This window comes from Capra hircus, chromosome 6 (assembly GCF_001704415.2).
Source record: "Capra hircus breed San Clemente chromosome 6, ASM170441v1, whole genome shotgun sequence".
NCBI lineage: Eukaryota > Metazoa > Chordata > Mammalia > Artiodactyla > Bovidae > Capra > Capra hircus.
Genome location: NC_030813.1, coordinates 70963029 through 71100844, shown reverse-complemented (window position 1 = coordinate 71100844; position 137816 = coordinate 70963029). Strand labels below are relative to the sequence as shown.

At 41.8% G+C, this 137816-nt stretch overlaps 1 pseudogene; it reads right to left on the bottom strand.

Moving 5' to 3' along the window:
• On the bottom strand, positions 30576-98885 carry LOC102180298 (annotated as a pseudogene).

The window sequence follows — 137816 nt, the reverse complement described above, 5'->3', positions numbered from 1 at the left end:
AGTCGAACACGACTCAGCAACTGAACTGAACTGAACAGAGCCCATAACAATATGCTCTTTTCCATCCCCTTGCTTTGTCAGCTTGATTTAGCCTGACCTTCAGAAACTCATTTGGGGCTCAAAAAAATGTCATAGCTAACTTTACATTATTTGGGAACTTTTTAAGACGGTGTAAGAACAAAGCGATCAGTGAAAACACTGGTAATTATTTCTTTGAGTATCTTCATATTTCATAGCTACAGTTTTTTTTTTGGCAAATAACCTGTTTTTCAGGTGGGATGCTGGGGAAATCATTGCAAGTTAAGATTTTGGATATTTAAGCAGAATCTAGGAAAGCCTCTTTCCTTTGAATTAGCTAACTAGCACTCCAACTGTCCGTTGGAGTTTGTGTGCCTGGGCAGGATAAGATGTGTGAGGGTTGGCTGGGTGGCAGATGACAATTTCTGAAGTGACATTCTCTTTCTCTTCTGTTCTCCTCTATGAAGCTTCCAATCAGAAGTATTTGAATACTGATGATGTCTGATCTAAGAATCCAATGTGCATTCCTGCCGAAGCAGGTTGTGATGTGATGGCTTAGTGATGGCACTGCTCTCTTTAAGATGCTGGCTGGATCTTCTGTCCACCAACTCATGATGGACGATTCTTAGAGACTGATTCACTCTAAGTGGAAGCTTTGTCAATCTCTCTTAAATGATGAGAGAGTCTCCCACCAGGCGCTTAATTAAAAGTCTCAGCTTACTACCGACCTCCACAAGCTGCTGGGGTTCTTAACCCATGGTTTCCCTCAAACTCTGCACTGTATGTAAAATGCTAAGTCCACAGAGGAGGACAGTATGACTGCCTTGAGCATTTAGGGCACCAGATGACAGGAGTTTGTGCAAGAGACTTAGGATGACAAGAAAGTAAGCGGTTTTGTGGTCAACAAGAGCCAGGTGGGACTGGAGTAGAGTGACCAGGTCAGCCAGGCTACGCTGAGACAAAAACACTGCTAACTCCATATCTTATCAATTGCCATTTTGTGTGACTTAAGTAAGCCCAGTATTAATTTTTAAAAAAAGAGTGTGTGTGGGTGGAGTGGGGCAGGCATGGATGGAAATCTAAATGCCGTTGTACTCATTTCCAGAGCCTTCAGGAGATAACATCCCGCCAGGAGCCGTGTGGGGGCACTTAGGGTAGCCTTGCTCTAGGGCGAAATAATAATCACAAAGTGATCTTTACATTTTCTGATAAAGCTCTGCCTCTTGCTACCAGCAAAACCTGATGAACATCACATTTGAGTTAAGCGCTAAAAGCAGCAGGGAGTGTTGAGATAAACCACTACAATTATTAACTTACTTGCTGTTTAATGGCAAGAAAACCATCAGTAGCGTGGTGGGTCCGACTGGGTTCCCGCAGGGGTCCTGCCACCTTGTGGGGCAAGCTTACTATGTTTTATTGGCAGCCCACAGGCATTCTTGCATGCTTGGTTGTGCATGCTCAGTTGTGTCCAACGCTTTGACCCCATGGACTGTAGCCTGTCGGGTTCCTCTGTCCATGGAATTCTACAGGCGAGAATACTGGAATGGGTTGCCATTTCCTAGTCCAAGGGATCTTCCCAACCCAGGAATCAAACCCACTTCTCCCGCGTCTTCTGCATTGGCAGGCAGATTCTTTACCTCTGCACCTGGGAAGCCCATTGGCAGCCCACAGCTTGTGTTAATTGTACAGCCGTCCCTATGAAGGGTTAGTCCCTAAGAGGTGCAGGGTTGGCCCTCCTGAGATCAGTTTGCTTTCTAGGGCCTGGTTAAGTAGAGTAGTGGGTTGGTTTGAAAGTTGTCATTCTTCTTTATGGTTCTCTGATTTTTTTTTCACTATGTATGTCATGATACACACCCCTTCCATTGAACCCACCAACTGTTCAGACATGGTGCTTTTGATGGTTTGCATTGAGAATCGATTCTCTGAAAGACTTCATCTTTAAGACCTTGTTGAATTCTTTTAAGCAAGCACTATTTATAACAGTTTCCTTGCTAAGAGTGGTTTTATGAATGTACTTTCATGAAAAGTATTTTTGAAGCTTACTGGCAATTTATAAAAATAGAATATATGAAGATTCTAGCATCCTATACCTTCTACAATGTACCAACCAAAAACATAAGATATTCAAATATCATATTCACTTGAGTTAAACTCAACATTTAGTAAAATATCATATAACTACTGTGTTAAAGGTGTGTGCGTGCTAAGTTGTTTTAGTTGTGCCTGACTCTTTGTGACCCCATGGGCTGTAGCCCACCAGGCTCCTCTGTCCATGGGATTCTCCAGGCAAGAGTACTGGGGTGGGTTGCCATGCCCTCCTCCATGGGATCTTCCCCATCCAGGGATCAAAACTGAGTCTTTTACATCTCCTGCATTGGCAGGCAGGTTCTTTACTGCTAGTGCCACTTGGGAAGCTCAGTCTTCACGAAACATTTTTTTAAAAACATTAACACTTTTATGGAAAGCCTGAGTAGATTCATCCACATCCTTGATCCTTAACATGTTACAAATATGCAAAGTAACATGGAACAGGCATTAATGGGTTTGGTAGATCTGCAAGAAATAGACGTTGGTCATGGTGCACTTCAGAGGCAAAAAGCTCAGCCCAGGAGGAACTGATATGAGAAAACCCCAAAGCAAATCCCTGACTTGAAGGTTTAAGGGAAATAGCAATGGAGGTGTCTGCAGAGGTGTCTTCATCCATCAAAATGCTTTCAGGTGTAACGAACAGAAAACCTGACTCAGATGGGTTTGCCCCTGAAGACCTTGACGTAACCTTGGGATAACCTGGAAATTGGTAGTTTCTAAACTCCCTAGAAATTCTGTTACACAGTGAAAGTTATGAAACACTGATTTAAGCAATAATAAAATGTATTAGCCCACATAACAGCAAGCCTGGATGTAAAACTGGCTTCAGCAGCTCTGCGCTGCCACCTGATACCCAGGTTATTTCCATCTCTCTGGTTTCTGATCTTTGGCAGCAGTTGCAAAGATCTGCAAGATGGCTGTGGCTGGTCTAGACCACAGTGAGAGAAAGTGAAGGAGAAACCCTCTCCTCCTTGGGCTCTCTCTCAGAGGCAAGCAAATGATCCCTACTCACACTCTGGACTTCACCTGATGGCTCGTTTGTCAGAATTAGCCACTTCTGAGTCAGTCACTGGCAAGGAGAATGGGATTATCCTTAGATCTATCAAGAAGCCCTGGGAACCAAAAGTAAGATGGCCAACACCCATGGCTTTGCCATAAAGCACAAGACCATGTGCCTGAATAAACTCTTATGAAAAAAAATAAAGTCTGGATGAAGGAGACCATTCACTGTGAATGATGAGATGAACTGGAGTGACTTGTTTGGTTTTATTTTACGTTTTACTGCTTTGAAAAATACTTATTTATTTGGCTACATTGGGTCTTTGTTTCAGCATGTGGGCTTAGCTGCTCTGCAGCATGTGGGATCTTAATTCCCCGACCAGGGATCGAACCTGCATCCCCTGCATTAGAAGGCAGATTCTTAACCACTGGGCCAACACGGAAGTTCCTTACTGCTTTTTCTTTTCTTCAAGTCACAAAACTAATATATGTTCTTTACACAAAATTTTTAAAATTCAGGAAATTAAAATCACATTACTCTCTACCTAATAACATTATTATAATTTGGTTTTAATGATATGTTTTAAATATGAGCTTCCCTGATGGCACTGCAGGAGACACAGGAGATGCAGGTTCAATCCCTGGGTTGGGAAGATCCCCTGAAGAAGGAAATGGCAACCCACTTCAGTCTTCTTGCTGGAAAATCTCATGGTCAGAGAAGCCTGGCAGGCTACAGTCCATGGGGTCACAGTGTTAGACACAACTGAGTGGCTAAACACATAGATACACATTTTAAATATATGTTATATATATTTAGCATATATAGTATATTTAGAATGTATATGATTGGAAACCAAACAGTAACACAAAACACATTTATTTTATGTCTATATGTGTGCATATATTTTAGATATCTATGTATGTCATACATAGATATGTAAGTATATAATTGTATGATAATAAGCATGGCATTTGTAAGCCTGCTTTTTCTCTAAATATATACTGTGAACATTTCCCCATGTTAGTAAATACTCTTCTAAATCTTGATTTTTGATAGTCAGAGTCTTCCATAGTTAAATGTATAAAATCCAGTATTCTGTTTTTGACCTTTGTTTTTTCTCATGTTTTTAAAATTATAAATATTAGTTAGATAAACATAACGGTCTTTTCTTTGTCTTAGAGATCTGTTCCTAGAGGTGGAGTGGTAGACTTAAGATTAAGAACATTTTTAAAGCCTTTATTAACTACTGCCAATTTATCAACTGCTATCAGCCAGACATCCTGGAATGGGAAGTCAAGTGGGCCTTAGAAAGCATCACTATGAACAAAGCTAGTGGAGGTGATGGAATTCCAGTGGAGCTCTTTCAAATCCTGAAAGATGATGCTGTGAAAGTGCTGCACTCAATATGCCAGCAAATTTGGAAAACTGAGCGGTGGCCACAGGACTGGAAAAGGTCAGTTTTCATTCCAATCCCAAAGAAAGGCAATGCCAAAGAATGCTCAAATTACTGCACAATTGCACTCATCTCACACGCTAGTAAAGTAATGCTCAAAATTTTCCAAGCCAGGCTTCAGCAATACATGAACCAAGAACTCCCAGATGTTCAAGCTGGTTTTAGAAAAGACAGAGGAACCAGAGGTCAAATTGCCAACATCCGCTGGATCATGGAAAAAGCAAGAGAGTTCCAGAAAAACATCTCTTTCTGCTTTCTTGACTATGCCAAAGCCTTTGACTGTGTGGATCACAATAAACTGTGGAAAATTCTGAGAGAGATGGGAATACCAGACCATCTGACCTGCCTCTTGAGAAATCTGTATGCAGGTCAGGAAGCAACAGTTAGAACTGGACATGGAACAACAAACAGACTGGTTCCAAATAGGAAAAGGAGTACGTCAAGGCTGTATATTGCCACCCTGCTTATTTAACTTATATGCAGAGTACATCATGAGAAACGCTGGGCTGGAGGAAGCACAAGCTGGAATCAAGATTGCCAGAAGAAATATCAATAACCTCAGATATGCAGATGACACCACCCTTATGGCAGAAAGTGAAGAGGAACTAAAGAGCCTCTTGATGAAGGTGAAAGAGGAGAGTGACAAAGTTGGCTTAAAGCTCAACATTCAGAAAACTAAGGTCATGGCATCTGGTCCCAGCACTTCATGGGAAATAGATGGGAAACAGTGGAAATAGTGTCAAACTTTATTTTTTTGGGCTCCAAAATCACTGCAGATGGTGATTGCAGCCATGAAATTAAGACGGTTACTCCTTGGAAGGAAAGTTATGACCAACCTAGATAGCATATTAAAAAGCAGAGACATTACTTTGCCAACAAAGGTCCATGTAGTCAAGGCTATGGTCTTTCCAGTGGTCATGTATGGATGTGAGAGTTGGACTGTGAAGAAAGCTGAGAGCCAAAGAATTGATGCTTTTGAACTATGGTGTTGGAGAAGACTCTTGAGAGTCCCTTGGCCTGCAAGGAGAACCAACCAGACCGTTCTAAAGATCAGTCCTGGGTGTTCATTGGAAGGACTGATGCTAAAGCTGAGACTCCAATACTTTGGCCACCTCATGTGAAGAGCTGACTCACTGGAAAAGACTCTAATGCTGGGAGGGATTGGGGGCAGGAGGAGAAGGGGACGACAGAGGATGAGATGGCTGGATGGCATCACCGACTCGATGGACATGGGTTTGGGTAAACTCCGGGAGTTGGTGATGGACAGGGAGGCCTGGTGTGCTGGGATTCATGACGTCTCAAAGAGTTGGATACGACTGAGCGACTGAACTGAACTGAACTGATGAGTGGTATAATGCCTTAGGAAAGCAACTTAGAGAATGTATCTGGTCTGTTGTATCAAAAGCTTTAAACATATTTATATCTACTAATCCTGTTCCTGGGGATTTATACTGAGGAATTAATTTGAACTAAACAAAAGTAAAAGGTTATTTGCACAAAGATGTTACTGGCAGCCTCTTTTATAACAGTAAACTTTTGGAAACAACTAAATGCTTTAGAAATACATTACTGGAAGCGTTCTGGAGATCATCTTTTACTTTCCACATGTGAAAAACTAGCATCCAGAGAGTTAAAGTAACTTCCCTACAATCACACAGAAAGCTGAGGTATTCTGACTCCCGTCCTGTAGCAGGAGACTTATAAAAGTTTAACTTAGAGTGTGAAGAACCTGCCTGCAATGCAGGAGACCTTAGTTTGACCCCTGGCTTGAGAAGATCCAGTGGAGAAGGGAATGGCTACCCACTCCAGTATTCTTGCCAGAAGAATTCCATGGACAGAGGAATCTAGTGGGCCACAGTCCATGAGGTCGCAGAGTTGGACATAGCTGAGCCGCTACACTTCAACTCACTTATTTTTTCAAAATATTAAACCTTATTCATAATGAATACTCCACCCTTAAAGATTTAATCTCTTTTGGGGGGGAAATAAAGTTTCTAAAATATAATATAAATTATATTATGATATATGCAAAATAAGCTAATTTTACAAATGTAAAATCTCATAAGATTTTAAAGCATTGAAAAAGCTATATATCCTACTTGAGCCTCATTGTACAGTGCTTATAAGATAATACTATTTTTAAAATTAGAAAACATTAAAATATTTTTAATGTAAAAGATATTTTAAAAACAATGTTCTGTAAGAAAATCTACCTGTTTTAAACAAAGCAAAGCTTCATCTGTATTTCTAGTTTCTTCTTAAATAACATAGGAATTTAGAATGCACTAATTTTATACTGTCCCAGTTTCCATCTTCATATTAACTAGAACTCAAATTCTCTAAAATTAGTATTTTTAACATAAGATAAATCATAATTCAGAATAGTGCAAAAGATTTATATGTACAGTTAAAATAATAATTACAATGTCAATATCCACCTTGATACCCAAATTCCAAAAGAGATTTACTTCTGAGAACAATGAGCTAATTCAAGAAATTGAATTAAACCAGTGTTCCAGAAACCATTCACAACCCTCCCAAATCAAATCCCCCTACTTCATCAGAGTTAGTCACTATCTAAGTTTTAGTGACAAAAACATCTCTTAGAGTTACAGATGCAGAAAACAAACTTATTGTTACCAGGATGTAAGGGTGAGGAGGGATAAACTGGAAGATTGGGATTGATATATACACACTCCGTGAGTCAGTTCAGTCACTCAGTCCTGTTTAGCTCTTTGTGATCTCATGAACTACAGCACACCAGGCTTCCCTGTCCATCTCCAACACCTAGAGCTTACTCAAACTCGTGTCCATCGAGTCAGTTATGCCATCCAGCCATCTCATCCTCTGTCGTCCCCTTCTCCTCCTGCCCCCAATCCCTCCCAGCATCAGGGTCTTTTCCAATGAGTCAACTCTTCTCATGAGGTGGCCAAAGTTTTGGACTTTCAGCTTTAGCATCAGTCCTTCCAATGAACACCCAGGACTGATCTTTAGAATGGACTGGTTTGATCTCCTTGCAGTCCAAGGGACTCGCAAGAGTCTTCTCCAACACCACAGTTCAAAAGCATCAATTCTTTAGAGCTCAGCTTTCTTTATAGTCCAACTCTCACATCCATACATGACTACTGGAAAAACCATAGCTTTGACGAGACAGACATTTGTTAGCATAGTACCGTCTCTGCTTTTCGATATGCTGTCTAGGTTGGTCATAAATTTTCTTCCAAGGGGCAAGTGTCTTTTAATTTCATGGCTGCAGTCATCATCTGCAGTGATGTTGGAGCCCCCAAAATAAAGTGTGTCCCTGTTTCCATTGTTTCTCCATCTATTTGCCATGAAGTGGTGGGACCAGATGCCATGATCTTTAGTTTTCTGAATGTTGAGCTTTAAGCCAACTTTTTCACTCTCCTCTTTCACCTTCATCAAGAGGCTCTTTAGTTCCTCTTCACTTTCTGCCATAAGAGTGGTGTCATCTGCATATCTGAGGTTATTGATATTTCTCCCGGCAATCTTGATTCCAGCTTGTGTTTCTTCCAGCCCAGCATTTCTCAAGATATACTCTGCATAATAAGTTAAATAAGCAGGTTGGCAATATACAGCCTTGATGTACTCCTTTCCTGATTTGGAACCAGTCTGTTGTTCCATGTCCAGTTCTAACTGTTGCTTCTTGACCTGCATACAGATTTCTCAAGAGGCACATCAGGTGGTCTGGTATTCCCATCTCTTTCAGAATTTTCCACAGTTTGTTGTGACCCACACAGTCAAAGGTTTGGCATACTCAAGAAAGCAGAAGTGGATGTTCTTCTGGAACTCTCTTGCTTTTTCAATGACCCAGTGGATGTTGGCAATTTGATCTCTGCCTTTTCTAAAACCAGCTTGAACATCTGGAATTTCATGGTTCACGTACTGTTGAAGCATATATAGGCACTACAATATACAAATTAGATAACTAGTAAGGACCTACTGTATAGCACAGAGAACGCTACTCAATACTCTGTAATGGCCTATATGGAAAAAGAATCTAAAAAAAGTAGGTATATGTATATATATAACTGATTTATTTCACTGTACACCTGAAACTAACACAACATTGTGAATCAACTATACTCCAATAAAAACTATTTTAAAAAATTTTTCATTGTATACAGTTTTAGTAAGTATGTATATTTTCCAAAACAGTATAATTTTGGTTTGCCTGTCTTGGGACTTTAAGACTTTGACTATAAGAACCAATTGTAAGTATCCTTTTCTTATTTGCATCTGCTTAGATTATTGTTAGTTAGATTTAATAACATTATCAACTTTTTGTTTACTGCCTTATGCATTCATTTCTTCTTTTTTCAATTCCTTCTTTCGTACATTATTTTCTATGTTGTGTGTGTGTGTTAGTCACTTAGTTGTGTTGGACTCTTTGTGACCCCTGAGCAGGAGTGGTGGATTTCACTGAAGACAAAATTTAAGTACGTCTTGATTCTCTGCAGTATGAGTTTCTTCCCCCGGTTGATGGTTCCTGTGTCCTCATATGTGTGATTTTCTTGTTCAGTGTTCAAACAGATCTTCACTGGAGAGAGGAACAGAGCTCTAGAGTGTCCATTGAGGGCATGAGGAAACAACAACCCCCCGGGAGCATCCTTTCATGAGAAAAGATACTTCAAAAAAACTTAAAAAAACTGTGTTGGGTGGAGAATAATAATGCTAGAGCAACAATTTCTACTAGAATTAGGAAAAGCTTTTTGGTTTGGACAGATTTATATTTACTAGAGGGTGAGGAAGGGAGAGGCCAAAGGCCAGGGAGGATATGCTTCCTTCCTTCTTCTAATTGTTTAGGCAGTCACTGCACACACACACACACACACACACACACACACACACACACACATTCATGTTCTACGGTAGGTGTTTGCCAAGAGCAGATTCTCCATATATGCACATGGTGAAAAGCAACCTAACTAGATGATAATCTACATTTATTTATGTGTTATTCAGTATACAGCATGTATACCTTACACTGTGATGTGTTGTAAATAGACTTTGGAGTCAGGCAGCATACATTCGAATGCTTTGGGTCTTACTCGTAGTATAATGTTTGGTAAATTAGCTAAACACTGGTTTCTCATCCCGCAGTTACCTTTTAGGATTATTGCAAGTATTGGTAACAAGGTAAGGTGCTTAACATATTCCCTAGCTTTATGGTACCTGCTTAGTAAATAGAGTAACAGTAGTAACTGTCATTTTGTTTGTTCTCTCACTGGAAAAACATATTAACCATTTTGACAAAGATACACAATTCTATACTTTATCAGTTCTATACTTTATACTTCTTGCTGAAAGTTGTTTCCACTGATGCTGGGTAAAGAGGACAGTTGAAATGTGTGGATCATTTATTTTGAAATTTACTCCAAGGTTTTCAATAGGATAGAACATCACTTAATTTATTAATTAACATGTTTATACTTTGTGCTGGACACTGTACTAAAATGCTGGAGATAAAATGGTGAGCACGATAAATTGGATTCTGCCTTCCTGGAGTTGATAGCACAGGGGACTTTTCCCCCGCCTTGTATCCTTTTTTGGGCCATATAGGCAATATTCTTTGTACTAGAATAATGGATCCTTTGAGATGTCCATCTGGAGACCTTGTCCTCTCAACAGATCTCTCAGTCTGAGCACCTTTGGAAGCAATGCTTGCTGCATTTGGGGATCCCTAGCTCAATCCCAAATAGGCCACCAGCCATGAAGGAGCCATGGCAAATTTAGGCAAGGAAATCTCCTACAACTTCAGGAACCTGGGCATTTCCGACCTATTCTGGAAGGATTTGAAACCCCCTTAATATAGATATCCTGTAGAACTCCATTCTACTGGGATCTTTGTATAATCAGTTTTTATAGAAGCAGTTTCTTCTGCAGAAGTAACAATCTTCTAAGGAGAAGGAGCAGCTCCCTAATTACCCATTCCCTTCCTGCCAGTCCCCCTCCCCTTTTTCTAAAAAAATAAAAAAAAATTCTCTTCTTTTTGGGGTGGGGGGGAATTTTCCAATATTTTAACGTGAACAATTTCAAATTATAGTATAGTTGATAAAATTGACAGTAAACACTTGTACACCCTCCACCTAGAATCTACTATTAACATTTAACTAAATTTGCTTTTTCATGTATCTGTTCATCGGTTTCTCCCTCTATCCATCCATGAATGCATCTTTTCTTTACTGCATCGCAAATTGCAGACATCAGTTTTTTTTCCCCATAAATATTTCAGTATGTGTAACGTTAAGGAGGGTTCAGTATTTGTTTGCAGCCTTTTGTTTTGCTATAAAATGCACAGAACAAATCTTAATTTATCTTAGGTATATATGCTGATTTTGATAATTCGTAAACTTGTAATACCCAAACCTCTTTTGAACAGTACCTTCAGGTTCAGGAAGTTGTTTCTTGCCCTTCCCAGTCAATCTCTGCCAACTCCCACCCACCAGAGTCAACCGTAGTTCTCATTTTTTCTATCATAATTAGTTTTCCTTATAACAGAGTCATGCAGTACTTAGTCTTGTGTGAGGCTTTTTCCACTCGGCAAAATATTTTTAAGTTTCAATCATATTTTTTTGTTTATCAGTGGTTCATCAGTGGTTTATATTACTAAGTAGCATTCCATTTTATGGCTAAGCCACAGATTTAGTATGTCAGCTTCAAGGTAGTTAAAATTTTTACATACTGGTTCAGGCTTTCAAAAGTGAGTGTTTTCAGGAATCAAGGCCGAAGTTGTGTGACATTTTTTGACCTAGCCTCAAAAGTCACCTTGATGAAAGTGTTTATAAGCCTACCCAGATTCAAGGGAGGAGAGACAGACTCCAACATTCAATGGTGTGGACATCAGAGAATTTGCAACCATGTGTTAAAACTAACACCAGTGGGTTTACGCTTACCATCTTATGTTTGTTTTCAACTTGTTCTATCTGATTGTTTATTTCCTTGTTCTTGCTTACATGTTTTCTCTTGGATTACTTGGATGCTTTTTACTATTCTTCTGGCTTTTTGACATGTATAATAACAGAATGTTCTTAATTCCTCCCTTCTATTCCTTATATCACTGGTATCATTCATTTAATTTATATATAATCATACATAAACAAAGGTCTATCTAGTTAAGGCTATGGTTTTTCCAGTGGTCATGTATGGATGTGAGAGTTGGACTGTGAAGAAGGCTGAGCGCTGAAGAATTGATGCTTTTGAACTGTGGTGTTGGAGAAGACTCTTGAGAGTCCCTTGGACTGCAAGGAGATCCAACCAGTCCATTCTAAAGGGGATCAGTCCTGGGTGTTCATTGGAAGGACTGATGCTGAAGCTGAGACTCCAATACTTTGGCCACCTCATGTGAAGAGTTGACTCATTGGAAAAGACTGTGATGCTGGGAGGGATTGGGGGCAGAAGGAGAAGGGGACGACAGAGGATGAGATGGCTGGATGGCATCACCGACTGGATGGATGTGAGTTTGAGTGAACTCCGGGAGTTGGTGATGGACAGGGAGGCCTGGCGTGCTGCGATTCGTGGGGTCGCAAAGAGTCGGACATGACTGAGCAACTGAGCTGAACTGAACTGAAACCTATGTATGGGCTTCCCTTGGTGGCTCTGACAGTAAAGAATCCTCCTGCAGTGAAGGAGACCTGGGTTCAATCCCCTGGAGAAGGGAATGGCTGTCCACTCCAGTATTCTTGCCTGGAGAATTCCAAGGACAGAGGAGCCTGGTGGGCTACAGTGCATGGGGTTGCAAACAGTGAGATGTGACTAAGCAACTAACACTTAAAAAAATAATTGAGCTTTTTTCATAATGAATACTCACAAACATATGCATGCTTGTATATATATATGCTTTTATATTTATAAACATTTATAACCCAACATATTATTGCTATTATTATTTTGAATGAACTGTTATATAAACTAATAATAAGAAAAATAGATGTTTTTATTTTACTTTCATTTATTATCTGGTGCTCTTTCTTTCTTTTTGTAAATCTGAGTTTTTAATCAAAATCAATTTCCTTCTCTAAAACACTTCTGAACATTTTCTTGCAAGGCAGGTCTACTGGCAACAAATTCCCTCAGTTTTTGTTTTTCTGAGAAAGTCTTTATTTCTCCTTCACTTTTGAAGGATAACTTCACAGAGTACAGAATTCTAAGTTGGAAGTTTTTTCTATTAACATTTTAAATATTTCACCCTATTCTCTTCTTGCTTATATAATTTCTGTAGAGAAGTTGGATGTAATTGATATCTTTGCTCCTCTATACATAACTGTTTCTTTTAAGAATTTTTCTTTATGCTTGGTTTTTTTAAATTTGAATATGATATACCCAGGTGTGTGTGTGTGTGTGTTTTTAATTTTAATTTTAATTTTTTTATTTTTTAAATTTTAAAATCTTTAATTCTTACATGCGTTCCCAAACATGAACCCCCCTCCCACCTCCCTCCCCATAACATCTCTCTGGGTCATCCCCATGCACCAGCCCCAAGCATGCTGTATCCTGCGTCAGACATAGACTGGCGATTCAATTCTTACATGATAGTATACATGTTAGAATGCCATTCTCCCAAATCATCCCACCCTCTCCCTCTCCCTCTGAGTCCAAAAGTCTGTTATACACATCTGTGTCTTTTTTCCTGTCTTGCATACAGGGTTGTCATTGCCATCTTCCTAAATTCCATATATATGTGTTAGTATACTGTATTGGTGTTTTTCTTTCTGACTTACTTCACTCTGTATAATCGGCTCCAGTTTCATCCATCTCATTAGAACTGATTCAAATGAATTCTTTTTAACGGCTGAGTAATACTCCATTGTGTATATGTACCACAGCTTTCTTATCCATTCATCTGCTGATGGACTTCTAGGTTGTTTCCATGTCCTGGCTATTATAAACAGTGCTGCGATGAACATTGGGGTACATGTGTCTCTTTCAATTCTGGTTTCCTCAGTGTGTATGCCCAGCAGTGGGATTGCTGGGTCATAAGGTAGTTCTATTTGCAATTTTTTAAGGAATCTCCACACTGTTCTCCATAGTGGCTGTACTAGTTTGCATTCCCACCAACAGTGTAGGAGGGTTCCCTTTTCTCCACACCCTCTCCAGCATTTATTGCTTGCAGATTTTTGGATCGCAGACATTCTGACTGGTGTGAAGTGGTACCTCATTGTGGTTTTGATTTGCATTTCTCTAATAATGAGTGATGTTGAGCATCTTTTCATGTGTTTGTTAGCCATCCGTATGTCTTCTTTGGAGAAATGTCTATTTAGTTCTTTGGAGATGTCACAAAAAAAGAAAACTACAGGCCAATATCACTGATGAACGTAGATGCAAAAATCCTTAACAAAATTCTAGCAATCAGAATCCAACAACACATTAAAAAGATCATACACCATGACCAAGTGGGCTTTATCCCAGGGATGCAAGGATTCTTCAATATCCGCAAATCAATCAATGTAATTCACCACATTAACAAATTGAAAAATAAAAACCATATGATTATCTCAATAGATGCAGAGAAGGCCTTTGACATAATTCAATATCCATTTATGATAAAAACTCTCCAGAAAGCAGGAATAGAAGGAACATACCTCAACATAATAAAAGCTATATATGACAAACCCACAGCAAACATTATCCTCAATGGTGAAAAATTGAAAGCATTTCCCCTAAAGTCAGGAACAAGACAAGGGTGTCCACTTTCACCGCTACTATTCAACATAGTTCTGGAAGTTTTGGCCACAGCAATCAGAGCAGAAAAAGAAATAAAAGGAATCCAAATTGGAAAAGAAGAAGTAAAACTCTCACTGTTTGCAGATGACATGATCCTCTACATGGAAAACCCTAAAGACTCCACCAGAAAATTACTAGAGCTAATCAATGAATATAGTAAAGTTGCAGGATATAAAATCAACACACAGAAATCCCTTGCATTCCTATACACGAATAATGAGAAAGTAGAAAAAGAAATTAAGGAAATAATTCCATTCCCCATTGCAACGAAAAGAATAAAATACTTAGGAATATATCTACCTAAAGAAACTAAAGACCTATATATAGAAAACTATAAAACACTGATGAAAGAAATCAAAGAGGACACTAATAGACGGAGAAATATACCATGTGTTTTTTTTTTATTTCTGTGTTTATTTTTCATTTATTTTGCTTAGTGTTCTCTGAGATTCCTAGATCAGTGCTTTCATGTCTAATGTTAATTTGGGGAAATTCTGAGACCTTATGGCTTTATATATTTCTTTATTTCCTGTGTCTCTTCTCCTTCCAAGATTTGCATTATGTGTTTGTAACACCTTTGGTAGTTATGCCTATTTTTGGATACTCTGCTCTGTTTTTTTCAGCCTTTTTTTTTTCCTTCTCTCTTTTGGAAGTTTTTAACATCATATCCTCAAGCTTAGAGATTCTTTCCTCAGCCATGTTCAGTCCACTAGTGACATCAAAAGGCATTCTTCATTTCTGTTACAGAATGTTCGGTCTTTAACATCTTGTTTCAACGAGTTTTAAGATTTCTTATCTCTCTGCTTAAGTTGTACATGTGTTCTTGAATGTCCCATAAAGTCTTAGCATGTTGATCATAGTTTTAAAAATTCCTGGTCTGATGATTCCAGCATTCCTGTAATCTCTGGCTCTGGATCTGATGCCTGTTTCATCTCTTCAAATAGTGTTTTTCTTGCCCTCTAGCATGCCTTGTGCTTTTTTGTTGAAAGGTGGACATCATGTAGTGTATAAAGGAACTGCAGTAAATATGCCTTTAGTAAGATGGTGGTAAAGTCTGGGGAGGGGGAAAATGGTCACTAATCCTATGATTAGGCCTCAGTCTTTTGGTGACCTGTGTCCTGGACAGTGAATGTCATCAGTTCTTCTCAATTTTATTCCCCACCATTCTGTCCTTCAGTAGGACAGAAGGCCTGGTACGGGCTAAAGTTGGGTATTTCCCTTTCTCCAGTGAGTTTAGGTTCTGATAGAACCCTAGGAAGTTGGGCTTTGATAGAATAGTTTCTCTAGAGTACAGGTCTTGCTAAGAAGAACAGAATGCTCTAGCATATTTCAAAAGGGTTTCTTTTCTAGTTTCCTGCTGGAAGCACTGAGAGAGATTTCTCCACTGTTTACTGTAAAGATCTGGTAAAACTCTTAGAAGTAAACCTCACAAAAGTGTGGGAGTTTTTGCGAGTTGTGAGCCTCTATGACTGGGCCTCTCTGAAGACTTTTTAAAAGATTTTATCTTTTCAATGTTTGCATTTATTAAATTTTATTTAGTTAATTTATTTATGGCTGTGTTGGGTCTTTGTTGCTACTTGTGGGCTTTCTCTAGTTGCATGAATGGAGGCTACTCTTCATTGTGGTTTGTTGGCTTCTCATTGCAGTGGCTTCTCTTGTAGACCACAGGCTGTAAGGTACACAGGCTTCAGTAGTTGCAGCTTATGGACTCAGTAGTTGGGGTGCGTGGGCTTAGCTCCCTTGCAGCATGTGGGATCCTCCTGGACCAGGGATTGAAGCCATGTTCCCTGCATTAGTAGCAAATTAACTACCGGACCACCAGGGAAGCCCCAGACTTGATTTTTTTTTTTTTTGAGCTGTTTTAGGTTCACACCATAATTAAGAGGAAGGTACAGAGATTTCCCTCATACCCTCTGCACCTACACATGCATAGCTTTCCCCACTACCAACATCATTCAACCAAATGTTTCATCTTTTACTAAGGGATGAATCTACATTGGCACATAATCACCCAAAGTCTTTAGGGTTCATTCTGGAAACTGTATATTCTAGGGGCTTGGGCAAATGTATAATGATGTGTACTCATCATTATAATATCATGCAGAGTATTTTAACTGCCCTAAAATTCCTCGGAGCTTTGCCCCTTCATCCTTTATGTCCTCTCTCCCGGCGATCTCTGATCTGTCACCACAGTTTTGCCATTTTCAGAATGTTGTAGAGTTGGAATCACACAGTATGTAGTCTTCCCAGGCTTTCACATAGTAAAGTACATTTTCACTTGCTAATACACATTTAAGTATCTCTCGTGTCCTTTCACGGTTTGATAGCTCATTTCTTCTTAGTACTGAATAATATTCCATTGCCTGGATAGTTTATCTGTCCATACTCCCACTGAAGGACACCTTGGTTGTTTCCAAGTTTAAGCAATAATGCATAAGGTTATTTCAAACAGTTATAACATCTGTGTGCAAGTTTTTGTGGGCCATGAGTTTTCACCTCTTTTGGATAAATACCAAGGAGTATGATTGCTGGATTTTATGATATGAGTATGTTTACTTATGTGAAACATTGGCAAACCATCTTCCGAAATGATTGCACTATTTTTGAATTCCTACCAGAAATGTGTATGAGTTCCAGTTACTCCACACCCTTGCCAGTATTTGGTGGTGTCAGCGTTTCAGATTGTGGTCATTCTCATAGGTGTGGTAATACCTTCACTTTACTTCACTTTAGTAGCTCAGTCATGTCTGACCCTTTGTGACCCCATGAACCGCAGCACACCAGGCCTCCCTGTCCATCACCAACTCCCGGAGTTCACTCAGACTCACGTCCATTGAGTCAGTGATGCCATCCAGCCATCTCATCCTCTGTTGTCCCCTTCTCCTCCTGCCCCCAATCCCTCCCCACATCAGAGTCTTTTCCAATGAGTCAACACTTCGCATGAGGTGGCGAAAGTATTGGAGTTTCAGCTTCAGCATCAGTCCTTCCAATGAACACCCAGGACTGATCTCCTTTAGAATAAACTTGTTGGAAAAACAACAAATAACACACAAGGGGATTCCCATAAGGATAACTGCAGATCTTTCAATAGAAACGCTTCAGCCAGGAGGGAATGGCAAAATATACTTAAAGTGATGAAAGAAAATAACCTACAGCCCAGATTACTGTACCCAGCAAGGATCTCATTCAAATATGAAGGAGAAATCAAAAGCTTTACAGACAAGCAAAAGCTGAGAGAATTCAGCACCACCAAACCAGCTCTCCAACAAATGCTAAAGGATATTCTCTAGACAGGAAACACAAAAAGGGCATATAAACCCGAACCCAAAACAATAAAGTAAATGGCAACAGGATCATGCTTATCAATAATTACCTTAAACGTAAATGGGTTGAATGCCCCAACCAAAAGACAAAGGCTGGCTGAATGGATAAAAAAACAAGACCCCTATACATGCTACCTACAAGAGACCCACCTCAAAACAAGGGACACATACAGACTGAAAGTGAAGGGCTGGAAAAAGATATTCCAGGCAAATAGAGACCAAAAGAAAGCAGGAGTAGCAATACTCATATCCGATAAAATAGACTTTAAAACAAAGGCTGTGAAAAGAGACAAAGAAGGACACTACATAATGATCAAAGGATCAATCCAAGAAGAAGATATAACAATTATAAATATACATGCAGCCAACACAGGAGCACCACAATATGTAAGACAAATACTAACAAGTATGAAAGGGGAAATTAACAATAACACAATAATACTGGGAGATTTTAATACCCCACTCACACCTATGGATAGTTCAACTAAACAGAAAATTAACAAAGAAACACAAACTTTAAATGATACAATAGACCAGTTAGACCTAATTGATATCTATAGGACATTTCACCCTAAAACAATGAATTTCACCTTTTTCTCAAGTGCTCACGGAACCTTCTCCAGGACAGATCACATCCTGGGCCGTAAATCTAACCTTGATAAATTCAAAAAAATTGAAATCATTCCAAGCATCTTTTCTGACCATAATACATTAAGATTAGATCTCAATTACAAGAGAAAAACTATTAAAAATTCCAACATATGGAGGCAGAACAACACACTTCTGAATAAACAACAAATCACAGAAGAAATAAAAAAATAGAATGAACTGGTTGGATCTCCTTGCAGTCCAAGGGACTCTAAAGAGTTTTCTCAACACCACAGTTCAAAAACATCAATTCTTCGGCTCTCAGCTTTCTTCACAGTTGAACTCTCACATCCATACATGACCACTGGAAAAACCATAGCCTCGACTAGACGGACCTTTGTTGGCAAAGTAATGTCCCTGCTTTTTAATATGCTGTCTAGGTTGGTCATAACTTTCCTTCCAAGGAGTAACCGTCTTAATTTCATGGCTGCAATCACCATCTGCAGTGATTTTGGAGCCCACAAAAATAAAGTCTGACACTGTTTCCCATCTATTTCCCATGAAGTGATGGGACCACCAGATGCCATGATCTTCATTTTCTGAATGTTGAGCTTTAAGCCCTTTTTCACTCACCTCTTTCCCTTTCATCAAGAGGCTTTTTAGTTCCTTTTCACTTACTGCCATAAGGGTGGTGTCATCTGCATATCTGAGGTTATTGATATTTCTCCCGGCAATCTTGATTCCAGCTTGTGCTTCCTCCAGCCCAGCGTTTCTCATGATGTACTCTGCATACAAGTTAAATAAGCAGGGTGACAATATACAGCCTTGACGTACTCCTTTTCCTATTTGGAACCAGCCTGCTGTTCCATGTCCAGTTCTAACTGTTGCTTCCTGACCTGCATATAGGTTTCTCAAGAGGCAGATCAGGTGGTCTGGTATTCCCATCTCTTTCAGAATTTTCTAGTTTATTGTGATCCATACCTTACTGATGTTTTAATTTGCATCTTCCTAATGACATAGTCTATGGAGCATCTTTTCTTATGGTTATTTGCCACCTTATTTGTACATCATTTTTGGTGAGGTAATTGATCCATTTTTTAATCATTTTTTTCCTTATTGTTAAGTTTCAAGAGCTCTTTGTATACATTGAATAACAGTCTTTTATCAGTTATATCTTTTGCAAATATTTTCTCTCAGTCTGTGGACTGTCTTCTCATGCTCTTAACATTGTCTTTCACAGAGAAGAAGTTTGTAATTGTAATGAAGCCAGCTTATCAGTTTCTTTTGTGGATCATGCCTCTGCGTTATATGTAAAAAGTCATTTCTATACTCAAGGTCATCTCGATTTTCTCCTATGTTATAATCTAGGAGTTTTACAGTTTTGCATCTTACACTTAGGTCTATGACCTTTTGGAAATAATTTTTGTGAAGGGTATAAGGTCTGTGTGTAGCTTTTTTTTTTTTTTTCGCATGTGGATGTCCAGTTGTTCCCATACCATTTAGTGAAAAGACTATCTTTGCTGCATTGTACTGAATGTGGTCCACTGGAGAAGGGAATGGCAAACCACTTCAGGATTCTTAACTTGAGAACCCCATGAACAGTATGAAAAGGCAAAATGATAGGACACTGAAAAAGGAACTCCCAAGGTCGGTAGGTGCCCAATATACTACTGCAGATCAGTGGAGAAATAACTCCAGAAAGAATGAAGGGATAGAGTCAAAGCAAGAACAATACCCAGTTGTGGATGTAACTGGTGATAGAAACAAGGTCCGATGCTGTAAATAGCAATATTACATAGGAACCTGGAATGTTAGTTCCATGAATCAAGGCAAATTGGAAGTGGTCAAACAGGAGATGGCAAGAGTGAACATTGACATTCTAGGAATCCGTGAACTAAAATGGACTGGAATGGGTGAATTTAACTCAGATGACCATTATATCTACTACTGTGGGCAGGAACCCCTTAGAAGAAATGGAGTAGCCATCATGGTCAAAAAAAGGAGTCTGAAATGCAGTACTTGGATGCAATCTCAAAAACGACAGAATGATCTCTGTTCGTTTCCAAGGCAAACCATTTAATATCACGGTGATCCAAGCCTATGCCCCAACCAGTAATGCTGAAGAAGCTAAAATTGAACGATTCTGTGAAGACCTACAAGACCTTTTAGAACTAACACCCCCAAAATATCTCCTTTTCATTATAGGGGACTGGAATGCAAAAGTAGGAAGTCAAGAAACACCTGGAGTAACAGGCAAATTTGGCCTTGGAATGCGGAATGAAGCAGGGCAAAACTAATAGAGTTTTGCCAAGAAAATGCACTGGTCACACCCTCTTCCAACAACACAAGAGAAGACTCTACACATGGACATCACCAGATGGTCAACACCAAAATCAGACTGATTATATTCTTTGCAGCCAAAGATGGAGAAGCTCTAAATAGTTAGCAAAACAAGACCGGGAGCTGATTGTGGCTCAGATCATGAACTCCTTATTGCCAAATTAAGACTGAAATTGAAGAAAGTAGGGAAAGCCACTAGACCATTCAGGTATGACCTAAATCAAATCCCTTATGATTATACAGTGGAAGTGAGAAATAGATTTAAGGGACTAGATCTGATAGACAGAGTACTTGATGAACTATGGATGGAAGTTAGTGACATTGTACAGGAGACAGGGATCAAGACCATCCCCATGCAAAAGAAATGCATAAAAGCAAAATGGTTGTCTGAGGACGTCTTACAAATAGCTGTGAAAAGAAGAGAAGCAAAAAGCAAAGCAGAAAAGGAAAGCTATTCCCATTTGGATGCAGAGTTCCAAAGAATAGCAACGAGAGGTAAGAAAGCCTTCCTCAGTGATCAATGCAAAGAAATAGAGGAAAACAATAGAATGGGAAAGACTAGAGATCTCTTCAAGAAAATTAGAGATACCAACGGTACCTTTCATGCAAAGATGGGCTCAATAAAGGACAGAAATTGTATGGACCTAACAGAAGCAGAAGATATTAAGAAGTGGTGGCAAGAATACACAGAAGAACACTACAAAAAAGATCTTCAAGACCCAGATAACCATGATGGTGTGATCATTCACCTAGAGCCAGACATCCTGGAATGTGAAGTCAAGTGGGCCTTAGAAAGTATCACTATGAACAAAGCTAGTGGAGGCGATGGGATCCCAGTGGAGCCATGAAAGTGCTGCACTCAATATGCCAGCACATTTGGAAAACTCAGCATGGCCACAGGACTGGAAAAGGTCAGTTTTCATTCCAATCCCAAAGAAAGGCAATGCCAAAGAATACTCAAACTACCACACAATTGCACTCATCTCACACGCTAGTAAAGTAATGCTCAAAATTCTCCAAGCCAGCCTTCAGCAATACGTGAACCGTGAACTTCCTGATGTTCAAGCTGGTTTTAGAAAAGGCAAAGGAACCAGAAATCAAATTGCCAACATCTGCTGGATCATGGAAAAAGCAAGAGAGTTCCAGAAAAACATCTCTTTCTGCTTTGTTGACTATGCCAAAGACTTTGACTGTGTGGATCACAATAAACTGTGGAAAATTCTGAAAAAGATGGGAGTACCAGGCCACCTGACCTGCCTCTTGAGAAACCTGTATGCAGGTCAGGAAGCAACAGTTAGAACTGGACATGGAAAAACAGACTAGTTCCAAATAGGAAAAGGAGTACATCAATTCTGTATATTCTCACCCTGCTTATTTAACTTCTATGCAGAGTACATCATGAGAAACACTGGGCTGGAAGAAGCACAAGCTGGAATCATGATTGCCAGGAGAAATATCAATTACCTCAGATATGCAGATGACACCACCCTTATGGCAGAAAGTGAAGAGGAAATACAAAGCCTCTTGATGAAAGGGAAAGAGGAGAGTGACAAAGTTGGCTTAAAGCTCAACATTCAGAAAATGAAGATCATGGCATCCGGTCCCATCACTTCATGGGAAATAGATGGGGAAACAGTGGAAACAGTGTCAGACTTTATTTTTTTGGGCTCCAAAATCACTGCAGATGATGACTGCAGCCATGAAATTAAAAGACGGTTACTCCTTAGAAGGAAAGTTATGACCAACTTAGACAGCATATTAAAAAGCAGAGACATTACTTTGCCAACAAAGGTCCATCTAGTCAAGGCTATGGTTTTTCCAGTGGTCATGTATAGATGTGAGAGTTCAACTGTGATGAAAGCTGAGCACTGAAGAATTGAAGCTTTTGAACTGTGGTGCTGGAGAAGACTCTTGCAAATCCCTTGGACTGTAAGGAGATCCAACCAGTCCATCCTAAAGGAGATCAGTCCTGGGTGTTCATTGGAAGCACTGATGCTGAAGCTGAAACTCCAATACTTTGGCCACATTATGCGAAGTGTTGACTCATTGGAAAAGACTCTGGTGTTGGGAGGGATTGGGGGCAGGAGGAGAAGGGGACGACAGAGGATGAGATAGCTGGATGGTATCACCAACTCTATGGACATGAGTTTCGGTGAACTCCGGGAGTTGGTTATGGACAGGGAGGCCTGGTGTGCTGCAATTCATGGGGTTGCAAAGAGTCGGACATGACTGAGCGACTGAACTGAACTGACTGAACTGATTGCTTTTTCTCCTCTGTCAAAGAACAGTTGACTATATCTGTGGAAAGCTATTTCTAGGCTCTCAATTGTATCCCATTTATCTGTTTTCTATTCTTTTGTCAACATCACACAAGATTACTGTTGTAAGTCTTAAAGCTGGGTAGTATCCATCCTCCAACTTTTTTCTTCTCTTTTAGCATTGTTTTGGCTGTTCTAGGTCTTCTACCTCTCTATGTAAACTTTAAAATCAGTTTGTCTGCCAATATCTATTGAGTAATGTGCTAGGATTTTGATTGGGATTGCACTGAATCTATAGATCAAGCTGGGAAGAACTGACATCTTGATAATGCTGTTTTCCCATTCATGAACACAGAATATCTCTCCAGTTATTCAGTTCTTTGATTTTGTAGTTTTCCTTATATAGATCTTGTATATATTTTGTTAGATTTACAAATATTTAATCTTGGAGGGTGATAAGTAAATGATAAGGAATTTCAAGAAAATGGGCACCACTTTCAAAAGAATCTTCTGAGATGGTCTTGATCATCTGATAGAATCATAATAGCAGCTGGCTCAATCAACATGTTTATCTTTGTGCAGGATTTCAGAAACAGGAGTATTTTGTGAGAGCTGCCCAACCATGCTGGCTCCATCAGTGAAATGTCTTTCTACCCTGATGAGTCCATCATTCACTCATCATCCAGTGACAAGAAACTTATATGGGGGAGATTCAGTGAAGATATGGAATGGAAGACTTGAGGCTACTTGACCTTGATATCTCAGATTGCCTAAGTGACATCAAACGGTGCCCAGGCCAGCATCCTCCCTTCATATGAAGATCATTACTGACAAAAAACAATATGGCCATCTTCCAATGACCACATGTATTCCATTTCACCAGAATGATTAAGGCAAGCTTCCAGGGCTCTCTAAAAACCAGCTGCCACATTTCAAAGACTATTTTATTTTCCTCTTTTCTGTTCTTTAAATAAGATTTCTTCAAAAGGGCAGGTTTTGCTTTGCCTATAGTTTATTGTTTTCTAGTCCAAGCTGAAGACAGGGACTGTGGCTAAAATTTGTTGGGGAATTTTTTCAATAACTGGCTTTCTGTGCTTCTTTGAGTTCAGTTCAGTTCAGTTCAGTTCAGTCGCTTAGTCGTATCCGACTCTTTGCGACCCCATGAATAAAAACCAAATAGATGCCTTTCTTGCCTACAAGGCAAGAAAGTGCATTTTTAGTTTCAAATTTTACCTTTCCTTGAGAATTCTCAGAGTTATCCACACTCAGCCTGCAGCAATTTGTCAATTACAGTTGAGGTTTTCCTATCCAGGCAGTGGTTCCCACAGAAGTTTCTACTTATAAGTTTCTGCTGCAATAAGTTATGGCTCTCTGTATTCACTTGTTTCTTCAATTTGAAGGGCAACAGTTTGACCTTTGACCTCATTTCTCCGACAGAGAAGTCTAAGAATTGTTGATTTTCCAGTTTGTTCAGCTTTTCACTCTTAGGACAGAGTTCAGTTCAGCCCAGTTGCTCAGCCTTGTCCGACTCTTTGCGACCCCTTGAATCGCAGCACGCCAGGCCTCCCTGTCCATCACCAACTCCCGGAGTTCACTCAGACTCACGTCCATCGAGTCCGTGATGCCATCCAGCCATCTCATCCTTGTCGTCCCCTTCTCCTCCTGCCCCCAATCCCTCCCAGCATCAGACAGAGTAGTGACTTCTTAAAGTTCCTTACATGTTGGATAGGAAACTGGGAGCTCATTACCTTTCCTCATTATTTTTTACTTTCTGTATATCCAAGTTGCTATCTGATAAATTTCTTTTTAGTCTGAGATTTTTTTTCTTTAGCATATAATGTATTGAATAGTATAAATTTACTTGCAGAAAATTCTGTCTGCCTTCTTTCATCTGAAAATGTCCCTACTTTACCTTCATTTTTGAAGAATCTTTTAGTTGGACATAGAATTCAATGGTGACAGTTTTATTTTCTTTAAAGATGGTATTGCATTGTCTTCTGAGATGTTTTTTGTCTTGTATAGCTTCTGATGAGAAATCAGCTATCATTCATATCATTGTTCCTGGTATGTATATCTTATTTTTCTGGTTGCTTTTAAAATGTTCTCTTTCTCTTTATGTTTCACCAGTTTGGGCATCATATATTTAGGAGGAGTTTTCTCTATATTTATCTTGCATGGGGCTTGTTGAATATCTTGGATCCATGGGTTCATGTTTCCATCAGATTTGGAGAGTTTCAGTTATTATTTCTTAAAGTATTTTTTTCTGCCTGCTTATATCTCTCCCCGTCATGCTCAGATTACATGGATATGGACTTCCCTGCTGGTCCAGTGGTTAAGACTCCATGCTTCCACTGCTGGGGACACAGGTTCAATCCCTGGTTAGGAAAGTTCCACATGCCATTTAGTGTGGCCAAAAGATAACAAAATAAAAAATAAAGAAGGCATAGTTTCCAGAGGCTGAGGAGACGAAAGAATGGGGAGTGACTGTTTAAAAAATTTGCATATACATTAGAAACTTGATTTTATTTTATTGATAACATATTCATTTTTCTATCTTTTTTTCTCTTTCCTCCTATTTCAGTAATTGCTATTGTGCTTTCTTCCCATTCACTGATCCTTTCCTCTGCAGTATTTAAATGCTATTCTTCAGTGCCATTGTCATAGATACTATATTTTTCAGTTTTATATTTTCAATTTTTTATTGTTTAAATTGTTCTCCTAAAATACTTCATCTCTTTACCTATTATATCCATATTTTAATACAGTTTCTTTAACATATTACAATAGTTGATTAAAAGTCCTGCTATGATAATTCTAATAACTGAGTCATCTTTGGGTTTGTATCTGTCGACTGCTCCTACATCCTAACTCCAAATATGAGTTCTCTGATGCCATTTCTTAAAAAGTCAATTCTCCCATGATGCAGCTTTCAAATTGGTGTAGAAAAAAATCCAACATGATCTGAAATGTCAGTGAAGCCTCTTTTATGGTTTAAAATTTACCTGAAAGGTAGAAGAAGACAGAATCCCACTGGGGTCAGCCTGGAGATGGTGAAAATATTTGGATGACTTTAGACATCTGAATAGTCCTAGGTTTCAAATGTAGAGGATTTTCTGGGTTCAGTTTAGACTTTATCCTCTTCTTACTCTATGTACTTTTACTGGATGATCCTATCCATTCTTACGGCTCCAATTGCTATCTACATACTGATAAATTTCAGAGCTATACTTATAGCCCGAAACTTCCTAAGTTCCAGACCCGAATATCCACTGTGTACATTTCCATCTGCAGGTCATAAAGACACTTTCAACTGAGCATGCTGCTGCTGCTGCTAAGTCACTTCAGTTGTGCCTGACTCTGTGCAACCCTGTAGACGGCAGCCCACCAGGCTCCTCTGTCTCTGAGATTCTCCAGGTGAGAATACTGGAGTGGGTTGCCATTTCCTTCTCTAATGCATGCATGCATGCTAATTTGCTTCAGTCGTGTCTGACTCTGTCCTATCCTTTGGGCAGCAGCCCATCAGGCTCCTCTGTCCACAGGATTCTCCAGACAAGTATACTTGAGTGGGTTGCCATTTCCTTCTCCTCAACTGAGCATATTCATAACATAATACATGTACACATTCTCTCTCTCTTTCTTTTCTTGCTAGACTTTGTGAAAAATCATTAGTTGCTCAGTCATGTCTGACTCCTTGTGACCCCATAAACTGTAGCCCACCAGGCTTCTCTGTCCACAGAATTCTCCAGTCAGGAATATTGGAGTGGGTAACCATTTCCTTCTCCAGGGACTCTTCCCGACCCAGGGATTGAACCCACATCTCCTGCATTGTAGACAGATTCTTTACCATTTGAGTCACCAGGGAAGCCCAGACTTTAGGATATCACAATAAAAAATTTTTAAATACTTTATATAAAATTGTACATAAAATTTTTATATTAATAATTGGGGTACCAAGATTAAATTCCTAAGGTATAATTTTTTGTTAAAGTGTTCACTTTAATAATTAAGCCAACATCCTATTTTATATCATTTTACATTAGAATTTTTATTATTTGACCTTTGAATATATATTATTTACATAATCAAAAATATAAAAAGTCTATTAAAAGAAGTCATTGCCCAGGCATAAAGAAGATTTAGAGGAAGTATAAATGATTGTCTTTGAATGTGTAAAGGTGTAGCAAGCATAAATCAATACAATATCTCTTCACCACTTCAACTAAAATCTAAAAAAATAACCTATTAAATTCACTGAGTTGTGAGTTGGCATACTCTATGAGTTTAAGTTATGAATATCCATAACATCTTTATCACTGAAACCTGAAAAGACAAGTCCTTTGTCAGGGTGTATCCCAGAAAACCAAAGGGAATGAGTCACATTCCTTAGCCTGGGATAGGACACGAAATGATGCACAATTGCTGATGTGAAGTCTATAGGTAAGACCATCATGTATTTCTCCTAGTGTAAAGTTACTGGAAAGAACACTCTTTTCTTTCTTTCTTTAGAGAATATAGGTGATCATTTGAGGCTAAATTGGGAGGAGGAGGAGTTGGCTTCTTAGGCTATAAAACCGAACAGCTTGAAAAAAAAAAAATTCTTCAAAACTTTGCTCAGGATTTGTCTTTGATTCCCATGCTCTTGTCCTGCTCTACATCTTTAGTGAGCATGGCAGCAAAGACTTGGGGTTTGTCTCAAAACTGCCCGTGAGAAACTGTAAGCTCCGCACCTGAAAGTCTGCTAGTTTTTCCCTCACTGGGCAATTCAGTGTGTATCCTTGTGGAAGGCCAGCCCCAGGGAGGCAGACAGCCTGCACCAAGTCTCCAGAACTAGTTCCACAGTTGGGCTTTGTTTTTTCCGCGGGTCAATGGAGTAGTAGAAACGGTGAAAAGAGCCCAAAATCTGAAGCCAGAGACCAATATTCAAATTCCTGCTTCTGTGCCTTGATAACCTTAGGTAATTCTTATCTTTCCTTCTCTGAAAAAAATGGAAGTAATAGTACCTTTCTTGCACGGTTGCTGTGGCAACTTGGTTAAGACCCTGTAGTACCTGATAGCCAGTTAGTGCTCTGTAAATGCTAATTTTTCCCCACCCCTTTTCCTTTCAACCTCTAGGTAAGTTATGGGAAAGAGTGATGCAGATCACCAGCTACAGCCACAAAGATGTCAGAAAGACAGGTCTGTGGAAGTGGATATTGTGCATGTTTGTATTTTTATTCCGCTTAATTCTCCATTAGTCCTACAGTTTGGTATGGAAAGAAAGAAGGGAGAATTCCCTATGGTCCAATGGTTAGGACTCTGCACTTTCACTGCTGAGGGCACAGGTTCAATTTCTGGTTTGGGAACTAAGATTCTATAAGCCATGTCATGTGACCAAAAAAAAAAGAAAAAGAAAAAGAAAATTATGTTCTCCTACTAAGGTTGGCCAGGCTTCACTGGTAGCTCAGCTGGTAAATGATCCATCTGCAATGCAGGAGACCCCGGCCGATTCCTGGGTTAGGAAATTCCCCTGGAGAAGGTATAGGCTACCCACTCCAGTATTCTTGGGCTTCCCTGGTGGCTCAGATGGTAAAGAATCTGCCTGCAATTTGGGAGACCTGGGTTCAATCCCTGGGTTGGGAAGATCCCCTGGAGGAGGGCATGGCAACCCACTCCAGTATTCTTGCCCAGAGAACTGCCATGGACAGAGGAACCTGGTGGGCTACAGTTTATGGAGTCATAAGGAGTCAGACACAACTGAGCGACTAAGCACAGCACACCACTAGGGTTGGACACTTTCAGTTGGATCCAATCTGTTTCACAAACTTCCTCCAAGCAGAGAGCAGCATCTTGCCCCTCCTTTTTCTGCAGGATCCGGTAACGAGGGTGTACTTCCCATGGGATAATTGCTGTCCGTAGGAGTCCTCTGTACCGGCAGAAGCTAAAGCCTGGGAAACACTTGTGGGAAAAAACAATCAAATGCACAATGCCAAGGATGTTGTAGTGACTCAGGTTTTTCTCAGTTCAGTAGTAGCCATTCTCCACATTCAGCCTGAAGGAAAAGAGAGGTTATGTGAGGAAGGTGATTCGGAACCCGAAAGCAAAAAATTTCTGATATTTATATACACAGACCTTTTCCCCTCAGTGGTTCACACGGAAATTCAAGAACAGCACTGCTCTTCTGAAAGCTATTTCAGGATTCCACACATCTTGTTGACATTTGGAGACAAACTTAAGCAGTGATGTACTGGTAGGCTGGCTCTCTGGGTGGGGTGTGAGGGACCCTATTGATGGCACCTGCTGGTTTCCATGGTGTAAATACTGCCACCTTGGTCAGTGACAAGCTCCCGATATGACATCACTGAGTGTGAGGTTGGGAAAAACTGGCTCTCTTGACTTGGGGCAAGCCAGCTCCGACGCAACATTGAGCTCATATTTAGTGAAAATTGCTATAGCTATTGGTGAATTCAACCCTTGTTGAAAAAAGACATCATCGAGTTCTAGCATTCACCGCCTCCTGCTTTCTGGCCTGGATTTTGGTCATTGTTCCTCCCGCTTTTTGAAGCGGCTTTAGTGAATCTCACTGCTGTGGACCCCAGACCCTTTGACTTAATGAAGATTGATGTCTTCATTAGATTCTGAAAAGGAATGCTTGGACATTTTATTACCTGGTGGCTGGTGCCTAGTACTCTCTGTTCCATGGCCCATCTCCCCCACCTCCTGTGACACATTCCTGAAAAGGCTCCAGGAAAAAAAATGTTACAGACTTGGCAGATCAGCGTTTTCTGATTGTGCAATGTTCTTCCTGAGAAAGCCCATTCTCCAAAGGCATTCATTCTGAAACCAGAGCAAGAAATGTGGGGACAAGCTGGCCACCAGGAGGGCAGCCTAGGAAGATAGGCCGTAGAGCACTTGGGCAGAGTAAGTCGATGGGAGATGGCATTCGTGTCTACTGCCTCAGTTTTATAGGTTTACGTAAACTGTCAAAAATTGCATCAGAAAGAGTAAAAGAATTGAAGTGTTTACTTTTCCAAATACTCTTTCATTTTAATTATTTCACACGCCTTATGAACAATTTCTCATTATCTCATTTGCGCTTCATAGCAGGCTGATGAGACATGATAAAAAATATTGTTAATGTAATAAGCCTAATAACATAGTACTTATAATACATTGGTATAATATGTGACATAACAAGTCTTAATATGAGGAATATGATTATGCCCCCTTTACAGACAAAGACACTGAGATTCAGAGAAGACAAATGACTTGTTTAGGATCACACAGACGTAATGATAGTGGAAGAACTTGAACCCCACATGTCTGATGCCAGGCTAGAACTCGCTCTATACCACTGTGTGTATGTGGTGATGGGAGGTTTCTATCAGCTCTGATTATGTAATCACATGTGCCAGGTGGCATCAGAACCATCAGAAGGTTCAAACATGTCTGAAGTTATGCTACTATCCAAGGAGTTTCAACAGGCTCCTGGAGGTCAGGTTTTCTCCAAGGTGTAGTTCAGTGACACCTCACTTACTGAAGGACTGGCAGTGAAGGAGATAATCTGCAAAAATAAAATAACTATGTAATTATTTGTATTCTATAAGCTTCCAAATTTTGAACAAAATATTTTAAAGCTACTTGGCACATCATCCTGTGTTTTTAAACACAGGATGCAAAATGCAGTTTGCTAACCTTTCTTGTTGACTTAGGGTATCGCTGTAAATCTCAATATTTTTAGACTTGAATTTACAACCCTCTAGGGCTCTATACCACCAGGTTCCAGACTGCTATGCTGTTTGGAATTCCTGCTTCTTTTTAGGTTCTACAAGTGCATTTACCTTTAAGAGTCTCTTCAACTGGTCCAGATAGACCTGTTAATAAAATAAGAGGAGATAGGCTTTAAATAAAGGTTTACGTAATCCTTTCTAGGGGTTAATCCTTTCATCATCTTTTGTTTTAAGGGTATGGTAGAAGCTTTATGGTTGTGCTTCCCAGATCCTTTCCCAGGCCAGCTCTCTTGTCACTCCACTGCTGTGAGTTGGTGACCAATGGCTTGCAGCTTGATCCTTCCCTGAAGACTTGCTCTTTGTCCACAGGAGGTCCTCTACCCAGAAATGCCTGGGAGGTGTCCAGGGGTGGTTGCAGCCAACTACAAATTCAAGGGTATAAAATCCCAGCTCCTTTGCCTCCAGATGGGATAATTCTGTGAGGCCATCCTTGTCCCTTCTCCCAGAGCTTCCCATGGCATTGGACTAAGGTTGGACTGCAGCAGAATCCATGTCTTGCTTAACTTTGCCTCCAAAGTATCCCTGAGAGCACTTGCATGAGACTCAGCCTCCAATTTCAGAGACTCTAAACTAAGGTCCGTCTAGTCAAGGCTATGGTTTTTCCTGTGGTCGTGTATGGGTGTGAGAGTTGGACTGTGAAGAAGGCTGAGGACCGAAGAATTGATGCTTTTGAACTGTGGTGTTGGAGAAGACTCTTGAGAGTCCCTTGGACTGCAAAGAGATCCAACCAATCCATTCTGAAGGAGATCAGCCCTGGGATTTCTTTGGAAGGAATGATGCTAAAGCTGAAGCTCCAGTACTTTGGCCACCTCATGAGAAGAGTTGACTCATTGGAAAAGACTCTGATGCTGAGAGGGATTGGGAGCAGGAGGAGAAGGGGACGACAGAGGATGAGGTGGCTGGATGGCATCACTGACTCGATGGACGTGAGTCTGAGTGAACTCCGGGAGTTGGTGATGGACAGGGAGGCCTGGCGTGCTGCGATTCATGGGGTCGCGAAGAGTCCGACACGACTGAGCGACTGAACTGAACCTAAGACAGGTTCACCTGCTTTCCTGCTGTTCATGTTCTGAGCTGTATTTTGGATACATCTCCCTATCCCTTTCCTCAACTCAACATTTAACAGAGAAGGGCAACCTAATCATCAAAGAAAGAATTCATAATAAGAAAAAAATATTAGTTTTGCAAAAAATATATTAGAAAATTTTAAATTTGTCAGAACTCAACTTAAAGCCTTATGAGTCACATACTAGGATCCTAGAATACAAATATAAAGGACACAATTTCCCTTCACCTCATCCTTTTGAGAAACTCATGGCCTGATGAAGAAACCAAGTTAAGTAGGACAATTACCACACATCATAATAAATGCTATTATTGAAGTCTAAACTCATTCAAGAAATATTTCTTGAACATATTACTATACACAAAACTTCTGGAGTCTAAAAAACCCAGAACAAAGAATTGTTGAGTCCAAAGGCTAGAGAAGAGATGACAGTTTTTACTTTGGAAATGATACTGAAGCTGCTTCTGGTAGAGTGAGCAAGGGTTGACCAGGCTAAGGAAGGTGTTCAGATTAAAGAACAATGACCTGAAAGGATGTGGTATTTCAGGGCACTGGGGAGAAGTTTATCATGGCAGGAGTTAAGGAGAAGGCAGAGAATAAGGAAGAGATGAGTGTAAAGACCATTATCTGATAGGCTAAGAAGTTTGGGATGAGATGGTTGAATGGCATCACCAACACAGTGGACATGAGTTTGAGCAAGCTCCAGGAGATAGTGAAGGATAGGGAAACCTGGCATGCTGCAGTCCATGGGGTCACAAAGAGCTGGACATGACTGAGTGACTGAATGATTTGAAGTCAAGACAGACCTATGAACCTAGGAATGAGGCCAAGACCATCCCAGTAGGGGCATGACTGTCAACCATTGGGCAGGGAGAGATGTGAGAGATCACAACTTGACCAGCAGAGGTCTGCATCAGGCCCTTGTGTGCAGCTACCAACAGCCCTAATGATCTGTGACATCATGGCTTAGCTATGACACTGGCGGTCCAATCCATGTCTCTGCCTGAAAGAATTCTTGTTTTCACTCTTGAAAATTTGATCTATAAAGGAACTTGAAATTCTCCTGCTCAGAGCTTCTTGTGTTCGAGGTGATTAGCTGTCCATATATGACTTGATAGGATCAAAAAGTATTTAAGAGAATCTCGGTCCCCAGACCCCTTAGTCTATCATCATTGCCTGAAAGATTACAGTTGTAGATCCATCCTTATGATTCACCAGGGTTAGGTTGGGAAAGAAGGTGGGGACTGGAGGGAGGAGAGGGTAAAGAGGAGAGATTGTAGGTGCTCAGTGGGACCGTGGGGATACAGAGGTAGTAGGGATGGGAAAAGAAGCAGGAAACCAGAGCTTGGGAGAGGTATAAATAGACATTTTCTTTCCCTCAAAATGATGCAATGGGCAGGTTCTGGCTGCTCAAATTTATTATACATAAATATCACTTAATATCAAGTATTTAAATTATTTTATTATGGAGAAAACCTATTTTCAGACTGAGCAATTCCTGCCTTGGTTTATATTTTTCCTAGTACTAATAGAAACAATAGTAATATATAAACACTGAATAGTTACTATATGCCTGGCATTGGGCTAAGAACTTTATATTCACTAATCTCATTTAATTCTTCTCTAAAATTATGATGGAGGTATTGTGGGTGCTGACTTATAATGGACCAGAGAAGTAGAGCTTAGAGTGCTTCCCTGACTTGCTCAGAATCACAGTTGGTGAGTGACATACCCAGGCCTGCTTCCCTCCAAAGTCAATCCTTAAGCTCTGGCTTTCCCAGCACAGCTATTTGCTCCTTCCTCCATCATTTCAAGGACTTCCCAGGTGATGCTAGTGGTAAAGAACCTGCCTGCCATTGTAGGAAATGTAAGAGACGCAGGTTAGATCCCTGGATCAGGAAGATCCCCTGGAGGAGAGCATGGTAACCCATTCCAGTATTCTTGCCTGGAGAATCCCATGGACAGAGGAGTCTGGCAGGTTACAGTCTATTGGCTTGCAAAGAGTCAGATACTACTGAAGCGACTTAGTACACAGCACCACCATTTCAAATGCTTTTTGTCCTTTAAATCCCATTTCCATTTTCCTTCATTCACTAAACTGATACCATCGAGCACCTTCTGTGTATACTGCATCCCCATCCTCCATGGAGCTTTCCCACGCTGATTTCTACTGTTTTTAAACACCTGAGTCTTTAACGTAGGGAGTGAATGTTATGAATAGATTTGTACGGTTTTCTAAATGTTTTTAGTGGATTTATTTTGTTTTCTCTCCAAAGGTTTTAATCTATGGCTGGGTCAGGATCAAGTCTTCAAGTTTCCGATCTTCTCAACAGCACCCAACTCGGTGTTTGGTAGATATGTCAGGATGCCTCTGACTCTTAGCCCATCCAGGGCCTGTATTTTTAGGAAGAAGAAATGCATGTGTGGACCTGATAAGATCTGAGTGACATGTGGAGAAGATGCCCTACCAGTGATGATCAGCTATGTTTACCATTTAACTCCACAGCGGCAGGCCAAGATAACTGTCGCTGTCTGTGGACAGAAGTTCATGAAGATCACTGCTTGACAGATCAGGGTAAAGGTCTCTTTCTTTCAAAATATGTGAAGAGGCAGGAAACGTGTACACCAGGTGTTTTGTGTTCATGGCTGCCTGGGAAAGATAATTCTGTCTGCTCGATAAGAACACTGTGCTCTGCCCACCAGATTGTTTTTCCAGCAGCTATTTTCTGCCTATAAAACGAGCATCGCTGGCTCTCAACTTCTTTCCGCAAATCCCTTGGGCTACAAACAATAACAAAAGGTATCTCATATTTATACAACACAGTCCTCAGAAAAGCTCAAGGACCTGAACAAAGCTTGTTTTCATATATAAGGGTTCTTATATAATCCCCAAGGGGAAAGGGCAGAGGGTGACAATTGAGTTTGGAACGCTGTCATTCCTAGCTAATAAAACGGAAAAGTGAGGCCCTACAGCAGGATACGCTAACGGTCACGATCAGGACAGGAAGGCCGTTCTTCCCCACTTCCTGTCCAACAGTGTTCTTGCCACTGGGCCACACTGCCTTGTCAGAAATCTGAAAACCTGGAGGAGATGACTGGCAGGGAATGAGTGGGAGAGGAAGCCCGGCCATTCGGGGAGCGATGCCTCAGTCTCACTGTATTTGACAACTGTTGTTTTCACTGGTCAGGATTTTGCAGTTCCTCACATGAGTGCCCTTTTTGTCCTTGGTAGAACAGATCCTGGGGAGAGTGTTCATCACCCTCAGCAGGAGTTGGAGCTGGATCAGAGTAGATTTCCGAGGTCTGGATAGTTTGGGGAAGAAGAGCCATCTGAGCAAAGGATATTCTGTAAATATTTATTACACACTTAGATACAACGATGAGTAAGGCATAAGCTTGGGACTCAATCCGGGAACCATGTTGCAAGGGAGACACACTGAATGAAAGGATCTGTGAGAGCTGGATGAGTACAGTAAAGGAAAGGCAGTCACTTTGATTGTGAATTTGAGTCAGGACTCTGTGGGCCTGGGAGAGGGACATTTGTGTTGAGGCTTGAAGGATAAACAGGAAGAGTTTTAAAGGATACCTTCTACACTGCACTGAGGCTGTGGCTCTCTAGTAAAATCACCTGGGGAGGGTTTAAGGCAATCTCTGTCCCTAAATAATTGGATTTAATTGATGCGAGTATCACCTGGGCATTGGTATTGCTGAAGGGCTCCCAGGTCATTTTACTGAGCAAACAAGAGAGACAACCACAGAAGGAGCATGGGCTCTGGAATTAATTCTGTTTGAACACGCTGTTACCTTGGACTAGGGCCGTTGTGGGGGCTGTGCCGGTGTCCCACCACTGCCGTTTCCTCCCACTTCTACCTGTGCCTGTGAAGAAACTCTGCCAGGGGAGAGTCTCTCCCTTCTGACAAGCTTTCCTTGACTCAAAAATCCCGGACTGGGAATCAGGAAATCTGGCTTCTATCCCAGGTCTGCCACTGAGGTGCTACATGAGTGTGCTGGGTCACATAAAGACATAAAGACTTTCGGCTTTTATATTTGCAAGACACTATGCTGAGGATTCGATGCATATCCAGGCTTTGATGTCTCCCATCTGTTGAAGTTTTTAGGTCAGGATTTGTAGGTCACAGAATCTGTTTAGGACCAGAATTATTTTTCAAGAATGATATAGGGATTTTCCTGGCAGTCCAGTGGTTGAGACTTTGCCTTTCAATGCACGAGGTGTGAGTTCCATCTCTGGTCAAGGGACTAAGATCCCACATACCTTGGGGCCAAAAAATTAAAAACATAAATAGAAGCAATATTGTAACAAATCCAATGAAGACTTAAAAAATGGCCCACATTTTAAAAATTCTTTAAAAAGATGTAAAACAAAGAAAAGTAGGGTACACTGCATAAAATTGGGGCCAGTATTGAAGTAAAATTTTGTTTCAGTTATAAATATATGCATTTACTGGGTCATAAAGACCTTGATGCTGGGAAAAATCGAAGGCAGGAAGAGAAGGGAATGACAGAGGATGAGATGGTTAGATGGCATCACCAACTCAATGGACATGAGTTTGAGTAAGCTCCAGGAGTTGGTGATGGACAGGGAAGCCTGGCGTGCTGCAGTGCATGGGGTTACAAAGAGTCAGACATGACTGAGCGACTGAACTGAACTGAGTGTAAAATACATGTCATGTTGTGGGTTGTAACTTAAAAAGGTAAGAGTACTTTTACCTTTATATGTATGGTAGTACATACACTAAAATTGGAAAGAATCAAAGAAAATTAGCATGGCACCTGTAGAAACTTACAAAACATTCCATATTTTTTAATGTTACTTTTTTTAACAACTTAGAAGAGTTTGAGAAATATGGGATCAGAGGCTGTCTATGGACCCCTTCCTCCTGCTCTATAACCCTTCACTACTCCAGCTTACCATGAATTCACCTTTCTGTAACTTCCTTTTACTTAGTACCATGTATTTCTGGTATTATTTCATATATTAGCTCAGTTGGTAAAGAATCTGCCTGCAATGCAGGAGACCCTGGTTTGGTTCCTGGGTTTGGAAGATCCACTGGAGAAGGGATAGGCTACCCACTCCAGTATTCTTGGGCTTCCCTTGTGGCTCAGCTGGTAAAGATTCTGCCTGTAATGCAGAAGACCTGGGTTTGATCCCTGGATCCTTGGGAAGGTCCCTTGTAGAAAGGAAAGGCTACCCACTCCAGTATTCTGGCCTAGAGAATTCCATAGACTGTATAGTCCATGGGTCACAAAGAGTCAGACACGACTGAGCGACTTTCACGCGACTTCATGTATTTCTGGCCTATCATTTATTTTCTCTAAGAGGGAGGCAGGACAGTGTAATGGTTAAAAGCACCTTATGAAGTTAGATAAATCTATGTTTGAATTTAATTTCATCAGTCTTTAGTTGAATGACCTGGAAAATACACCCAACCTCTCCCAGCCTTGGGTTTCTTATGTGAGTGATCACATCTAGGACACACAGTGTTTCTAAGATTAAATAAGACACTGTAAGTCAAGCTCGCAGCATGAAAACCTTGTTCACAGAAAGTGCTTGGTGTAAGACAGAAATTATTATCTGACTTCCTGTCCCACAGATTTTAAGGCACAGTCCGCAATTTAGTGCCTGGGGTACATAAAGTCATAAATACCGAATGCATAGAAAATCAAGAATTCCAGCCTCAAGCAGCCTTGCAAGATGCAGAACAGCCATTCTCTGTGGGCATACCCCAAGAGCATCCAGGTCTCAGGAGCAGAGACAGGGCACTCTGTCCTCTACCCACACATTCCCTTCACTTTCCCTCTGACATGACTGGCTGAACCTGGGAAGGTAAGTCAGAAAGAAGGATGCAGATCTTGACTACAATTTTCTTCAATGATCAAAACAATCCATGACGTTTCAGTGCAATCCAAACTAAGACAGATGGAAACTCAAGATCAACTGTTGCACAAGCATGTACCTGAGAAGATTTCAGGCAGAAGCACAGGACAAAGAAATGAGAAAGAGCCAGTGGCTGGAACACTGAGAAAATGAGTCTCCATTTCACACAATACACCAGGAAAAAAATGACTGTCATCCAACAGTCAAAAAGTAAGCAACTGACGAGGTCTTAATTGCCTTAGAAATACTCTGGGAATCAAAGCATTGTCTTGTAAATGATTCATTTCAGGAAATACCTACTAATCAATTACTAGGGCTTCTGTGTAATAGTTTTCCCACATTTATAAGCAGTGATCATGTGAACTGGATCCTTGACTTTAGAATGAGATAAGCAGCAGTACTGGTAACCTAACCTACTTACTCCAAGTACCTACAAAGAAATTAGCTGCCTTTAGTGGAAGCCAGCACTTTACAAAGAGTGAAAAAAATCCATGAGAAAGCCTCACACCAACCAAGTCCCCTCCAAGGACTAAGTTGAGAAGATGTTGATGGAAAAGGGGATAATGATCCATAAATAGGCATATGAGAAAGGAGTGGGAAGGGGAGGGAAGCATCATGAGATTGGAGGGGGAAAAAAATGGGCTTTAAAATGATAAAATGTTAAAAATATTATAAGGATTACCTAAATAGTATTACAAAGGATAGGACTGTTGAAAGTAGCACTCGATGCTGGCATTTTGTGTGTGTGTGTGTGTGTGTGGATTTAGTTTGAAATTGTATGATGAAAAAGAAAAGAAAATGTATGTGAATAACGTAGCCCCACCTAAAAATATGTTGCTAACACAATGGTTTTTCAGGAAAGAAAAGGCAAGGATGCCTGGAAATAGCTGCATCTAATCAGCCCCCATCCCAAGCAATCAACTGAAATCCAGGAAATTCCATATGTAACCAGAAGAATAGACATCCTGGAGCATTTTGCCACAGTTAAGATTAGCGGAAACAGACCCCCATCAGCACTGGTAACAAAGAAGAATTAAAGGTGAAGAAACTGCTGTGGGTCCCTGTGCCTCCCTTCTGGGAAGGTGGTGGCCGTGGGGGCAGAAGGATGGGAATTAGGACAGAGGCAGTGGCCCTGGCTGGGCCGACAGCCTATTGTTCTGAAACTGCCCCTTCAGCGGCAGCTCAGAGCAGTGTATTCCTCCAGGGAAAACAATTAAAACAACAGCAGCTAGAGGTCAACTTATCCTCCTGACTTATCCTAACAATCTCAAAATGTTTGTTAACATAGCAATGGTTTATGATTAACAGTTGTGGGGTCTCATTTAAGAAATCCTTTTGTACCCAAAGGTTATAAAGGTGTTCGCCTGTATTTTCTTCTAAAAGATTTAAAGTTTTCCCTTTCACAGTGAATTCCTCTTTCTCCATGGAATTGAAAGACACAAAAAGCGCAAACCAAAAAGGAAAAAAATGAATAAATCTCACTTCACTGAAATTAATAACTTCTGCTTGCTGAAAATATCATAAAGAGAGTAAAAAGATAAGCCATAAACTTGGAAGAAAATCCTGATATCACATCTGACAAAGAACTAGGATCAAGAGTAAATAAAGAATGGCTGCAACCTACTGAAATCCAAGAAGACTTGATAAAGTAATTCACAAAAAGAAATATAGATGACTATTCAAGATATTAAAAGTTTCTGTTTTTTTGTTTTTGTCTTTGGTTACACCTTGAGGCTCGTGGGAATTTTATTTCTCTGACCAGGGATGGGACCTGGGCCCTCAGCAGTAAAAATGCAGAATCCTAATCATTCAGCCACCAGGGAATTCCCAAAAGATTCGTAACTTCCTTAGCAATCAGGGAAATGCAAAATAAAATCATAATGAGATATCATTTTACATCCACTGTACATGTGTGCATGCTAAATCGTTCAGTTATGTCCGACTCTGTGTGACCCTATAGACTGTAGCCAGACAGGCTCCTCTGTCTATGGGATTCTCCAGGCAAGAACACTGGAGTGGGTTGCCATTTCCTTCTCCAGGGGCTCTTCCTGATCTAGGGACTGAACCCGTGTCCCTTGTGTCTCCTGCATTAGCAGGTGGGTTCTTTACCACTATTGCTACCTGGGTTCATCCACTAGGTGACCAAAAAAGAAATTAGTAATCAGAGAAATGCAAATTAAAATCATAATGAGATATCATTTTACATCCACTAGATTAACAAAAAAATGATGAAATCTAGTAATACAAAGTGTTGGTGAGGGTGTGGAAAAACTGAATCTTATTTATTACTGTTGAGCTATAAAATAGTACAATTTCTTAGGAAAATAACCTGACACTATCTAAAATGAGTAAGGATTACATTTCTATGGCCTAAGTGTGGAAAATCTTGTGTATATGTATAACACTATCAACAGAAAGGAGCACAATCTATAGTATTCATAGCAAAACACAAAGAAAGCCAAGCACCACTGTTTGGGGATACCTACCTCATAGCCTATTTTTAAAAAGCAAGAGATAAACACAAAATTCAGGAAACTGGTTATGTTTGCGGGACAGGCAGGAAGGTGGGAAAAATTGGGGACAAGGACACAGCCAGAGTCAATTATATCGTTAATGTTAGGAATCCTCTGTTGGCCAGTGGCTTTATATATAATACACATATCCCATTGTAGGCACAGAATATTACATAACAAGTTGCTTTCCATTTCTTAAGAAAAGAAATGGGTGAACAAAGAACAACAATCTCTAATGGCTCAGTGCCAAGGAAGGCAGACCTTGGTAACGTGGGTCTCACTAATACAAGAGGAGAAGTGTCACTCAAGAAGTGATGGATTGCTCTATGTCAGGGAGGGTCCGCATAATTTGTGTGCCCCTGGAGGTCCTCCCAGAACATGGGCAGCTGGCCTAGTAACCAGGACCTGTGCCCAGGGTTCCACCCTATTACTCAGGTTGGCATGTGGCCTGGGTGGGCAAGTGGTGATCAGTTATGGAAAAGGCGTGCCACTTAGCACATGAATGATGTATGTGGCAAGATCCATTTTAGATGATTTTCCAAACAGAAAACTGAAGGCTGTTCTGGGGCAAGCCCTTTTGGTCTAATATTGGAGACACCCTACTGTACTATCCACCTTAACTACATGAATTTGACCCTGAAACAAGGCTGATTTCTCAACAGTTGGCCCTTTGAATTGTTATGTCAAAGACTCAGTACTGAAGTCTTGAAATTGTTGGTCTTTGTAACCCTAGCATTACTCATATGACTACAACCATTTTCCTGTTATTTCTATCTTTAATATATTTTCATCTTACCTATTCTCCCAAAAGGATTATAAAGTTACTAGAGGGAAGTATGGTATAAAGCCCTGTTTTGTTCATCCTTGCTGCCAAAAACTTGGCAAAATAAGGGCTTGGCTAAAAAATAGGTTGTTATTTTGAAAAATTATAAACTCATAGGTAGTTGCAAAAAATAGTAGAGAGGTTCTATGTACCCTTCACTGAGGTTCCCACAATGATTACATCTTACATAACTATGGAATAAGGTCAAAACTAGGAAACCGACATTGGTGCAATGTGTGTTCCAAGTCCATCCATGTTGCTGAAAATGGCAAAATAAATTTTTTTTATAGCTGAGTAGTATTTCGGTGCCTGGTGGGCCACCGTCCATGGGGTCGCTAAGAGTCGGACACGACTGAGTGACTTCACTTTCACTTTTCACTTTCATGCATTGGAGAAGGAAATGGCAACCCACTCCAGTGTTCTTGCCTAGAGAATCCCAGGGACGGGGGAGCCTCATGGGCTGCCGTCTATGGGGTCGCACAGAGTCGGACACGACTGAGGCGACTTAGCAGCAGCAGCAGCAGTATTTCATAAGCCTATATATGTATCACATCTTCTTTATTTGCTTTAAACGTTCAGCTCTCTGCTGCTGCTAAGTCGCTTCAGTCGTGTCCGACTCTGTGCGACCCCATAGACGGCAGCCCACCAGGCTCCCCTGTCCCTGGGATTGTCCAGGCAAGAACACTGGAGTGGGTCTCCATTTCCTTCTCCAATGCATGAAAGTGAAAAGTGAAAGTGAAGTTGCTCAGTCATGTCCGACCCTCAGCAACCCCATGGACTGCAGCCTTCCAGGCTCCTCCGTCCATGGGACTTTCCAGGCAAGAGTACTGGAGTGGGGTACCATTGCCTTCTCTGTTCAGCTCTCTATCAGTTTTATTAATAATTATGTTCAAAATATTTTGACTGAGAGCATTTTAATCACAAAATTAACATGTTACTATTAATCCAGTTAAAATGTTACTCAATAGAACCAATAGCAGCAGCAACTGAACCCCTATAAAATTATATTTGGTACACACTTTTGAATTGTCTCAATATATACAGCATCAGTTCCTGCTTCCAAGCTCAGGGATACTGGGAATTCTTTTATAATATAATATTTGCCTACCAATATCTTCGTGGAGTTGAACAATAGAGCTACAAAACTATGTTTTAGAAGAATTTTTGTGCGACTTTACTTTCAGTGAGACTTATACAGAGTCACATCTATTCTGTTTGGACAACATGTAGCATGTCTGCAACAACATCAGATTTACAACTCATACAGATTCCCCACAATCCTGTATCTGTGCGGGAAGTGTGGAAAGACTAGAAACTATAGCAGAGGTTGTCATGACAGATGAGATGGCCTGGCTTACTGCTGCTGCTGCTAAGTTGCTTCAGTCGTGTCTGAATCTGTGCAACCCTATAGATGGCAGCCCACCAGGCTCCACCATCCTTGGGATTCTCCAGGCAAGTACACTGGAGTGGGTTGCCATTTCCTTCTCCAGTGCATGAAAGTGAAAAGTGAAAGTGAAGTCGCTCAGTTGTATCCAACTCTTCGTGACAGCCTGGACTGCAGCCTACCAGGCTCCTCTGTCCATGGGATTTTCCAGGCAAGAGTACTGGAGTGGGTTACCATTGCCTTCTCCAAGGCTGGCTTACTAGATAAATTCAACCCTCTGAAATGACAATCCGAGTTGCCCATGAGTATGTTTGCAACTGTAAGAGAGACTGTACCTTCGATGTTTGTAACCAACAACTTCAACATCTCTTGCAAGGTGTGTCAAAGGCAACTTGTCATCCATCAAACAAATCTCACTTCCTATGAATTAACAGGGAGGCAGAGCTGTTCTTTTTCCTTTGTGTGGGCACAAAAAGTCCCCAAAATGAAACTTTGCTAACTTAAGCTTTGCATCATAGGAGATTCCTCCAGTCATAGTGAGAACTATTCTTGGACCTTTATAATGTGTGTTTGTATACACAAGGTCTTAATAATTTATAAGTAAGTAAGTAAGTAAAGTCACTCAGTCATGTCCGACTCTTTGTGACCCCGTGGACTGCAACCCACCAGGCTCCTCAGTCCATGGGATTCTCCAGGCAAGAATACTGGAGTGGGTTGCCATTTCCTTCTCCAGGGGATCTTCCTGACCCAGGGATCGAACCCAGTCTCCCTCATTGGAGGTAGACGCTTTAACCTCCGAGCCACCAGGGTAGATTTGATATTTTCAGTTGATCCCCAAATTATCCATCCAGGTGCAGAATTTTGATATGCTGTGGCATGAAGATAATAAAAAACAGCTCTTTGTAAATTGCATATCACTTTGTGCATCTCTCCAAGGATTACTCTGTGCTCATATTCAGTCTCTGCTTCCCCAATGTACTGTTTTGTGTTACATCAGCAAGAATTTCTACAGATCTTGACAAATCTTTAGAGAATTCTTTGGCATAATATATCATCTGCTTTCTGGTGGTATAGGCTTTGAAATGAGCAGCATTTTTTTCTTTTTTCATTTTCTTTTTTGTGACCTTGAAGTTTGAATGTTCCAGAGAATGAGCTGTTCCATTATTCTTATTTTCATATCAAATTCCAACAGTAATCCAGACATATGGTGCATATGACAATCCAGAGTTTCCAGAGACCAGTCTGAGTTCATTTTCCAAACATGTTACTTACGTTTCAGGAACATTCAGAGCAACCTATATAGTAGTTTGTGTATTTCTCAATCTGTTGTTTCTGAGTTATAATGACAGCCCTACTGGCCCATCTGATCAGGACCCTCTCAGTGAAACCCCACCACCACTACCATACCATGGGCATCAGCATGACTTAGACGTCCACTGCTACCATCTCTTCTCAATGTCTTTTATCTTCTGTTTTATTTTTTCAATCTCTTTTCCTCTCTGCTGAATATCTAGTAGCTCTTCAGTTCTTTCTTCCAGTTCATTAATACTCTTTTCCATTGTATCTAATGGTATACCCATCCACTTAGTTTTTCTAGTTTCATTTACTATGTGTGTTTCTTTTCACCCAGGAGTTTTATTTGGTTCTTTTGTAAGATCCACTTGGTCAAATTCTATAATTTCTGATATCCTGTTATACTGCAAATATTCTCATTTCTTTATTAAGAGAATCAATCTACTTATTTTATATTTCTTAATTTATAATTCCAATATCATCTATTCTTATAGCTATAATCTTGTCATTTGTTATTGATCTTGTTCTTTTTACTTATTCTCATTCCAATGACTTGTTTCCTCTTGCAGTTTTTTTTTTTTTACTTAAAAAATTTATTCCTCTTGTGTTTTTATAATTTTTATATTTCAGTTAGTTTGTAATTACTTGAGGAAACTATTTGAGGTCTTGATTTAAGAATATTTATCCAGGAACTTGTTATGAATCTTGAATCACTTTCAGTTAAATTCCAAAGCTGAATATTATGGGACCACAATTCTAGTTTCTGGCTCTAAACCATCATGAAGACCACTTGTGAACAGCAGTTTTCAAGATAGACTCTATCCAGTGGTAAGCTTGAGATAAGAAAATTTCTTTATTGTTTTCTTTTGTGGTTAGGTTTTCTTCCTTTGGTTTACATTTGCATTAAAAATGTCAACTTCTGTGTCTTGAATTACTTAAGATGGATCTTTTTCTGTCTTCATCTGGTTCAATTTCTAGGCATTGTATCCCCAACCCTGCTTGATGCCAATTAAAATAAAGACTCTAGGCCACCAGTGATAAGTTAATAATCACAAGGACCCCTTGCTTCAGGATGGTTCGTTACCTCTGAAGATTTGTGCTTTTTTGCATTTTTAACCTCTGATGATTTCCATCATTTTCCTGACAGCTCAGATAACCATTTTAACATCTTTTATCCATGCATTTTAGATGTTGTGAGCCAAGGAGATTCCTTGTGATATTTATTCTTTAATATTTTGGGAAGTAGAAATTTGAGCACTATTCTTAGTGAAGTTGCTCAGTCACGTCTGACTCTTTGTGACCTGTGGACTGTAGTCTGCCAGGCTCCTCCGTCCACGGGATTCTCTTCCAGTTCATTAATACTCTTTTCCATTGTATCTAATGGTGGGTTGCCATTTCCTTCTCTAGGGGATCTTTCCGACCCAGGGATCAAACCTGGGTCTCCCACATTGCAGGCAAATGCTCTACCCTCTGAGCCACCAGGGAAGCCCCAGGTACTCTAATTTATAAGGTTTCTGTTGTAAGGTAAGCTATATCAAGAAACTGATAGAGTCCTCATCACTCCCCTACCCCCTTAATCAGATAAAAATCCTCTAAACACATCAGACTCAAACACTTGAGCTATTAGTGCCAAGTTGCCATTTTTACCCCATTACAGCATGACTGCTGCCCCAGTGCAACACTAGATAACTTCTTTCAGTAGAAGATAGACTGAAGATAAAGTAAGGAGGAACAGTATCTGGGTTATGGGTAGGCATCCAGCATGAATTACTTATTTTGAGATTCACGATAACCTAATGAAATTAGTAGCCTTGCTTTCATTTTATAAGTAAGAAAACTGAACCTCAACAACATTAAGCAATTCATCTGAAGGATACAGAAGGAGTGAAAATGTTCTGAAAGATCACCCAGGCACATCTTCCTAGAACAGGCCTTCAGAGGACCTGAGGGTTAACCATTTACTTACTTATCCACTCATTTGTGGATTCATTCAAGAAATCCTTCTTTCTTTTTTAAAAAAAATTTATTGGGGAAAAGTTGATTTAAAGAAACTTTTCTTGGGAACTTGCCACATGTATGACACTGTGCTAGGCACTGACCTACAAAAATAAGACAAAGAGTTTATATTTCACATTTCCATATAAGAAGGGTTAGATCCATATAACTGGATCATAAGTTATATGACTGGGGTTATGAGACCATTGGGAAGGGTGTCACCCTGGAGACTGGCTCATGTGTAGTTTGGGATGGAAAAGGGAAGATGTTTCCTACCAAAATGGGTAGTGAAGTAGAGGTAGGAACTTCAACAACGAGTGAAGGAGCAGTCTTTCTTTTTCCAGGAGCTGACTTTTTCCTTTTTCTAAAAAAAGGAACATTAGAACTCAAAACGGTTGTCTTTAAGAAGGATTTATTCTTTCTAGTTACCAGGTGCAAAGCTGTCTCAGTACAAGACCAGCTCACTTGCTGGATGGGATAAATCAGTAATGGTTTGGTTATCCAGTTTGTGGTCTTTTCTAAAATTGAAACATCACACAGGAAAAGACTTGTCTAGTACAACTGCTTATAATTGCGTGTTCCTCTTGATCACATAAGTCCTTGTATCAGGAGCGCTAATCCAATTTTTTCAGATTCCATTTCCCTACTGGCCAACAAAGTTTCCTGGCTGGGTCTTGCAAAATTAAGCTATAAGCTTTTCTTCCACCAAGAGTTCAAATCTAAGCACAGATGTCAGAATTAATCCCATTAACTTCAGGCACTCTTAACCCCCCTAGAAAAGTAAATTTGTCTTGCTGCCTTTTTTTTTTTTTTTATGATGAGGAATTCTCCTGTACTCAACAACTTTCTTCACATTGTTGGTTACACTTAATTGGGTTTATCTTTGTCTAAAAAGACATGATGGACAGGCCTTTTGGCAAGTTTTCCATGTTTATTTCTAGGGCTTAAAATGTGGGTCATAGACACTGCTAAAGACTAACTATCCGCTGGGAATCTTTATCCCACTCTACCTGTTTATTCTAAAAACAAAACTGTCATCAATGACCCTGGAAAACAGAACCTGGAACTTTAAGGATGTTGTACCAGTTACATGATATTACAGCTAAACCGAGTATGCCCAGTGGTGTTAATTGGGGTCATCTTCCAACATACTTTTGAGGTCTGTGATTGCTACCTCTGTAATCGAAGTCTCTTAAATGCTGCCTACTTATCAGTAGTTCAAACTGACCCTTGGTCTTTTAGATAAGTCACTTACCATCAGAGTTGGGCATTTAATTTGAAATTGGGATCTTTTCTAACTAAACTTTTGTTGAGTGATCTCTAATGTGTCCCTTATATCTGTAATACTTGGCAGTACACTTTGGACAGGACAGAAAGGGTTGTTTCACATTCTGACTGGAATACTTTGTAAATGTGTAACCTTGGGCAAGTGACTCAAACTCCATTAGAGTTTCTTTATCCACAAAATTGGCATAATAATGTTCATCTGAAACATTTTTTGTGAGGAATAAGCAAAATAATGTATGTAAAATTTAGCATAGGACATGACTTAGAGTAAGCACTCAATAAACAGAAGTTCTGATTTCCTTACTAATAAGGGCATGATGTCCACAGTTTTGACAAGAATGGGTTGCCCACTTATTGCCAAGAAGAGGGAAGCTACAGATTTACACTCAAGATGGTATGAAGAGCGAAAGTGTCCAAGTTGGTAAACAGATTTTATACACTCATCTCTGTCCAGGGTTTGGCAAATAATATTGCAGGAACTGTGAAACAAAGGGGAGGACTGTGGAAAGTGGGGTAAATTGAAATTGTACAGCGGTTTTGCAGTCTCTCTATTTCCATAGCCTGGGCCCATCGGTCCTCATTATGTCTACTGCCTGCAGCTCCTCTTTGCTTCCCAGTCTAGGATTCCTGAGACCACTTTGCATGTTAGGCATTAGGTCTTAAAGCACCTAGGGGAGTTATGTTGGGTGTGGTGGTGAAGCAGATGTGTTGAAGTGCCTGGAAGAGGAGTCCAGCTACATTAGTGTGCCAGGTGCTTTGCTGGGAGCCTAGGAAACCATGGCCATGCCCATTTCTGTCCTCAGTTTGTGTACCACAGTCCAGTGGGTGAGAAAAGCAAGGCAATGCCACTGTAGAGCAGTGAGTGCCATGCCGGTTTCAGCATAGGGTTCTAGAAGCCACAGCTAACTCTCCTGGACGTCAGAGCTAGGAATACCAATGCTGAGAAATAAAGGTGTAAATAGGGAGTCAGCTAAAAGACAGATGTGTGTGCATGTGCGTGGACCTGCCCCTGTGTGCTTAGTGGGATGTAGGGTAGGGCAGGAATGTTCAAAGGAGACGAGAGATGGAGCATTTGGAAAGTACTTCTGGTACAAAGATAGAACTCGTGTGGCATTTGGAAGTGCAGGCATTGGAGGAACTGTTTGTCTAACTGCTGTTGGTGCCTTTCCGGTGTCTTGTATGGGACTCAGTCAGCTACGGGAGATTCCTGAGCCATGTGGAGGGTCCTCTGCTCTGAGGACGCTGCTATGAGAGACAAATTCCTTCTTCCCAGCTTCTCTTTGATCTTCCTTGTTTCCTTCTCCCAGTCTTCTCCATATCCTCCCAAAGTGTTTCTGCTGAAATCCTGGGCTTTGTCCTGGAGTTCTGCAGCTTGTGGAGTTTTTAAGGAGCAGATTCTCAGGGGTGGGGTCAGGAACGGAGGCACCACCTTCCCGTCAAGCTGCACCCATGCATAGGGCAGGGACACTTGCTGTCCGAGCTTCCTGTTGTGTCCAGCCCACTTTGGCCCTCTTCCTAATCCCCGGGACCTCTTTGCCGGCTTCCTTCTAAGAGAAGCTTGTTCTTTCAATTCCAAGTTCAGAAAAGAAAGCATAGTCCTTTCTTTCTACACCCCAGTTCTGTCTCAACTCCTGACAGAAACTGTTTTACATTCCACTGAACCCTGACTAGGAAAAGTATTCATTACCCACTATTCACAGGAATCTCTCTGCCACAATAGTCAGCCTCCCTCCTTTCTCTCTCGGTTTGTGTGTGTGTAAGTAAATGTGATCATATCCACTTTTTGCAAATAAGAATATCGGGGATCAAAGATATGATTTGTCCAAGATCACCAGCTAGTAAGTAGCAGAGAATCCATGTCATGTCTGATTCAAAAACCCCCGAGTTTTCTTTTGTGTTAAAAAAATTTTTTTTCTGACTTTGAAATATTTATGTAGAAAAACCCAAATAATACAAAAAAAAGATGTAGCTTCCTATATTCTTACATCTTAACTCACTACTGACATTTTATGTATTTATCCTATTTTTATTTTATGCAGTTTTAAGTAAATGTTTATAAAATTGGCTCATATGTATGAATGTATATATTTTTCCAACTTAATTGGGATATAACTGACACATAATACTGTAAGTTTAAGGTGTACAATGTGATTATTTGATACACATATATTGTGAAACGAATGTCACAGTAAAATTATTAGCACATCTATTTCACAAAACTATCATCTTTTGTGGTGACTATATCTAAGCTCTACTGTCTTGGCAACTTCAAGTAGGCAGTATAGTGTTGTTAATTGATCCCCAGAATGTTTTCATTGTGTAAGAAAAGTTTATATCCTTTTACCAAAATTCCCCCATTTAACCTAACTGTCAACCCTGGTAGTCACTATTCTAATCTATTTGACTTTTTAAATTCCATATATAAGCAATCTCAAACAATATTTGTCAACCTCTGTCTGACTTACTTCACTTAACATAATGGGCATATATATATATTATATACATGTACAGTACACATGGGCTTCCCTGGTGGCTCAGACGGTAAAGAATCTGCCTGTAATACAGGAGACCTGGGTTTGATCCCTGGGTTGGGAAGATCCCCTGGAGAAGGGAATGGCTACCTACTCCAGTATTCTTGCCTGGATAATTCCATGGACAGAGGAGACTGTTGGGCTACTGTCTACGTCGGACACGATCTAACTTTCTACAACAAATTAATTTTGAGTTAAATTATACCTATTCAGACTTTTATCAGAATTATATAAACTAAATCTCTTTTGACAATAACTTGTTAAAAATATTTGTCACTTGTTTGTTGATAAATGATTCCATTACTGTTTATAGTTTTTGGATTCCTATCAAATTATTTTTCAAACGTGTAGTGATCTGTATATTTGTTAATTTCCTCATTTTTAGAGCAAGTGTTGGGTTGGCAAACTCTAGTCCACAGACCAATCTAGTCTGTCATCTGTTTTGGTAAACAGAATTTTATCAGGACACAACCATACCTTTTTATTTATGTATTGCCTATGCTGCTTTGTATTTATCTATTTACTGCTTTGTATTTATGTAATGCCTATGGAAGATTTGGGCTTCCCTAGTGGCCTGGTGGGCTGCCATTCATGGGGTCGCACAGAGTCGGACACGACTGAAGCAACTTAACAGCAGCAGTGGGTCAGATGGTAAAGAATCTGCCTGCAGTGCAGGAGACCTGGGTCCCTCCATGGGCCTGGAAGATCCCCTGGGGGAGGGCATGGCAGCCCACTCCAATATTCTTGCCTGGAGAATTCCATGGACAGAGGAACCAGAACTAGGCATGACTGAGTGACTAACACCAGGCCTGCTTTGTGCCCTTCTGTCAAGTTACGTAATTGTGACGGAAACAGTATGATCTGTAACACCTCAAAAACTTCACCATCTGGATCTCTGCAAAAAACTTTTGCCACCTTGCTCTAGAGAATAGACTCCTGTATTATCAGCCTCCTATTCCTTTTATCTTGGATTTTCAATACTGTTCCTGTAAGTCTTGAGTTGATTTTTTTCATGCTGCTCAGTTAGAGAGAGATGTATCTGGACTAGGTGTGTGTCACTAAGTGGGATGCAGGGATTTCTCTCAGTTGCCCTTGTTGATCACTTCTGGTTGAGTCCTTCTCAGGTTTACAGAACAGTGATTGCACATTCATTTCCTAATCTTCTGTAACCAGCAGGGGCTAGTGTAACCTGGCTCTGGGGTTCCAAGAGAGAATTTTCTGTCTTCCATCCACAGTTGTCTCTGTTACAAATCACTAATAAAATCATTGGCACCTCTATTACCTTTGAAAAGCAATACAATTGTCCCTTAAACAATACAAGGGTTTGGGGTATGCACCCTTGTGCAGTCGAAAATCCACATGTCCCTTTACAGCCAGCCCTCTGTAACCATGAATCATGTAATACTGAGGCACATATTTACAGGAAAAAATTCTGCATGTATAAATGGACCTGTACAATTCAAAACCATGTTGTTCAAGGATCAACTACATAATATAATCTTTAAAAGCACAAATTCTGGAATCAGATTGTCTGGTTAAAATTGCAAGTCTGTTACTTACTAACAATGTGGATTTGGGTAAATTATTTTTTCTTTATTCCAATTTCTCATCATCTGTAAAAATCATAGGGATTATGCTGTTACCTTTCTCACAAGTGTTGTGAACAAGACAGCTAGTGCTCACTAGGATATTCAGGAGCTCCTTGACATTTCCCAGATGTCTTTGCTGTGATTGAGGCCATGTGACCAATTCTGGCCAATGGCCTGGGAGTGGAAGTGTCATAAGTCACTGTCAGGCTGGGGCAGGTAAGAGCTGGTTTGCCTTTGCATCCTCTCTCCCTCTACCAGGGCGTCCTTAAGTAGTATCACAAGATACAAGGAGTCAGAATCTGAGCTACCAAGTGGAGGACAATCTCTATTTACTCAAATCCAACTTTGCATAAACAACAAATAAACTTAGGTTATGCTAACTATGAAAATTTGGGGATTATCTATTTCATTTTACCACAGCACAGTTTATACGAATACAGGATTGCTTTGAACATCGATTAATACATAAAAAGCACTTGGATTAATGTCTGGAATAATAAGTGCTATAAAAATGTTTTCCTTTCCCCCATCTTCTTCTTTTTAAATGAACCAGAATTCTTTCTTAGCATGGACTATTTTGTTTTTCACTTACATCTTTACCACTCTATTCGCTATTCTACCTATGATGAACCAGCCTCATATGGAAGCATTTACCACACACACACACACACACACACACACACACACACACACACACACACCCCATCCTGTCTTAAGGAAGTTAATAGTCTACAAGCAGAGCCAGAAACTTGGGCATAGAGTAAGGTAGGAAAGAGTTCTCTATCTCAAAAGACAGCAACCCACATATGAAGTTCTGCTTAGGCAGACTGTGTGTCTTCAAGCAAGAGAAAGAAATCTCTGTGTCTTAGGACTTTTCTCAGGTTGCGAGGGCTGCTCTGTCTCATGAGGGAAAGCACGATGAGGCTATCATTTTGTTTTCTCAGTACTCTTCCATTTGCCTCACAGTTAGGAAAAATTTCTCCCAGACTCTGCAATAGGCTGTTTTTATCTTTCAGTATTAATCATTTTCATCTTTTTCTAAGTCTCCAGTGGTTCTTTCTTAAACCATCAGTCTTGTTTGCAACCTCCCCTGACATTCACTCAGTCATCTTTCTTACTCAAATTATACTCAGGCTATACATTCTCAATGAAGTTATTTTAATTCCAAACCTATTTGCTTTGATTGCTGTTTAATTAGTTGGAGGATGGAACACCAGAACAGCTTTGATTAAAAGAGTAGCTAAATATGGGAAAAGAATCTTTAAAAAGAGTGAATATAGGTATATGTGTAACTGATTCACTTTGCTATACACTTAAAACTAACACAACATTGTAAATCAACTATACCCCCCCCTCAAAAAAAAAACCCGCTAAAAATATAAAAAGGGAGTGGCTCAAGTTCAGTATTTTTTGTCCCCCATAGTGTTGCTTATTTCAAATAGCAAGCCATCCTTTGTTTCTTCTTTGACATATCAAGTATGCATAATCTAACTTTCTTATTCTTAGTATAGTAGAACTCTACTATTCACAGTCTACATCCTGAGCCCCAGTATAGTCTTTCCATGTTGTTTTCGAGTCATAGATTTAAGAACATGTAAATGGGACAGATTTGGTCGAATAAATAGGGAGCAAATCATGAAGGGACTTTAGCATCAAACTTAGGTCTTCGCATTGTAAAGGATGTGGTAACTTGATACCATATGCATTTAAGAAGGGTGATCCTGGTAGGAAACAAGGAAGGAAATAAAGAAGATGAGGCTTGAAAAGATGTGAATAGAAATGTGGGTGTAGCCCAAGAGCCTTTGGTTTACCCCCCCAGCCTTCAGAGAATGGAGAGGAAATATGAACTGCTGTCAGGAAGGTAAAAATGATGGACTTGGTGTCTGGTTGAAGAAAACAGGTAGGAGGATGCTAGTTTTCTGACTTGAATCACTATCACTGTGAGTCCTGGTGTCCCTTATTCATCAAAATTCAACTGACAAGAGGAAAAGATTTTTGGAGAAGAATGTAACTTATGTTGTATGTGTCGTGTTTGAGATATCTTGGTAATATTCTGCTGAGATGTCTGAAAGGCATTTGGATATATAGACCCAGAACTCAGGCATTTGAATATATAGGCCCTGAACTCGGGCATTTGGGTATATAGGCCCGGAACTCGGGCGTTTGGGTATATAGGTAACTAGAGTAGAGAGGAGGAGAGAAGCAGTGTCAGGCAACCATTAACTTCGGGGAGACGTCTGAGAGATGGTAGTGCTGCAGGTAGACCCCTGAGGGATTAAGCAACAGGGATCCGAGGAAGAACAGCAGTGTTACTGAAGGGTAGCTTTAGTCTGCTGTTCCCAAAACACTCCGGGGTTTCCTAGAGATTCTAAAGGAGAGAGAATCTTAAGTGGAGAGGAAGTAATATCCTGATGTTCAGTTGATGGGGACTTTGGAGCCAGCAAAAGCTGACATATTAACTTTCTCTCATTAGCCCCTGTATGCAGAATGCTTTATCCATTCATCCCTCAGGGGTTACCTTATTATTCAGTAACAGAAAAGTCTCAGACTTTCCTCTTCAAAGCATTATTGGCCTTTTACTTCTTTCATTCACTCAGAGCCCAGGGCCGCATATGGAGGCAGCAACTTGTGGAAGTAGCAGGGACTCTAGAAACTTTCAATTCTAGATTTAAATTTTGGGTAGTAACTTACTAGCTAGAATACACTGGTAAAACTGCTTTGCTTCATTGAGCCTCTCTTTTCTTATAACTTCACATACTCTTGAGGTAAAATAAGGTAATATAAAGACATTTGACACAGCTAGTTTTCCCTATTTTTGTTTTAATTGATGAGTAGTGCTTTTATGCTTTAATGTCAGCATCTCAGCCGAAGACTTTTTTCAGTAAAGAGCACCTTTGTACCAATACCTTTCATTGAGGTCTGAGAACCTGACCCTCATTTTACTTCATGTTGGTTTTAAGCTTTCAAGGTGTGTCTCTGATAGGTTCTGACTAACAAGATAGGGTCTTGTTTCACTTTGATGAAGTTCCAGAAAACTATTATTCAACAAAAATACTCCCCTCACCTCCTATTTATGTGGCCCACGGAAACTGCAGTCGAATTCTCTTACAGTTCAATCTTGTCTGACACAATTTTCTTTGTTTGAACCCCATGAATGGAGATACTGCTGCTTCTGCTTCTCTGTCTGCCCATGAAGGCCCCAACTGCCTCATTTATTTCCTTGAGGTTTGTGATCCCAAATTCCTATTTTATTTACCCACTACAGTCCTTGATTTTTTTTAATGAATCAATTTATTTTAATTGGAGGATAATTTCTTTACAATATTGTGATTTTTTTGCCATACATTGACATGAATCGGCCATGGGTATACATGTGTCCACCCGCCTGCCATCCTGAAGCCCTCTCCAACCTCCTTCCCCACCATATCCCTCTGCATTGTCCCAGAGCCCTGGCTTTGGATGTCCTGCTTCATACATTGAACTTGCATTGGTCATCTATTTTATATATGGTAAGATACATGTTTCAATGCTATTCTCTCAAATCATCCCACCATTGCCTTCTCCCACAGACTCCAAAAGTCTGTTCTTTACATCTGCGTCTCTTTTCCGGCCCTACATGTAGGATCGTCTTTGCTTCATAGACCGTAGTCCTTTGCCTGCGGAATCATGTGGATTCCTCTAGTTGTGTAAATGGTCCAGCCATTTTATTGAAATGTTCAAATATCCCTCTGCTATCTGAAATTAAAGGTTCCTATGAAACCTTTCCTAAGCTGAAATGGCCTAAAGTGAAGAAGCAATTACCTGAGGGCATGTCTTGCTAACAGAAGCACAAAATAAATGAAGATGAAGTACAAAAGCTCACACAGTTCAAGGGTATGGAGGCTGATGCTGAGTGTAGTTCCCAGGATGGAGTTTGGTGGTACCCCTCCCTCTGCTCAGGTGCAAGCTTCCTCCATACGGTTTGGTTTAAGACCAACACTAAATGCTATTTTCATATTTTGTCTTTTTGTGTGATAGCAAAAACCTCTTCAGATTTCTTTTGGTTACATAAAACAGGTACTGATGTAAATCTTTCATAACAGCGAGGTGGAGTAAAGTAAACTCTCGAAAAGTAGGGGATACTTGGACCTGATAAAAGACTGGGCTCTGGCCATCAACATACTTGTGATCCTGGCTTGGTTATGGCCGCCATGGGAAAAGTAATCTTCCAAACTTCCTGAAATGAATTTTAGCGTGTTTTATTCTAGATTCTTAAACTAAGCATCTCCTTCCCTTTGTCATTGTTAGCCTGAGACCCAAGGCATTGAGTACATTTGGAAAAGCTGACCCACCATTCCTGACCTTGGATTGTAGAAGTATCTTCAAGGTGAAGCTTCTGTGTTAGAGGATTTCCAAAGCAATCTTGAAAGACCATTCTCTCTTGACCAGCCTTTTTGGTTTTTCAAGAAAATGAGCCACTACTACAGCTTTTCTCCCCCATACCATTGCTGTTAATTCTTTACCCCTTTCAAGAGTTAGATGCTCAATGTTTTATAGCCTGAAGTAGGCCCATATCAGGCTTTGCAGTACTTTGTTTCCTCTCAACTACCTTCAGGAAAATCACCCAAGATATTACTCTCATAAGGCATGTTTTCTTATAAGTCCTGTTGTTCTAAACTACTTTAAAGTTAGAAACTATGGAAGTTTATTTTACAGTTCTGTGAATAGCATTTTAGCTTACTGAGAGGCTTTTAAACATAATCGTGGCTTCCTTTTTTATCTCTAGAATTACCCTTCTGTTTTCTAAAGTTACTTTAAGGATCATCTTTCAGAAGGAAAACAACTTGACATATACACCACTTCTGAGCCTGTTTATCCAGAGTGGAGGGTGAGAACAATAATAGGCATGAAAAACAATTTCATGGGTGTTAAGCTGTGGCTCCAGGTTTCACCTTCAAGGAATCAGCGTCTCTGCTGCTGCCTCTGGGGGAAGACAAGACATGAGATGGAATATTGCTGAATTTGCTTTCTGAAGAAATATTTAGAAACACCTACTCTTCACTCTGCATCTTTTTACTGGCTTACCTGATTAAACATCTATAAAAGTAACTGCAAAGTAAAAAAGCCACCACAATAAGGACCAGATGCAAATGTGCCTACTGGAAAAGGGAGCAGATTGAGGTGGGAGCTTGGCATGTGGATATGACTAGGAAAGGGACGATCAATGAGGCAGCCAGAGATATGTCTCAGGAGAAGGCTGCGGAGATCATTCTGGAAACTTCCTCAGTCTCTGGTCTAGGCCAGAAAGATTCAGGCTGAGCCAAGAGCTCATAAATATCTCTGGTCAGTGAGTTAGTCATTTAATGAATAAGGAAACTATGCATGAGCTTCAAGGTTAAAGGTTAACAGGCAGGGTTTCAAAAGCAATTTCATTAAGTAGACACTAATAGATTACAACTTACATATTCCCACATTAAAACAAAAAATATACCTTTGAAATTTTTCCTCTAACCATCCACACTACCAAGAGTCATTAGATTTTTTAATATATCTAACATGCAAAGTGACTTGTTAGTACATTATGTAATCATTAAATATTAAATAAAATTTGGAAGTTAAATCAGTGAAATAAGGCTTTAAAAAGATTGTTCTAGTTGCAGAAATATTGCAAGATTTCTAAAGGATTATATCTTTAAATTACTTCTCTAATACTCTTAATTCTCTCCATTTTAAAGAAATAAATATTTGAAATTATAAAAAAGAAACAATAAACTGTTTCAGCTATAAACCTATCTTGGATTCAAAATTATAAAATAGGTGTGAGTGAGAGACTGAGGAAAGCTGAAACTTTAAGAAAGGAATAAAAGAACCATATTGTATGTAGGATATAATAAATATTGGGACATTAGCTGTGTACACATTGATCTTCCTAAACAGACAGTGGTTCTGTAGATAGTGGTTCAGGGAAGGACCTTGAATTCATCTTTCTGTTTCTCATTGTGCATTAATTCAATAAATAGGTGTTGAATTCAACTCTGTGTCACTGGCATTATGGCTATACACTGGGTCTGCAGGAAAAAATCAGTGAAATTGTTTATAGCATATTGAATCATAGTATTTGAATTATAGTATTTGAATCAATACACTAAAGCTCTAGACTCTGTGCTGTGGATCCTCACTTTACTACCCCATGTTGGCACTGTACAAAGAGCTGAATAATGCTGGGAAAAGGTACTATAAACTTACTAGATAGGGAGCATTTCATTCCATCTGGAAAGTTCGGGGAAGACCTTCTAAAGGAGGCATAATGTGAGCTGAAAGACCAGTTGGATTTCATCAGGTGGGGAAAGAAAGAGATCATGAAGAGCGAGGTGGGTTTGCATAGATGAGTAGAGGAGATGTGAAGGATGTTTCGGACAACAGAAAGGAAAAAGAAAGAATATGGAAGAAAATAAGCTCAAGGCAATTTGGGAAAATAGTGGACAGACTAGTTTGGCTGGGGAAGACAACTGTTGTGCTAATATAGGAGATAAATTTGAAAAGGTACAGATGATGGTGGAATGAACTTGCTCCCTGATGACAATGAGAAGCTGTTGAAAACTTTAAGGGTAGTAAACCGCATAAGTAGAAAGTCTTCCTGGCTTCCTCTAGACCAAAAATGGACCTCAAGACTTGGAATCCTATCTTGCCCAATGACTGAATTTAGTTAGATAGAAGTTAAGCTCAAATATGGAGCTTGACTTTCAAGGGTCTCAGATCTCAGTTATACAATTATGCTATTTTGTTTACTTTCCTTTTTTATGTAAAGACACTATTTCAGGTCCCAAGAAGATATTAATGATTAAAAGAAAAATAGTGTTATCCTCATGGAGCTAACAATCTAGAGGGAGAAAATATAATGCACAGGATGAAATAAGTACAGAAAATGTGTGAAAACTTTGAATATATTGCATATCTGAAAGTTACTAAGAGAACAGATTTTAAAAGTTCTCATTGCAAGAAAAAAATTATTTTTAACTATGTAAGGTGATGGATGTTAACTAGATTTATAGTGTTGATCACTTTGGAGTGTGTACAAATATCAACTCATTATGTTTTGTATACCTGAAACTAATATTATATATCAATTATAGCTCAATTTTTGAAAAAGAATGAATCACATAAATGTGCACATTTGTGCACTAAGTTTCTGGACAATGGCACAGACTTAAAAGAATCATAGTAAGAAGAATCCCCGTTCAACAGACCTTAAGGGAAAGTCCATTCTATTGACTATAGTAAATGTTATATATATAACATATGCTATATGTATATATATAATATATATGAATGTTAGCTAATGATAAAAGGAAAGGATAAAAATAAAAAGGAGAGGGAGACAGGAAAAATTAGAGTATTGAATTTTGGACAGGATTTCCAAGAAAACGGAGAAGGCAATGGCACCCCACTCCAGTACTCTTGCCTGGAAAACCCCATGGACGGAGGAACCTGGAAGGCTGCAATCCATGGGATCGCTGAGGGTTGGACATGACTGAACGACTTCACTTTCACTTTTCACTTTCATGCATTGTAGAAGGAAATGGCAACCCACTCCAGTGTTCTTGCTTGGAGAATACCAGGGACAGGGGAGCCTGGTGGGCTGCTGTCTATAGGGTCGTACAGAGTCGGACACGACTGACGTGACTTAGCATTAGCCTAGCCTCCAGGGAAAACTTGTCTAAGAAGGTGACTCGAGTAAATATTTGAAGGAGTTGAGGATGAAACTATGTGGATATTTGGAGGAAGAGCTTTTGTGGGGGAGGGAAGAGCAAGTGCAAAGGCCCTGGGGTGGGGGCATGCCTGGAATATATAAGGAAAGAAGTGGAAGGAGAAAGGATATGATTAACAGGAGGTAAAGTGAGTGATAACACTTCAACACTGTGGTGTTGGGGGAAGACTCTTGAGAGTCCCTTGGACTGCAAGGAGATCCAACCAGTCCATTCTAAAAGAAATCAGTCCAGAATATTCACTGGAAGGACTGATGTTGAAGCTGAAACTCCAATACTTTGGCCACCCGATGCGAAGAACTGACTCATTTGAAAAGACCCTGATGCTGGGAAAGAATGAAGGTGGGAGGAGAAAGGGATGACAGAGGATGAGATGGTTGGATGGCATCACCGACTCAAAGGGCATGAGTTTGAGTGAACTCCGGGAGTTGGTGGTAGACAGGGAAGCCTGCCGTGCTGCAGTCCATGGGGTCACAAAGAGTTGGACACAACTAAGCGACTGGACTGAATTGAACTGAGAGCGAGTGAGGTGGCCTTCCCAGGTGGCACTAATGGTAAAGGATCCGCCTGCCCAAAGCAGGAGACATAAGAGATGCAGATTCAATCCCTGGGTCGAGAAATCCCCTGGAGGAGGGCATGGCAAACCACTCTAGTATCCTGGCCTAGAGAATCCCATGGACAGAGAAGCCTGGCAGGCTGCAGTCCATCAGGTCACAAAGAGCTGGGCATGACTGAGTGACTTAGCACTCACACAAAGTGTGTGAGGTAAGTGAGAGATAGATCACATGGCCCACATAGGTCACAACAAGGATTTAGCTTTTACTCTGAGGCCACTGTATTCTATGAGCAGAGGACTGACATGATCTGTTAAAATTTCAGTGGAATCGGTGTGGCTCATGTGTTGAGAATAAGCCATGAGGATGAGCTTGAGATCAGAGACAACAGCAGAAGCAGGAAGACCTGTTAGGAATAGGGTGGCAGCAGGAGAGAGGGTATTCAGTTTTGAATATATTTTAAGATGGAGCATGTAGAATTTTCTTTTGGACAAAATATGGAGGAAGAGAAAGAGAGGAGTCAGGAACAAGCATGGTGGATATGCCTGAGTGACTAGATTATGCGAGGAACTGTTTTCTTTCTGATAGCAGTGGAAGGCAGGCCATCAAGGGCTTAGTCATAGATGGGATAGGCTGGCGAGTTCTAGTAAACATCCAAGTAAAAATATCAGCTGTGATATTTTTATAGATATAAGATCTGGGGCACAGGAAAGGGGTTTAGCCTAGACACACACACACTGGATCATAGCACATGGATGGTATTAAAGCCATAAACTAGATGAGATCATCCAAGGGGAAAGAGGGCTTCCCTTGTAGCTCAGTCGGTAAAGAATCTGCCTGCAGTGCAGGAGACCCGGGTTTGATCCCTGGGTTGGGAAGATACCCTGGAGAAGGAAATGGCAACCCATTACAGTATCCTTGCCTGGAAAATCTCATGGACAGAGGAGCCTGGTGGGCTGCAGTCCATGGGGTTGCAAAGAGTTGGGCACGACTGAGTGATTAACACTTACTTATCTACTTAGGGGGAAAGAACAGCTCCAAGTACTGATCCCTGGGCACTGAACATTCAGAAGTAGGGAGGGCGGGAGGGCAGGGAAAACCAGCAAAAGAATCCAAGAAGGAAGGTTTGTAAGGTGGGAAGAGAACAAAGTGAGTGTGACATCTTAGAAACCAGGGCAAGAAAGGGTTTCAAGGAGAAGAATGTTATCAACTGAGTCAATTGCTGCTGATGGGGAAAGCCAGATGAGGCCTGAGAAAGGAGGACTTAGCTACATGGAGCCTTTGTGACATTGAGAAGGGCAGCAAAGGTCCACAGTAGAGAACGGCTGAGTGCTTGGAGAGGCTGAACCTGACTATTCTGTTTTAGTAATGTCATTCTCTCGGCTGGGTGTTTTCTTAGATGTGTACCTGGTGGGAAAAAGGTCCCTTTTTAAAAAGTGCTTCCATGGTCTTTTGCCTTTGCCTGGCTTTTATCATGTGTTCATTTGTGGATTCAAGTGGATTTTTTTTTTTTTTTTTTTTGCCAGAAGACATATTGATGGAACCCTCCTTTGGGCAAGGCATGGTGCTAACTGGTGTTCTGGGTTGAGAGGTTAGAGAAAATTCAGAGAAATAAGAGAAGTAATTCCAGTGATTCCATCACACTTCCTTTGTCATTCATCCTGGAAACAAGGTTCACTGTGGTGTGGATATAACTGAGGTTGCCTCACACCCATCCAAGAGTGGGCAGGTGACCTAGGCTTAGCCAATCAGAATGCTGCTTCTCCTCGGCTACAGTGATTGGTTCAAGGGCCAGCAACCACCGCCACACCCAAAGCTCCACTATCTAGCACCTGCATCCAATAGCAAACCAGGCTTGGGGAGGACTGGGATGTGAGTGGCTGAAATGGGGACGTTTTCAGCTTCCCGAAGAGGCCCCAAACTGGCAGTGTACAGAAGGCAGGTGGCTGTGTGCTCTCCAGAGGACAAATGGCAGTCTCCAGCAACAAGTGGGAAGCTGTGACTGCAGGGAGATCCCTGGCCAAAGGGCACGTCCCACAGGGAGCCTCCCTTTCCGACTTGGCCCCCCTCAGCTGACTCTTGGTACTTGGTTGGACCGACCTCAGGAGCAGCCTGGCTGTTTTGCATTATCAGCATGTATTACAAAGCCACATGATAAATGACGGCCTGTTTCCTCACTTCTGTTTTCGAGGGCACCACAAAAGGACATCACACTCAACAGTCATGCTGGACCAGAACTCCCTCCGCCCCGACCGTCCCACCGCGCCCCCCCTTCCACCCCCCAACCTCCCCAGCACATGAGTAAGATTCTCCCCCAAGCGTGATTGATCACAGGAATGGCAGGACTCCAGCTGAAGCTGGGTAGAGAGGAAGGATGGGCATTGGTATTAAAGTGGATGGAAAAGTTAAAAGAGTGAGAATTTTTATTTTTGCAACGTGCCCCTCTGCTAACCATTATTTCAAAGCTTCCTGAATGGAAGCGAATCAGGAAACAGCAGTGGGACTAATAAAATCATACTGGAGAACAGCTGGGGATAGCATCGATGATCATTAATAACACCACTATTGTGATCAGACGCACACTTGCCTAATCTCTTTTTTTTCTCCCAATGTCCCCAAGTTTATTTATTCTTTTTTGGACAATCAGAGTGTAATTCAGAAAGTTAAGTGACTTGCCCAAGGTCATCCACACTGGATCAAAACAGGGCAAGAATTAAAATTATGTTCTTGTAATGTCGTTTCTTCACCCCTCCACACTGGACTTGCTTAGCTTTCCTGGCTGTGCCCTTCTGCCCCCTCTGCCTGGGGCGGTTCAGCTCATTTTCAGTCTCAGTGAACAAGGCGAACAATGTTACTTTCAACACTAAGCCTGAAGATGAATGTCCTAGAACGAATCCCCATTGCTTTTTCTGGCGATTGACCTGGTTGACCTGGCCTGAAAATTGCCTTAAGCAAAAGCACTTCAGACCTTAAAGAATTTATTTTCTTTTATTCTTCTCTTTTTCCTTTGTGGCAGGGACTTTTGTCCACCTAGTTCTCAGTTTTTAAAGAAAATATCCATTGACTTTAACTTCTTTTTCTGTTCATGTGCTCATTCATTCATTCATCAACTACATTTATAAAGCATAAATATTTATTGAGCACTTACTATGAACCATGCCAAGTTCTCGAAGGGCAGTGGCCCAATCCAGTTAGGGGGTTAGGAGATCTTTCCTTGGGCAAGGACAGATTAGCTGGGACTTGAAGGATGAGTGGGCTTTAGTCAGGCTAAGATGGGGCTGAAAGAAAATTCCAGAACAGCAGGTACATACACCTGAAGGCAGTAGAAAGCAGGGCCCCTCAAAGAAGTGCCCGGTGGGTTCAATTAGCAAGAAGGAGGACTTTGAGAGATAGACGCTAGAAGCATAAAGACTGTTGAGGGGTGTGGACTTTCTCCCAAGAACCATGGGAGACTAGGAAGGTTTTAAATACACAAGCTTCTAGCTCCATCTCTTTCTTCCCCCTTCATCCTAGAACTCTAATGGCTATGAGAGAAAATCAAGGCTTTTTATTTAAAAAAAATACCTGAGTTCCCAGGCCCTGGGCACTCCCATGCCTCTTTAACTGTGTGTGTGAATCCCTACTCCCCAGGCCTTCTGATTACAGTAAGAGAGGAGGGGGCAGTCCTAGGGTATGGATCATCCCTTGGTGAGATCTAATTTCAAGAGTGGCCCTAAACAGAAAATGGTTAAGAGAACCCCAGTGACTACGGCAACACAAAGAAGGGGATTAGGGGACAAACACAGCTGGGGAGGAACAATCCTAAAATTCTGTGATCCAGGGCCAAATTCCACAAGTGCTTCAGAAGGCACCTACCAGGCCACGCTTGTAACTGTGTCGGGAATCAACACAACGACCCTCCTGTCTCCTGCTGACTTGTTTTGGGTGTGCCCTTGAGATTCCAGCCCCGATTCTCCACTCAGGGAGTGGAATCTTGGAACGTGCTCCCTTTTTAAACCTTCGACCTTGCCTTTTCACCCATGCACACCCCAATTCCTCAGAACTGTTTGTGATGAAACCATTTTCATCACTGCTCCCGCAGCTTCAAAGCCATTCCCTCTGCTGCCTACGGAGAGTAACTGACTTATCTGGGGCCTCCCTGGAATTGGAAGAGAGGGAAACGGATCTTACTGTTCTCTGAGCATGATCCTGCCTTTGCTCTGGCAGCTTGGCAGCTTGAGTGCTTCCTCAAGACACCTACCTCCCATGGAGTCTCTGCTTATCTATTACCTTCTTACTGAGGTCCTCTCTGTCTTATTTAACACCACCCACCAGCTTCATCCTTCTTACTCTACTTTCCTTTTCCCTTTTTCTACACATTTGTCTTAGAATACACTAATTTATTTATGTACTAGGCTTATTGTTTATTGTCTGTTTTATCCAACTGGAATGCAAGTTCACATGGGCATGGGCGTGTCCCAAGCTCACACAGCATTGCTTGAGTGTGGTGAGCATTCGCTGAGTGGAAATATTCTGCTAGCAGGATGATGCTTTAGTTCCCCCATTATTACTTTTATGTTTTGTAGGCAGTGGACACTGATGTCATCAAAGTGCATGAGTTTATGCACAAGTAACATCTCCCCTCCAGGGTCCTATGAGGTACCTCATATTCAGTCAGTTCTCCTTTGACATGTAGGAATGAGACAAAGGATAAGAAGTCAGTCTCTGATAGGCACTGTGTATCAGGGGAAAAGGTTTGATGCCCACAGGCAGATGTTTTTAAATGCTTTTAAAACGGGGGCAGGTGTTACTGAGCCCTGAGAAATGTCCGTTGATACAAACTCTCATGAAGTCAAGAGGTGGCAGGCCAGCAAACAGTGACCACACTGCAATCAACAAGGTCAGCGAAGAATTTACATGCAGGAAGTCATCTATTTTTAATATTGCAATTGCTTTCCTGTTTTCCTTTATTCGGTATGTTACCGCAAGAGCCCCATTCCAAGAGTTTTGTTTGAATGCTTTCCTCTCTTATTTTTCTTTTTTAAATTTGGATCAACCTGGTATTTCCAGAGAGCAAATGTTCTCCTATTATTTAAAGAAAACCAGGAGGAGGCCGGGTCATCTGTCAGGCTGAACAATGCTGGACTGATGTAGAGAGTGAGGGTCACAAAGGTTGGAGATGCTTAAGGGTCAGGCTGAAAGTGATCTCTCTTGGGGGGATGGTGTGAGAGAATGGGTGGTTGAGCCAACCCAGTGAAGCAGGAGGTTTCTTGCCAAATTGGCAGGACTTGAAGTGAGTCCCCAGTATTCCAACCCCCACTCCCGTCCTACCTCACCACACCCCCCTGGAGCAAGAGGGAGACATTCCTTTCATACCCAAAACACTCCAAGCCCCTCTTGGATGTATTTTCCTGGCCAATTATCTGTTATTCAGCTGAGGTTCTGTAGACTTTGTATTTTCCAAGCACCAAAATTACAAAGTTTCCCAACTGTTTGATTATAACTCTGCAATCAACTCTGTTTGCTCTATTCTTTCATTAGCCCTTCACAGTGCCATGATTGGAACAGAGGCAAAGGCAATCAAGAGATTTTTCTGAACACAGATTCTTTTCTTTTTGCCACACTGTGCAGCATGTGGAACTTCCCTGACCAGGGGTCAAACCCTGGCCCCCTGCAGCGGAAGTGCAGAGTCTTATCCACTGGATCACGAGGGAAGTCCCAGAACACAGATTCTTTATTGTAATGTAATTAACATTGAGCTACATCTGTGCCAGACCATTGCAGTTCACTGGGTCTTAAATGCCCCAAATTGTCCTCCCTTTGTGGCTGAAGCACTTGAATTTGAGTTGATGGACTGTTGGTCATTCTTGGAGTTTACTCCCAGGTCTTCCATGACCCCTCTGGCCTGGTTATTTCAGCTCTGCTCAAACAGTCTCAGGGAAGGCACTTCCCTCTCTGAGTAGCAGCCCTGGACTTCCTGCCCTGACCTTGCAGATGTTTCCGTAATTTCTCCTGGAAATCTTGATGGTCCTATGCCCCTTGCAAGTCCTAGGTTATGCCCACTCCCTTTTTCTATGTCCCTCATTTGGTGTCTCTAAGTCATATTCAGATGTCCAGTTTGGGCTCCTTTTTGCTGGTAGCACAGCTCTACCTATTTTTCTTGTGACTTCGGCAGACTCTTAAGGGAAATGTTTTTATAGAACAGAAAGATGTTAAGTGCACTCATCTTTCACAAAGACATTGCAACTAAGAAACAACCCTGAATTTTTTGTATTCAGAATGATTTCAAACATCCACCCATGAATCCAAATGGAATTTTGCAGTGAGCAATGCTAATGCCATATTAGAAAAGAGAACCTGTCAAAGTTAAGTCATTCATTACTGATCAGAGCAGAAGCCCAACAAAGAACTCTCACCACCAGTACCATCTCCAGATCTGGAGTTACGTTTTAGGGAAACAAAGCATTCAACCTTGTAAGAGTCAAGCTAATAGTTCCTTGTTCTAGACACTCACTGCTGTTGTCTCAGACATCCATAGCCTTTGAAAAAACTATTGTATTATTTGAGCCAGAATTGGTTTATCCTGTACCGTGTTCAACAAATAATATAGGGGAGAATACATATAATAAAATATAGGCCTAAAATTGAGTAACAGGGCCAGAGAAATGTAAATTATAACAAATGCAGAGTGAAGATGAAGGAACTAAAAAAATCTTATCAAGTTACCATAATTGAGCAGTAAATTTGCCTCAGAGCTCCCTGATGGCCAAAGCAAAGAAAGAAATGTGGTCATCGGTGTGCATGCTAAGTCACTTCAGTTATGTTGACTCTGCCACGCTATGGACTGTAGCCCACCAGGCTCCTCTGCCTGAGGAATTCCCCAGGCAAGAATATTGGAGTGGGTTGCCACGCTCCTCTCCAGGGGATCTTCCTGACCCAGGGATCAAACCTGTGTCTCTCCTGCATTAGTAGGCAGGTTATTTACCACTAGAACCACCTGGGAAGAACTGTGGTCATTTATACAGATGCTTTTATCCACTAGGGGAAAAAATATATATATACCCTTTCCTCAGGAAGCAAAGCTTTTTGCTTTTAGTTTTGAAGGATTTGTCTGATGGAAGGCTTCAGCACTTTCATAAAGTTATCTATTTCAGGATATATCTGTGAAGTGAAATCTTGGGTAGGATGCAGAGTTTCTCTGAGCAGCAGTTTTTCATCATGTCCAATCCATTTTAGGGGCCCATCGCCCATGCCTGGACAAAGCTAAAGATGAATCATTTCAATGTGTTTAAAGATTTCATGCGTGAAGCACAAATATTCAATGCATGATACTTGTGTTTAAGATTATCATAAAGTGTGAAAAACAAGCTGTTAGGTAGATTAATTTTCCAAAGATATTTCCCATCCCCTTTTGATATAATTGTGTAAAGAGGCTGGATCCATATGTATCTGAAACTACTCATGAATGACCATATTTACACCCCCAGGATTTTTCCTGACTGACTTGGTAAGGAATGTGTCAATCCCTAAACTAACCTCTCTGGCCAAGGGTGCAATACTCTCTGCAGGCCAGACTGGGGCCGGAGTGGGGTCATTGTCTCTCAGGTGAGGTGTGGGTTTTGCTACCCAAATCAAGGCTGCTGGGAAGCACAAAGCCACAAATGTCTACTCCCTGGTTTTTCCTTCTTCACACATGTCCCCGCTTTGCTAGCCTGGATAATTGAGTTGCTTCTGAGATCCTTGCAACCCAGATTCAGCTGCTATCTCTAACTGAGCTTAGGAAGACACAGAAGACATACAACATCCATTTTTTTTTACTGTTGGAAGAGAAACAGTGGATCGCGAGGAAGCAATAGTTCTGCCCCCTTTTCTGGCTAACGCAACTTAATTTGTAAAATATTGCCTATCACCTCACTGCTGTTACCCAGGGAGCTAGGTGGAAAGCCTCCAATATTTGTGTAATTCTTTAAATCCTGCCCTCCTATTAGCCACCAAATGCTGCTTGGGTCATTTGACCTCAGAGGAGCAAGACTGAAAATCAAGACATCCACACTAAGAGACTCACTGAGAAGAATTTATCAGCTCTTGATATGAATTATGACATAAGTTGGAGGAGCACTCTCACACATATCCTGCTGGGGCTGGAGCGCTGTGTCTTTGACGTATGCTCTTTTTCTTCTCCCATCCTGGACCGGATGTCCGCTCTTATTCCGTGTCACACTCCAAGTGTGGGAGGGCGGGCAGCTAGATGAAGCTCACTAAGGGAGATACGCCTCTCCACTCAGACCACACAGTGCTGCCCTGACTCTGTCAGTCCGGGGAGCATAGGAACAGGGGCATGTGCTTGCTTGCTTGGTTGCTGAGTCATGTCTGACCCTTTGCAACCCCATGGACTGTAGCCTGACAGATTTCTCTGGCAGGGCAAGGACTCCATGTAGTGATCACTTGTCCATGGAATTCTCCAGACAAGAATACTGGAGTGGGTTGCCATTCCCATCTCCAGGGGATCTTCCCGATCCAGGGATCAAACCTGTGTCTCCTGCATTGCAGGCGGATTCTTTACCATCTGAGCCAGGAACAGGAGCACAGATGGTGTGAAATAATAGTACTTAAACATCATTTTATGTCCCAAAGCCAGTCTGCAGTGCACATGGAATGTCATCACTGCAATGCACGCTTGTGCTGTGTTAGCCACTGAACATATCATATGTATGTACAGTGTACAAAACAGACTTTCCTGCCTAAGTCTGGTAGGTTACGGATCACTTTTCCCTCATCTCTGAAAATCAGTTGGAAATATTCGCTGAAGATATTCCTTTTGAACCTCAAATTCAGCATGGCCATGAGCCTTTGCTATGACCACAACCTCAGGATCATCTTTGCCATCTCCATTTCCTGTTCTCCATCTAATTATGTATCAATCTGCTTATACACCTGTCTTCCTCTCTGAAAATATCTCCCGAGCTCCTCCTGTGCAACTGGCACTTGGCAAGGCTCTGAGTCTAAGACGGGGAGGAAGAGCAGACAAGGTCTCTCCCTCATGAAGTCTCCCATCCAACAGAGGGGACAGATGTTCCTCAAATCATCATAGACACAAATAATGAATTATAACCAGGACAAATGCTAAAAAGAGAAGTAAGCTCAGTTGATGCTTATTTCACAAGAAGCATCCTGAGTTTATTTTTCACTTTTGAATTTATTTTTTCTTTCCCTTCACCATAGCCATACGCCTTGAGCAGGATTTATAATCTCATTTCCAGATCTCTGCAGACCTTCTGTTCTCTTCCGCTACTCAGCAAGATGTGAGGACTTCTCACTGCCAACACACTCTGGACCTTTTTGTCTGGACGTCTCATTCTCTGGGCTTCCCTGGTGGCTCAGAGGTTAAAGCGCCTGCCTGGAATGCTGGAGACCTGGGTTCGATCCTATTTGACCCTGTCACCATTGTTATCTCTCCAAATTTTACCACTTTTTAATATCCAGAAAATGCAAATGAACTTATTTACAAAACAGAAATAGACTCACAGATATAGAACACAAACTTATGGTTACCAAAGGGGAAGGGGGGAAAGGAATAAATGCGAAGTTCAGGATTAAAATATACATATTGCTATATATGAAGTAGAAAACCAATGAGAACCTATTGTATAACTCAGGGAACTATACTCTATATCTTGTAATCTACAATTGAAAAGAAACTTAAAATGTATAGAATATTTATATATGTATATATATAAATATAGGCTTCCTGGCTAGCTCAGCTGGTAAAGAATCCACCTGCAATGCAGGAGACCCTGGTTTGATTCCTGGGTCAGGAAGTTCCTCTGGAGAAGACATAGGCTACCCACTCCAGAATTCTTGGGCTTCCCTGGTGGCTAAGATGGTAAAGAATCTGCCTGCAATGCAGGAGACTTGGGTTTGACCCCTGGGTTGGGAAGATCCCCTGAAGGAGAGCATGGCAACCCACTCCAGTTTATTCTTGCCTGGAGAGTCCCCATGGACAGAGGAGCCTGGCAGCCTACAGTCCATGAGGTCACAAAGAGTCGGACACGACTGCGTGACTAAGCAGAGCAAAGCATACACATGAATCATTTTGCATCTGCCTGAAACTGACACAACATTTTAAGCAGCTTTGTTTCAATAAAAAATTTTCAAAAAAGACCCAGCAGAAGTGTGATACTGTCATCTCAGCCAGAATTGGACTCCTCCATCTCCCTCCAAGGTGCAGTCCTTGTCCTCATCACTTTCGTGGCTCATCTTACACACTGCAGTCACTTATGTATATCCTCTCACTCAAGTGTGTGCAAATGCCTGCAGGGCAAGGACTCCATGTAGTGATCATTTGTCACAATTTTGGCTGTACCAGCCTCTGAAATCCCTTTCCATGTTTTGGGAATTGAGTATTTGTCTCAACCCACATCCTACAACGGAAGTTCCTAGGCATTCATGTTCCCAGGCATCTTCATTGTTAGGGTTCGGACATGTGACTGTGTTTTTCCAAATGAAAAGCTAATGATGCAGAGCAGCAAGGATATCAAAGAGGCTCTCTGGTGGAGGCTGAAGCCCAGCAGTGGTGGTGTGCTGCTGGCATCTTCCAGTGCCCATGATGGTGCAGTCAATGGTGACAATTTCCTTAACATATTCGGTCTGTGAAATGACTTTAGGGTTTGTCCCTGTTGGCATAGCCATGTGTCTCCAGGATTCTCTGAGCTACTCAATATCCTGCTATAAACCCCTTCCTGCTTAACTTAGCTGCAGTCTGTCTTAGCCTCCAAGGATAGTCACACAGAGCCTCAGTCATGGTAAGAACTTTGTAAATATTTGTTGAATAAATGCATGAACCTGTTATTACTAGCTGTATTAGCCTACAACTGTGCTTCCCCATCCAGAAATGAGCTAACAATTCCTATCCCAAAAGGATGCTGTAAGAACTGGATGAGATCATGTGTGCACAGCAGCTAGGACATGGTTCAGTTCAGTTCAGTTGCTCAGTCGTGTCCGACTCTTTGCGACCCCATGAACGCAGCACACCAGGCCTCCCTGTCCATCACCAACTCCCGGAGTTCACTCAGACTCACGTTCATCGAGTCAGTGATGCCATCCAGCCATCTCATCCTCAGTCATCCCCTTCTCCTCCTGCTCCCAATCCCTCTCAGCATCAGAGTCTTTTCCAGTGAGTCAGCTCTTCTCATGAGGTGGCCAAAGTACTGCAGTTTCAGCTTTAGCATCATTCACTCCAAAGAAATCCCAGGGCTGATCTCCTTCAGAATGGACTGGTTGGATCTCCTTGCAGTCCAAGGGACTCTCAAGAGTCTTCTCCAACACCACAGTTCAAAAGCATCAATTCTTTGGTGCTCAGCTTTCTTCACAGTCCAACTCTCACATCCATACATGACTACTGGAAAAACCATAGCCTTGACTAGACGGACCTTTGTTGGCAAAGTAATGTCTCTGCTTTTTAATATGCTATCTAGGTTGGTCATAACTTTCCTTCCAAGGAGTAAGCGTCTTTTAATTTCATGGCTGCAGTCTTCATCTGCAGTGATTTTGGAGCCCAAAAAAATAAAGTCTGACACTGTTTCCACTGTTTCCCCATCTATTTCCCATGAAGTGATGGGACCAGATGCCATGATCTTTGTTTTCTGAATGTTGAGCTTTAAGCCAACTTTTTCACTCTCCTCTTTCACTTTCATCAAGAGGCTTTTTGAGTTCCTCTTCACTTTCTGCCATAAGGGTGGTGTCATCTGCATATCTGAGGTTATTGATATTTCTCCCGGCAATCTTGATTCCAGCTTGTGTTTCTTCCAGTCCAGCATTTCTCATGATGTACTCTGCATATAAGTTAAAAAAGCAGGGTGACAATATACAGCCTTGACGGACTCCTTTTCCTGTTTGGAACCAGTCTGTTGTTCCATGTCCAGTTCTAACTGTTGCTTCCTGACCTGCATACAGGTTTCTCAAGAGGCAGGTCAGGTGGTCTGGTATTCCCATCTCTCTCAGAATTTTCCACAGTTTATTGTGACCCACACAGTCAAAGACTTTGGCATAGTCAATAAAGCAGAAATAGATGTTTTTCTGGAACTCTCTTGCTTTTTCCATGATCCAGCAGATGTTGGCAATTTGATCTCTGGTTCTTCTGCCTTTTCTAAAACCAGCCTGAACATCAGGAAGTTCACGGTTCACGTATTGCTGAAGCCTGGCTTGGAGAATTTTGAGCATTACTTTACTAGCGTGTGAGATGAGTGCAATTGTGCGGTAGTTTGAACATTCTTTGGCATTGCCTTTCTTTGGGATTGGAATGAAAACTGACCTTTTCCAGTCCTGTGGCCACTGCTCAGTTTTCCAAACTTGCTGTCATATTGAGTGTAGCACTTTCACAGCATCATCTTTCAGGATTTGAAAGAGCTCAACTGGAATTCCATCACCTGCACTAGCTTTGTTCGTAGTGATGCTTTCTAAGGCCCACTTGACTTCGCATTCCAGGATGTCTGGCTCTAGATGAGTGATCACACCATCGTGATTATCCAGGTTGTGGAGATCTTTTTTGCACAATTCTTCTGTGTATTCTTGCCACCTCTTCTTAATATCTTCTGCTTCTGTTAGGTCCATACCATTTCTGTCCTTTATCGAGCCCATCTTTGCATGAAATATTCCCTTGGTATCTCTAATTTTCTTGAGATCTCTAGTCTTTCCCATTCTGTTCTTTTCCTCTATTTCTTTGCATTGATAGCTGAAGAAGTCTTTCTTATCTCTTCTTGCTATTCTTTGGAACTCCGCATTCAGATGCTTATATCTTTCCTTTTCTCCTTTGCTTTTCGCTTCTCTTCTTCTCACAGCTATTTTTAAGGCCTCCCCAGACAGCCATTTTGTACATAAACAATAAAGAGGAGTTTCGGGGTGGAAATAGGGACCTGACGATGATAACAATAGATCAACGAATACTCCGTGCTTGCATAGAAAGAGAGAATTCGAGAAAGTTCTGTGTGTCAGGGACATGAGCTGAACTTCTAAACTTGTTTCATGTCATCGATATTTAAACATGGGTTGTCTTAGTGTTTCCACAAAATCTGAGGGTTGTATGCCTGGGCTTGGCACTCGGCAGGACCATTAAATGCAAATCTGTGTGAAAACTCACCTGAGAGTGTACTGTAAAGCAAGTGTTTCTTTTGACATCATTACATCACCTCAAGAGCCTCAGAAAAAGCCAGTCTTTGACTCAGGAATCTCAGGAAGTAAACCAAGGTTTCAGTTCAGTTGTTCAGTCTTGTCCAACTCTTTGCAACCCCATGAATTGCAGCATGCAGGGCTTCCCTGTCCATCACCAACCTCCTGAGCTTGCTCAAACTCATGTTCATCCAGTCGGTGATGCCATGATTAAAGAACAGCAAATCTTGAACCAAAAGACTTTTTCAAAGAACCAGAGCACCACTTGCAGGACAACAGAGGAACTTGAAGAATGAAAGAGACGTCAGGCAACCTGTACCTGCGAGAAAAAGAAATCAAGAGTTCAAGCAAATAGCATGTTGAGAATAGCTTCCAGCTGACCCAACAGTGAGAAAGCAAAAGCAGCCCAGCTCTGAAACCAGCTGCTGAAAGCAAAGGACAATCTTAGAAAAAGTGTGACATGGCAAAGACTGTTAATCCAGTCTTTGATCCATATTTTTCCTTTATACTTCTACCACACAGATGATTACAGTGCTCACATTTTCATACCCAGGGTCAATGTTTTTGATATTTTGTTCCTCATGGAGGTTTTTTGGTAATAAGTTTGACTTTTTAAAAATGCGATATTTAAATATTTATTTTGATTGCTGAGTTTTGGGGAGTTCCCCCTCAGTTTTTCTCCTCAGTTGCTTCACTTTGGTCCTGGCTTGGTTCATGCCAGATTGTAGTTCACAAATATTCTCACATAGGATCACATCCATTCTTCATAGCAACCCAGCAAGAAGGTAATGCTAGCTCCATTTTATGGTGAAACAAGCTGAGCCATAGGGAGATTCAGCGTCTGGCCCAGCTTCATGCAGCTAATTGAAAAATGTCACCTGTTCAAGTCGAATTTGAACACCAGCTGCATTCTAACTACAGAGATAAAACTGCAGTCTAGGACAATAGACGGGGGACAGCATGGGGAATCAGGTAATACTGGATTGAATCATAAAATTCAAGAAGCATTATAATTGAAACTGAGATAACTGTATGTTTAAAGCAGAATGACTGTAAGGTTGAAAGGAATTACTTTCCAAGGAGTACATGACACGTGCCTCTTAGAAAGTCACACTGAATGAAATGTTTCCACGATATTCTCTTCTCCAAAGAAATATCTCTCTCTACAAATTCTTTAAGTCATCAGCTCTGTTTGGCATGCAAGCCAGTTCAAAACCCTACTTGTGCTCTCCTGCTCCATAATAGCAACCTGCTTTAAGTATTCATTTCTTCCTTCGTTAAAACCAGGAATTGGTTTCCCTTGGATACACACGGTCAAAGCCACTTTTAATTAAATTTCTGAGGAACTTGGCAGAATGAAGAAAAAACATTTGACTAGCCAGACAATCTTCATGAGAACAATATCCATAAGTTCGACAGAAAATTGTTTTCATTAATTTATAATTACAGATCATTCTCACTCACATGCTTATCTACAGAGAACTTTTGGAAGCACACAGGCAAGAACCTGAAAAAACTCCAGCCAGCTGAACTTGCACCCCAAGGGGAAACACCCCTGGATGAGCCTTTGCAGCACAGGCTTCATCGTCGAGTGTATTCGGGAAGACAAGCGCTTGCTGTGCAGTTTCAAAAGTGCAGCTTTTTCGAAAGGGAAACTGGTGGATGAATCTGCCATGGGAAACCTCAGAAGAAGGACTCATGAACTCTCATTCATGTGCTTTCAGTCTGGGTCTTAGTGATACTAAGAGAGCTCAGTAATATTGGTGGAGTCTCCTTGTAGTCCAATTTTTATTGCAGAGAAAGGAGACATGAGAAAGTTTTTTTTTTTTTTTTCCAAGAGAAATGGTTGTGATAGGGATCTTCTCTTCAGACATCTCTAAGGAATTCAGCGTTATTAAACATTCTTGAAAAACATAATTAAATCTTCCCAAAGGGAAAAGTTTGTCTATACTAAATGTCCACAGTGAACTGTCCATTATTTCTTTAGTAAACAGACAATAATTGATCGATGATTCAGGCAGTGTTCCAGGATTAGGGATACAGCAGTGGCTGAGGCCAGAAGCCCTGGCCTTCTTGAAGCTTTCATTCTAAGGGAGACTATAAGAAGACAAACAAATGACTAGTAAAATTTCAAGTCCTGATGAAAAACGTTAGGTGCAGAGAATGGCAATTGACAGGGTGGTAGGAACAGTCTATTATAGATGGGATATCCAGGGAAGACCTTTTCAAGGACATTTGAGCAAATGACTGAGTGATGTGAGTGGGCAAGCCATGTGGGAATCTAGGGCAAGAGTCTTCTAGATGGAAGGACCTTCTAGAATGTGAACTCAATGAAAATAGAAACTTTGTTTTGTTCACCAAATCCCCAGACATAATGTTTGCCACATAAACATTTCATGCATCCTTATTGAATTTTTGCTGGTGCAAAAGCCTTAATGTGGGAACCATTGAAAAAAGCAACATGGTCGGTGTAGCTGGAGCTGAGGAATCAGAGAAAGGGTTAGATATGAGGTTATCGTGGCATTGCTACATGTAGAGCCTCAAAACTGCCTAGTTTCAATAGATAAATTATATGGTCCCTTTCCTAATAGCCTATGATAAGGAGCTGGGATGTAATTGTGATGGGAAAACAGTAGAACATTTTCAGTAGATGAGTAATGTTATAGTGTTATTTCCTTTGTTAAAAAAGACATTTTCACTATGTTCCTATTAGAATGGCCAAAATCTAGGACACTGACAACATCAAATACTGGTGAATATTTGTAGCAATAGGGGCTCTCATTTGTTGCTGGTGAACATGTAAAATACTACAGCCACCTTAAAAAATAGCTTCGTGGTTTATTATAAACTAAATATACCCTTACCCAAAAGTTTGTACTTTTGGGTATTTACCAAAAGGAGTTGAAAACTTATGTTAACATGAAGACCTGCACAAAGATTTTTTTCAGCAACTTCATTCACAAAGGCCAAAACTTGGAAGTAGCCAAAATGTCCTTCAAAATATAAATGAATAAATAAACTTTGATACATCCAGAAAATGGAATATTATTTAACACTAAAAAGAAACTATTGAGCCATGAAAAGACATGGAGGAATGTTAAATGTGTCCATCAGTTCAGTCGCTCAGTCGTGTCTGACTCTTTGTGACCCTATGGACTGCAGCACGCCAGGCTTCCCTGTCCATCACCAACTCCCAGAGCATACTCAGACTCATGTCCATTGAGTCAGTGATGCCATCCAACCATCTCATCCTCTGTCATCCCCTTCTCCTCCTGCCCTCAATCTCTCCCAGCATCAGGATCTTTTCAAATGAGTCAGTTCTTTGCATAAGGTGGCCAAAGTATTGGAATTTCAGCTAGAGCATCAGTCCTTCCAATGAATATTCATGGTTGATTTCATTTAGGATAGACTGGTTTGATCTCCTTACTGTCCAAGGGACTCTCCAGAACCACAGTTCAAAAGCATCATTTCTTCAGCACTTCAGCACTCTAGTACTTCAGTACTAGAGAAGCTAAAAAACACAGGCCTCTGTGTGCTTCTTTATGGTTCAACTCACATCCATACATGACTACTGGAAAAACCATAGCTTTAACTATACAGACCTTTGTCAGTAAAGCGATGTCTCTGCTTTTTAACATGCTTTCTAGGTTGCTCATAGCTTTTCTTCCAAGGAGCAAGCATCTTTTAATTTCATTAAAATGCAGTCACCATCTGCAGTGATTTTGGAGCCCAAGAAAATAAAGTCTGTCACTGTTTCCACTTTTTCCCCATCTATTTCCCATAAAGTGATGGGACCAGATGCCATGATCTTAGTTTTCTGAATATTGAGTTTAAGCCAACTTTTTCACTCTCCTCTTTCACTTTCATCAAGAGGCTCTTTAGTTCCTCACTTTCTGCCATAAGGGTGGTGTCATCTGCATATCTGAGGTTATTGATATTTCTCCCGGCAATCTTGATTCCAGCTTGTGCTTCATCCAGCCTGGTATTCCTCATGATGTACTCTACATATAAGTTAAATAAGCAGGGTGATAATATACAGCTTTGACATACTCCTTTTCCGATTTGGAACCAGTCTATTGTTCCATGTCCAGTTCTAATTGTTGCTTCTTGACCTGCATTTAGATTTCTCAGGAGGCAGGTCAGGTGGTTTGGTATTCCCATCTCTTTCAGAATTTTCCACGGTTTGCTCTGATCCACACAGTCAAAGGCTTTGGTGTAGTCAATAAAGCAGAAGTAGATGTTCTTCTGGAATTCTCTTGCTTTTTCCATGATCCAGCAGATGTTGGAAACTTGATCTCTGGTTCTTCTGCCTTTCGAAATCCAGCTTCAATATCTGAAAGTTCACAGTTCACATACTGATGAAGCCTGACTTGGAGGATTTTGAGCATTATTTTGCTAGTTGCTGCTGCTGCTGCTAAGTCGCTTCAGTTGTGTCCAACTCTGTGCGACCCCATAGACGGCAGCCCACCAGGCTTCCCCGTTCCTGGGATTCTCCAGGCAAGAACACTGGAGTGGATTGCCATTTCCTTCTCCAATGCATGAAAGTGAAAAGTGAAAGTGAAGTCGCTCAGTCGTGCCCGACTCTTAGCGACCCCATGGACTGCAGCCTACCAGGCTCCTCCGTCCATGGGATTTTCCAGGCAAGAGTACTGGAGTGGGTGTGAGTGTAATTGTGAGGTAGTTTGAGCATTCTTTGGCATTGCCTTTCTTTGGGATTGGAATGAAAACTGACCTTTTCCAGTCCTGTGGCCACTGCTCAGTTTTCCAAATTTGCTGGCATATTGAGTGTAGCACTTTCACAGCATCATCTTTCAGGATTTGAAATAGCTCAACTGGAATTCCATCACTTCCACTAGTTTTGTTCATAGTGATGCTTCCTAAGGCCCACTTGACTTCACATTTCAGGATGTCTGTCTCTAGGTGAGTGATCTCACCATCATGACTATCTGGGTCACGAAGATCTTTTTTGTATAGTTCTTCTGTGTATTCTTGCCACCACTTCTTAATATATTCTGCTTCTGTTAGGTCTATACAATTTCTGTCCTTTATTGTGCCCATCTTTGCATGAAATATTCCCTTGGTATCTCTAATTTTCTTGAAGAGATCTCTAGTCTTTCCCATTCTATTGTTTTCCTCTATTTCTTTGCACTGATCACTAAGGGAGGCTTTCTTATCTCTCCTTGCTATTCTTTGGAACTCTGCATTCAAATGGGTATATCTTTCCTTTTCTCCTTTGCCTTTAGCTTCTCTTCTTTTCTCAGCTATTTGAAAGGCCGCCTCAGACAAACATTTTGCCTTTTTGCATTTCTTTTTCTTAGGGATGGTCTTGATCCCTGCCTCCTGTACAATGTCACAAACCTCCATCCATAGTTCTTCAGGCACTTTGTCTATAAGATCTATTCCCTTGAATATATTTGTCACTTCCACTGTATAATCATAAGGGATTTGATTTAGGTCATATCTGAATGGTCTAATGGTTTTCCCTACTTTCTTTAAGTCTGAATTTGGCAATAAGGAGTTCATAATCTGAGCCACAGTCAGCTTCTGGTCTGTTTGCTGACTGCATAGAACTTCTCCATCTTTGGCTGCAAACATAATCAATCTGATTTCAGTATTGACCATCTAGTGATGTCCATGTGAGGAGTCTTCTCTTGTGTTGTTGGAATAGGGTGTTTGCTATGACCAGTGCAATCTCTTGGCAAAACTCTGTTAGCCTTTGACCTGCTTCCTTATGCACTCCAAGGCCAAATTTGCCTGTTATTCCAGGTGTTTCTTGACTTCCTACTTTTGCATTCTAGTTCCCCATAATGAAAAGGATATCTTTTTGGGGTGTTAGTTCTAGAAGGTCTTATAGATCTTCGTAGAACCATTCAGCTTCAGCTTCTTCAGCATTACTGGTCGGGGCATAGTGGATTTGATATTGAATGGTTTGCTTGGATATGAACAGAAATAATTCTGTTGTTTTTGAGAGATGCACCCAAGTACTGCATTTTGGACTCTTTTGTTGACTATGATGGCTACTCCATTTCTGCTAAGGGATTTTCACCCATAGTAGTAGTATAATGGTCGTTGACTGCAGCCATGAAATTAAAAGATGCTTACTCCTTGGAAGGAAAGTTATGACCAACCAAGACAGCATATTTAAAAGCAGAGACGTTACTTTACCAACAAAGGTCCGTCTAGTCAAGGCTATGGTTTTCCCAGTGGTCATGTATGGATGTGAGAGTTGGACTGTGAAGAAAGCTGAGCGCCAAAGAATTGATGCTTTTGAACTGTGGTGTTGGAGAAGACTCTTGAGAGTCCCTTGGACTGCAAGGAGATCCAAGCAATCCATTCTGAAGGAGATCAACCCTGGGATGTCTTTGGAGGGAATGATGCTAAAGCTGAAGCTCCAGTACTTTGGCCACCTCATGCGAAGAGTTGACTCATTGGAAAAGACTCTGATGCTGGGAGGGATTGGGGGCAGGAGGAGAAGGGGACGACAGAGGATGAGATGGCTGGATGGCATCACTGACTCTATGGGCGTGAGTTTGAGTGAACTCTGGAAGTTGGTGATGAACAGGGAGGCCTGGCGTGCTGCAATTCATGGGGTCCCAAAGAGTCGGACGTGACTGAGCGACTGAACTGAAGTTAAATTCACCCATTCCAGTCCATTTCAGTTCACTGATTCCTAAAATGTCAATGTTCACTCTTGCCATCTCCTGTTTGACCACTTTCCATTTACCTTGATTCGTGAACCTAACATTCCAGGTTCCTATGCAATATTGTTCTTTACAGCATTGGACTTTACTTCCAACACCAGTCACATCCACACCTGGGTGCTATTTTTGCTTTGGCTCCATCTCTCTGTTAAATGTGTATCACTAACTAAAGATGCCAGTTTGAGAAATTTCCATACAATATGATCTGACTCTATGACATTCCAGAAAAGGCAAAAGCATGAGACAGCAAAAGGATCAGTGGTTGCCAGAGGTTATAGTGGGGTAAGGGAGATAAACAGGCAGAGCACTGAAGATTTTTAGGACAACAGATATTCCCCGTATGATACTATAATGACGGATACATATCATTATACATTTCTCCAAATCCATAGAATGTACAAAGCCAAGGTTGAACCAGAATGTAAATGATGACCCTTGAGTGATTAAGATCTGTCAGTGTGTGTTCATCAGTGTGGGACATCAGCGAATGTCCCACTCTGGTCGGCGATGTTACTGGTGGGGAGGCTATGCATGTGTGGAGGTGAGACTATGTGGGAAAAACTCTGTATTTTCTGCTCAGCTTTTCTGTGAACCCAAAGCTTCTTTAAAAAAAAAATCTTTAAAATATTAGTGAGGCCAATATAACTATGTTATCATCATCTATATTATGACAATGATAAGACACTATTAAGAAAGTTTTGTCTCCAGGAAAGCAAGGATGATTCAAAATCAGAAAATCAATCACTGTAACTTACCACATCAATAGACTACAAGAGAAAAACTATACAATTACTGCAGCAGGACCAGAAAAAGCGCCATTAAAATTTAATAATTATGTATGCTTAAAAATAAAAATTCTTAGAAAATCAGATCTGGAAGGAAATATCTTGATTTTATAAAGGTCATATGCTAAGTATCTACAGAAAACACTATGCTTGGTAGAGAAATTCTAGAGGAATTCCTTCTAAGACTAAGAACAACACAGGATGCTCGCTCTCATTATTATTGCTTAACCTAATATTGGAGGTCCTGGGCAATGCACTGTAAGGAAAGAAATTGAATCAAAGGCCAAAGGATTTGGAGGGAAACAAAATAATTGTCATTTGCCATAAACAAGATCATCTATATATTAATAGAAAACTATTTGAATAATCAGCCATCTATTAGAATGAGTAAAAGTTCAACAATGTTGTCAGATACAACTTAAAAAATCAGTAGCATTTCTCTACAGCAGTAGTAGCTATTTATTAAACATATTTTAAAAACTAGGATACACTTCAAAACAAAAACAAAAATGGTAAAATACCTAGGGATTACTTTATCAAAGAACATTTAGTGATCTCTCTGGTATACAAGTATGTAATATTCATCTTACAGAATAGTCATCAAGCTGTAAAAATAAATGTGTAGAGTGAAAGTGTTAGTCGCTCAGTTGTGTCTGACTCTTTGCAGTCCCATGGACTGTATTCCGCCAGGTTCCTCTGTTCAAGGGATTCTCCAGGCAAGAATACTGGAGTGGGTTGCCATTCCCTCCTCCAGGGGATCTTCCTGACCCAGGGATTGAACCTGGGTCTCCTGCATTGCAGGCAGATTCTTTACTGTCTGAGCCAACAGGGAAGCCCCAAAGTGAAGTGAGAGTGTTATATACATAAGTTAAAAAAAAAAAAAAAGGACTGGGCTTAGAACATTCTGAAGAGAAAAAAATAAGATAACAAGGGGAAACTAGACTTACTAGAAATTTGGAAGCATTATTAAGCAACAGTTACTGAAATAATTTGATGAAGAAACATATACTTAGAGTCTCAGTGGAGAAAATATGAAATTCTATTAAGATATATAAATATGACAAGAGTAAATGAGTAGTTGTTCCATACCCTTCAATGGGATAACTTAATGTAATAAAGATGTCCGTTCTCAGCAAAGAAAACTATAAATTCAATGAGATCCCAATGAAATCCCACCTAGATTTTCCTTTTAGAAATCCAATAATTCAATGTAAATTTGATAAGGAAGTTTAAGGATTCGTAAGTAACCAAGTCAACTTTGAAAAAGAAGAGCAAACGGTGGGGAAATGAGGGATTGCTTTACCACAAAGTCATAGTTATAAAAACAGCATGCATCTGATAAAAGTACAGACAGACCAGTGAAACACAACTTGAGGCTCTGAGACAGCTGCATTCCTGTCTAACACCACATACATGGATGGACTCTAGCTAGTTTAAGACCTAAATATATGAAGGCAAAACAGAAAGTTAGTAGAAGATACATTGGAAAATATTTTTGTGACTCAGAAATGGGAACAAAATTCTTAAAGAAAATTCCCAAAATACAATCTATGAGTAAAAACCAAACCAAACCATGGATGGATTTGATTACCCCAAGAATAAGTTTTTCTGTTCAATGAAAATAGCCATGGACCAAGGTAAGAGATGGAGAACAGGTGGGGAATTTGTTAATTCTAATAGAAATTCAGTCAGGGACTTTACTGATGGTCCAGTGGGTAAAGTTGAGTGCTCCCAATGTAAGGGACCCAGGTTGGATCCCTGCTTGGGGAGCTAGATCCTGTATACTGCAACTAAGAAATCCACATATTGCAATGAAGATCTTGAGAGCTGCAACCAAGACCCAAGAGTAGCCAAAATAAATAAATAAAGATTTAAAAATAAAGAAAATCAAAGGGAAAAAATACTTGATATATAAAGAAGAAAAAGCATAAAATGATATCCAGTCTGTGATGAGGTGGTCAGAGCCACTGAGGTTTGCAAAAAAATGGAAATTAAAACAAAATCTCTCACTTTACTCAAATCAGATTAGCACGATTTATGAAGTGGGAGCTCACACTGAGTGTTGTGGAGAGGTGGGGATGTAAAGATCTTTATTCCCTGCTGGTGGCCCTGTAGACTGGCACAGTCAAGTTGGCTAGCCACCTGCCCTATTTGGTCAAGTTAAGACTAGTATATCAGATGACCCAGCCATCCTGCTGGGAAAGCCTGTCATCCTGCTGACAAAGGTCCTTAGGAGATGTATATGAAGATGTTCATTTTCTCACCTTCAGGTAGAGGTCATCTGGGGTCACTCACTGGGAGAATGGAGAAGCATCTGTAGGGGATATTCTCTAGGGAGTAAGCAGCGGTTAGCCAAGGCTTCATATATGATTAGCAACATAAAGAGAACTTTGATGCTGAGAGAAAAAGTGAAACAGACTGAGGTGTACAGTGCAATACGATTTGTGTACATTGAAGACACAAATACGTGTACAAGTTGAATTTGTGTACACAAATTTGTGTACGTTGAAAATACCTGCATAAGAGACAACAGTATTTTTTTTCCCACGGGAAATACATAATTTTGTACATACCAGAAAAGTATGGAAACAAGCCTTGCATAGATAGATGGTGATAAGACATCATGAACTGAGGATTTGGATTTGAGATCTAATGTGGAATTTACAAAAGAAGGGAGGGAGGGAGGAAGGCAGGAAGCAATGAAAGTGGAAGGTGACTCTGATCCAGGCCCTCCTGCTGAGCCAGTCGGTGTCTGGTGAGGCTGTCTCAAGGGTGGTCCTCAAAGAGGGTGATCCAAGGCCTTACCATACAGGGCTGGCCTCAAGAAAGTTGCCTGTTGGAGAGATCATTGAAAGAGGGGTATTTGTGGGAGATCTATCCATGGGCTTCCCAAGTGGTGCAGTTGGTAAAGAATCTGCTTGCTAATGCATGAGATTCAAGAGATGTGGGTTTAGTCCCTGGGTCAGGAAGATCCTCTGGAGAAGGGAATGGCAACCCGCTCCAGTATTCTTACCTGGAAAATTCCATGGACAGAGGAGCCTGGTGGGCTACAGTTCATGGGGTTGCTGAGAGTCAGACATGACTGAGCACACACTTCTTCTATCCATGGAAAAGCCCAGCCAGAAGAGCAGTGCAGAGACCAGGTGGCCACAGGTGGATGAGCAGGGTGGGAGTCCTGGTCACCTAGTCAGGTGCCTGAAGCATTGTGGCTTCTTCACAGTTGGGAATAGAGATGCGCACAAAGTGAACCTATGAGATCCAGCCAGAGTGTCGAGAGATACAGGAAAGACACCTCTGGACCAAGTCTGCAGATGCCGTGCAACGGTGAGGGCACTCACCAGACACCACCCATGGTGCTGGTTTGAAGGGGCCCAAACTGGCCAGATTTGGGCTGGAAGGTATATTGTAGATATAATAATTCCAAGTGAATTAAAAATGTAAAGTAAGACCCACAGGTGCATAGTTAAGGGAACTAAGTGGTAGTAAAATGATTTGTAAGGTTGTACCTGTACTGAAACATTTCCCTAAAGGGCCTGAAAACCTTGTAAAGCTCAAGGTAATGCATTGAAACAATTCTCTGATATGTAAATGTTTATAGCCAATCTGTATGTTTTGACTTTTCTATAAAGAAAATCACTCCCAAATATTACTTTTAAGCCTCCTTTTAGGTATCTTTTTTTATCACTTTTGTTCCAGAAGCAGAGGCTTTAAATTTTTTCTTAACTCAGATCCCTATATTCTAGGCTAGGCAGTCCTTAATAAATAATTTAAATTATTCATGTTGCTGGTCTTTAAGGAGCCGTAAGTACTCAGCATGTCACCATGGAAACCAGCGTACTCACTATCAGGCTCTTTCAATCACCTCCATCTAAAATCCTCCTGCTGATTTGACCATTGAGGACTGGAGACCCAGACTGTAGCTGGGATGAATTCCAAATATAAGTCAATGTTCCCAAGAGTCTCAAAATGTCCTTCAGGGATGCCTGTACATATCAGAAATGGAGAAGCCATGGATCCCTTAAACAGACTTTTCTCTTTGCCATGACATGGAGAGAAATATCTTGTCCATGCCCGTACCTTCCTAGTCTACCTTTTCAGGATAGATATGCATACTCAGGATGAGAACCTCTGGGGCTCTGTCTTCAGTCGGATTCCTTTACGACACACTCTGCACAGGGAGCAGGCAGAATTGGAGAGAGAGCATGGCAACTCTCAGAGTGGAGATGGAGATACTTCTTAAGGAACTCACTAGTAACATTCACTTACCCTGCTGTTACAGGAAAGAAACACTCCAAGCTAGCTTTAATGAAATACAGTGCTCAATTTTATGTAAGATGTTAAAAATTCTTCCCTGTGCAACTACGTGACTAAAAGGCCACCATCCTAAATATGACCCCTTCCACCAGACTCTTCACGCCTCACCTACTCCTGCACGGTGGGTGTCAGAGACGGATAGGGTCATCTGGCTCATGGATCACCACCCAGGGCCCAACACAAGGGCCTGGCCCACAGGAGGGGTTCAGCAAAACCTTGTTGAATGAGTAAGTGATTAACACCTGGCTGACTATTGCTTTCTTAAATGGGTTGTTGATACTGTAGTTTTCAGACTTCTGGATTCCTTACACCAGTGTCAATCTCCAAAAAACACATTTCAGGACCCACACATTGGTGCCACGGATTGGAGGTGTCAGGACTCACAACAAAACAGCAAAATGACACACAGACAGCACTGTGGTGACCACTTCACAGCAGGAAGGCTTTTCTTAAATTTTAGAAAGGTGGAAATCTAATCTAAGGATAAAAGCAAATTTTAAAGAATTTAACATATTTAACTTATTGAAAAAATTTTTACAGTATCCTTCTTTTCCCCTTTTCTTCACAGACCAGTGAAACCTTAGCATGGGTCAAGTTCTTAGGTCAGCGCTTGGCAACCAGATATAAATAACCTGCTTGCTTAAAATATTATCAACAATAAATCATCTTTTTCCTTTTTTATTCTCTGCCTAGTGTCTTGCTGACTTCTGGTGTTCAATATCAAAAACTTTTTTCCACTCCTTTTGCATATAATAAATGAAATCTACATTCCTCTCCCCCATAATTTACCTGTTTGCCTAAAATACTTTCAGTTGTAACTCCTTCATTTTTCTTTTTTGCCTGTGATATCAAATTCTTGCTATTTTACAGCTCTAAGAGTTAAAGTTTCCCCTTATCTTTGTCATCTTTGAGACTTATTGCTAACATCTGGTATTCTCATAATTCCTTTAATTCAAGGAGCTTAACGTGCTTTCCATAGTACCTCTAATCCTCTAATACAGCTTTCGTCTATTAACAGAGAGGGAGGCAGGCATTCCGTACCAAGGCTCAGATCTAGTGATTTGGGTATTGATTTTTTTTTAACAATTTCTTCCAGGTTGCAAGCCTCTCCTTAGAGACTATGAAGTTGAGTGAAAGGTTAAGGTTGCTTGGGGAGACTCTTGAATATGAACTCCTGACTCCATTGTCCAAAGGCGTTGCTACCTTTATAAAACAACTTGGCTGAAGGGGCCTGGGAGAGTGTCCTTCCAGTGGTCCACATCACTGTAGATGTGACTGTCTACAAGAAAACATTTGCTGTAAACCGAAGATATATATTGTTCATTATAGGGAAAAGATACCATGAAAGCTATTATCCCTTTCAATTAACTCACTTTCATGATGGCTGTATTCAGAGTTTTGTTTTTCCTGGAAAGGGTAAACCTTCCCTAACTGGCTCTCTCCCGGCAATGTCAAGGACAGCAAACTGTGCTAAGATCACCACCTAGCGTCTAACTTTGAAATTACTGCTGTCCTAGAAAAGACCACTGATTTTAAACTTTGTTCATCAGCTAGTATGAGGGTATCTTTTATTGTGTGTTCTGCTGTATTGATTGTTCCTTTTGGTCTTTGCTCTGGAAGTGAATTTTCCCACAATATGGGTGGTGGGGTGTCAATATTGCATATGTTTTTATTGCCCAGTGAGTGCATGACTCATGATTTGGTTCATTGGTTTTAAGTGAGGATTTGACTTTAAAACATGAGTTAAATGCTCCTGAAGACTGATCTTCAAGACTCAGATTTCACCACTTCCAAGCAGCCTTCCATGACTTTTCTTCAACTTCACTCTCGGCTGGGTGGCTGCCCCATCTTTCTACTTTTTAAGACTGTGTGTACATATCATGGCTCTTGTCACTGTGGGCTGCAATTGGCTGCTCAGCTGTTTTTCATTCCATAGGGTGCACACGCCTCGAGGGCAAGCACTGGGTCTCATGGTCTGTATTATATACCCTGAACCCAGCACATGGAGGGACTCCATTGTGAACATTCTGAATCTGTTGAATGAATGAGGTTTTCTAAGAGTCAAGAGTGAGGCTTTTTTTCTTGTAACTCTCAGCTTTCTTCTGCACTCAGTAAAGCTCGGTAAAGCATTCTATCCTAAAATAGCTGAACCAAACAAAACTAACAGCTCTAGGTAAGATCTTGACAAGATAATCAAAATCCTGATTTGAGGGCAAAATCTTGAATGCAAAGGTGAATGAAGCTCTGATGACAGGCTACATCTGCCTTTCAATATCAGATTCCCTGCTCTGTCTAGTTAACTTCACAAGGTGGAACATAACTGTTTTTCTCTTATACTACAGTCTTAATCAGCCCTGACTGTCTTTAAACAGTCATTTGCAGCAGGGACCAGAGTAGCAAACTATAAGAGAAATAGAAATGGGGGAGCCTGGCAAAGTGGGAGCTCTCCCTTAAGGGGGTCCACATCTCCTTCCTGGAGACCTCCTGCTGATGTGCGATAAGTCCCTGTCATTCTCCCAAATTAAAAGCTTTAATCTTCCTGTTTCTTACGAGAGACGCTCCTCATCCAAGCCTAAGGTGATTAATCCCTCGTGTGATATTGGGTAAAATTACCTGATCCTGAATAGTCGGAGTCCTGGAATCACTAAGGGCTTCCCTTGTGGCTCAGCTGGTAAAGAATCTGCCTGCAACGAGAGACACTTGGGTTCGATCCCTGGGTGCTGTAGTCCATGGGGTTGCAAAGAGTCGGACACGACTGAGCAACTGAACTAAACTGGAGACTCTAACGTACCATTTGGGCTCTAAAACTGAGATAAATCACACACACGGACTCATCACTGGAACTCTCTGCTGGGTGGCTGCCCCGTCTTTTTACTTTTTAAGACTGTGTGTACATATCATGACGCTTGTCACTGTGGGCTGCGACTGGCTGCTCACCTCTTTTTCATTCCATAGGGTGCACACGCCTCGAGGGCAAGCACTGGGTCTCATGGTCTGTATTATATACCCTGAACCCAGCACATGGAGGGACTCCATTGTGAACATTCTGAATCTTAGGAAGGAGATTCCTAAGTTCCTCTTAGGAAGGAGAGAGGGTTAAGAACAGGAGATTTGGAGTCATAGCCACCGGAGCTCAAAACCTGGCTCTGTTGCTTATTTGCTATGTGCTTTTTCAAAAAGAATCATTGACATTGCTAAACCTAAGTCCTCCTCTGCAAAATAGGGCATAGGCACATCATACCAGCTTGTGGGTGGGTTGTAAAGATTCAGTGAGGTTTGCTGCAGGTAGCCTGCTTAGTGGACTCCGTGGCTTACGAGTAAGTGCTTAGTGAAAATACTAGCTCCAAAGACTTGCTGCAGGCAATTCTGTTCCCAAATCCTGCAGCGTTTTAATCACACTCCTGGACACAAGACAGCAGGGGTATCCTTCAGGATCTACTGACGTGTGGTTACCAGGGAAACCACCCTCAAAGCCTGCACTCTGGGCGCTGGCACCGCTGACAGGCCCAGCACTAGGCAGGCCGCAAGCTCTGACCTCTCCAGTTCTTGTTTAGCTGCAGCCTCCCTCCACCTCCACCCTCGGCTTCTTACCCTTCTAGACGCAGCTCCTGGGTCACCCCCTCTCTGTAACCTTACCTTGGCACCCAGAACAACAGATGAGTCCCTCCCCTTGACACACATTACCCTCGCACTCACAGTTGGCTGTCTCCCCTGCCAGCCTCTGAGCCTCTGAGCACTGGAAACTCAGGGGCCACGCCTCCCTCATCTTCATCTCTCAGTACTTACTTTATACTTGGCATTTAGTAGGCCATCAGCCAATGCTTCTAAAAACAAAATGTAGGCAGTGCTGTAAACATTTATTTAGAGAGAGCCCTTCTACCTCTTGACTCCCGTTTCTCCATCCTGGTTACATCCCTCGGAAGAGCAATGCAAAGGGAAAGAAGTGAGCAGCGATGCCCTTTCAACACAGTCTAAGCTCAGAAGCAAGCAGCTGGGAGATGTTCATTGTTAAATCATCAATAAAGTGGCCTTTGAATAGACACATGAGGGAAGTCCCCTGGGGACACTCCAGCCAGCCAGTGTGAAGTTGTGGTTTGAGGTGAGTTTGGCCAAGTACTTGCTCCTTTGATATGGACAGCTCTCCCTCAAAGAGTGGTCCACGGGGAGGCACCTGCCCCATCCTCCAGATTTTTGTATGGATGGAGCTTTGAAACAGTCACTGACAATTTTTGCCTCTTAAGTCCCCTGGCAGTACTGTGTTAAAAGAGTAAAAAAGAATTCACGAAGTTCAAAGGAATGTCAAGGTGGGACAGATCTATAGCATCCACTGTGCATCTCAAAGGATACGTCCTTGGAGCCGTAGAGGTCAGTCCTCTGGACTGAGCAGCTCTTTCAAGTAGGAATGTGTTCATGTGTATGTGCCCAGGAGTCTGGGACGTTTTAACTGGGCTCTTGTTCTGCTCTGGAGCTTACACACAGGGAAGATGGTCTCACGGTGTGAGAAACCTCCAAATTTTCTAGGGCCAAGTTTAAATAAGAGATCATTCTTGGTGTTACAGTCTGTAGTTCCAGGGGCAAGCAATGCTAACCCGAGTTAGGTCTTATACTGTCGAGAGATGGAAGCTGGAGGTCGAGGTGGTACACAAGACAGAGAGGCCATTTCCTCATCTCTGCCTTCTTCTGGGGGGCGGGGGGATGAGGATGAGCATGGCTGGATCTTGTCCACAAAGATCAGAGATGGCAACCCCCACCCCCCCAAATTACTTACAGAACTGTGAGTTCTGTAAGAAGGGGTGACCTTCCCTGTCCTGGTTAGCAGTGCCAAAGCTTCCTGACCTAGTACACCTGGCCTGAGCAGAGCACAGCCACGCAGAGATGAAGGACCAAAGACCACTCCTGGCTGGGCTCTGAGGGGCCCAGAAGATGTCCTGAGCCCGTGGACTAGGGCTGCAGACTGTGCGTCAGATCGGGGGCCCCAGGCTTGCCAGGAAGTGAGCACATTCTATCAGGGGATGCAGATTTGGGGCTCATATTCATGGATCAGAAGTCAATGGAATCAAGGGTCTCTTTATTAGATACTGTTACAGTTTCCATCTGCAACCACAGTGGAATATACAGTTTACAAGATAGATTAGTGGCCAGGAAAGAGGGTAAATATATTTTATCATAACCAGTCCCAAAGGGAGACTTTCCCCAGTCCTTACCTCTCTAGTCTCAGATCAATGTCAGAAGAGTAACTATCAGAAAGAGGGCAGAGGGGAGAAGACCCCATCAAAACCAGCCACAGCCACCTACGTTGGGAGGGGCCATTTTGAGTTAAATATACAATATTGAAAATTTTAAATGAACAGAACTAAGTCTTGGCAACTAACATGAGACTGTTATAATTACCGAAAGTGAATTAAAAGTTATAGGATTGGATTGAGATGCCTTAAAGGGAGCCACCACCCAGTGGGAAAACGGGGACTTTGATAGAGGACAATGGGAAAAAAGCCGGGAAAAAAAAATCAACTCACACTTCTGTGCTATTGAGTCAGACTGCTTCCTAAACTGGTCATGTGTGTATGTGTGTGTGTGTGCACGTGTGTATAGCTGCATCTGCTTTTTCTAAAAGTTATTCAAATGACCTTAAAAGATGAATATGTCTATACAAGGTCAGTTCATTTGTAGATAACCCAGTACCATGACTGGGCTTGGGTTAAGAACTTCTTTAGAGCATGAATGGAGAAGGGAATGGCAACTCACTCCAGTATTCTGGCCTGGAGAGTCCCATGGACAGAAGAGTCTGGCAGGCTACAGTCCACGGGGTTGCAAAGACTGGAACACCACTGAGTAACTAACACACACTCACTTGGAGCATGCACTTTGTCCATTAAGGTTGAACATCACTCAGTTCATTGGCTTAACTAAAGGGGGTATAACACAAATCCCATCAACGAGAATGACAGCGTGGTTGTGGTCACAACACGAGTTAATCATGCTCCTTGTACTTAGGCTGCTGCTATGAATTCATGCTTTTCACTAGTATGAAAAGTCCTGCAGAAGTCTTTCTGGATATGAGCTTTCTGACACGCTCCTGAATGTGTGTGCTGGTGTTCCGTGGGTTTGTGGGGGAAGCATCTTCTCCTTGGTGGTGCTTCAGTGGTGCTGTGGCAGCCAAAGCTGCCCACTGAAGCTACAGGAAGAAGCCTTTCTGGAGGAGGTCACAGAAATCTCATGGGGCTTCTTTTAAAACAAATTTAGACCTACAGAAGAGAAAATAGTACAGAACGTTACATATTATAAATACATCTTTTGTTAACAGGACATTACCGACTGGGGACACTTCAATGTTTACCTACATAACAAATCGCCGGACGCAGGTATTCGTTTCTGCTAACCCCTCCCCCTGAACCTGCCCAGTCCGTAAAGTGTTAACATCTAACATATTCACAGCGTGTACATGCGTGCTAAGTGGCTTCAGTCGTGTCTGACTCTTTGCGACCCTATGAATTGTATCCTGCCAGGCTCCTCTGTCCATGGGATTCTCCAGGCAAGAATACTGGAGTGGGCTGCCATCCTCTCCTCCAGGGGATCTTCCTGACCCAGGGATGGAATCCATGTTTCTTATATCTCCTGCATTAGCAGATGGGTTCTTTACTACTAGTGCCCCGGGGAAGCCCATTCATAGTATATTTGTCGAAACTAAGAAATTAACAATCTTATAATTAAATAAAGACTTAACCCAGTTTCTCCATGAGTGCCCCTTTCTGTTCTAATATTCAATCCAGGCTACCCACATTGCATCCTGTTGTCTTATTTCTGCACTTTTAGAGGAGACAACTTCCAAGATGAGTCTTCTCTTCCTGAAGTCTGTTTCCCTGGCCGCTGGACTTGGCATCAGGAGAAAAGGGTGGAGGCCAAGAAAACGCAGTGCAGGTCTTTAAACCTCTCTGCCTGGAGGTCACAAGTCAACCAGATGGCTCCTGCCCAGTCGCCTGCACCCCTCCCCATCTTATCAAGTCACCAGAGACGGATTCTGGCGGTTCCCGCAGTTTTTATTTGGAAGGGCCTGGCTAAAGTAGCAAAGTGTCCGGATTCTACCTCCGCTGGATTGAGAAGATGCTGAAGCGCCAGAAACAAGAGGGCAGCAGCTGGACTTCATGTCCTGCTGCTGCCACCTCCCAGTCTTTCCCCTTCTTCTTCCTTTCAACTTCTGCTTCTCCAGACAGGCGTTTGCCTCTCTGCTGGCAAGTCTATTTCACTTTTACCCTGCTCTTCTCCGTATTCAAGGGGCTAATGCCTGCAAACCCCATGCCCCTTTGCCAACAGAGAAGGACGAGCTCAGCCCAAGGGAGGCACTGGCCAGAGACCAGGGAGCAGGCGGAAGAGAGACCTCCCTCCCTGTCTCTGCTTTGTGTGCGGGCAGCTCTAGGAGTGGCTGGGCAGCTCTTCATGGCCCCCTCTTGCCAGGGGCCCTGCTCTGGCTCTGATGCCCCCTCTGCACTTTTCCCCTCCAGCAGTCAAAGCAGTAGCTACTCCCCACGGTTGCTCATCTCTGGGTTGCTTCAATGTCTCCTATGTGGCTTTTAAACTTTTCTGACACCTTTGTAACTAGCTCTCCATATTAAGTACTCTCTATAAAAACTACCTGGGATGGATTCTGTTTTCCTAGCCAGACTGTAGTTGGTACAGATACCCCAATCATCGCTTCCTGCTCCTTTCCTGGACGAGCAGAGGAACTGGGGGGACTAAGCCCCACTAATTCTGCTCAAGGGATTTGTCATCACCGGCGGGGAAGGGGCTTCTGGGCTCAGTGGCATAAATGTGGACAGAAAGCCCTACTTTATTCCTTCATCTTAAGCTCTTGCCAATAACCCTGAATGTGACCTGGTGATAAGCACTGGTCTGTATTTCATCAAACCAAGAAAATATTGCATTCAAGTATTCTTCACCTATAAAAATGGCAATTTCACTTGATTCTACTTAATAGAGAAAGAAGTGGATAAGGAATAGATAACAAGTGAATTGTCCATGATGACTTACAGCAAATAATAAGGCTAACATATACTGTTTAACATGTGGAAGACATCCTAAGCTACTTTAAATAGTAGTAACATTGGAAAATTCATCCACGATGCCTGATCTAAGTGTTTTGTGTATATTGAGTCATCTAATCTTCAAACAACCCTGCAAGGTCAGTACTACTTCGTCCTGTTTTATGGATTAGGCACAGAGAGGTTAAAGTCACACAATAAGTGGCAGGGTCAGGATTTCAAGCCTGGGAGCTTGGCTCAGAAACATATTTCCTGCCCCATGACACTATACATGGTCTTGAAGTGGATATTGTTACATCCACTTTACAGATGGGAAGCTGAGAATCAGAGAGGTTGGACAACTTGCCCTAAGTCACACAGCTAGGATGTGCTAAAATGGCATTGGAACCCATTTGCAGCCATCCAACTGCAAAGCATAAATACTCCCCCCTTCCGTGTTCCATCTCTCTCCAGTTTGCCCTGAGAGGTCTGTACCGCTCCTCTTCACTGGGCTCCCTTGTCTTTGCCGCAAAAGATAATAATGTACATATTTCATCATATTGCACCTGCACATCAAAAACTCTTGCAGCATTTATTGAGTTTTCTTCTCTGTGGCGCCCAGGAGACCTACTTGTGTGTATAACCAATTCCAAAGTAATTCACTGCGTTTGTGTTAAGACCTCTGCCATGTACAGGGTCTAAGGAGCTCTTTTGTTCCCAGACCTGTTCTCACTCCCTCTACTTATGCCTTTAAAAATTGAGCATTTAATATGGCCTTGATTACACAGTTTATGTTTTATATTTGTGTAGTCCCAAGAAGCACAGGTATTATTTCTATGGATAGGAGGCTTCTATTCTGTTCCTTAGAAAGGCAGGGCAGGATTTATATGATATTTTTCTGTTCAAAGATCAGAAATGCTAATACGAAAGATCAAGACGTTAATACCACCAACGTTGAACAGCAGGGGTTGTAATACTTAAATTGGCCACAGGAGGGCTCTATTTCTTTGTCCCGCTGGTCCACATCAGTAACAGCTTTTGGGGCCACAGATGTGAAATGCTATTCTGGACACAGTAATTAAACCACACTTAGTGCAATTTATCAAAAATAAGTGAAATTGTTTGTTTAGTGGAATGATAAATTCTATCATTTCTTTAATCTCCAAATACAAAGAGGAAAACATTTTAATAAAATGAATTTGTTTTCCAGCAGGAATTCACAGGAATCTCCCCATTCCTATTTGGATAGTAGTCTTGAAAAATACTAATTCCATATTAAATCTACTTAACCACCCCCCCCCCCTCTGTTTTGTGATTGAGTGTTCCGATGAATCTTTCTGAAAAATTGGATAATAACTGAAATGCCACCTAATCTTGAACGTCATTCTAAGGCTGGGTATCAGTCAGGGTCTATGCAGGAAAACAAAAACCACAATTGAAATTTCAACAGAAGGAATTGAAGATGGAGAATTGATCACACAGGTGTGAGAGGGCTGAGGGAGCGAAAAAGGGACCACCGAGGTAATCAACATCATTAACGCTGAGAGTAGCAACTACTCTCAGGGTTGAGGAACAGAGGAGGAGGTGGGATTATCAAAACCTAGATGCTCCAGGAAAGGGACTTGGTTATGCCTGTACTTCTAAGAGGGTGCAAGGAAGCTGCTTTAAGCAACTCTAACACTGGATGGACCCCGTCAATGCCAAGGTGAAGAGTGCCTGTGAGGCAAAGTTCGTAGGAGCAGCAGGTCTCCACCCTACCCCAATTCCAGCCTTTTGGTATCTCGCTAGTGCCCCCTACTGGCAGAACATAACCAGGAGCCAACTGTCAAAAGAGAGGGGTCAGTCCTCACATTATGAGCAGAACATAGAAAGGTAGTTTTGGAGCACAGATCACTCTCTTGGCTATTCAGCTAAGGTACACACTTTTCCTACATGTTTAAAGTTCCATACAAAAATGATAGCTTCTTGGTTTGGCTGTAGATGATATCATGTTCATTACCTTTTAGTACTGGACATGGGTGTACTACGTAATGGGTTTTCCCAGGTGTCACTAGTGGTAAAGAACCTGGCTGCCAATGCAGGAGACGTAAGACACCCAGGTTTGATCCCTAGGTTGGGAAGCCCCTGGAGAAGGGAATGGCATCCCACTCTAGTATTCTTGCCTGGAGAGTCCCATGGACAGAGGAACCTGGTAGGCTACAGTCCATAGCGTTGCAGAGAGTTGGACATGACTAAAGCAACTTAGCATGAACTATGTAATATGGACTTCCCAGGTGGCGCTAGCAGTAAAGGACTCGTCTGCCACTGCAGGAAACATAAGAGATGCAGATTGGATCCCTGGGTCAGGAGGTTCCCCTGGAGGAGGAAATGGCAACTCACTCCAGTATTCTGACCTAGAGAATCCCATGGACAGAGGAGCCTGGAGGGCTACAGTCTATAGGGTCGCAAAGAGTAACACAACTGAAGCTACTTAGCATGCACGTACATAAAACAGCCACTTCCAAAATCAGACTCTAGCTGATGTACTATGTAATACCCTGGAGAATGCCTTAGTTCTAGATAAGGGTCTTATGTAATAGGAACTTGATGTCCCTCAATACATAATGAGGATCCACCAGTCCAGAAACCCCTTCTGCCCTAGCAAGCTCAGCAGGAGGGGGAGCCCTGTTTGGCAGCCATGGCTTTCAAATCAGTGCAGCAGTTGCATGTCGCCTGACGGAAACTTTTCTCCAGGATGAAACTGGACCTCAGAAACGGAAGAGCCCAGAGTTGCAGGGACGGAAAGCAAACACGCTGTGAGTGGATATTCAGTGACACAGTGAGAAAAGCCACTCCCGCTTTTACCCTTGATCCTGCACCTATGTGTTCTGGCTTTGGGAGAAATGTATTGGCAACTGATTCAAAGCATATGCGGCATTCTATTAATTAGAACTCTGACCTTCAGGTGATTCTCCCAAATTGGGCTGTAACTGAGTCTTCCACAGCCCATTCTGCCTTCTACAAGGCCAGCTGCTCCTGGGTGATGGGATCTGTGGTGAACGTCGCTCAGTCATGTCTGACTCTGTGACCCCATGGGCTATACAATCCCTGAAATTCTCTAGGCCAGAATACTGGCGTGAGTAGCCTTTCCCTTCTCCAGGGGATCTTCTCAACCCAGGCATCGAACCTAGGTCTCCCGCATTGCAGGCAGATTCTTTACCACTTGAGCCACAAGGGAAGCCCCTGATATGTGGTGAGCTCAGTGAATTTCATGGTATGGACCCCATGCAATATCTTTTTCTCTAAGAACTGAGTCCCTTGGTGAGAAGCAATGCTATGTGGAATTCTATGCATGTAAATAAGGCATTATGCAAATGCGTTGATGAAAATCTTCTTTAAGCATGGGTTTTTTGATGGCCAGTACACATGTTGGCAGAGAATAAGCTGTTGGATAATAGTGTCCTATAAATCAAGTCAGATTTCACCCTCTGTCCTGTCCTTTACCACCTTCCCTACTTTCTTTTTTTGTTTCTAGATGGGATTTTCTGTTTGAGGACAGATATTTATGAAGCCAGAGCCTTGTTGATGCTGAGCTGAGTTTGCACCATTATTGATGTGAGTCAAGTTTTCACCACGCCTACATTTCAACACATGTCTCTGTCAGAAAGAATGGAGAAGGACAATGGGAGGGAACGTCACACATGCATTCAGAGGCAAAGGTTGGCCTAAGATTGACTTGGCTTCAGTCTCAGTATCTATCTTGCTGTGCATCATGATTTAATGAAAAATGGTTATTCCACACCCTTGCAGTCAATTACCACCTATATTTGTGCTTCTCTAAGGAGAAGTATGTAAATACACTGCTTTCCCTCAAAATGACCAAGGACTTAAGCAATTTTCTATTTGTTCAATATTGTTATGGCAACATTGTTGATGTTTGGTGCTAGTTTTCAAGGTGATAATACCTTCAATGTTTTGTGCTTATACCAGACACAGCACTAAACCTGCCTGGTGTTTTTACAAGCATTTAAAGAGCTGAAACTCACTCCATCCCTGAACATCTTAGGACTAAAATTGTAAGGACCAGTTCACAAGTGAGGGTTTATCTAGAAGACACCGTTCCCAAGCATCAATTCAGTTCCAGATGGTACACACCTACAGGAAAAAACAAAAACAAAAACCCCACCTTCTCTCCCTCCACTTTAGTTGGTTGACTTTTTCACATTTCAGTAGCATGTTTTGTTGTCAAATTCTCTTCATTCTTATGACTATGGAAAGAGGAAGGTTGAATTTTCTTTAATATATGTATTCATGATTTTTTCCCACCAACATTTAATGAGGACCTACTTTATACTGAGCACTGTGTAGGTACTGAAGATACCTCTGTTATCTTCCTCACCAGCCTCAGTGAACCAGGAGACTGACAATAACAGGAACAAAAAGCCTAATTCCCTGTGTCCTCTGCTCATGGGAATTCCAGGCTCATCCTTGCCTCTCCTGATTTGGGGATGTCCACATGCTTGCAAACAGTGGGCTTCCTCTACTTCTCTCTAGGCTGACATACTTTGCATGGCCTTGAGTTCACCCTTTGTGACCTCACTTCTGGGAGCAAGTAAGGGAAGCGCTGGTAAACCCTGACCATTGAAACCAGAACAACTAGCTCTGCTGTCAGAGTCAAAAGGTGAGGGCAAGGCCAGAAACAAGAAATGATGCTGAAGGGGTCAGGAGCTATGGGAAGTGAAGAGCGAGAGTCTAACTCTTGCCTTTTATAGGGTGTGGAGACAGGGCTATCACTCAGGATTCTTTACACTGCTCACAGTCAGCTCCTGGGCACTCCATTCACATAAATCACAGTGTGGCTGGCAGCAACTCAAGACGTGCTGCGCTCAACCTACGCAACTGTACTAGCCTTGCTCTGAGGCCTGGTTCGTTTTGTTTTATCTTGGGCACTAGGGCTACTGTAGTGCCTGGAGGGCTTTACTTAGACACCAGGATGGGGCAGACATACCAGCATCTCCCTCATCACTCCATTTCCTTCTGCATTAGAATATGTCCACTCTTTTCCACGTCAGTAGTTTTACCCACTCTCAGAGCTACTGCAGTGCTTAACCCTTGGTTTTATACTGAATCTAGCGATATCCACATCGCATTTATCTCAGCCTTTTTTTTTTTTTTTTTTAAGGCTGCTTCTTCCTGGAAGAAGGCAGTCTGACGATTCTCCCACTGTGGAGCCTCAGTTCTCTTTAATACCCGCTTCAGTCCTCAGCCTTCAACTTCAACTTGGCCTTCAGCAATTGCCTTTCCTTAATGAGCATTGTTCTCCTGGGCTGCCTCTGGAATATTCATATTAACTCCTGTTCCTGAAGCCGAATCAGTACTCAGCTTCTAGCTAAGTGTCTTTGCCTGAGGATATTTGATTCCTCTTGCAAGCTGATGCCTCAACCCTTTATTCAGGTCCTCTGGTAGTCATTAGGCTAGCTCACTACTGTGTCATTCTTCCAGGCGTATGGTAGAATGGCACTTAACCCCCCTCTTAGAAGTTCCATGTAGCATGTGACTTGCTCAGTCAATGAAATGTCAGATTATGACACTTCTGGGCAGAGGCTCTAGAACCCGGGGCATAATATGCCATGCCCTTTCCCTTGATCAAGAAGACACATGTGATGGTGAAGCCAGGACTATCTGGGTCCTTGAACAACTAATGAGAGCCTGCCTGACAACCCTGTTGGACACGTAACGTGAGAAATACACGTGGGTTGTGTGAGGAAACTGAAAATTTGAAGCTACTGTGGCCGAACCTTACCTATCCTGGCAGACGCAAGGTCCCCGCAGGTCTGGAACTGCAATGAATACACACAGCTCTGGCTTTGCTGCTCTGTGCTCTACCGAACCAGTACGGTGGTCCAAAAAGCAGCCAAGTGGAAGCGACGGCAATGATCATTTACTGAAATCATTTCTCACCTTCACAGTCATCACTTCTGCCATCTTGAAAGAGGTCAATAGACTGATCTTGGGTGCTGTGATTGCCACAGTGATGCAACTGCAGAGAGGGGGGAAAGAAGGACAGTGGCACGCTGCCTTGCAGTCCTGGCTTATGGAAGAACTAAGCTGTTTCCAAAGGGCTTTATGGTTCCCCTAAGCCAGAACAACAGGACTCTGGCACATTGTCTGGAATGACAAAAGCAAACAGCATTCCTGAGGCAAGGATATAACAAAAATGCCAAAGTTGCAAAGAGTGACTGTGCCCAGGGTTTCTTATTTGATTCCTTTGCTCCCAATCTTTTCTTTCTGCTGGTCCCCAGATGGGGACCATGATGCTCTCATCCAGGTATGGAATCTGGAGATTTATGACTATAACCAACAGATCTGTTTAGTTAAAGTTGCTAAGTTGGCAAATTTGATTTAAGAGCCCTACCCTCCTCAGTTCTCAGCCCTCTGACTATTCCGTGCTATATCAAGGCTCCTTCTGGAAATGCTGGCTGTCAAACAGCCTCCCTTGGACTGATGTTAGCTGGTAACTACTTCAACAAACAGCATTTCAGCAATCTCTTCATTCTGCATGCCTCCTGTGAGAGGCTCTGGGGGTAGAGAGATGGTAAGGTCACTGACTTACAGCCTCGTGCAGGGCTGACAGATCCTGTGCAATGGGCCCAGTCCAGCCTGCCACAGGCTTGGTAGTTTCCTGGAACACAGCCATGCCCATTCACTTCCATGCCATCTGGGGCTGCGATGGGGCTACCTCTGCAGAAGCTAACACTGCAGTTGCAGCAGAGACCGTGTGGCTCACATAACCAAATATCTACCATCTGGTCATTTTCAGAAAAAGTTTGCTGACCCCTGTTGAGTGGACAATCGGCCTTCTAGGGGAGTTTGCACTGTTGTCGCAGTTTTCTTAAAGGACGATTCTGTGAGACTCAAGGGTATTATGTTAATGGGGAAAATTCAGGCATAGGGAGCTATTTTGAGGAAGGAAGTCATGTCTAGCTGCTGTCAAGCCATACACGTCAGGCAGCTGCCTGCTCTATCAGTCCAGGAAAGTGGAGTACTGCTTCCAAATCCCTGTGCAAAACAGCGTGCGCAGGGGAGCAGAGGCTGCTTAGCTTTCACGGCTGGGGCTGGTCCCACGGAAGAAGAGGCGAGCACATCCTTTCTGTTGTTCCGGAGGGCCCTTGGCTTCAGGGTGGCCGCAGGAGCCGAGTCTGCCTTCTTTACTCCTCTGGGTTTTCTGATGATGGCAGAGTGAATGATTTGCGAGCCCTAAAGAAAGGTTTCATTCATAGCTCTCTCTCTCCACAGGCACAAATGGGGAGTTTCCATCATTTTTTTTTTTTTTTTTTTTTTTCTGCTCAGGGGAAAATGGAAAAAGCCAAGGCAGGCTCAGGCGGGAAGGCATTTTGCTGCACTGTGTCCAGTCCAGGAGTGACAGGATGTCCGGCTACCCTCTGAATCCCCCAGGCTGTCACTGGCCAAGAAGAATCCTGCCCCTGAGAACAGGGGCCAAGCAAGTTTCCTTGGCAGAAGGACTAGCATCTTCTAAGCAACTTGGCCGGTGCTTACTCCTGAAATGGGGCCTGGGCTGAAGCCTCTGTCCCTGCAAGTGTGTAACCCGGGGGAGGCCGTCAGCCGGGGCTGTGACTCCTCCCAAGGCTGCAAATGACCCTTCTGGCCTGAAGCAAGCTGAGGAGGACCTCTTCTTATTCTGTGATGCCCAGGGGAGGAAAAGCACACAGGGCCTCTGAGCCCTTCTTCCTCCTCTGATGTTGTCATGGAAATGTAGTCATCTCAGCAAACAGGGGCAGAGTGTCTGGAGGGCAAGGCCATGTCCTGATAGGAGCTATGAGAGGATGTGGTCACATTACTCTCAGAAACCGTGAAGCAGAGACAGAAAAGTAAATAACAAAGTCTAAAGCAAGATGGATAGTGTGAAGTCCAGAAAAGGCATAAATCCTAGATTTTAGAGAAAGGCATGTCTAGGTTGAAATCTCAACTGTGTGACTTACCAGCTGTGTGACTCTGGGTATATCCATGATTTCATCCAAAGAACACTAATTGATGGCTTACTATGCACCAGGAATCCTTTTAAGAGCCAAAGATTCAGCCTGGCCCAACTTAGAGGAGGTGACCTTTCTCAGCCTCATAGAACTTATTCTAGTGGAGGAAGACAGACAATAAACTTGAGACACATAAATTAAAAATATAATTTCAGAGAGGGATAGGGGCTGTGAAAAAACAGAATGATGTGCAAGAGTGACTCAGAGTGCTAGCTCTTTAAGAATGAATGGTCAAGGGAGGCTTCTTGGAGGAGGTGACATTTGAACCAAGACCCAAGGAAGGAGGAAGAGGATTGCAGGAAGAGGGGAGTATTAGTGCAAAGGTCTGCTCACTTGAGGCTCTGAGCATCAGCTTTTTTCTCTATAATTGGAGGAAAATTCACTTAATGGGATTGTTGTTATATAAAAGCAAGGGCTTCCTGGGTCCCACCCCCACCCACCAACTCCAATGGTTAAATAAGACAACACATGCCAAGTATTTAGAATAATCTTTTGTGCATACACAAATGAATGAATGGTGGGAGGGCTTTGAGGTAGTAAGTACAACATGAAATTCAGTTTGTTTGGGAACTTGACCAGCAAGAATGAACACAGAACCCCAAAAGGCTAACCTTTCCCCGAGTAAGAAAGAATTCCTCCTGTCTATGCCTTCTTTGAACTACGGCTCACTTTTTTCCTAACCAAAATATCAGTGCTTCCTGAGCCTCAAGCCTGCCAGAAATTGGATGGAGTTATCCCTTCAGCTCTCCCAGTTCCCAGGTCATCAGCTCAGGTGGGAACTAAACCATCTGCTCTCCAGTGCCTTTAGCCCGCTGACACAATCTTGCTGATCACGGGACTTGCTAGCTTGCATAACCAGGCATCGCACTGTGGTGCTGGAGAAGACTCTTGAGAGTCCCTTAGACTGCAAGGAAGTCCAACCAGTCCATCCTAAAGGAAATCAACCCTGAACATTCATTGGAAGGACTGATACTGAAGCTCCAGTACTTTGGCCACCTGATGTGAAAAGTCAACTCATTGGAAAAGACCTTGATGCTGGGAAGGATTGAAGGCAGGAAGAGAAGGGGACGACAGAGAATGAGATGGTTGGATGGCATCACCAACTCAAGGGACATGAGTTTGAGCAAACTCCGGGAGATGGTGAAGGACGGGGAAACTTGGTGTGCTGCAGTCTATGGGGTCACAAAGAGTCAGACAGGACTTAGTGACTGAACAACAACAAAATAACCATGCGAGCCGATTTCCTGTAATGAACCTGTGTGTGTGTGTGTGTGTCTGTGTGTCTGTGTGTGTGTGTGTATCCTATTGGTTCTGCTTCCCTGGAGAATGCTGACTTAACACTAGGGCCCATTCTGAGGGATTCCTGTTTTTTTTAAGGTTTTTTTTTTTTTTATGTGGACCATTTTTATAGTATTGAATTTGTAAAATTATTGCTCCTGTTTAACATTTTGGCTTTTTGGCCACGAGGCATGTGGGACCTCAGATCCCCGACCAGGGATCAAACCAGCACCCCGTGCATTGGGAGGTGAAGTTTTAACCACTGGACCACCAGGGAAGTCCCCAGGATTCCTTTTAATTTAATCATGTCTATAAAGGTCCTATCTCCAAATAAAGCCACATTCTGAGGCATTAGGAGTCCTGGTTCCAACATATTATTTTGGAGAAGAATATACAACTCAATCCATAACAGCAAGCAAATCATCCTTTATGTGTTTGCCATTGTTACCTGCAGCTGAGACAACAGCTAATTGTTTACACAAGGTACAGATTCACATACCAAGGTTGATGGTGCACAAGAGGGTATCTTGCTACATCTCCTTGGTAGCATGTTACAATTTCTTCCAACTTTGAAGAGTCATTTGATGATGGGCTTGGGAGAAAGCAGGTCTCTACGGGTGTCAGTTTGATGGCTGATTTGGGGGCATCTCTCAACCATGTTTTAATTTGCCCATTTCCAGCTAACATTAAAATGACATCATGCATCCTGGATGTGAAAGTCATTCCAAACATGGAGTCATCATCTGCACGTTGGGGCTAGGGAGGGGTGTTCAGCAGCCATGGAGAGGCAGCTCTCTTCAGCCAAACTTAACTGAAATGTCCCAATTCTTGCCTCTCAGCCAATGTCAGCTGCTAATCTGTATGAATTAATGCAGTAATAATTGAGCCGTATTCAGCAAGCACTAATTTCTTTCACTACATCAAATCAAGCCTCATGACTGTTTCGAAATAAACATGCCATGCCCAGAATGCTGAATCCCTGTGCCGGCAGCTGGGCTCTGGGTGGATCTGGAATGAGTTCAGATACAAGGTGGGGCTGTCCAGTGGTGAGAGTCATTCCTGAGCATAGCAGGCAGGTAAGACATTGTGAGCCCATCCACATTTTAAAGGGTGAAAAGAAGCCAAGCTTCGATTCTTGCCGGTATCCCAGCAGCATTCACCCAGGCAGCATCCTTCTACCCCCTTCCTTCTTCAGGAGCTCCCATCTCCAGAGCGCAGGAGAGAATAGCCCGGCAGCTAAGATCTCCAGGTGAGCGGCTGCTCCTCAGACCTTGCTGAGGGGGGCCTTGTGGTGTTGCTGCAGCGAGAAACCAAGAGAGAGACCATCTCAAAGAGTGACAGGTCAGACTGCAGATAAACCTCAGAGGAAGTGCCTGGCAGGCTCACAAGAGGGGAAACAGGAAAACCAAAGAGAACGTCTTCAAGGCAGGGAGCCAGAGATGCTTTCCTTTGTTCTGTCTGCAGGAGGGGAGGTGGAAGGAAGAGCAAAGGCTAGAAGGACAATGAAGGAAGTAGGGCAAGGACGGACGAGTTACGCTAGGAGCATATATGGAAGTTCTCCAAACAAGGCAGCCAACAAGTCGGTGGGAAGTTTAGACGTTCCAGTCTGGTCTCGGGGCAATGCTTTCAGTAGCATCGTAGAGACCAATGTTGCCACCTCAACTCTTCTCACACCTTCATTATTATCGTGCCAGGCCCTAAGCTGCACACAGGTTCCGGGGTGGGGGCGGGAGGGTGGGCAAAGCCCTTGCTTTCTCTCTTCTCTCCCTTCCGTTCCTATCCCTTCTCTCTGTCTCTCTCCCTGTCTCTTCTCCCTCTGTCTCTCTCTCTCCTCTCTCTGTCTCTATTTCTCCCCTCCCACCTTCTTCCTCTCCCCTCCATGACTAGGTTCTAAATAACTTTGGGGAAAATTAATATTCTATTCAGTGGAACCACTGTCCACTAACCACGTACTAATTAACTTTCCAAATAAGCAATTTAGGACTGAATTCCACATCTTTTCTCCTCACATGGGTTGTTCTGTGTAGAATAAGGGTCTCCCCCGCCCAGCTCACCCTGGGTGCCCCTCTCAAGCTCTCCGCCCAGCCCCACCGTGTCTGCTGCCTCCTACCCCACCCCCTGCTCCCCACTAGCTGCTTATCTCTGGCAAGCTTAGAATGTCAGCTCCAGCAAAGCTCCTTTAGATTTCTCTCCTCTTCCTTCTGTCCTTATCCTGTCAGTCAGGATGAAAGAAATTAAGTTGTGTAAGTCTGTACGTTTCTCTGTGATCCCAGCTCCCAGGACTTAGAGCTGCCTGCAAGTTCCCCCATCACCTGGGTCTGGGTTCAGACATGAAAAGCTTCAGGAGTTCTGGGAAATGAATGTCATGGTGTTCTCAAAGCTCCAACTTTCCAGTCCATACCTTGGAAAGTGGAAAGGAGGCTGTGAATCAAAGCTCCAAGGAAACTGATTCTGGCATTGGTGGCAATGCACCAGAACCCATGTGGGATGAGACTCCCGGGCCGCCCTCCCCTCTCCGGAGCTGCACCGCTGTATATGACGCGCAGGCCGTGCACGGCACAGCATGCGGCTGAGGGGGCAGCTCCTGTTCAGCACTTGGTCAGCTCACCAAGGCGCCAACTCCTGTGTTTTCCTGTAGAGCCGTGTCTGCCTCAGGCAAGGAGTTATTTTTGTTAGGCCCTGGGGTGGCGCCTGCTTAGAGGGCACAATATTTCTCAGATTTGACACCAGTGCTGATTAGGTGTATAGATGACAAGATAACAAACTGATTGCTTTTTCAAAGTTTAAAAACATTAAATGTTTTCAGAACATTCCTTTTTAGGGCGTGTTTTAGAAGTATTGTAAATTTAGTGCTGTGTCTTATACCTTTTGTATGTGAAAGGTATATAATAATAACAAGTATGTTATTATATATGACAGTAATATAATAGTTATATTATGATAACATAATATATAATAATAAGAATAATAACTTCCCTGGAGTGGCTCGGAGGGTAAAGAATCTGCCTACAGTGTGGGAGACCTGGGTTGGGAAGATCCCCTGGAGAAGGAAATGGCAACCCACTCCAGTGTTCTTGCCTGGAGAATCCCATGGACAGAGGAGCCTGGTGGGCTACAGTTCTTGGGTCAGAGTCAGACACCACTGAGTGGCTAACACTTTCACTGTGTGCCTGTGCATTTTGTCTGCAATTCTTCCTTCCCTGAGGTTCACTATGGGTACAGTATTCTTCCTGCTCCATTGACTTTGGCTTTGGTCATATTATGTTTTGACCAATATAACATGGGCAGACGTAAGAATGGGCCAGTTACAAGCTGAGCCTAAAAGAGGACTGGTGAGATTCTGCCAGCTTTCTTGAGGCTCCTTCTTCCACCATGAGAGGAACATATCCCCCAGTAATTATTGCTTTTTGACCTGAAACCAAGACATATTGAGCCAACCTGAACTTGACCCAGAGCTTGAGTTCAGCCAAGTTCAGGCAAGTACTGCTGACTACAGCCGAATCACCTGAACAGAACCATGCATGTGAAATGGGTGTCCACTGCTTTAAGTCACGGAAATTCTGGGATTGTTTGTTATGCGGCATTATCACAGTGATAGTAGATGCCTACAGTACCTGACTTTTTTTTAACAACTTCTCACAACCACTCTTTAAGACATGTGTTTCTTTTTTACATAAAGGGAAATGAAGGTCCCGAGAGGTCCAATAACTTATTTAAGTTAAAAACTGTTATAACTACCAGTATTAACATTCAGGTCTGTTCCAGTCCAAAGCCTGACATGTTTCCATCTCCACCTCCCTTGTACAACTGACCCTTGAACAACACTGGTTTGAGCTGTGCAGGTCAACTTATACATGGATTTATTTAAATTAATATATTAGAAAACATTTTGGAGATTTGTGACAATTTGAAAAGACTCATAGATGAACCATATACCCTAGAAATATTGAAATGATTAAGAAAAAGTTAGGTATGTCATGAATGCATAAAATACACTAGTCTAATCTTACATAGGTAAAAGGTGAGTGGTATTTAATGTAAAATTAATGTGTTAGTTTTCTTACTGTTTTATAACTTTACTTTCAAAGAATTGCATATGACATACACATCATATATATAATGTACATATGTACAGTATAACTCTTCTGTAATTGGAGAAACTGCGTATCATTCTATCGCCACAAGTCAGTGGTTTTTCAAATAAGTCACAGTTTTTAACACTGTAATACTGTATGCCATAAAATTTTAATTACAATAAATTCATTAGTGTATAGGCTAGGCTACTGTGAAGCTATTGTATCGATTACACCAGACTACCATAAAGCAATCATATTGCTTCTTATTTGTTATCAATACATGAATCATTATACCAGTAAATAAATCTGAGTTTTTTCACATTATCTTTTCATTTTTGGTGTCTAGCATTAGTAATGTGCATACATAACATCTACAGTGTTTTGTATAAGACAATATTGATGTAGATATTGACAGACAATTCATCTTGTAAACAGATGATATAAATGTACACTATCAATAAAAACAGTACTGTAAATGTGATTTCTGTAAGTTTCTCTTTATAACATCCTTTCTCTAACTTACTTTACTGTAAGAATACACTGTATATAATACATTTTTGTTGTTTTTGCTTTAGTTGAGTCCCACTCTTTTTGACCCCATGGATTGCAAACTGCCAGGCTCTTCTGTCCATGGGACTTCTCAGGCAAGAGTACTGGAGAGGGTTGCCATTTCCTCTTCCAGGGGATCTTCCTGACCCAGGGATGGAAGCTGTGTCTTCTGCAAGTCTCTTGCATTGCAGATGGATTCTTTACCACTGAGTCACTGGGTGAAGTTGTCTTGCGAGGTTATATAATACATATGTAAAATACATGTTAATAGACTGTTTATATTACCAGTAAGCCTTCTGGTTAACAGTAGACTATTACTAGTTACTTTGGGTAAGTCAAAACCTGCACATGGATTTTCAGCTGCTTAGGAGGTTGGTACCCATAGCCCCCATACTGTATTGTATCCAGAATACTGATGTTATCTTGCCCCTAGAATTCCTTAACTAGCAAAAATGACACAACTATGACCAGTAAGTTTGAGTCCTACTTACAAAGGCAGGGGAAAGGCACTAATGGGTTTTTGTTTTGCAGGACTGAGTTCAAAGGGTCTTTCTGCTCAATTGTCAGTCCCACACGGCATCCTATTAATATTAAACAGAATCTATCCTTCCCCTTCTTTTCTATCCACACCAAACTTCTTGTTATTTGAAGTCATATTTAGCAGAAATAGCAGATCCCTATTTCTCCAGACTGAAATGACCTGAGATTGAGGTAGAGTTTAATTTGGTATCTTTGTTGTCAGTACAGTGAGCCAGAACCTGAATCAGATCATTGAACCGAAGGATGACTTCTCTCTTCGATAGCACTTTGGGGGAAGCAAACGAAAACAAAACATTTGGTGTATTGTTAAATGAAAAAAGCAGAGTGTAGAACAATGTGTATTGAACGTTATTATTTGTTGTATTTAAAACACATATCCATATATGAATGCTTGTATCTATATAGGATGTTTCTGGAAGAATGTTCTAGAAACTTAATAAAGATTATCTCTGGTAAGGGAACTGATGGCTGGGACTGGGGCAGAAGCTGGGGCAAGGTGGGGGGAAGGGTGCAAGAAAAAATTAATTATTTTTCACTGATTACTCCTTTAAAGCTTTATCAATGGGTGTGCATGTTCCAACTACCCCTCAAAATAAAGATTAAATTTCTTAAAGGAGAAAGTGTACTTCCTCTGGCCTAGCCCCTCCTTTCACCGCAATCAGACTGCGTCTCTCAGGACTCTATACCTCTGATTTTGAACAGATTTGGGAGGAGGAGCTGGCACAAGAGGAGGCGGACCCTCAGGTACATTTCATTCCCTCCATAGATGAGCCCCCCCCCCCGCCCCCCCATCTACATCTTCGGAGTCTCCACGGACAAAAAAGACAAAATGAAGGGGCAGGAACCAGAGCCTATTGCTTTCCACAAGCGAAAGTGATCAGCTGTTTTCTTTAAAACAGAACAACAACAAAAAATCCTCTAATCTCACTCTGAGTTACATTATGAACATTCCAAGAGTCAGTGCATAGAGTTCCACCTGCCAGCCAAGGATGTGTTTCGGTTAAATTTTAATTACAACACTAGAGTTTATTAATTGTTTCAACAAACAGATATCTACGTCCATTCATTAAGGAAAAAGGAGGGGGGGGGGGTTGGGTGGACGGGGTAAATAAATCACCCTTCAGATCATGTTCTTCCGCAAACACCAGCTGCACCGAACAGGAAGGCAGCCGGTGAGCAGACTCCCACTGCAGCCCTGGCGAGGCTGTCCACGCATGCGCCCGGAGCCTGTTGGTGTGTCCTACGGCCCACAGGAAAGAACCTCAGCGGAAAGCAAGAAGGCAGAACAATTGTGTGAACCTACCTCCCCTTCTTACCCTCCAAACATCTGGCTCCTGCGTGTGTCACCTCTTTGATTCAAACCTGCCCTGGGATTATTGACCAAAAAAAAAAAATCTCCATCTGGAATTGGAAGGGCGGGGTAGTGGTGGTGGTGGTGGGCCAACTACTTCTTCATTAAAGAACAATTAGTACAGGCTCACTTTTTGCAGCAGGTTGGTGATAACCGTGTTTTCGAAACTGTCCAGCTAGTTCTTTGCCAACTTTTACGGAGAGACTGAAACAAAAGCTGGAAGCAAAGAGATAGTAAGAAAAGCCCCTATGACTGGGCTATGGGAAAAACGTAAACACCCAAGATGCCATCTTGGTATTGCAAGCCATAGGGAACTCTGTGTTGTTTAACATAATGCATTTATAAACACAGATGTCAGGGATGACAAGTTTATTTTTGTAGTTCCACATCTTAGGGTTCCCCTAGTTGATTCCTTTTCTTATCTTCTTCAGTGTCAGAATAGCCAAACAGGATTCAAGTGATGTATCTTGGATGGCTTGCTTCCCTGAATTGTCTCCATTCATTTACAGGACAGACATTTAATTCCACCTGCAGTCACGGCAGTTTTGCAATTGTCGCAACCATTGTCCTGCTCGTTTCATTTTACTGAGGTGCTTTGGATAACAACCTCCTGGACTTACTTTGAATGCAGTTTGATAGTAATGTTGCCTGGAGATCAGCTACTAAGTTTATGTGCTTGTCAACTTTTACCTCTAGGTCTAATTTTAAAATGATTAGAACCACTTAAATTAGATTGGGCTCCAGTGTTAAGTTGCAGGCAGACCTTGATGATTGCTGGCTGCATGCTCAGTCTGCAGGGAACTGCTTTCCCTTCTCTTTTCCACCTCTCTCATTATCAGCACTTGCACCCAGAGATGGGTGGATGGGTGGATGTAGAAAGTGAGGGAAATAAAGCGCTGCTGAGCCAGCACCGCTAGAAGAAATTTAATAGGGTTAAATGCAAAGTCGTGCATTTAGACTGGAAAAAAGAAATCAATTGCATTCTTTTACTGTCTGAGCCACCAGGGAAGCCCTTATTGCACACTTTTAGATTGGGGGAGACATACACGACAGAGATTTGAGAGTTTAGTTAACTACAAGCTGATTTTTTAAAAATTAAAAATTGTGGTAGAACTTACAATGCTAGTGCATTTTTAGTAAAAGCACTGTTCTAAACACTTTACAAATATTAACTGTTTTCATTCTTTATGGGCAATGTTATAAGTACTATCAATAAGCCTAATTATCAGATGGGAAACTGAGGCAGAAAGAGAATAAATAATTCACATGTAGTTACATCGCTAGAAAATGCCAGCTGAATGCTAAGCTGAATGCTAAGTCGCTTCAGTTGTGTCCGACTCTGTGCAGTCCCATAGATGGCAGCCCACCAGGCTCCCCTGTCCCTGGGATCCTCCAGGCAAGAACACTGGAGTGGGTTGCCATTTCATTCTCCAATGCATGAAAGTGAAAAGTGAAAGTGAAGTCGCTCAGTTGTGTCCGACCCTCAGAGACCCCATGGACTGCAGCCTTCCAGGCTCCTCTGTCCATGGGACTTTCCAGGCAAGAGTACTGGAGTGGGTTGCCATTGCCTTCTCCAGAAAATGCCAGAGCCTCAGTCAAATTCAGGCAGTCTTGCCTAAGAGTCCACACTCTTAGTGATGGACCTTGATACAAGCCAGTAGTAGCCAGCTTCACTTTTCATGTTGTCCCTGGTTGAAACTCATTATAGTGAATATCATGAAGATCAAAGTCTCTGTGAAAAGCAGTGGTCAAGACCCAGGCTTAAGCCAATTAGCTTTCTCACTCCCTAGCCAGGTAATCAGTTCAAGATGAACATCTTAATGTGTTCAGATCAAAAGTATCAGATTCAGGACTCGATTTGAATGTTGGACTAGCCCATAGGAAAACGGAGTCTATGTTTCTTGGCTGCCATCTTAACACCATGTGGAGCCTTGAACAAAGCCAAGAAATGAGAGCAGAGCTAGAAATGGAGAAAAATTAAGTTCTGGTGACAACATTTGGGCCCCTGGATCAAGCTCTTCCTGTAATTGGCATACCCTCTGGCTTTTTCAATCATGTGAATCAACAAATTCCCCCTTTCTCCTTAAACCACATTAAGCTATTTTTCTGTGACTTCTTTCCAAAATTGTGTTAATTTTTACACATACATTAACTCTTTCAATCCTCACAAATTCCCCATAAGGTTAATAATATGTTCACATTTCATAGATGAGGACTCCAAAGCGCAAAAAGATTAATAACTTGCCCAAGGTCACATGACTTGTCCACATGACTTCAGTGAACACATCCTTAAACTCCCACATTATGGAGGGGCATTGGAGAGTGTTGAATGGAAGGTAGCACTGTGCTTTGAAGTTGGAAAAGCAGACCTTACAGGCTAATAGTGAGGAGCTTCAAGATGGCAGGAAAAACGCTTTGAATTTCTCCTCTATTCCCTGCAGTGGCTAGCTCCATCTGTGCACACACATGCTGGCGTTCAATATGAACTTCTTGCTTATAGAGTGAAGTGGCCAAGGAGAGAATGAAATCCCTGCAGTCTGGGAAGACAAGAGACTTAGATTAGCAATCTCCTCCCATATGAAGGGGTGTCTTGTGAATGACAAAGACAATGAGACTCTATGACCCCTGGCTGGAGAACAAGGATACATATGTCTGTATTCAGAGACATGAACAAAGGTTCAACATCAAACAGAACTTGCTACTCTCAGGAAGTCTGAGGCAAAGCTGTGCAACACTGCAGACTAATTTCCTGAAAATATTTAAAAAATAGAGCTATTATCTGCCTACCCTATTTGATATTTGCTTAACTTCCAGAAGCTCTTTCACATTTCACTGCACGTGTCTCTCCTTCTATTGGAAATGACCCTCCAACTCCTTGTTTGTTTAGCAAACTCTTAAACAATTTCCGAGATTTAACTCCAATGCCACCTTCTCTGGGAAGCCCTCACTAACTTGTTACTCAAGCAGGTTCAATTCCTGCTTCCTTCGCCTCCTCACAGTGTCTTGTGTACATCTCTGCTGTCCCCTACCACACACTGTTTCATGAAGGGACATGTTTTATTTCTCCTTGTACTCCTAGCATCATGCCTGGATCCCTCTCTAGGTGATCTTGCAAATCTTGCCAAGAAAGCGCTTTCTCAACCTCTTTGCCTGACTTATTTCTATTTGTCCTTTAGGAGTCTGCTTAGACATTACCTCCTGGGAAGACTTACTCAACTCCTGAAAGTTGGGTTACGATGTTTCTCCTATATGGTCCTTACCGCACCCTGTTCATATGCAAGGGTTAGAGATGGATATCAATGTCTGATTGCCTGAGTGTCAATCCCAGCTCTGCCATTTCACAGCAGGTTCTTAACCTCCCTGTGTCTCAGTTACTCATCTGTAAAATAAGGATAGGGATAAAAATAATATCATCTTCTAAAGTTGTTCAGGTAAAATGCTATGACTAGTGCCCAGCAAAAAAAATAATAATAATTAATTTAACTATTACACTAGATGTTAACTATGATTTTCATTGTTCATTAATTTACTAAAGATTTGTTAAAGCACTTATATCTCAGTCCTGGGCATACAACTATCAATACAATTCCTGTTCTCATAATCAGAATATTAGGTAAATTAATGAATGAATCAAATGCAATATATATTAGTTATTTATGAAATTAAGTTGATGCATATTTCAATCATTATTAGCTGTGTTGCCCTGAGGATCTCTGCCTTTGGGCCAATGGCATTCCTTCCTATACAAAAATGTCCCAGTGAAGTCTGAGAAAAGTGAATGTGTTCTGAGCTTCAAATTAGAATTTTTTTGAAAGCAAAATATAGATAAAGTCTGAAAGCCAGATTTTGCTGAGATGGAGAAGGAGTGAAGTAAGTCAGAAAGAGAAAAACAAATATATATTAAAGCATATATATGGAATCTAGAAAAATGGTACAAATACACCTATTTGCAGGACAGAAATAGATTCAGATGTAAAGAATGGACCTGTGAACATGGGAGGAAGGGGAGAGTGAGATGAATTGGGAGATTAGGATTGGCACATACACACTATCATGTGTAAAATAGATGGCTAGTGGGAAGTGCTATAAAGCACAGGGAACTCAGTTGGTACTGCGTTGATGACCTAGATGGTGGGACAGGAGGAAGGGAGGCTCAAGAGGGGGAAGATATATGTATACATATAGCTGATTAATTCTGTTGTGCAGCAGAAAGTAACACACATTGTGAAGCAATTATACTCCTATAATGTTATAAAATGTTTTAAAACTACACACTTGAAAGAAGGTCTCCCAGCCCCTAATTGATTTGCCTCCAGTGGATGCAAATATAGCAGAGGCAAACTGCCTTTACCAAGCCCAGTTCAAATTGCAAACTCGTGAGTAAAACAAGTGACTATTGGTTTAAACCTCTAAGATTGGGGGTAGTTGTTACAAAGCAATAGATTATTAGAGCATGTCATTCACCCTGTTCTTGGCTCATTCGTTGTCAGAACTGAAGTTTTTACTGATTTTTGCTATCAAGAACAAAGCTTGCAAGTCTGAGCATAAAGTCTGCAATCAATCCCTACTGGGGAATGAGCACAGGATCTGATATAAAGAAAGTTCCTGGTGCCCAGGAACTAGTGCAGGAAATAGCTTGTCCAGGGTCTCTGATGGTCTGAGACTTGAGCAGAGCTGCCATTTTTGTCTAGTAAGGAGGGGGAGAGCATGGAGAACGAAGACAGAGAGCCCCAGAGAGGAGACAGCTTGAGAGGGATGGTCAAATATCAGAGGAAACAGATCCTTGTACATGGCTGCAGTAGAACCACAAATATTGAGAGGTGACTACGTGGGAGACACTGTTCTAGGCACATAGGAATCAATAGGGAATGAAACAGACAAAGATTCCTATCTTCACAGAGTTCACCTTCTAGTAATCAGTATAGAGATGATATTTAAAGCTATGATGTGCAACAAACAATCTAAATGAATAAATCATATAGTCCATTCAGTTCAGTTCAGTTCATTTCCGTAGCTCAGTCGTGTCCAACTCTTTGCAACCCCATGAACTGCAGTACACCAGGCCTCCCTGTCCATCACCAACTCCTGGAGTCCACCCAAACTCATATCCATTGTGTCCGTGATGCCATCCAACCATCTCATCCTCTGGCGTCCCCTTCTCCTCCTGACCTCAATCTTTCCCAGCATCAGGGTCTTTTCAAATGAGTCAGCTCTTTGCATCAGGTGGCCAAAGTATTGGAGTTTCAGTCCCTCCAATGAACACCCAGGACTGATCTCCCCTAGGATGGACAGGTTGGGTCTCCCTGCAGTCCAAGGGACCCTCAAGAGTCTTCTCCAACACCACAGTTCAAAAGCATCAATTCTTTGGCGTTCAGCTTTCTTTATAGTCCAACTCTCACATCCATACATGACCATTGGAAAAACCATAGCCTTGACTAGACGGACCTTTGTTGGCAAAGTAATGTCTCTGCTTTTGAATATGCTATCTAGGTTGGTCATAACTTTCCTTCCAAGGAGCAAGCATCTTTTAATTTCATGGCTGCAATCACCATCTGCAGTGATTTTGGAGCCCAGAAAAATAAATTCAGCCACTATTTCCATTCCTTCCCCATCTATTTCCCATGAAGTGATGGGACCGGATGCCATGATTAGACAATGATGATTACCAAGGGAAAACATAAAGTGGAAAAAGGGAAGACACTAGGGAGAGCATGTTTGGTTTGCCAGTTTGGGAGGGAAAGTCTTACTGGAAAGATAGCAAGTGATTGCAGACCTAAAGGAGATGAGCAAGTGAAAGTAAATGTTGCTCAGTTGTGTCCAACTCTTTGTCATCCCATGAACTATACAGTCCACGGAATTCTCCAGGTAAGAATGCTGGAAAGGGTAGCCGTTGTTCCCTTCTCCAGGGGATCTTCCCCACCCAGGAATTGAACTGGGGTAGCCTGCATTGCAGGTGGATTCTTTACCAGCTGAGCTACCAGGAAAGCCTGAGTGAGGCCTCCGTGTAAATATGGGGATGTAGATGGAAACAGCAAGTGCTAAGGCTGTGAGACAAGCATGTCTGTGTGGTCAGGGAGCAGCTAAGAGGATAGAGAGGCAAACATGGTGGGGGTAAGGCTGCTGCAGTGGGAGAATCTCCAAGGCTGTAGAACAAACCACTGTGAAACATGATAGCTACAACAACAATCATCTTTTTGTTTACATGAGCAGAACTTGGTGGGGACAGCTTGCCTCCGTTCCCCTGTGGTGTCAGCTGGGGAGAATCAGTGAAGTGCTGGGGCATCCACTTTGAAGAAGGCTCACTCTCATAGCTGGCAAGTAGGTGCTGGCTGTCAGCTGAGAGGTCAGAAGGGGCTACTGGCTGGAGTCTTCAGTTTCTCTCCATGTGGCACATTCTACAGTCTCCTAGGCTCCCTCAGCCCTGGTGGCCGGGTCCATTGAATAAATACCCCCAAAAGGCAGTGAATGGAAGCTGCTGCATGTAACCTTATGCCTAGCAGTCACAGAAGCCAGATCAATAGCAAGAGACAGAGCTCCCTGGCCTCTAAATAAAAACAGCATCAAAGAATTTGAAGACCAGGTTTTAAAACTGACACAGAGGGGGAGCAAAGAAAGAAATGAGGTTAGAGAAGGCGATCTGATCATGCAGGACCTTTAAGCTGTCGTAATGGATTTGGCTCACTCTCGGAGAGGAATGAGGAACTGAGGGAGGATTTTGATAAAGGCATGACCCAATTTGATGAATGTTTAGCAGGATCACCCTGGCTGCTAAATTAAGAACAGACTGAAAGTAAGCAAGGCAAACCAGTTAGCCAGGATCCAGGCAAGAGATAATAGTGGCTTTCACCAGGGTAACAGCCACACAGAGGATAAGAAGTGGTCAGAATGTGAATACATTTTGAAGGCAGAGTGAACAGGATTTCTTGATAGATTAAATACACAATATAAGAGAAACAGATGAAATGAGGATGACACTGAATTTTTGTCCTGAGCCATTGGAAGAATGGAGTTGCCATTATTTGATGTGATGACTGAGGAAAAGCAGATTTGGCAGCCAAGAGAAGGAACTTGCTTTTTTGACTTGTTAAGCTAGACACCCAAGTAAAGATGCTGAGTAGGGAGGGAGATCTATGGGCCTGGAGTTCTTGGGGCCGGGGGTAGGCAGGGGAAGCCAGGGATGGAGATATAAATTAGAGAGGTATTAGCATAGAGATTATATTTAAAACCATGAGATTGGATGAGACCACCAGCAAAGTGAGTGTGGATGGGAAAAAAGAAGGGCCCAAGAACCGAGTCATGGGATAGCCCAATGGTGCAAGATCTTGATCAAGGGGAATGAAAAAGGGCCAGCAAAGGAGGCTGAGAAAGTGCAGCAAATAAAACAAAAGCCATAAAGGATACTGTGTTAGATAAGAGAAAGGGTATCATTATTATACATGGTATATTATATACAATAAAATACAATATTATATTATATATAATATTATAATGTACAATAATACTAATTTTAAAAGATGATTTTGATCTCTACTTATTCTCCTCCTCCCCAACCCCCATCTCTACCCCAAAGAATAAGGCAATCAGCTACAAAGTTTTCAGAAACAGATGATTTCCCATTTACTCATTTTAAATGCAATTAAAATAATATGTTTATTAAAAAACTCAGACATTAAAAACAAATATAAAAAGAAAATGGAGAGTCATACATTATCCCTCCATCTAGAGATAACCACCCTCAATATTTAGGTGTGTGTACTTCTACTCATGCGTTGTATGAAAATGGGATCACACCAGATGTGTAGTTTTATAACTCAAAAAAATTTGAATTACATAGCATGGGCAGTTCATTGCTAATTAACATTTTTACACATCAACTTAATTACTGCTTAGGATTTTGGTTTGCCTATGTACTAATTTTTCATCCAGTCCCTGTAAGAGAACATTTAAATTGTTTCTCTTTTTCACTGTTAGAAGCGATAGCAGAATTAATACTATTTTAGTTACAGCTTTGTGCAAAGCCCTGATAGTTTATTCCCTATGAATAAAATCCTACAATTGGGTCAGTTATACTCTAGCTGGGTCAAAGGATATGCAAAACTTGAAGGCTTTTCATACCTATTGTTATGCTGTCTTTCAGAAATATCTTACCAGTGTAGTCTCCTCCCAGTGGGATATGATCATGTTCATTTCCCCATATCATGTCTCTTACTATTAGCGCTAAAGGGTCTTTGCCTTGAATGACTTGTGGAGATTTCTTCTGACCCTTTCTGTTTCCAAGGTGAGAATGAGACTGCTCCCACTTGGTTTTTTCTCTTACTTAAGGGAATTGTCTGACCTCTGGCAAGAAGGTTCTGGCCACCATTTTTAAGCCCTCAGAAGGCACAGACACGTAACAGCACAGGGAAGCCAAAATGGTTTCAAGTCAAAAAGCCCTGGAGTGGGAGCCATCTGTCTTGTTCTTGGGAATTACTCACAGCCTGGGCTCAAGGCACCTCAGCTGACTTCCTTCCAGCTCTTAATTTCTACGATCCGTTGTCTTCCTGTTTCACAGAAGACTCTTGCCGGCTCATCCTCAGTATCTGTGGACAGGAAGGTCAATCCAAAGTCAAGCATATTTGGACACAGTTCTGCCTCATTATCCTTCCTTGCAAGTGTACATCCTTAATAGAAATTTGAGTTCTATCTTTGCCTTTGTTCAGGTTGATAGAGATCTTTCAATTCAACTTGGATAATATTTGTTGAATGACTAAATCATTTGAGACACGATAGGCATTACAGAAAACCATGTCCATTCCTCCGCACTGATAAGGTCTTTTTCTTTCCTTTCTCTGTAGTAAACTCCTGTTCACCCACAGACGTTTCCTCCTTGGTCTCCTATCTAGTAGATTCCAGATGTCATAGCTGTCGTCATCACACTGCCACCAAGGCAACGTGATTCACTGGCTACTTCCAAGGCTTATTATTTGACTATGAGATCACAGCAAATGAGAACCCCTGATAACATGGGTGAGAGGTTCATTCTTTGACAATGCCAGTTATAGAAGATGCATTGTTTTGACCACAGGCTCACTTTCAATACAATGGTATGTGGTTGGGGGTGGGGGGGGGGAAGACTAGAAACAATGGCTAACACCTGAACAAATGAGGTGATTCAGGGGAACTTTCTGGCTTATGTAGCATTTGTAGTGACTCCAAAAGTTAAGTTTTTTTGTTTGTTTGTTTGTTTTTGCTAAAAGCTCGTTTGAGACTCTCACAAAGAGGACTACAATGAGTTTAAATGGAGAGGGAAAACATTTTGGCTTTTTGAGCAGATTTTTAGCCCTTCAGTGGGGACAGGGGAACAAAAAGCTGAGTCTTAATACTGCAATGGAAACTGAGTCTGTTGCTTAATGCAGTATCAGGATGCAGTTTGTGGGAAAATAACCTGTATTTTTATATGCTGTTTATCCACACAGACATGCGTATGAGAACACGCTGACACATGCACAGATACATGCTCAAATAATGCCACAGTATTTATAACAGGAACATATGGAGATAGATATAGAAATGTAGATATATAGAAATAGAGATGCACACACATATATGGGTATACATGTAGATATTAATGTATACATATACACACACACATATACATATACACACACACCTATATACATGTTTGTGGTGTTTCTTGAAACATGAATTACATTTACAAAAGTTGCATCGTTTTGTCCTAGAGAGAGAAGCTTGCATGGAGTGTAGAGATTTCCAAACCACCCTCTCTTCTCCTTATCTGAAGTACAAGCCAGTGATTGTCATTAGCACCGAGCAGAGGTATCTGTGCCAAAGGGTGACAGTACAGGGAAGTGATCCCCAGTGTCAGCGGCTGGGCGTGATCCTGCAGCGAAGTACGCCCTCCGCGCCTGCCAGGCCTGTCTCTCTCTGTTCTGGAAAGTGGAATCCAATGATAAATGTCAATACACTTATGTTGCCACATGGAAGTGAGCTGTAGCTGTCTGGAGCACAAACAGAAGCGGCAGATCTCAAGATGTGGGTGCCAGATGGCACTTAGGAGCTGGGCGCAGGGGGTGGCTGCTGGGGGAGGTTTTATTAGCTGAGACAAGTGGCCTGGCACCACTGGGTGCCACCTCGCTCCCTCTGGGGGTTCCCTCTAGAACGCATTATCCAATTTGGTTTTCAATACCCATTAAGCACGCAACCTCCTCCCTCTTTAATGGACTTGGGTAGTGTTTGGAGGGGTATTGGCTAAGAGTGCCACCAAAAGCTGCAGAGGGGAGGAGAGAAGCTTTATCAGAGAGAAACTGCCCCACAAACAAGGCAAGAGGGATTTTTGTTTTTATTGAGTGATGACATTTCTTTCACAGTGTCATCAGGCTTAAGTGGCAAGTGAGATGTTACCTGTGTCAACTTCCCACTTTATTGAACGCTGGACTTCGTGAAAGTGTTTGGTGGGTGCCGGAGCATGAGTCTCACTTTCTGTTCCCTCTGGGGTGGAGGTTTGGGGAGAAATGCCTTTACCACATTACAACCGTATATTTGCAGTTTTTGATTCTGCAGTTGATTAAACACTTTCACATGTACTCATGTCTCCTCCTAGCTGCACTGCTGTCATCTCAATTCTACTGATGCAGAAATGGAGACCCTGAGAGGCGGTCACCCTAAAAGTTAGTCACATGGTAGGAGCCCCCACCATGAAGTATATCCAGGCCTGAGCCCTCCCCATCATCCGCTGCTCACTAATGCTTACTGTCTGAGTCTGCTCAGCTGTTTAACAGTATTCTGCAGGCTGAGGGGACTTATAGGCAGTAGATATTTATTTCTTTCAGTTCTGGAATCCAGAAGTCCAAGATCAGAGCACCAGCCTGGTTGAGTGAGGGCACTCTTCCAGGTTAAAAACTTTTCATTGTATCCTCACAGAGTGGAAGGGGCCAGGGAGCTCTCTGGGGTCTCTTTTATAAGAGTACTAACCCCGTTCACGAGGGCCCCACTCTTCTGACCAAAGATCCCACCTCCTGATGCTATCACACCAGAGGTTAGGATTTCAACATATCAATTTTGAGAGGCACAAACCTTCAAACCTACTATGTGCCATGTGCTTTACACATATCATTTTGACCTTTTCAACGAGTCTGTGGAATAGGCATTATTGTCATGAATAGATGATAAAATTGAGGCTTAGAGGAGATAAATTCCTTACTCAGTGTCGCATAATTGTTATGTAGCTAAGCTAGGACTTTAACTCATGTCTGCCTTGATCCCCAAACCTATACCTTTCTACTCTAATAAGTACACACCTAACAGTTAATGAGCACGTTCTATTTTCCAGGCACTGTTCTTGGTATCTTATCTGTATTAATTCATTTAATCTTTATAACAAGAAGATAAGGTAGGTATTGCTAACAGGCCCATTTTCCAGATGGAGAAATTGAGGCATGGAAATGTTAGGTGATTTGTTACAGTCTGTAGCTCAGCTGGTAAAGATTCCACCTGTAATGCAGGAGACCCCAATTTGATCCCTGGGTTTTGGAAGATCCCCTGGAGGAGGGCATGGCAACCCACTCCAGCATTCTTGCCTGGAGAATCCCCATGGACAGATAAGCCTGGCAGGCTACAGTCCATGGGACCTCAAAGAGTGAGCGACTAAGCATAGCACAGCACACAGCTGCAGGGGGCTTCCCAAGTGGCACTAGTAGTAAAGAACCCACCTGTCAATGCAGGAGACATAAGAGATGCAGGTTCAATCCCTTGCCCAGGAAGATCCCCTGGAGGAGGAAATGGCAACCCACTCCAGTATTCTTCTATGGGACAGCGGAGCCTGGCTGGCTATGGCCCATAAGGTCACAAAGAGTCAGACACCACTGACTCAACCTAGCATGCTCACAACCACAGGTGGAGATGGGGGGAACCAGGGTTTGAATTCACATATAGTTTAACTCCAGGTTTCACATTTTTGATCATTACTTTGCACTACTTCAGCACTAAGCCAGCTTGCAGACTTCAGGGCAGTAGATGTGGTTTAAGAAGGCTTTTAGATTTCTTTATAACTTTTGGAACCATCCCACACTCTCTCCAGAGTCAACACAAGCTCCTCTATTAGTTACAGAACTACCCTCCAGGGTCTGCTTTGGATCAGAACTGACTAGAGTCTTGCTACTGAAAATGTAAATGCTGACTAGCAGCCTCATCATCTACTTCGGAACTTTTTGGAAATGTCGAGTCTCAGCACCAGAGCTACTGAACCAGAATCTGTGCCATTAGCAAATCCCTGGATGACTTGGGTACTCTTGAAGTTTTAGAAGTCTTAGCAGGAACCAGAGCCTTGAAGGGTGTAGTTCTAAATCTCAACCACACATTGAGAGTTCCAGGAAGCTTTAAAAAGGACCGAGGCCTGAATGCCACCCCCAGAGATTCTGATTTACTTGCAGCCTGAACATCCAGAATTTTAAAAGTTCTCCAGGTGATTCTAAAGTGCAGCCAATGTTGAGAACCCCTGCTGTGGGGATGCCTGGCCATGCTCTGTAGGTCCTCAGGGTTCACCCACATCCCCACAACCAGACATCCTGCATCTGCCCCTGTGTTTGGAGTAGGTGGGGCATTATAGAAAGCATCAAAAGCCTGTTCAGCCTGTAGTTAATTCTTAGAGCAGTAATTGTAATAAAATCAACATCATTCAGACTAGACTGACCTGGAAAGTTTTCTTTCATCCCACCCTAATGATATTTCATCCGTATTTTTTTTTAAGTCACATGTGAAATAAGCCCACTCTCAAGGAAGCTTCAGACGTGATGCTAATTATCCTGACCCTTCAGGGTAGATCTGTCATTGTGAAGCCCAAGTATATATATCCCAACTGCCCAGAGGAGCAAGATCTGTGTGGCAAAGCACCTAACAGTGAAGAAGTGCTGAACTTTGAAATAGATGCCCATCATGTCCTTGAGGCATGACCTTGTCCATGAGCCTGAGTATGAAATAGAGCCATGGGTTTATGGAAGTAGAATACAAGCCATGGGTTTGTAGAACAACACTGTAGAAGCTAGCTATCTAGGGCAGAACAATTGTTCACACTAGAAAGTAAGTCTCAAGAGGTCAGGGACTCTTTTACACTCTGTGATATCTTCAGGGACCAGTACTTGATGCACAGTAGGGGCTTTGTAAGCCCCTACTTGCTAATCCCCTATTTGTTGAGTGAACAACAGGAAGAGATGACAGTCAACAATACCACTTACTGAATGCTCTCTGTATTCCAGACACTTCACAAACATTATTTCCTTTAGTCCTATGACAATCTTAAGAGACAGATTTTTGTTCATTTGCTTGCTTTTAATTGTTCAGTGACGTTAAATAATTCATCCGTTGGTTGTTGCTTTTTATTAAGTGGCAAAACATGGATTCATTCATTCAATTCATATTTATTGGATGTCAGACACTATTCTAGGTATTTAAGCCACATCAGTGAACAAAACAGAAAAGATTCCTTACTTTTATAAATTCAAAGGAGAGGGGCATACAATAAATAACAATAAATAAATAAATTATCTAATATGTTTGTTGTTGTTCTCCAGTCGCTCAGGTGTATTGGATCCTTGCAACGCCATGGTAGCCTACCAGACTCCTCTGTCCATGGGATTTCCCAGGCAGGAATACTGGAGTGAGTTGCCATTTCCTTCTCCAGGGGATCTTCCCAACTCAGAGATCAAACCCATATCTCCTGTGTCTCCTGCATTGCAGGGGGATTCTTTACCACTGAGCCTGTATCTAATGTGTTAGGGGATGTTAAATGCTCTGGCAAAAAATAAATTCAATGATCCAGGTGTTGTTGTGGAGGTACTTTGTAGATGTTGTTAATATCCATAATCAACTGACTTTAAATAAAGGTGATCACACTTACTAACACAGTGAAAGTGAGAGTCACTCAGTCATGTCCAACTCTTTGCGACTCCATGGCTTATACACTCCATGGAATTCTCCAGGCCAGAATACTGGAGTGGGTGGACTGTCCCTTCTCTGGGGGATCTTTCTGACCCAGGGGTTGAATCCAGTCTCCTGCATTGCAGGTGGATTCTTTACCAGCTGAGCCATAGGGGAAGCTCTGATAACACAGTGGATCTCACCTAATCAGTTGAAGGCCTTAAGAGCAAAAACTGAGGTTTCCAGAGATGAAAAAAATTGGCCTCAAGACTGTAGATGGGGGCACGGTCCTAAGATGGTGGAAGAATAGGACAGGGAGACCACTTTCTCCCCCACAAATTCATCAAAAGAACATTTAAACCCTGAGTAAATTCCACAAAACAACTTCTGAATCCCGGCAGAGGACATCAGGCACCTAGAAAAGCAGCCCATTGTCTTCAAAAGGAGGTAGGAAAAAATATAAAAGATTAAAAAAGAGACAAAAGAGGTAGGGGCGGAGCTCCGTCCCGGGAAGGGAGTCTTAAAAAGAGAGAAGTTTCCAAACACCAGGAAACACTCCCACTGCCAAGTCTGTGGTGAGCCTTGGAAGCACAGAGGGCAACATAACAGGGAGGAAAAATAAATAAATAATTAAACCCCACAGATTACGAGCCCAAGGGTAATTCCCCCAGCGGAGAAGCAGCGCAGACGCCTGCACCCGCCACTAGCAAGTGGGGGCTGGGCAGGGAGGCGCGGGCTGCATTGCTTAGAATAAAGATCTGGCCTGAATGCCCGAGGGCAATCTGAGTGAACTAACTTGGGCTAGCAAACCAGACTGCGGGATAGCTACCACCAAAAAGCCCTAAGACACCACCAGGCCCTTGCACAGAACAAAGGACGGAACAGAACTAGCCAGCTGCAGACCATCCCCCTCCAGTGACAGGCAGCCAGAGCTGGAAGGGGGCAATCGCAGCCCCAGAGAGACATTAGCTACAAAACGGCAAGCAGGCTTATTTGCTAACTAAGACTTCTTGGGGTTCTGGACAGTCACCATCCACCTGAGAAGGTGCACCCGTTGTACACCCAGAAAACTGAGTGGCAGGGACAGGAGAGGTGACAAGTCACAGCGACTGCGCTCGCCAAACACCTCATCACCTGAGCTGCTCGGACCTGGGAAGGGCACAAAACGAGGGCCCAACCGAGTCTGCGCCCCTGAGGACTACCTGAGTGCCTGAACCTGAGCGGCTTAGACCTGGGAGGTACATGCAGCCCAGGGCCAGCCTCTGACAATTCCCAACGGAGCAACCTAGAACCTGAGCAGTGTGGGCAGAGAGGGCACAAACACCATGAGTGGGGGCAGGCCCAGTGTGGCTGAGGCACTGCGAGCACACGCCAGTGTTATTTGTTTGCAGTGTCCCTCCCTCCCCACAGAGCGACTGAACAAGTGAGCCTAAAAAAAGTGTCTACCACTTTGTGTAAGGGTGGAAATCAGACACTGAAGAGACCAGCAACCAGAAAAAGGTAAAACAGAGGGAACCGCCTTGGAAGTGACTGGTGCAATAGATTAAAACCCTGTAGTTAGTACCGACTACATAGGAAGGGGCCTATAGATCTTGAGAAAGATAAGCTGGACCTAGGAACTGTCGAAAATGAACTGACCCCACAATACCCACAACAACACCAGAGAAAGTCCTAGATATATTTTCACTATTTTTATGATCATTCTTTGCTTTTTTAACTTTTAAGTCCTCTATTACTCCTTTAATTTTCACTTTTATAACCTACTATTACTTTGCAAAAAAAAAAAAAAAACACCCTATTTTTAAAGCAAACTTCATACATACATATTTTTTATAATTTTTGTGACTTTTTTTCTTCTTCTCTTTAATATTGTATTTTTGAAATTCCAAACTCTACTCTAGATTTTTATTCTTTGCTTTTTGGTATTTATCAATTTTGTACCTTTAAGAACCCAATCTTCAGTACCCATTTTTACTTGGGAGCGAGATTACTGGCTTGACTGCTCTCTTCCCCTTTGGACTCTCCTTTTTCTCCAAAAGGTCGCCTCTGTCTTCTCCCTACCCCCTCTCTTCTCTACCCAACTCTGTGAATCTCTATGTGTTCCAGATGGTGGATAACACTTACGGAACTGATTACTGGCTGGATCTGTCTCTCTCCTTTTGATCCCCCACCTTTTATCCTCCTGGCCACCTCTGTCTCCTTCCTCTCTCTTCTCTTCTCTGTATAACTCCGTGAACATCGCTGAGTGGTCCATTTGTGAAGTGCACATAAGGAAGTGATTACTGGCTAGCTTGCTCTCTCCTCTACTGATTCCACCTCAACTCATTCAGGTCACCTCTAACTCCCTCCACCCTCTTCTCTTCTCCATGTAACTCTGTGAACCTCTCTGGGTGTCCCTCACTGTGGAGAAACTTTTCATCTTTAACCTAGATGTTTTATCAATAGTGCTGTATAGAAGGAGAAGTCTTGAGACTACTGTAAAAATAAGACTGAAAACCAGAAGAAGGAGGCTTAAGTCCAAATTCTGAGAACACCAGAGAACTCCTGACTCCATGGAACATTAATTGACAGGAGCTCATCAAACGCCTCCATACCTACACTGAAACCAAACACCACCCAAGGGCCAACAAGTTCCAGAGAAAGACATACCACACAAATTCTCCAGCAACACAGGAACACAGCCCTGAGCTCTAATATACAGGCTGCCCAAAGTTACTCCAAAACCAGTGACATCTCATAACTCATTATTGGACACTTCATTGCACTCCAGAGAGAAGAAATCCAGCTCCACCCACCAGAACACCGACACAAGCTTCCCTAACCAAGAAACCATGATAAGCCACCAGTACAACCCCACCCACAGCAAGGAAACTCCACAATAAAGAGAATGCCACAAACTGCCAGAATACAGAAAGGCCACCCCAAACTCAGGAATATAAACAAGATGAAGAGACAAAGGAATACCCAGCAGGTAAAGGAACAGGATGTAAAGTGAAGTAGCTCAGTCGTGTCCGACTCTTTGTGACCCCATGGACTGTAGCCTATCAGGCTCCTACATCCATGGGATTTTCCAGGCAAGAATACTGGAGTGGGTTACCATTTCCATCTCCAGGAGATCTTCCCAACCCAGGGTTTGAACCTGGGTCTCCCAGATTGTAGGCAGATGCTTTACCATCTGAGCCACCAGGGAAGCCTAAGGCAGCAATATACTCATACCACTGAAACACAGATCTTGTCCACCTAGTGTGTAAATAAGGTAGATTTATCGGGGCTCGTTGTAGGTTAGGCTTTTGTTACACTGGCATTTATATCAAATGTAACCCCATGACCCGAGTCTATTGACTGTAGGTCTTACACCAAGAGAGCAAGGAGAGGTTATGATTGACAAGAGAGAGGAAAGTCTCTTTTTTTCATCCCAGAAAAGAGCAGAGTGATTTAAAATCTCCTTGGCAGAGTGGTGACACCCACCAAGGAAGTCCATCCATCACTGACAGAAGCATAGCCCCACATATTCAGCAGCTGGAAGTGTTTTGGAAGTCTGGTAGGAATGTGCCCATGAGATGATGGGTAGAAGCGAGATAATGGGTAGAAGCTTTTCCTACCTGGACTGAAAGAGTATCAGAAGTAGCCTGGTGCACCAGCATTGGTTCAGACAATGGCTTGGCTTTTGTAGCTGATTTAGTACAACAAGTAAGCAAAACTTTAAACATCAAATGGAAACTGCACACTGCATATAGGCCCAGAGTTCTGAGATGGTGGAACCATCCGGACATTAAAGAGACTCTCCAAGTAGATCATAGAGACTGACTGCCCTTGGGTGGACTTGCTTCCGATGGCTCTGCTCAGACTCAGGGTGACCCCATAGTCCCAAGGCTATTCTCCATATGAAATTGTGTATGGGAGGCCCCCTCCCATAATAAAACAGGTGTCAACAAATTTGCCTCAGGTAATGAGGGATAGGATTTCACAGCAGATGGAACTGGGTAAGGTAATAACTCGGGCAACTAAGTTTGTACAAGAAAGGGTGCCGTTCCCCCCTGGGGAACAGATTCATGAGTTTATACTTGGTGACCAAGTATGGGTCAAAGATTGGAAACATGATTTGGTAGCCCCTTAGTGAAAGGGCCCTTACGTTATTCTAACTACCCCTACTGAAGTTAAAGTCGCAGGTATTGTCCCTTGGATCCATCATACAAGGATGAAAAGAACATAACACGCAGACCCAAAAAACGCTGAGTGGACCCTGCTGACCCTCAAGAGACTAAGACCATTCTTGAGAAGAAGGAAAAGAAGATCCTGGACGAGCCCCTTCAGGATGAAGCCGCACGATCAACTCCTGCTGCTTGGCCTCATCAACATGATTTTGAATTTAACTTCTGTTTTCATCTCAAGGAACAGGATAAATGCCCAGAAAACCAAACAAAAGAGGACGAGATAGGGAACCTACCTGATAAAGAATTCTGAATAATGATAGTGAAAATGATCCAAAATCTGGAAATCAAAATGGAATCACAGATAAATAGCCTGGAGACAAGGAATGAGAAGATGCAAGAAAGGTTTAACAAGGACCTAGAAGAAATTTAAAAAAGAGTCAATATATAATGAATAATGTAATAAATGAGATCAAAAACACTCTGGAGGCAACAAATAGTAGAATAACAGAGGCAGAAGATAGGATTAGTGACATAGAAGATAGAATGGTAGAAATAGATGAATCAGAGAGGAAAAAAGAAAAATGAATTAAAAGAAATGAGGACAATCTCAGAGACCTCTGGGACAATGTTAAATGCCCCAACATTTGAATCATAGGAGTCCCAGAAGAAGAAGACAAAAAGAAAGACCATGAGAAAATACTTGAGGAGATAATAGTTGAAAACTTCCCTAAAATGGGAAAGGAAATAATCACCCAAGTCCAAGAAATCCAGAGAGTCCCAAACAGGATAAACCCAAGGCAAAACACCCCAAGACACATATTAATCAAATGAACAAAGATCAAACACAAAGAACAAATATTAAAAGCAGCAAGGGAAAAACAACAAATAACACACAAGGGGATTCCCATAAGGATAACTGCAGACCTTTCAATAGAAACTCTTCAGGCCAGGAGGGAATTGGCAAGGCATACTTAAAGTGATGAAAGAAAATAACCTACAGCCCAGATTACTGTACCCAGCAAGGATCTCATTCAAATATGAAGGAGAAATCAAAAGCTTTACAGACAAGCAAAAGCTGAGAGAATTCAGCACCACCAAACCAGCTCTCCAACAAATGCTAAAGGATATTCTCTAGACAGGAAACACAAAAAGGGTATATAAACCAGAACCCAAAACAATAAAGTAAATGGCAGTGGGATCATACTTATCAATAATTACCTTAAACATAAATGGGTTGAATGCCCCAACCAAAAGACAAAGACTGGCTGAATGGATACAAAAACAAGACCCCTATATACGTTGTCTACAAGAGACCTACCTCAAAACAGCGGACACATACAGACTGAAAGTGAAGGGCTGGAAAAAGACATTCCATGCAAATAGAGATGAAAAGAAAGCAGGAGTAGCAATATTCATATCAGATAAAATAGACTTTAAAACAAAGGCTGTGAAAAAAGACAAAGAAGGACACTACATAATGATCAAAGGATCAATCCAAGAAGAAGATATAACAATTATAAATATATATGCACCCAACGTAGGAGCACAGCAATATGTAAGATAAATGCTAACAAGTATGAAAGGGAAAATTAACAATAACACAATAATAGTGGGAGACTTTAATACCCCACTCACACCTATGGATAGGTCAACTAAACAGAAAATTAACAAGGAAACACAAACTTTAAATGATATAATAGACCAATTAGACCTAATTGATATCTATAGAACATTTCACCCCAAAACAAAGAATTTCACCTTTTTCTCAAGCACACACGGAACCTTCTCCAGGTTAGATCACATCCTGGGCCGTAAATCTAGCCTTGGTAAATTCAAAAAAAAATTGAAATCATTCCAAGCATCTTTTCTGACCACAATGCAATAAGATTAGATTTCAATTACAAGAGAAAAACTATTAAAAATTCCAGCATATGGAGGCTGAACAACACACTGCTGAGTAACAGATCACGGAAGAAATCAAAACATGCATAGAAACGAATGAAAATGAAAACACAACAACCCAAAACCTGTGGGACACTATAAAAGCAGTGGTAAGGGGAAAGTCCATAGCAATACAGGCATACCTCAAGAAACAAGAAAAAAGTCAAATAAATAACCTAACTCTACACCTAAAGCAACTAGAAAAGGAAGAAATGAAGAACTTCAGAGTTAGTAGAAGGAAAGAAATCTTAAAAATTGGGGTAGAAATAAATGCAAAAGAAACAAAAGAGACCATAGCAAAAATTAACAAAGCCAAAAGCTGGTTCTTTGAAAGGATAAATAAAATTGACAAACCATTAGCCAGACTCATCAAGAAACAACAGGAGAAAAATCAAATCAATAAAATTAGGAATGAAAATGGAGAGATCACAACAGACAACACAGAAATAAAAGGATCATAAGAGACTACTACTAGCAATTATATACCAATAAAATGGACAACGTGGAAGAAATGGACAAATTCTTAGAAAAGCACAACTTTCCAAACTGAACCAGGAAGAAATAGAAAATCTTAACAGACCCATCACAAGCATGGAAATTGAAACTGTAATTAGAAATCTTCCAGTAAACAAAAGCCCAGGTCCAGATGGCTTCACAGCTGAATTCTACCAAAAATTTCAAGAAGAGCTAACACCTATTCTACTCAAACTCTTCCAGAAAATTGCTGAGGAAGGTAAACTTCCAAACTCATTCTATGAAGGCACCATCACCCTAATATCAAAACCTGACAAAGATGCCACAAAAAAGAAAACTACAGGCCAATATCACTGATGAACATAGATGCAAAAATCCTTAACAAAATTCTAGCAATCAGAATCCAACAATGCATTAAAAAGATCATACACCACGGCCAAGTGGGCTTTATCCCAGAGATGCAAGGATTCTTCAATATCCACAAATCAATCAATGTAATTCACCACATTAACAAATTGAAAAATAAAAGCCATATGATTATCTCAATAGATGCAGAGAGAGCCTTTGACAAAATTCAACATCCATTTATGATAAAAACTCTCCAGAAAGCAGGAATAGAAGGAACATACCTCAACATAATAAAAGCTATATATAACAAACCCACAGCAAACATTATCCTCAATGGTGAAAAAGTGAAAGGAAATCCCCTAAAGTCAGGAACAAGACAAGGGTGTCCACTTTCACCGCTACTATTCAACATAGTTTGGAAGTTTTGGCCACAGCAATCAGAGCAGAAAAAGAAATAAAAGGAATCCAAATTGGAAAAGAAGAAGTAAAACTCACTGTTTGCAGATGACATGATCCTCTACATAGAAAACCCTAAAGACTCCACCAGAAAATTACTAGAGCTAATCAATGAATATAATAAAGTTGCAGGATATAAAATCAACACACAGAAATCCCTTGCATTCCTATACACTAATAATGAGAAAATAGAAAGAGACATTAAGGAAACAATTCCATTCACCATTGCAATGAAAATAATAAAATACTTAGGAATATAACTACCTAAAGAAACTAAAGACCTATATATCGAAAACTATAAAACACTGGTGAAAGAAATCAAAGAGGACGCTAACAGATGGAGAAATATACCATGTTCATGGATCAGAAGAATCATAGTGAAAATGAGTATACTACTCAAAGCAATCTATAGATTCAATGCAATCCCTATCAAGCTACCAACGGTATTTTTCACAGAGCTAGAACAAATAATTTCACAATTTGTATGGAAATACAAAAAACCTCAAATAGCCAAAGCAATCTTGAGAAAGAAGAATGGAACGGGAGGAATCAACCTGCCTGACTTCAGGCTCTACTACAAAGCCACAGTCATCAAGACAGTGTGGTACTAGCACAAAGACAGAAATATAGATCAATGGAACAAAATAGAAAGCCCAGAGATAAATCCACCCAGCTATGGACACCTTATCTTTGACAAAGGAGGCAAGAATATACAATGGATTAAAGACAATCTCTTTAAGAAGTGGTGCTGGGAAAACTGGTCAACCACTTGTAAAAGAATGAAGCTAGAACACTTTCTAACACCATACACAAAAATAAACTCAAAATGGATTAAAGATCTAAACATAAGACCAGAAACTATAAAACTCCTAGAGGAGAACATAGGCAAAACACTCTCTGACATAAATCACAGCAGGATCCTCTAAGACCCACCTCCCAGGATGTTGGAAATAAAAGCAAAAATAAACAAATGGGACCTAATTAAACTTAAAAGCTTCTGCACAACAAAGGAAACTATAAGCAAGGTGAAAAGACAGCCTTCAGAATGGGAGAAAACAATAACAAATGAAGCAACTGACAAACAACTAATCTCAAAAATATACAAGCAACTTATGCAACTGAATTCCAGAAAAATAAATGACCCAATCAAAAAATGGGCCAAAGAACTAAATAAACACTTCTCCAAAGAAGTCATACAGATGGTTAACAAACACATGAAAAGATGCTCAACATCACTCATTATCAGAGAAATGCAAATCAAAAGCACAATGAGGTACCATTTCATGCCAGTCAGAATGGCTGCGATCCAAAAGTCTACAAGCAATAAATGCTGGAGAGGGTGTGGAGAAAAGGGAACCCTCTTACACTGTTGGTGGGAATGCAAACTAGTACAGCCACTATGGAGAACAGTGTGGAGAGTCCTTAAAAAACTGAAATAGAACTGCCTTATGACCCAGGAATCCCACTGCTGGGCATACACACCAAGGAAACCAGAACTGAAAGAGACAAGTGTACCCCAATGTTCATCACAGCACTGTTTATAATAGCCAGGGCATGGAAGCAACCTAGATGTCCATCAGCAGATGAATAGATAAGAAAGCTGTGGTACATATACACAATGGAGTACTATTCAGCCATTAAAAAGAGTACATTTGAATCAGTTCTAATGAGGTGGATGAAACTGGAGTCTATTATACAGAGTGAAGTAAGCCAGAAAGAAAAACACCAATACAGTATACTAACGCATATATTGGAAAAGGCAATGGCACCCCACTCCAGTACTCTTGCCTGGGAAATCCCAGGGATGGAGAAGCCTGGAAGGCTGCAGTCCATGGGGTCGTACAGAGTCGGACACGACTGAAGCGACTTAGCATCAGCAGCAGCAATGCATATATATGGAATTTAGAAAGATGGTAATGATAACCCTGCATGCGAGACAGCAAAAGAGACACAGATGTATAGAACAGTCTTTTGGACTCTGTGGGAGAGGGAGAGGGTAGGATGATTTGAGAGAATGGCATTGAAACATGTATAATATCATATATGAAATGAATCATCAGTCCAGGTTCGATGCATGATACTGGATGCTTGGGGCTGGTGCACTGGGTCGACCCAGAGGGATGGTACAGGGAGGGAGGAGGGAGAGGGGTTCAGGATGGGGAACACGTGTATACCTGTGGCAGATTCATGTTGATGTATGGGAAAACCAATACAATATTGTAAAGTAATTAACCTTCAATTAAAATAAATAAATTTATATTTAAAAAATTAAAAAAAAAAAAGACTGTAGCTTTACCTCTTACAAGAGTTTCCAGCCTGCTTGCCTACCCGACAAATTTTGGACTCAAGACAAGATAGCAACATCAGCTCCTGCTTGGATTTCCAGTCCACTGGCCACATGAATTTTGGATATGCCAGCTCCTTAAAATAAAAAGAGGACCATGACTGATAGAGACTTTGGTATTGGAAGCAGGACGCTGCTATAATAAATGCCTCAAAATGTGGAAATGTTTTGAAATGGGATAGCAGTAGCAGCTGGAAGAATTTTAAGGTATGTGATAGAAGTTATCTTGAGAAGATTGTTGGTAGAAGTAGACGTTAAAGGTAGTTTTGATGAGGACTCAGAAAGAAGTGAGCAGATCTGTAGAGAAAGCTCTTGTCTTAGAGAATACATATATTATCAGGAACAGAATGTCGCTACAGGCATGAAAGTTAAGGTGCTTCTGGTGAGGTCTCAATGGAAATGAGGGTTATGTTATTGAATATTGGAGGAAAAGTGTTCCTTGCTATAAAGTAGCAGAGAATTTGGCTTACTTGCAGATGCCCCAAGGGACTTTGGGTCAGCATATTATTTTAATGTAAAATAGATTGCCCGCAACCCCAGGTCTGTGGGATTTGTGTAACTGATGCTTTTGTCCCCGTAATTAATAATTTATGAACAGAGTAGAGACAGGAGGTAGAGTGGGGTAGTGGTTAAACACTGTGATGGTTAATTTTATGTGTCAACTTGACTGGGTCACAGTTTGCCCAAATATTTGGTCAAACATTATTCTGGGTATGTCTGTGAGGATGTTTTTGTATTGGTAGACTGAGTAAAACAGATTGCTCTCCCTAAGGTGAGTGGGCCTCATTCAATCAATTGAAAGTCTGCATAGAACAGAAAAGCTGACTCTTCCGTGAGTAAGAGAGAGTTCTTATCTGCCTGTCTTTGGATGGAACATCACCTTTTTTCCTGCCTTTGGACTCAAACTGCAGCACTGGCTCTTCCAGGGTCTCAAGCCTGCCAGCCTTTGAATGGAACTACACCATTGGCTCTCTTGGTTCTCAGGCTTTCAGACTCAAACTGGAATTAAACATGGTTCTCCTAGCTCTTCAGCCTTTGACTCCCTGCAGACCTGGGGGCTTGCCTACGTGCATAATTGAGTGAGTCATTTTCTTATAATAAATCTCCTTAAGACACATACACACACACACACACACACACACACACAACTCCTATTGGTTCAGTTTCTCTGGAGAACTCTGACTATACAAGCGTGTCTACTTTGTGGTCAAACTTAAGTCCAAACCCCAGCTTCATCACTTATTTACCCAAGGAGACTTGGACTAGGTATTAACCTCTCTAAACTTCAGTTTACTCAACCATAAAATAAGGGCATTGACAGAATCTCAATGACAAGTATGTGAAGTGACTGCAAGTTAATCCTTGTAAAACATTGTACCTCACCTTAATCATGTTCTCTATAAGTATTTAAAATTTTCACTAGGGTTAATAGGTATACCAGGAAGAGTTTTGGAGATGTAAAATTCAATACTGTGCCTTTCATTATGCACCTGTGTCACCTTGAGTACATTGTTTGTCTGGGCCTCTGTTTTCCCTTCTGTAAAAATGACAATAAACTGGAATAGGGCTAATCAAACTGTGGTCCACTGTATATTGACCATCCATGAACCTGTTGTTGGTCAATGTTGTGGAATCCAGAAAAACAGCTGGTGTGTATCATTTAGAGACTTTCATAGCAATTTGACTGAGTAATTCCATGTCTTTAAAATCTTATAATAAAAGTTGGGTTTGTATTTTATATGTCTCTGCCTTTTTATTTCATTATTCTTATAATTTAATTTCATTACATTTTCAAATGCATCAATCCACTACAGATTAAAAGGGGGAAAAAACCACCACGCTCTAGTTCTTCAGCACAGATAGTCTGAGAACTCTTTTAGATCAGTGCTTCTTCAATTTCAATGTACACAGGGGTTACCTGAGAACCTGTTAAACGTGCAGGTTTAGATCCAGCAGGTTTGGGAGGTGGGGATGGAGATTCTGCATTTCTGATAAGCTCCTAGGAGATGCTGATTTGCTAGTCCATAGGTCACTCTGAGTGGCAAGGTCTGGATAACTCCTATTACCACAGACTGATTAATTAATGCCCTACTTTTTCACAAAATGGAATTACAGAAACATGAGAAAATTAAGGTGACCTCTGAGGTCTTCTAAACCTGTCATTTCTTTGGGACGTTTACATATCTTGTTAAGTTTTTTAAAGGGTTTTAATGTGGTAATTCAAGGTTGGTCAACATGCTGTTTTCCGTTTTTATCTAGAAACTTCAAGGTTAAGATAATATTACCTGGATCACTAAGTCTTCTGCGCTGGAATTATAGGAATGCATTTTAATATAGTTTGATTTGGGCCAACGAATTTTAGAGAGACAAATTGTTCAGACCAGATGAGACATCACTCCAATCAGGGCATCTGTCTTTTGGAAGGCAGGGGTTTTGTGTAGCCATCAAAGGGGCCTCTTTGCTAGATTCTCAACACAGCTAGCAGATGCCCTTAAAGAGGAGACTATAAGCACCCAGAGGTAAGTGTGGATGAAAGGTGGCCAGTGAAGTACCTTAAATGTCTGTATGTGGGAGCTGGAGATGAACGGGGTTGTCAGTCTCTTCTGCAAGTTTTAATTATGGATTTGCAATTAAAAAGGATGTGAGCTAGCTGCTAACATGAAAGAGCAGGAAGAGGGGAGACAGTGCTACTGGAGCCTGAGGCATGGAAGAGAGGGGACTGATAGGAGCCACATCCACAGTACCAGAGCCACTGCTGCCAGAATCAGAGCAGGCAGGGGAGGGCGAGCGAGAGAAGACACACCCCTGGCCTCTCTTCTGCCTTCCAGTCTCTGTACTGGGGCCTCCTATTGGCCAAACCAAGGTGCAGCCAGACGTGACTCTGAGTTTAGGCATTTGCAGACCTCAGCCACCAGGAGCACAGAGGAAGACAGCGAATGTGGACAATGGATACAGAGGGGCATAGGGAGAATAAACAGCACAGGCCCCATGTTCTGTAACCTGACCGCAGAGATCTTGGGCTTCTCATAAAACTTCCCACCCATGTGAACATTGGAAACCACATTTATGCACTATGCTGAGCTGGGACCAAATGATACAGGGCATATTGTGTGACAGAGGAGTCATTAGACTTGAGTTGGTTCAATTCAGGATGTCTTTCTAGTTGGAGCTGTTTTGAGTGATGTCACAAGGAGATGGTTGGGTGAAGACATGGGAGCTTCAATTATTACCTCAAACTGAGTGTGCCCCCAACTGGTCTCATTCCTCCTCACCAGCCCAAATCATTCTTCCTTCTGTATTCAGGGTCTCAAGGGGATGTGGGGGGGGGGGTCACTTTTTAGATGTCAAAATAACTAGGAAATGCTACTGGAGCTTAGGGGACTGGGCCAAAGATGCTAACAATTTTAAATGCACAAGAGAATCCCACACAAAGAATCTTCCTGTCCAAGATGCCACTAGCACCTCTATTAAGAAACACTATATGATATATGGCAGAAAACATCACAATACTATAAAGTAATTATCCTCCAATTAAAAAAGAAAGAAATGCTATACAAATGTCATCATTGGATATTCAACTGCCTGAGAAAGAAACCTGAAAGTCATCCAAGATCCCTTATCCTCTCTTCTGCCCTCACCCAGCTAAGCTGCCACTGAGTTTTATTCATTATACCTCCTAAACACTTCTCAAATCGACATCCTTCTCTTCATTCCCTCTGTCCTATATTGGCCTCCACAGTCTTCCTTTTAGGCTGCCAGCTGCTTCTACACAGAAGATGCCACTAAATGGATTTTAACTCCCTTAACTCTTTTCTTTTTCCCTGGTGGCTCAGACGGTAAAGCATCTGCCTACAATGCGGGAGACCTCGGTTCAGTCCCTGGGTCGGGAAGATCTCCTGGAGAAGGAAATGGTAACCCACTCCAGTATTCTTGCCTGGAAAATCCCATGGATGGAGGAGCCTGGTGGGGTACAGTTCATGGGGTCGCAAAGAGTCGGACACGACTGAGCGACACTCACTCACTCACTCACTAGTCAGAGTGAGCACTTTAAAATGCATGTCTGATCAGGCTACTCCTGTTTTTAAACCCTCATTTGCTTCCCGCCATCTTCAGGGTAAAAATCAAACACAGATCACCTTGCCTCACTTTCTGGCCTCATCGTGTACCATTCTGCCATGACAACAATTGTCCCAGCCTTTTTGAACCATCGTTGATAACTTCTGACCTTTTTTTAAAAAAAATGTATTTTATTGAAGTATAGTTGATTTACAGTGTTGTCTTAGTTTCTGGTGTACAGCAAAGTGATTCAATTATACATATACAAAGCAGTTTGCATCTGCTAATCTCAAACTCCCAATCCATTCCTCCCCCAACCCTCCCGTTTGGTAACCACAAATCAGTTCTCTACATCTGTGAGTCTGTTCCTGTTTTGTGATAAGTTCATGTATTTTATATTTTAGTGATATCATATGGTATTTTTCTTTCTCTTTCTTATTTACTTCACTTAGTATGATCATCTGTAGGTTCATCCATGTTCTGGCAAACGGCATTATTTTTAATGGCTGAGTAATATTCCAGTGCATATACATACCACCTCTTCTGTCATACCCATTCATTTGTTAACAGACATCTAGGTTGCTTCCATGTCTTGACTATTGTAAATAGTGCTGCCGTGAACATTAAGGTACATGTATCTTTTCAAACAATAGTTCTGTCTGGATACATGCCCAGGAGCGGTATTGCTGGATCAAATAGCAATTATATTTATAGTTTTTGAGGAATCTGCATACCAGTTTTCCATACTGGCTGCACCAGTTTACATTCTCATCAACAGTGGAGGAGGATTCCCTTTTCTCTGTACCCTCTCCAGCATTTGTTATTTGTCAGTTTTTAAATGACTGCCATCCTGACTGGTGTGAGGTGATACCTCATCATTTTGATTTGCATTTCTCTAATAAATAGTGATGCTGGGCATATTTTCATGTGCCTGTTGGCCATCTGTGTGCCTCTGACTGTTTTTGAATTTGTATATTCTGTTCTCTTTGCCAGAAGTATGCCTCTTTCCCTTCCTTGAATGGTTGATTCATAATTCTGGACCTAACCAAAGTGCAATTTCCTCTGGGAAGACTTCCCTGGCTGCTGATCCCACCAACAGCTGGACTGGCCCTTCATTACACCTCCATGCCATTGGAATCACATAATTCCATCACATCGTGCCAATACTGCTATGTTTCATGCCCTTCATCCCCTCTAGACTGCTTGCATGCAGGCAGAGTGCATTTAATTTCTTTGTCTTCGTGTCCTGCACAATCTTTGATCCACAGTCACTCGATCAATGCTTCTTGCATTTGTAGAAACTAGCCAAGGCCACAAGGCCCACACATGACCAAACTGTTCTCCATCAGACCTTCAGCCTCCAGCACACTCCCCTCATGGTACTTAGAAAGTAGGACGTCAGTTACTGGGCTGATGCATTAATTCTGCAATAATGGAATATTCGTGAAACTGGAAAAATAGAGAGTAGAGTTCACTGAGCTTTCAAAAAAGTCTATCGAGCACTTACTATGTCCAGGAACAGAGAAAAGAAATACTTTGATGGAAGGTGCAAGAGAGCGAAAGGTTGGATTTTTCACAGCTGTGGCAGATGGAGTATCACCAGGGAATCCTAGAGTCAAATGGGGGCCACTTTAAGACCAGACGCTCAGTTGGGAAGTGGCCTGACCTCAGGAATTTAGTAAGCTGAGTAAGGTTAGACTGTTAGCCACCACCAGAAATAGCCCCAGGAACTCCTGCACAGCCAGCGTACCATTCTCCTTCTTCTGTCACTCTGTGGGGAATGGAGACAAGCTGCCAAAGGAAAAATGTCTAGAAGACAGAGCCAAGTTTCCTCCCACTTCGGTCATCTGCCAGAAAAAAAGAAGCTGGCGTTCCAGGAGGAAATCTTGTATTAGAACTCATTGTTTATCAACAGGACCACCTGGCACATCTTCAGCTACTGGTTTCTGTTAAAAGTGGGAAATGGAGCAAAATAAATAGCAGCTTGTCATTTCAAACACCTGAATGGGAAGGGAGGGAAGGAGCGGTGGGGGGTGGGTGAAGGCAGCAAGATAGGGGCCCAGAGGTCATCAAAAAACCCAAGATCCAGAGTCTTGATA